At 32.2% G+C, this 144,179-nt stretch overlaps 3 protein-coding genes across 4 annotated transcripts; all 3 read left to right on the forward strand.

Annotated features, from left to right (window-relative positions):
* Window positions 1–31,806: 31,806 nt before the first annotated feature.
* Window positions 31,807–71,552, forward strand: LOC124368499. 2 transcript variants are annotated; one of them, XM_046825746.1, is made up of 10 exons: window positions 31,807–31,915; window positions 67,452–67,532; window positions 67,615–67,695; window positions 67,779–67,859; window positions 67,943–68,023; window positions 68,104–68,184; window positions 68,267–68,347; window positions 68,430–68,510; window positions 70,969–71,081; window positions 71,232–71,552. In XM_046825746.1, exons 1-9 carry the CDS (start codon window positions 31,842–31,844, stop codon window positions 71,078–71,080), a joined length of 753 nt encoding a protein of 250 aa, XP_046681702.1. In that variant the 5' UTR covers window positions 31,807–31,841; the 3' UTR covers window position 71,081; window positions 71,232–71,552. The 2 variants fall into 2 exon arrangements, with proteins under 2 accessions (XP_046681702.1, XP_046681703.1); XM_046825747.1 differs by lacking the exon at window positions 68,267–68,347.
* A 2,336-nt stretch (window positions 71,553–73,888) lies between these two features.
* LOC124369414 (homeobox protein ESX1-like) lies at window positions 73,889–79,008 on the forward strand. Its single transcript, XM_046827422.1, has 4 exons — window positions 73,889–74,049; window positions 78,601–78,681; window positions 78,761–78,841; window positions 78,924–79,008. Exons 1-4 carry the CDS (start codon window positions 73,889–73,891, stop codon window positions 79,006–79,008), a joined length of 408 nt encoding a protein of 135 aa, XP_046683378.1.
* An 84-nt stretch (window positions 79,009–79,092) lies between these two features.
* Window positions 79,093–83,963, forward strand: LOC124368498 (basic salivary proline-rich protein 1-like). Its single transcript, XM_046825745.1, has 12 exons — window positions 79,093–79,168; window positions 79,252–79,332; window positions 79,416–79,496; window positions 79,580–79,660; window positions 79,744–79,824; window positions 79,908–79,988; window positions 80,072–80,152; window positions 80,236–80,316; window positions 80,400–80,480; window positions 80,564–80,644; window positions 83,465–83,577; window positions 83,728–83,963. Exons 1-11 carry the CDS (start codon window positions 79,098–79,100, stop codon window positions 83,574–83,576), a joined length of 912 nt encoding a protein of 303 aa, XP_046681701.1. The 5' UTR covers window positions 79,093–79,097; the 3' UTR covers window position 83,577; window positions 83,728–83,963.
* Window positions 83,964–144,179: the final 60,216 nt, after the last annotated feature.

Below are 144,179 nucleotides of genomic sequence, written 5' to 3' on the forward strand. Positions count from 1 at the left end.
ACCATTATTTTGAATGTCAATCACATAGATCTAATAGTGCTTTCATAAACCTAGACATGTCTTGTACATTAATTACTTCTTTTTACATAATATACTGTAGCAGCTGAAATTAAAAATTTAAGTACATTTTCTGTCATTAATCCTTAATTTGCCAACATGTAATATGGCACATTAAAAATTCATATTTTTCCTTTGTTATTTTTGATAAAATGGGCAAGATTTACCCTCCATTTTCTGTGTTGTATGCTTGATAGAAAGTGGTAAGGGTTTAATAGTGAAGACATTTTTAATACCTGCTTTTGTCAGTTAGGAAATTATCAGTTAAGATTCTTACTTACGATTTTTACCTTGTTATGGTTTTTACAAAACGTTACTACAGTAAAACACATACAGAAAGTCATAATTCTGCTTCCTGATCTACAGAATCCATATGAGTTCTGATCTGAAAGGAAATTATGGTATCCTTCTCAGCTGATGTTTCAAAGTTTAGTGAAACCTGTAGAAGGTCATCAACGGTTCACTTGCTTCCACCAGGAGTCCACTCCCTCATGTTTATGCTAGTAACAACCTTAACACTGAGGGAGATCCACCCACTCCAACAGTCATCCTCTGCTACAAACTAGACTTATCAATCCACCCTTCCACCCTAATATTTCAACATTTGTGGTCAGTGATGTAATGCTGCTTGACATCCATAGAGTTGCCCAGATTTAAATGACGCAAGGATTTTTGCTGTAGTCAGTGGAGGTTTAACTGGAAGGTTTCGGGTGTTGTGAATTGGTTAGCCATGGATGTTTGTCTATTCATAAGAACAGTTATTTTTATTGATGATTTTTACAGAGGAAAGACTAGCTGTAGAAAATGATATTGTTAAAAAATACCCAATATGGTTTAACATTTTTTGTTCTGGCCATTGTAAGTGACATAATTAACATCTTCACTGCAGCTCTATACTAAGTGTGACCAACTAGTATCAATCTGACTGTTTGGAGGAAGGAGTCTGCCGCAGTCAACATATTAATGATTTTCTGTTACATGTAGGTAAAGACATCTTGTACTATTTTGACAACTGATAGAGAATCAAATTTGAGATTTGGTGTAAAAGTTATTATTTTTGCAAATCTCTCGCATTGCTTGTTTTTTATTTGGACTATTATTCAATTCACTAGACTTGGAATAACCTAAGAAGTGAATTTGGGATTTGTAGCCTGGGAGTTATAGCAGTTACAGAACCCAAAGTTATAATTTACCTGGGGATATTTCCAGGTATTATCTCCAAGAACAAGGAAGAGGAAATTTCAAAGTAACTATTTTCAAAAGAAGAAAAAAGTTTTCATCATTCTGTTGCAGATTAAAAACCTGTAACAATAATATGAGCTCTTTATTGATGCAAAACTCAACCCATGAAACCAATAAAACAAAAAATCCACTTTTAAATATTACTTATTGTGTATTGATTGATTCATATTTGGATGTAAATGGTGACGCTAGTTGTTTGCTTACACTAACACTATCTTTATTTTATACATTAATATTCTTGAGTTACCAATAACACACCATTTCTTAAAATGCAACGTTTTATTCCATAAATGCAAATATAATTTTATGCCTTTTAATGTAAACCTAAAGTTTTAAATACAAACTAACAATGATTCCAAAATAAACAATAAATACAAGCAGTTTCTCAAGGATTATTAATGATACCTTACATTCTCCTACATTTACATTTTAGATAAAAACTTATAATTAAGACGTTGTTAAACTGAAAAACAATTATCAAATAAATATATGCAAACTACAATTTCTTGTATCAGAGTTCACAGTTTATAATTAAGTTGGGTGCTTTACTACTCTCCCTCCTTATATAATTCTTTACACAGAAGGATCATACTCTTTCACAATCATGGTTTTTAACTTGACTTTTAAAAATTTATTTTCTATTACTTTTTTGTACTTTAAAAATGATATTTTGTTTCATTACGGTTTACAAGTTTCCCTTCCAAATTATCACATTCTTGAATAAGTTGTATTTCTGAGGGACAGTGGCAGTCCCAGGATTTCAGTTTGGGTGTTTACTATGAGACCCCGTAGGTGAAAATTTAAAGTTGAAACCGTAAAAACGTTTTTTTGAGTTACATTTTAGCTTCAACATCTACTTAAGCTAATAGTAATTATGTTAGCAATTAATTGCTTTACTTTACCTAGCTGAAATAGGACCCAACTGTAGCAAGGGTCTTATGAAGGGTACCTTCAAAGAAACGGAAGCCTTAGCGTCTTTATGGACATTGAAGGAGTTTTCAACCGAGTAGCATATGAATCCATTAAAGCAGCACTGGAAAGGTTTAATGCCCCAACAGATGCTGTCAAGTGTAGTCCTCCTAAAAAGTCGACAAGTAAGTGCTAAGCTCGGAGATGAAATTGGCCACAATTACAGCCCGGAAAGAATGCTCCCAGGGAGGGTTACTTCTTCCCTTTTGTGGGCGAGGTTCTTGGCAATTTCGTGATATACGCAGAAGAGAGGGGAATAAATGTACAATATTATGCTAACAATGTAGTGCTTATGGTCAGGGGAAGAAATAAAGGCATGTTGGAACGCCTCACTCAAGGTGCTCTAAGCTTTATAAGCAACTGGTGTCATGGAGAGAGTTTGAGGATTAACGTATCATAAATAAGTTTAACAACCCTCACCAGAAAAAGGAAATTTCAATTTTCACAACCTGTTCTGGAAGGTACTAGAATAAAAAATATTCCAATGTAGTTAAGTATCTATGAGTAGTTCTAGACTAAAGGCTATCATGGAATCCACTCATGGGAAACGTTATTTCCAAATTGGCAAAGGCTCTTTTGATTTAAATGGGGAAACCCAAAATGATATATTGGATATGATATGCATATATGACCAATGGTCACATACGCAGCTCTTGTGTGGTGGCCGAAAGTAGAAAAAAAAACAGCTTCCAAGAGGCTACAAAGTCTTCTGGGACAGGAGCTGACAAAGACAGCTGCATGCAATGTAATGCAAGTGTAATGAAGCTTCTGTGTAAAAAGGTGATCCTACTCCTCAGAAGGATACATGGTAATACTGCAGGAATTCCTTGAGGCTGAAATGATAACCTTTGTTTCAGAGAATATGGTTAAAAAATACTCCTTTGAAAAACCATATCTCATATATGTTGAAAATAAAGATAAATGAAGTAAAAATGAGGCCTACCCTACTTAAGGTGTACTGAAATACTATACAGATGGATCATGCCTAAACTCAAGGGCAGGGTTTGGTATATATGAGTCAAGGGCAAAATTAGTAGCGCTCCTGGGAAAACACGCCATGGTCTTCCAAGCGGAAGTCATGGCAGTAGAATCATGCACCAGAAGGCTACTACAAATGAAGCAAGCCAAAAGGAGCAGAATACTTAGTTCTTTCAGACAGTCAGGCAGCATTAAAGGCACTCGATGCCTGCTCCTTCGACTCAAAATCAATATGGGAATATAAGAATGTAATAGTGGAATTGGTAAAGAGGAAAACACTCGGTTGGGTGCCGGGCCACAAAGGCTTTCTGGAAAATAAAAAAGCGAATACGCTTGCTAAGATAAGCACAGAAACCCTTCTGGCAGGCCCAGAGCCAGGCTGTGGAGTACCTTTCTCTTACAGCAAAGGTCTTATAAAAGATTGGTAAAGAGGATTACATCCTTAACCTGGAGAAAGGCTTCTGGATTTAGGCAATCTAAAATTTTATCTATCCTTATGCCAAAGGATGGTCAGCTCTCCTTGAACAAAGAAAGGAGGATATACAATTGATATTAGGGATGTTGATAGGACATGGCCCTCTTAGGAAACGTCTCATGAAGGTGGTCCTGAGCTAGACTAATGAATGCAGACTCTGCGGAGAAGTAGAAGAACCAGTAAAACATATATGGCTAAATTGTCCTGTCATATGCAAAATCATGAAAAAATCCTTAGAGGCGTTTCAGCCCTAAGGATATCAGAGATAAGGAATCCTCAAATCTTATAGCCTTCTGTAAAAGTCTCAAGTTCTGAGGGCTTAAACCTTGAATAAGAGAGGTGCAAAGGTCCTTTCAGGACTACATGTGGAGACTCTTGTCTCTTTCCATCTATGCATAAAAGGGGTTTTATGAAGGTTCTTAATGCTTTGATAAGCATTCGATACAAGGACTACAGATTTCAAGTGGTGTGATTGGTATGAATATTTGCGATGATCGTTCAATGGTTGTGAGGTGAAATGTAATCAATATTGTTTTCACTGTGCAAATCCCTTCTTCATGGTCAGGCCCTTTTTAATCATAAATTTGTAGGTAGAAATAAAAATAAAAGTCTGCAGAATGATACACAAAACAGTGATATTTATTTACAAGAAAATTACTAGATGTTATAAAAAAAGTGAGATATAATACAGACATGTTCATTAATTTAAGTGTCAAACATATTGCAAGAAAAACATGGACATCTCCATATAGTAACAAAATATATACAGTATAGTTTTAGACATTACTTGAATCATTTTGTTATATAACTATATATATATATATATATATATATATATATATATATATATATATATATATATATATATATACACAAAAGAATTGTTTTATCAAGAATCTATTAACCTACTTTAAAAGAAAATGTCAATACTTGTTAGCAATGTCATCAGTGACCATAGGTTCACTGGTACTTCCATATGGATAAACCAGTTCATAGACTACTTTTAAAATACAATTTCTTAAAATATAACATTTTATTGAATAAATTCAAACATTACTATTTATAACCTATAAAATACAATAAATCACAACTTTTTACTGGCAGCTGCCATTAATGATACCTCACACTTGTCATCTGAGAAGTAATTAAATCGTTATCAGAATCAGAATCGTAATCTGAATAGTTTATTAGCCACAGAAACATTTAATTCAAAAATACATATGCAAGTCTTTAATTGTAACACTACGTTAAATTCTTAAATATATCTTAAAAGTCTAAGATTGTCCACTTTCTATTCATGAACTCCTGGATAGAGTAAAAGTAATGTTTTAACAGAAATTCTTCAACTCTTATTTTAAAATTAGTGTTGTTAAGCTGTCTTATCTCTAGAGGAATTCTATTAAGGCATTTATTAGACATAATCAGTGGACTCTTATCACTCTTTGGAGTCTAGTTTGAGGCATGTATGGGATACACCCTCGCTACCTTATAGGCCTTTGCTGCCCATATACATTAAAAATAACTTATTCTGATTTAAATTCTGTCTTATTGAATAATGATGCTACCACCATCACTAATATTCTATAATATAGGTTTGAGACTCTCAAATTATAAATAAGAAATTTATAAGAATCTTTCATTGATTGTTATAAATAATTAATTATTGATTCCAAGTAAAAGAATATATAGTTAATTATAAAGTAAGTTAATAAATTTATTTAATAACTATGTAATAAATTAGCCACAATTTTAATATTAAAAAAGCTGACTACTGTAAATTATTAGAAAGTGAATAATTTTATTAGTCCATTCACATCGACTACTGTTATCTAACAACCAAATCAAGTTGTAATAGATCAAGAAGGTAGCCAGGAAAACATTTTGGGGAATCCAGACAACTGATACTCCCCAAAGTGGAACGATCTTTCAGCAGTACATGTCAGTAATACTGAGTTATTTAAATAATAATAATCATTTACTAAAAAATAGTAATTGAAAGAATTAAAATTTGGGGAGGGGTCCGGACCCCTTGGACCCCCTCGCTGGCTACATCCTTGCAATAGATAAAGTTTGGTATTTGTGTAATGGTGTTGTACAGTTATCCATGGATAATTAAGATACTAAAGGACTGATAAAGGTATTCGTCCCCACTCGAAGATCACACAGTTGTGGGGACTGTGTGGCACACCGCACAGGTCAGGTTGCAAGAGACAGGTTTGTCTTCTGCCTCTAAGAAGAAGAAAAGAAGACTATCGTAACTACAACAAAAACTGACCATTTATAAATATTGGGGTTGGCTATAAAACTACCTTAATTAAAACCCTGACGGAATACACTCGTTTCACTATTTATGTGAATAATTTTATTATTTATCCCGAAAATATACTCAATAATAAACTAAACTAATGTTGCTCATGTTCCAATAATCTAAAGTACCTGCAAGTAGTACTTCAAACAGCTTTTAAACCATTTTAAAGAAACACTTGTTATGCACATGAACTGCGGATTATTAATCGAAATCCTTCTATAATTGAAACCAAACGCTTCCATCATATTCAGGAAATGAAGTACTACTGAATATTCATTAACTCGGTTGTTTACCAACGGGTAGCACGAGGTCTGACTGGTGATAAAGCATTCAGAACCGATTCTATAATTAATTTTGTCGAGGAGACCAGTTTATTTAAGAGCCGATTGTAGCAAAATAATCTTGCCTTTTTTATGGTAAACGTATCATTTTAAAGATACTATTAATATGCATCCTATCACTTTTTAGTTTTTCTTGTAAAGTTTGTACTTTTTGAATATTCAAGCATTGAAGTACAAAAATGACTGAGCTTTTTTTATGAATGGCAAGTACAAAAATATCAACATCAAAAAGCGTTTTGATACTTAGTAAATATACTTCCCAAGTCTGACAAGTTTTAAAATTGTTCCTATGGGGTTGCAATGAAGTTGTCCACGAGGACAGCCATCTGTAAATTTCTGTCTCATATTTCGTATATATGCAGAGGACCGTTCAAGATGGAGGAGCTTTGTTGGTGCGGCTAAATATCACCTCCGATATAAATGGCCCTGGGAGTAAGTAAGAGTAAGTAAGTATTTCGTATATGGAACATGGGAGACTTTAATATTGTATTTGATCTTTAAACGTAAACTTTATTATAGAATAGGTTCTGAATACTTCATTGCTAATCAGACACCATTCTGCCAGTTATTAAACAATAGAGTTAATGAATAACAGTGGTAATTCATTTCCTGGATGTTGCAGAAGCCGTAGATTTCAATTACAGAAGGATTTTGATTAATACATTGCACTTCATTTGTATAAAGAGTGTAAACAGCTTACATTGTCTCTGCTAGATTAATCTCACATTTGAAAAATAACTATTAAGTAGTATATACAATTGTTCATAGTTTCTGATGATTTTCTTGGTATTGATTTAAACATAAATACAGTAATGAGTGAATCATCCCATGTAAGTCACTGCACCAGCTTCCCTAGCCAACTTTAGGCATATCAAATTCTTCCTCTATTTCACCGGAAGGAGGAAATGTATCAAAAAATATTCCATAGTATCAATTAAAACAGCGTACCTGACAGGACGTTTGTTACCAACATATTTTACAAAGATATGATTATTATTAATTCTCACAATGGTAGCAGCCACCCAAATTGACTTATTGATTCTGGTTATCAATCCTGTTTTACACAGAATATCTGAATATCGATTGGAATGCTTTTGTATCTATTTTCTTTGTTGTAAGCACCCGGTATACTTCTGCTTTTTAATGTACTGTACTTCTGCATTTAAAAATTCGTTATACAGTAATTCAATGCTACTTTCATACTACGATACTGAGCAAAAATGCTGAATACCGTTTTTTTAAAGCGTATTAATTTCTGTATTATATATATAATACAGAAATTAATGCGCTATATATATATATATATATATATATATATATATATATATAATTTCAATAAACATTGAATCACAAAAAGTACTTGCTCCGCCGGGAGTCGAACCCGGATCTCTCACTTGCCGGGTGAATGTGCTACCATTACACCACAGAGCGCTTACTTTTTCCGATTCAATTATTTTGTATTTGGCCGTATCTGTCACATATGTGTTTAAATAAGCAAACTAACATATGATCGGAAGACCAAATACCTGTCAAACAACTTTTATTTACATTAAATTGTATAAATGGCAATAGCTTTATTTAATTTCAATAAACATTGAATCACAAAAAGTACTTGCTCCGCCGGGAGTCGAACCCGGATCTCTCACTTGCCGGGTGAATGTGCTACCATTATATATATAAATATATATTTATATATAAAAATATATATATATATATATATATGTATATATATATGTATATACAGGGTGTATATTATGTCTGGAAACACCCAAATATATCCTTTAATAATTTAAATATAAATTTGAAACCTCTTACAATCGTGATAGAGATTGGGCATCTACTTTTTGGAACAATGTTTTGTTATGTCACACCAACGGGGGACGTCCTGCCGAGGGTATCATGAACATTCTTAATGGAAGCCTATACCTTGTGATACATAATTTTAAAGGTAATAGCTTACTGAATTGAATGCCACAAAACCGCATCTCAAAGGAATTATTCTATCAGAAAATAGAGCATTTTTAGTATTGAAAATTTACTGATGTTCAACAATGTAATTTTAACATGGTTCTTGCCACAAAATGTGTTACACTAATTTTTTAGCATTTTTTTAAATGTTCAATTAAAATAAAGTAAACAATTTATTTTTAAGCTGGTTTCATTAGTACAAAATTTACCAGTTTTTATTACAATGAATAAAACTTATGAGTCACTTTCTCTGATTACTTATGAATCTGTAACTTGGTGTTTTCCAAGTCAGCAGGAAGGTTTAAAGAGACAAAGGTCACTAGCCTATGAGAAACATTATTGTGTTATTAATCATCTGGTCTACAGGTTTCAGTTTGTTGAGCATGGAGCTTTCACTAGACAGGTCTAAGATTTGGGAATTACAAATGGACAAAGGTCATATCATTCCTGTCGAGTTAATCAGTGTCTCTGAAGCATTGCTGTCAACAAGTTATCTAATTACAGTAGTTCAGTTTTTATTTGGCATTTTAATGGAATTGTCTGAAAGAGAACGAAATTACTCTGTTGATGATGCGAGGACTATGGCGATCGTCAAAGATCTTATCGGGAAGTTTGTAATTTGTTTAATGACACTTTCCCAGAAAGGAATCCCATAAGTGTTTCAACAATATCAAAAAACTATTGAGCGTTTTGAAATGACAGGGAGTGTACGTAATCGGCCAAAGTCGGGTAGGATACAATCTGCAACAGATGAAGAACATGCACTAGATGTTTTGCAAACATTTATTGAAAGACCCACATACATCGCTCAGAAAAGCTGCACAGCAACATGATATGCACCCTATGTCTGTGAGTAAGATTTTGAAAAATTTAATAAATACAAACCATTTTTAAAGTTCATTTAGTCCAACAGTTAAGTGAGGATGATTACGACAGAAGAGTTGAGTTTTGTGAACTTGTGATGCGCAAATGTGATGACAATAGAGATTTTCTGACCAAACATACTATTTTCTGATGAGGCAACTTTTTTCCTAAATGGGCAATGTTAACAGGCACAATTGCCGTTACTGGGCTAGTGAAAACCCACATTGGATTACTGAGTCCCATTCACAGCAACCACAAAAAAACTGATCGTATGGTGTGGAATTTTAGGTAGCAAAATTGTTGGACCCTTTTTCATCAATGGAAAATTTAAATGCCGAACTTTACTACAATATGCTCCAAAATGAAATAATCCCAGCTATTCAAATTGCATCAGGAGAATACTTTGATAATGTATAGTTTCAGCAGGATGGTGCTCCACCCCATTATGGGAGACAGGTAAGAGAGTATTTGGATTTAAGGTTTCCTCATAAATGGATTGGCCGAGAGGAGAAATCGAATGGCCTCCAAGATCTCCGGATTTGTCATCAATCGATTATTTCCTATGGGGTCATTTAAAATCCAATGTTTATAGAAGAAAGCCTCATTAATTTGGAAGACCTAAGAAACAGGATTATAGAGGAGATTGCTTTTGATAACTGAAGAAATGTTAGGCAACTCTGTCGAATCATTTTACACAAGATTGGCTCATTGTCAAACCGTAGAAGGAACACAGTTCGAACAATTGCTTTGACACCAAATGCAGGTAAAACGTTTGTTGTAAGACTTTTCTAACAGCATACATTATTTTTTATTTGTAATAAGAAATCAATAACATAAGTATTTCCATAATTGTACTGTAATAAAAAACTGGCAATTTTGTGCTAATAGAACCAGCTTAAAATGAAATTTTTGTTTTTATTTAATTGAACATTTAAAAAAATGCTAAAAAAATTAGTGTAACACATTTTGTGGCAAGCACCATGTTAAAATTACATTGTTGAACATCAGTAAATTTTCAATACTAAAAATGCTCTATTTTCTGATAGAATAATTCCTTTGAGATGCGGTTTGTGGCATTCAATTCAGTAAGCTATTACTTTTAAAATTATGTATCACAAGGTATAGGCTTCCATTAAGAATATTCACGATACCCTCGGCAGGACGTCCCCCGTTGGTGTGACATAAACAAAACATTGTTCCAAAAAGTAGATGCCCAATCTCTATCACGATTGTAAGAGGTTTCAAATTTTATATTTAAATTATTAAAGGATATATTTGGGTGTTTCCAGACATAATATACACCCTGTATATATATATATATATATATATATATATATATATATATATATATATAAACCTATCCGCTTATTTAAATACACTACCAAGAAATGATTTTGATTCTGCCATTTAGTTTACACCAACAAAAGATGGAGAGTGGAATTCAGAGATTTCAAAGGAACTACCAGGGTACTCCCGAACAAAAAATAAATTCACCTGTAATATGGCAGGTTTTTAGACTATTCTACATGTACGTTAATAAAATTTGGTAGCAAACATGTGTAAAACTTATTTTTCACTTGCAACACCACTATTACGTTTAAAGTGGAAGATAGTAACTGACTTAGTTTTGTGGACCAATTGGTGGAAGACAAGTCATGTGAGGAATAAAATAAATGTATTAAATTAAGTTGTTATTAAAATATTTCATCACTAATCTAAAGACTGAGGACGTGCATTGTATTAATACAATTCGTGAGCCAAATTATTTAAAATTTCTATAATTACTCAAACAACTAAGAAATTTAAATATAAATGTATTTAAAAGTGCTTTCTGTTAATCTGCCTTGATACTTGCTTAGTTCAGTTATTTAAAAAATATTTGATTAAAAAAATTGTAATATGATTTTGCTGATGTTTTTAGTTTTTAATCTAAACTTTAAATTCTAAATATATTGTGTGTAGAGTACTTATATTTACACTCAATCACAGTGCTGGCAAGCACCACAGCAGTAGCAACAGGCATGTGAGCACACTTTTGGGCATTTTACGATCTTACAACTCATGCTGAGGTTTGATCTAATCATTAAATTTTGATCAATTAAGTGACGTAGTATAGTATAGTATACAAATTTATATTTGTTAGGACGATTTTATGTATGTACAGTTTTTTCAAACATAAAAATATAAAAAGTTTTTTTAAGTACAATAAGTTTAATAGTGCGAGAAATGGTGCTGAATCTTATTTCTTGATCACATTCCCTGCTGTTGCGGTATCTCTTGATAGTAATTTCCAAATTAATGTCATTCCAATTAAAAAATTATGTCGTTCTTTAGAGTCATAATTAATTTTCATACTGTAAAAAGTTACATTCTTATCTTCAGTCAATTTTTGAATTTTGTACAAACTTCCTATTTTAAATGCTACAATTCCATTAGAGTGAACAAAGCATTTTCTGTTCTGTCATCATGAAAATTGCCATAAAGGGCTGCGACTAAAAAAGTTTGAACATAAAACAACCAAAAATTGTATTGCACCCTTTAAGTATATATACAATATATGTTGGCAAAATTGAATACATTTTACAAAATGCTTGTACTAAAAAATATTAAGTACAATTTTGCAGTAATTTAGTATTCTAGATAAACAGCATAGAAAAACAAAATCAAAGTAATATTATTTATGTAACTTACTCTTTACTTGTGTTATAAATATTGCAAACTATAACAACGATACATTGTAGTGTTTAGTGTACATTTTTTTCCTGTTAGAAAAGTGTAGTAACGATGATATAAATCAAATAATCTCCATCACATAATTATTATCAATTTAAAGTAGGCAACTATAATGTACTGTGATGTCGGAGCGGGAGAGGCGTTCTTAATTACAAACGGGTTTTGTATATATATAGATTGCTATCTCAAGTGGAATTGCATTTATAAAATATTGTAAAACATTTCAATTCATAAATAACTGTACTACATTGCCTAGATAATCTTCAGCTAGAGAGGTTTTAATTTGTTAATATTTAGAACAAGTTAAATTTATGATGATTTAGCCAATTGTTTAAAAATATCATTCTGGTAACATCACAGTAATTTATCGTTCAATTGAGCGTTAGTTTTACAAAAATTAAACCTAAAAACAAGTTGGTTTTAAATGGCGTAATCCTTTCTCCCACAACAGTTTTATCTCCTAATAAGATTTTTAAAATCAGTAGTTTTAATAATTTTGGTATTAAAACATTTTTATTTTCCGAACATATGTCGGTTTCAACCTGGTATCACATACACATATTATGATGTGGAGTAATTTTGCAAAGTATATATCTAAATCCACGGAAAACTTTTGCCTAAATTTTATATAGAGCTTTCTAAGCATAATTAGGTCAGTCTTGTATTAGTTAAACAATTATATGAATGACGATTATGTAAAAAAGCTTTTGCTAATGTTGCGCAGCATTATTTATAAATGAAAGTATATTTTACTTATGAAGATCATAGTACACCTAAAGGGGATCCATTAGTATATGAAATGGTTTAAAATAGATCCGTTTAGGAACAATCTTTATAAGGTATTCCAAAGTCACGAGTCACGAATAGAATATTAACATCCATGCAAATATAAGTCGGGGATGAATCACATCCTCAGTCGGTTCGTTTTGTTGCATATTTATTGAGGATTCAATTTTCTAGGTTATGTGAATTTGTCGTTAAAATTGTTGTTGTTGTGTATTTCACATCCGATCCCATTATCATAATTATTATAGTGGTAGTGTCATATGTTTGAGTTGATATATGCCACAAATACAATTTTGTTTGCACTTTTATTTGGTTGCAAGCTTACATCAGAACTCAGTTACTTTCTTCATAGCACGCGAACTAAGGCATTTCACGCCGTAGTGAACTGTTTCTGTGGCCAGACAGATACAGTAATACAAATAACCAGATATACTGACTAGGCTGTAACAACTATATAACAATCAAAATGGAAATGCAGGCATTAGATTAAAAAACTAATGCTAAGGAAATAAAATAAGTGGAATTAAATCAAACAAATCAATTAAAACAAAAAATGAAACGTACGTCTTATTTTGTTCATAGAACATTTCAGTTACGTAAGTTTTAAACTGTATTTTACCAAGGTAGGTACACACAAATGTTCAAAATTAAACGTTTTATACATGTCTAGAAAATTGTATTAATTTAATATAAAAAAGTAAGGAATTGTAATGCAATATAAATACATTTTTTATATTCAATTTTTCGTACTAATATTTAAAATAAAAATCTGTTGAAACAAAAATATAAAAGCATTTTTAACCAAACACCTAGTTTGAACTAAATTTAACTAGTTCAAACTGGCTTTAAGAGATCGGTTATCGACATATACCTAATTCAAATTTCATTAATAGAAACAGCTCAATTCAAGTTCGAAAAATATATTCAAATGTTCAAGTATTCATAACATGGCCGGATTAATTTAATTGACAATAATGCATACCAAAGATACGTCTTCTTGGACCGGGTGAGGTACTTAGGTACAAAAAAGATGAATCCAAACAACTTTTCAACATGTACAGGAATTTAAAATGAGTGATTGAGCTAAAAACATACTTTTTAGTTTACTTTAGTGTAGAGAGGAAACACAATTTTTAGTTTTAAAATAAACTTAACGTGCTCCAATTTTTATAAATACAGTTTAACTGTTATTGTTGCATCATTCAAAAGAAAATACTTTTCGTTTACTGACTCAGAATATTATTTATGAAGTACGATGTCAACTTTCAAGTGTTCAGTACAAGTGCTAATAAGTAGAAGACTAGAAGACCTAATTCTATTTTCTTATTACTGAATACAAAAGCTAGTCCTATAAAGAGTAATTACAATGTGTGAAAGCAATAATTGGGCTATATAAGAAAACCACCTCTGGGAGTCCTAGGAAATCCTCTAAAATTACAAAAATAATTCTGGCGATATTCACATGTTAGAAAACTAGTGTTAGTAACTTGTTTGGTCTTAGTTTGTGTTCACGATAAGTAAATAACCACAACTTTTTTTGGTTTGAATAAATCCTGTAGCCAAAATATATAAAAGATTGAACATTTTGTGGTAGCAAGTAAAAAAAGTAAAGGAAACAGGATTTTCCGAACATTTAACATCGTTCAGTGATACAAAATATAGTAAAACAACGTTTCGAGATCTGCAATCTGGAACCTCATTTCTTTAAAAGGAAATCAATCAAGGCTTGATCAATTAACAGAAAAACCGATCAGTCAACATCAGTCGAAATTAGGCTACTTTGGTTGCCAATTCTGAAAAATGAACTAACAAGGAAAAGTAAAATATCAAACAGATTATAGTTATTTGTAATAAACCAATGCGGAGTCACAGTATGGTTTTAAGAAGTTCATCTAGAATGAACCAGTAATAAAAAAGGCCCATTCTCGTTCCCTCCTTTTTTGCCGCCTCTTGGTTCTATTTGGTAGGTCGGTGAGTACTAACCTATTGTGACTTGTATTACAGAATACTGAGTTCAATTATAATTTGCCATAAGTGCATGTTTTAGACTTAGTCTACATTGATTTGATACACAACATGGTTGCTATGATTCCTGACTTGTTACTGATTTTGTGTATCACTGAAAATGTAGGAAACATCCGGTTTCCTTCACAATCCTTCCAGCGTCAAAAACAAATTTCAAATAAAATAAGTAGCAATAAAATAAAAAAGCACTTATTACCACATCTTAAAAGCTCATTTAGACGATTCGTAGTTGTTTGCGCAATGTATAGTTCTAATTACTAAATATGGATCGAAACAGTAATTCATGAAGTTGTGAGGGATTGGAAACTGTGGAGGTTGTCTTGTATTACATATAGTTTGTGTACTGAGGTGGATTTACTGCACTGGACCGGAAACTGTGGAGGTTGTCTTGTATTACATATAGTTTGTGTACTGAGGTGGATTTACTGCACTGGACCGGAAACTGTGGAGGTTGTCTTGTATTACATATAGTTTGTGTACTGAGGTGGATTTACTGCAGTGGACCGGAAACTTCAATTCAGTCGGACAGACAAACCTATTCAGGTCTACTGAGTCATCTAATGTTAGAGCATTAAATCGGAATGGGTTCTGTGAGTTATATTGGTATGGAAATCTGCTCGGAACTCCACACTGGAATCAAACACACCTGTGTCTTTGACCTGACAAATGTATTTGGCTAATGTTGAACTATGATCAACATATATGGCAATGTGATTCGAAATATATGTTACACTAATTATAAAACAAATGTACGTTTATAAAGTTGTTAATTCATGTTCAGTTTATACCTTATCTAACATAATTAGGGCACAAGAATATATAATGGCAGTCAAACAAATTTGATTTCTAACTAAATGGTATGGATTTTAAGAAAATGTGTATTCCTACGTGTGTTGGTGCGTATGCATCACTATATGATGCGAGTGTAGTCGGGGGTTTACCTGAATACGTTTAAAAAATAAAAATTGTTAGAACAGGGATCTCCCAGCTTTTTCGTTCGAGGGTCAAACTGAAAGATGTTAGGAGGCAGGGAGCCAAGAACCAATATGGTTTGATATGTTTTATAATTATCAAGAATTTAAAATTCTACAGTAACTGAGGCAATGTAGTAGGTCTATTAAGAAAACTATAAAATATTTCCGTAGAAGACATATTAATTAATTAATTAACATTAAGGTTACTTACAGTTATTAACAAAGCATTAGTAACTTTTTCCGTTGAGCCATCTATGTTCTCTCTTGTTATGTCTGAGATTTGTGAAGTTGTTTTTGGCCAACAATGTCAGCCCATTTTGACTCAATTTCTGTCACTTCTATCACCAAAATACATTTGAGGTGTTCGTCAGAAAGGTTCGCTCTAGACTTGGATTTCAGAAAAGAAATTTTCAAAAAGTTTGTTCACAGTTAGAAACTGGAAAAAATCCACTTGGAAAATATTTTATTCTATAGATATCACTCAAAGATCTACGACGAAAAAATTTAAACACGTGGATGAGTAAAAGTTTGCTTATAGTCTTTTTAGTAATGGTCTGTCATTACAATTAGTTAATAAACATACGGGCCGTGGTTTGGAGGTCGCTGGTTTTGAATGTTTACTCCAAACCTCTGAGTATTATAGTATATATTCAAGATATCTAGGATTCAAATCGCGTTCCAGTTCATAACGAATTATGCAAACATATATCATCCAACTTTATGTAGTTAAAAATGAACAAAAAAATTAAATTAAATGAAATAAAATTAACAAATGAAAGTGATTATAAACTTATAAAATTGGTTTGCAAGAAGTTTTAGATTTACAAAATAATAAGAATAATACCCAACTTATATCATAAAAAATAATTTTTAATTCGTATTGTGTACATTTCGCTTCAAAAAACCTATTATAAGTTATAATACAGTATATGTATATCATATGGGTGCTAGATTTAGACCGAGTTCACCCATCCACGTAGAAGGAGTTGGGTAATTGATGTGGCGGATGGTGCATATGAAGTTAACCATTCAGCTTCGCATCCCAAGAGGGATGACAGAGAGAGTTATGTATTTTGCTATAGTTTTACATTTTAATATACTAAATAAATTACTTTTAAAAAGCGTAAATGTTCATTAGAGTTTCAACGTAACTATAATATCAAATTACAAAAACAATAAATTACAAATACATTATATTTACATAAATTATGGATGGTTTAAACAACGGAACAGGTGTGTTTATGCTTTAAATGTAAATTGTAAACATTTGAACTACACATATATAATTTCTTCTCGACTAGTACCAAAGTTGCAAACACATTTTTAGGTAATATTTTCTGCGTTTTTGTGCGTTTAAAGTACACAGAATACCTATTAATCATATAAATCAAGTTGCGTAATTGTAGTGCACTGATACTAAAGTGAGGAATGCTCTTTCGTTTTTAAGTTATGCCTAATAAAAAAGAGGTGACACGATTTGCAAATTAAAAAATTATAATTAATAATTTATTATTATTATATAGTTATAATAATCAATAAATGTCGAATAGTAGAAAATACCGGAACACTTACCTGCTAGCCAGTTCGAAGTTAATGCAAATCTTTAGAAAAAGTCTTCCTTCGATGATTTGAAGATTTCTTTGATTGCTTTGGAGTAATGTTTAGTAAACAATTTTGATTCACAAAATAAAAAAATCGACTATTGATGCTGTCACGAGTCTCATTGACTGTTGTTGATGGTTTGGAGAGGCGGGAACATGTGCTTGGTATATTTCTTGACCTGTCAAAGGCCTTTGACTGTGTCCATCATGTAAAATGCTAAAAGCTTTGATTCTTTGATTATTCTTCTTTGAATCACTGTTGCACCAGTTATGGACAAGCGGTCGTGGTTTGCCTCGCTAATGGCTTTTTATGATTCATACTTAAATCATAGAGAGCAGGGTATGCAGATTAGGTATACTCTGTGAAGCAAAGTTAAAATGCCCTATGGAGTATTGCAGGGCTAAATTCTAAGGTCTGTCCTATTTCTTGTCTACATAAAAAGATGGATGAGTTCATCTAACCATTATGGGAAGATGATTCAGTATCCTGACGATACGACTATCTGCATCAGATCAGAAACTAAACCAGATCTTTAAATAAAAGCCTTTAAAGAATTAAATACAAGCATTAAACATTAAACTTTCGCATGGCACAGCACAGAACTACTGCTTTTGAATACTTGACATTTCAACTTGTGCAAGACTAATCAATAAGCTCCCCGAAAAGAACAGAAATGTCAATGACCCCAAACAATTTAAATATCCACTAAAAACGTTGTGGTGTCAATTTGCATGGTGGCAATTTAATCTATTGACGAGTTTAAGAAGGGCCGCTCGGAATCAGTAACAATAAAAAAAACAATTTTTTCCTGACTCCCCTTCTGATATCCAAAAAAGTCGGCCACATTCAAGGTACCCACGACACGTGACACGTGTCAAAATATAGTCTCAACGTGACATTTATTTATTTACTTTAAATTTTATTTTGTTAGTAAAAAACAAAAATAAACCCAAATTGAATACAAAGCAAGCAATTTTAAACGAAGCAGCTGACATCTCACAGTGTAGGTCTAAGCCAAGATGCAGTACATCCTTTATTTTGATAAAAAAAAACTATATTATTTATTATAATTACAGATCCACCTTGTATTAAAAAGGTCCTGCCATAGATTACATTTATTTAATATACATTATTGAAAATATTCAGCACCATTACTTGTAATGCAATGTTCACTAGCACATGTGATATTAAATTTTGTTTCAAACTTAAAAAACAAAAAAAACTATGAGCTGTCCTTTTCTACTATAAAACCCTGTAACGTCCAGTGACAGAGAAGGTTGTTAACACAGGATTGGATCATGAAGTGTATAGAGTTCTGTGTTCAGAACGAATAGTATCAACCAGAAGGTCAATATGAACAACCTCGCACTTTTCATGCATATGGTTTTTTATAAAACAATATTACTGACACTAATTCAAAATAGCGATAAGAAATATTTTCTTTGCTAACATAGTTAACATATGCACGATGTAGTTAACATGTTGCTAGTTTAAACATTTGATTAAACTACTGTATTAACGAATGTGCAATAAGGATCCTATAACGACACCTTATGTTTTTGATTTATAAAGCTTAAAATACTTAAGTAATATTTTGTAAAATAACAAATAACTTTTAAATCTATTTTTCCGTAAAAATTAATCACATTGTCATAAATCATTAAACATTACACTACATGGGGCTATATACATCATGAAAATTTTGTAACAATTTAAACTTTTATCTTCAGCCGTTTTATTTTGTCCTAATTACCGAATTGCCGAAATTTCATAGTTTAAATGCCTATAATACCTCATGGAGCGATACAACAGTTTCTGTAAATTTTCTGTCTCATAGGAAATCATATCCAATATAATTAAAATTTGTTCTGCATATTGTCCAGATCAGTGGTAAGGCTTCTCACACATGGCACAATTCTGAGTTGCTAGTCATGGATTTGGCTGAACCTCTTATACAATTTACGCCTAAGTTGTTTAGACACCAATTCAATCTGGTGACGTTGAAAAACTAAAACGAATATACTTGAGGTATCAACCTGTCTACTTACAGCTGCAAGCCGGTTTCCACCACGTCGAAGTGTCTATGAAGGGTTTTGTATACCCTTGAAGGGTTATGTGATCGCAATCCCTGGCGAGCAGAGAAAAATGACTGACTGGATATTTCTTTACAAGCTATTGCACTCAGTACACTGTCCGTCTCTCCTTCAGAAAACCAATCCTAGAATGCCTGTTAATACTAGATCACAAAACCTATTCGAGATTGTCAACAAGAGTCACAATTATCTCGAGTTCAGCCACATACCGTTACTTCGTCGTTTTGCCAACGATGTCTGCTCTCCTGTGGCTTTCTTCGGTGGCGGCATCGTTGCTTTTACATGTGCCGTGTCGAAGAGTTGACTGAACTATTTTAAAATTTGGAATGTATATCTTCATCAGTATCGATTTTCTTGTTAACTTTTGTTGCATCACTATCATAATAAGTGTGTTATAAATAAATGTCCAATAATTGTTATTATCATTCTAATTTCATTGGTTAGTGTTATCTTAATACATGTTATTGGTCTTGTTTGATGTTAAAATTGTTGATTTGTTACCAATAAGCTTGCAGATCATTTATTGCTGGTGCGTATATTTTACTAAGTAAATAGATCGAGATATCTTGAAATATTAGTACATATATTTTTTATCTTTATTGACAAGCTTTCCTTTAACTCTTTGAGAATGATGTACCGTAGAGAAAAATATAAATACATTTAAACATAAGCATGGATAAACTGAGTTTCTTTAGCCAAAATATGTGTGCAGGTGTAAATTCCCCTTTCACCTTTATGCGCGTGTCTGAGCAAAAGGTGAGGGAGCTTATGAACACCATTTTAAGTACTGCTTTTGGCGTGGACGGAATATCCATCGCTATGGTCAGAGGCTTAAGCCCTTTTGTATTGGAGCAATCACCCATCTAATCAATGTGTCTCTAACTACTGGGAAATTTCCTTCCTGCTGGAAGGAGAGTGTAGTGATCCCTCTTCCGAAAACTAACAATCCTACTTCGATTTCTCAGTTTCGACCAATATCGATCCTCCCGGTCGTCTCTAAAATACTGGAGAGGGTTGTGTCAGAGCAGATGGTCAGCTACTTGGAATCTGAGGATTTACTGCCTGAAGCACAATCAGGTTTTAGACAGGGTTTTTAGCACCTGCTCCGCTCTTCTCAATGTCACTGATGACCTGCTTTCTGCTAGGGATAGGGGTTTTCAGAGCTTGATTACGGGATTAGACTTTTCGCAAGCTTTCGATTCGGCTAATTTCGATTTGTTATTAGCTAAGCTTAAATTCTATCATTTTGACGAAAATTCAGTCCGATGGTTCTCGTCGTATTTATTGGGGAGAACCCAGCGAACAAAAGTTGATGGTCGGCTGTCTCCTGCGTTGCCCCGTTTTGTTGGTGTCCCGCAAGGTAGTTGCCTGGGGCCAATACTCTTTCTTGTATACACTGCAGACTTGAAAGACTAGCTGGAGTTCTGCTCTCTTCATTGTTATGCAGATGACTCACAGCTATTATTGTCTTACAATCCTTTGGAGAGAGCAGAGGCTGTAAGGAAGATAAATTCAGATTTGGATAGGGTAAAGTCGTGGTCGGATGATCATGGGTTTCTGCTTAACTCGGATAAATGTGCTGTTTTGCAAGTGGGATCATCTCTGAACTGTCAGCCACATGGTTGCATTAGTCAGTTAGTCACTTTGGATGGCAAACCTTTAGTTATGAACAGTTCTCTAAAAATCCTTGGAGTTACTTTGGATTCCAATCTTGATTTTGCGAACCATGTAAAATCCATATGTAACAGCGTTGTGACCAAACTGAAAACCCTTTATAGATGTGTAAAAGTACTGCCTGTGTCTTCTAAGCTAGAAATTGTCCGCTCAATAATTTTTCCCACTATATATTACGCTCTTCCATCTTTTGCTCGTTGTTTGTCTCAGGAGTATGTCACGGTTCTTACTAGATTGCAAAACAGAGCTCTGAGATTTGTTTATAATCTCAAGAAATTTGATCACATCAGTGAATTTAGATTAAGCTCTAAGATACTATCAATTGGAAATTGCTGTGACTTACAGACTGCCCAACTAATCCACAGGGTTCTTCAGACTGGCAAACCTAAATATCTCAGGAAAAAACTTATTTTTAGACATGAAATAAATTCTCGCAGTACTCGGCAGGACAGCCTACTTCATTTGCCTAGGGTCCGCCTAGAAATTGGCAAGAAAGGTTTTAGCTACTTTGGACCTAAAATATATAATGCTTTGCCCCCTGCTTTAAAGACCCTTAGTTATAGTACATTTAAAAATCATGTTAAAGAGATTTTTATATAATTTTATAAGTTAGAATAATTATGTAATTTTATATCATTTAGAATAACTATTATTACCTGTAATTTATGTAATAATTACCTGTAAGTTATGACAAAAGTTGTCTTGTAAACCAGAGTCTTACTTTGAAGAACGCTTGCTAAATAAAGACGTTATTATTATTATTATTATTTCCTAATTGAATATAGCTATGTTGCTACAATGTGCTTTCATATTATAGTTAATGATTTTACTGTTTATTTTTCATCATAATTTTTGAAATTGTAATTGAAATGAAACAATAATTTTAATAATGCACTTATTAAAGGACCATAGTGAAGTTTACAAGTTTAAGCATTAGTTAGACTGAGAGAGTTTCAGGAGGTGGAGGTTATAGCTTTCTGAGATGACAGTACATTGAAAATTAAAATAGCATTTTATGAAATTGGACAACTAATTTATTGTTTTAAGTAACAGATTCAACGTAGATTTATTGGGCAGTAATGTGGGAGGTTATAGCTTGGTCTTACAACAGATTAACTGCTACCCACGACAAATCAGGAAATATAATCAAAATTAGATGATAATCATATTTAGCAATAAATATGATGTGGTAAAACGAAAATGCTCGTGACTATGAGTTAGTCGTAGTAGAGAGGGTGGTGATAATAGTGACTCTCATTAGTATTTGATTAACGAAACCCAATAAATATGTTCAATAACAAATAATACTCGGTGCTCAATTATAAAATGTTCCCAAAGAATGACGACACTTTTGACTGTGTATATGGTGGTAGCTGCACCTCCCATTCATATTTTACTGCGACCCACCACAACTAAATGAATGTGTTCAGTATAAAAAGAGTCGTGGTGTTCAACCATAATAATGTCACATAGACAAGCAATAACGAGACTAGCATCGTGGGTTTGTGTTAGTAAAGGGAGATGTAAAAGGTACAATTCCCATTAATATTTCACTGCCACCCAACACATCTATATAAATGTGTTGACATCAATATGTTCAATATAAAAAAGTCACGGTATTTAACCATAAATACCACGTGGACAAACAATAACGACATCTGCATCGTGGGTTTGTGTTGTTAAAGGGAGAGGTGAAAGCTACAAATCCCGTTAATATTTCACTGCGACCCACCACAACTCAATAAATATGTTCAATACCAGATGAGACTCGGTGTCCAGACATAACACGGAGGCGCCACGCATTTAATACCATGTAAAACATGTTGAGAGGGAACGACGACGACATTTCTGACTGTGAGTTTATGTTGGGAGAGGGCGGGGGGGACCTGCGTCTCCCATTAATATTTCAATGTGACCCACCACAACTCAATAAATATGTTCAATATCAGATGAGACTCGGTGTCCAGACATAACACGGAGGCGCCACGCATTTAATACCATGTAAAACATGTTAAGAGAGAACGACGACGACATTTCTGACTGTGAGTTTATGTTGGGAGAGGGCGGGGGGGACCTGCGTCTCCCATTAATATTTCAATGTGACCCACCACAACTCAATAAATATGTTCAATATCAGATGAGACTCGGTGTCCAGACATAACACGGAGGCGCCACGCATTTAATACCATGTAAAACATGTTAAGAGAGAACGACGACGACATTTCTGACTGTGAGTTTATGTTGGGAGAGGGCGGGGGGGACCTGCGTCTCCCACTAATATTTCAATGTGACCCACCACAACTCAATAAATATGTTCAATATCAGATGAGACTCGGTGTCCAGACATAACACGGAGGCGCCACGCATTTAATACCATGTAAAACATGTTGAGAGGGAACGACGACGACATTTCTGACTGAGTTTATGTTGCGAGAGGGCGGGGGGTGAGCTGCGCATCCCATTAATATTTCAATGTGACCCACCACAACTCAATAAATATGTTCAATATTAGATGAGACTCGGTGTCCAGACATAACACGGAGGCGCCACGCATTTAATGTAAAACATGTTGAGAGGGAACGACGACGACATTTCTGACTGAGTTTATGTTGCGAGAGGGCGGGGGGGGGGGAGCTGCTCCTCCCATTAATATTTCAACGCGACCCACCACAACTCAATAAATATGTTCAATATCAGATGAGACTCGGTGTCCAGACATAAAACTGAATCACCCTGCGTTTACGTGTATATTTTGTTCATTACTGGTTAATGTTTATAACAATGCGAAGAAGTTAGAAAAAGGGTTCTTGATTTGAAATGAGTTTTAAAATTATGTGCTATCATCAATACAGACATGTAAAAACAGACAGATGTAACACATGAATAAAATAAGCAATATATGATTGAACTAATATACGGCGATATTCAATCAAACGAGGTCGTGATTCGAATTTCTTAATATTCCTATTTAAAATAGTATTTATTGTTTCGTCCCAGCATGTTCTCAGGATGGCGCACTTCGGTCTCTTTGAGTCCTTGCTGGTAGATATCTGTCTGTGGTAGAATTTGGTTCTTTTGATTTATGAATGAGGAAGTCATATAAGCGATTCCTGTGAAGCAATGTAAACTGAGAATATTGTTATGTTCACCTATTATTTTTACTAAAAAAAAATAAAAACTGGAGCTACATCCAAACCAACATCTAAAGCTACATCCTAGGAGCTACATCCAAGCTCACATCCAACCTCAACTTTTCTCCACTTGCAACTATACTAAACCGGTGCCTACTTTTTGAAGTAAAGTATACAACTGCCGATAAGAAATTACCTTATTCGCCTCAATAAGGTAATAGTTTCCTCTTGAAAATGTAAACAGACTGAACTATGTGCTTAATTTGTCTATTGCGGTATTTTATTTTTACCAATTCTCAAAGCAACTTTGTAATTTCAATTTTCCCATTGTTACATTGACAAGTTTGCAAAATCTCAAGTTAGTACTAAATCAGGAAGTAGGTTATGGTATATATACGAGTGGTTTACACATGCGGCTATGTATTAAAAATACATAACTTTAATTTTGGCTCCCTAAACTCATTTACGAGTTAAAGAGTTGACGAATAGTATACATATCAACAAAAACAAAAGTGTATAACACAGATTTAATATGGAGATATTAAATTGAGTTTAAAACATATTTTTGACGGTCAGGGATTTGTTTAGTCAGGGATTTAAAATAGAATTAGTTATAGAGTAATGGCTGAGAGTTTCACAACCGAACTTTAATAAACTAAAATAGTTTTAACGAAACTGTCTTATCAAGATATTTTCGTTGGCGTGCGACATGGATAACTTGTACTTACCCCCCCCCCTTTCCGCAGTTTTTCCACCTCCAGATATGTTACCAACGCGCCCGCATATGTACTGTTTTATTCATAAGCGTACAACCTAGACATAACAAGTTTGCAATGTTGCGAGTTCGAACAGAAAATTGATTAAAGGCCAATTAATTTATTCAATGCATCAATATAAATCATATTTCCAAGACTAAAACATACAAAAATGTATGGATAAATAAATAAATTACTTTTTATTGAGCATTCAGAACTAGAAATGAATAAGGAAATTCTGGTTAAATAACTAGTTTACAATTATAGATCCCCCTCAGTTCCTCAGCAATTGTACACGTTTCAACCGTTATTCACCAATAGCGCGTGGCGTCATTATCAATTAGGTCCGACAACAATGGACTTTCAACAATGATTGCTTATTGTTGGCAACAATCAGCTTTGGTTTGCTTTGTGTCGACGATTCTGTAGTTGTGTTCACACTGGGGGTTTCCCCGTGAACCCAGAGTTCTGATTGCTGATACAAACAATTACGTGTACCTTTAACTAATTATCTATTGGAGTCCCTTTATTATCGAAACTGATATAAATTAGTCTACTAAAGGTGTGCACAAACTACAATCATGAGCAAATTCTATCCATAACGTAGTTATGGTGGGAAGGTTTGATCCGCTTAGTGCAACGTTTAATGAACCTGATGAGACCAATGAAAATACCTTTCCATTTAGAATACACAGAATTGCTGTTGGGTAACCAGTCTGAGCTGGATTATAGTCTAGGCGTTTCTCATGTCAAAACGATGCAAAGAGTTCGTTTTAAACGTCTTCGTTGCCGACTTTTTACGGATATCTTCAGGCAGCCGTGAATTCCAGATTACATGAGTCAATCTGTAGCAGTGTCAGAGTTTAGACGCTGCAATAAGCGGAGGGTGAAATGTAGTTCAACTCAATATTCGCCAATTATATTCTTATCCCATATGTTCTGGAAGGCTTATATTCTTATATGAAGGCAATGTGTTTAGCTTTAGCACATGTATCTCCATTTTAATTTGAGGTACATGTTAACGCCTTTAGAACCCTGAATTAAAAACTTTCGGGATAATAACAATCATATTTCTACCATATTCATGTATGTCTAAACCTGCCACGTGAAACTCTTAACGATAATAATATACAGGTACATTATATTTTCCAGTATTTCATCTAATTTAATGGAGCAAATATGTGTTGCCTCTATTTAACTGAAATTAAAATCAATACATCAATCCAATTAGAGAAGTCAGGTTCCATATTACTCTACTGAAATATCGATAATATACCTAACTCGACATTGAGGGTCCAAAATATCCGATCCCAAAATTCTTATATTTATTTGTATGGTTTCAGTAGAAAATGCAGTTAGCTGTTTTATGGTGTTCCATTTATTTTAGTTCCTTTATTCCATATTTTCTGACTGAGGACATATATTACTGTTCCCTTGCTAGGCCATGCCAAGCTTAAGTATCTGATCGATAACTATAAACGCGTAGCAAAGAATCGAATTTCTAATATTGACAAGAATTTCTTTTGAATTTTATGTGAAACAAATTTGACATTAAGACCACAGTGTGTCAAGGACCGCATAGTCTGACGAGCCTCCACATTGGTTCTTATTTTAAACGATAAAAAATCTGTCGGGATTGTCAGAATATTTGTAGAAAGCACACGTTAAATGTAAATACAGTGCAGAGACATTGCATATGTACTCATAAAAGTCATCTTGTAATTAGTAGTAATTATAATGAGAGGAGGTATGGTACATTTTCTGATGTGGCTAAAGATATTAGACAGAATATACCAGAAATATAGCTTGTGCTCTACAACTTGTAAAGCCATTAATGTTTATCTGTGTTTCACATAATGGAATATGAGAGCTTGGTAAATGAATTATGGAGATTAATTTAAATATGGCGTGACCCTTTTTTGGTAGTCTAAGAAAATGTCATATTATTATTTTGATATGAACTGATCTTGTTCAGACTTATAGTCATTTATTAAAAAAAATAATAATAAAAAGAAACAATCGCGGTAACATAAACAGAAAATAAATTTATGGTTTACTGGAATGCAGACTAGTAATATTAATATTATTTTTAAAGCAGCAAAATGTATAGCATTGTAGCAGGATACAAAACTCAGGAATTATACATATTTTAGGATTAATATAACTTCAGGTAATCTGGAGGTTTTGTATAACCTTTTGTTTGTTATTTATTAACAGTTTATACGTTTTGTGCATATCTTTTGGTTGTGTAATATACAAGTCAGAAAGACAATTTGCCGTCTTAGATTGTGTATTTAATCACGAATATTATGTACATGGCTAGATAACAACTTAACAATTCTGCGTGCTCGAGATGTTCTTTCGTAAAAAAATCCTTACCTTACGTAATAAGCAAAAGGGTTGAATTCATAAGAAATGCTAACTTTATTTTCAACATTACATTTGAAAAATAAAACACTCGCACAATAATTGTTATATGTGAGAAAGTGTTGAAATTCCAATCGTAAAGTTATAAGGCGAAGACTGTCGGCCGAAGCGGGACCCCGGGGCGATGTATATCACTTTGTGGCGAGAGTGTCCTTGGTGACACAAATTGGAAATACTTGTAACCCTTATCCCTTTTGTCCCTTACCCAATACTCTTGGGACTACCTGCGTCGGTCTCTCGCTCTCTAACTCTTTCCACCTGTCTCAATAGTTTTGTATATTGCTTGGTACAACAGTCCAAGCAGGCACACTTCTCCATCATTTTCAGTTGAATTGTTGCGGGAAAGTAAGAATGTTTTAGCTAAGTATTTTCTATAATATATTTTATTATAAGGGACACCCAACAGGTTTTACACCGAAAGGGCGCTATTTATCTTTTTCCTTGTGATATATAAGTTAACGTGCAATCACAAGAGGTTAAGTTTTCTTTTTTATTTTATCATTTTGTTTTTTTTTTTTTTAAGGCAGTTTGGGTAGTGCTAAGCTTTAAACATTTATTGTAAAAATGTGTAGTCATTGTAAAAAATGGGAAATAAACATTTATTATAAATAGCTGCCTGAAATGTAAACATTAGTTTTAAATTACTCTGAATAAATGTGGTCCAACTTGTAGTTGTCTTATATTTCCAAAATTGTATTTAGTGTCATTTTTGTTTATTAGATCATACTGCAGATATATTATTGCAGATATAAGTTTTACGATAAATAAATATTTTGAAAGATTACAGTTAAATTGTATACTTGAATTTACTTTAATTTAGCCATTTATTAGTAATTGGTCAGTCACATTTTAGTAAGACTCATGGGAACAGTTCACTTGTTCACTACAGCAATAAATAAACTTTAATTGTAGGGCCAAAATTGCTTAGGGATACAAACCGAAAGTGGGGTGAACTTAAGTGAAAATATAGTTAATACACATTATAAGCTCATTTATGACACTTTGAAAACTTGTACAAATTTTGATTGACTGATTTGAGGCGCTTTGATAAAGTTGAAATTACTCCCTTAGTAGACGTTCAGTCAGAAACGTGCAAACCTTTCTTGCAACCTCCAAAATAAATATGGATATATCAATATTTATTTGACGACAAGAACCGTATCTAAGAAAATACCGAATCTAAAACCTCTATATTAAAGGGTTACATTTGGAAGGATAAGTTATAACACAAAAAAGTTCCTAATCCATTATAAGGTGGCTAATGACAACTCATACTAATTACAGACTGCAACTTTCTATTTTCCGTCAAATAAGTACGAATGAAGCCATTTTAGCTACAATCTTCTAATACTTTAATTGTCTAATCTTTTATAGAGTATAATGTAGGCCACACAATTGAAAACCTTTGTTAAATCATAGATAACGTTAATGGTGACTGTTTTATTGTCCAAGCTATAAAAAAATCAGCCAAGATAAATACGTGATTCCACTGAGTTCATCATTGTAGTAAAGAAAAATTAATAAATGTATAGAGATTGGCCAATAGTAATTTTTTTGAATGGATCGTGTTTTTTAAGTTGGAGTTTCCAAGTTTAGTGATAAAGGGTTTATTGTTAGAAAGATTTATTAATTGTAATTAATAATAGTTTCAGCAGAGATATGCAACACTTCTGAAGTCGGGTATGTTAGTTGACTTATAAACCCTTAGACAGCATATGACGCCAGCCATTACCGCAGTTACTTTACCATTGATTACCATTTATACGACGTGACTGCATGTTTGCCACGTTTAAAAACAGCAGCGTAGTTATTGATTGGGAATATTGAAAAAACACAATGAAATACATTTGCTACTTCCAATGGGTAGTTGATAGGTATGTGTATTGTCATACATTCTAACAACTGATCGTAATACAATCTTAATTTATTTCTACAAACTATTATTTCCTGGGATAATCCAGTTCTTTTTAATTTGTCCCGTGATATTTATTTTTTTAAATGGAGCAATATATATTCAAATTTTAATTTTGACCACCATTTAAACAACCGAACATTTTAGATAAGTTTAAGTTTATGGAATGTCCAAAGTTTTTGATTTAATTAATACTTGAAGCGTGTGAGTCTTTCATGTGAGCTGTAATTACGTGTGCTTTTATCCCTCTGATTAATTTTGATTACTTGCGCATCATGGTGAGATAAGGCAGTGGCTATGACTGACACGCCCCTGGTATGTCGGTCATAGCGCTGTTTATAGCGATCCGGTGTCACTATAAACATCAGAATGCTGGAATTCTCGTCGGTGAATTCACGAACCCCCTGATTAAATGTCACTGACAAATATTATAATTCTTTTGCTTTTACCAAACAGGTAATACTGAATACTTAATCTATAAACACTATCGATATTTAAACTTTAATTTTAATAAAGTGCCCTCAGAGTATTGTAAGAATATATTTTCTAGAAAATATATTCTTCCAATAGTCTAGACTTTCTCGCGCGCTGTAAACGATATAAACAAAGATTCAGCTGGCACTGTTGGAAGTAACTGAAATTGCCGAGAGCTCAAATATAGTTTTGTCTATTTAAGTAACATCAAAAACAATTATTTTCAAATCCACTTGGAGTCCGGTGGAACATCGAAATTGTAGACGCTGAATGACTTTTACTGCAAGTGGTTTAAAGCGCCTGCGGATAACCCAACATGCAAACACACCGCTGGTTTGCGGGTTACTGCTACATGCAAACCAGTGGAGGACTTGTAAAAGGTAGATTTGTTCCGTTGACCAACCTTAGAGGCTGAGGCAGGTATCACATAAAGCCTGCTATTCTGAAATATTCCAGCATGCTACGGGCAGGCATGTTGGGGAATTTATCGTCGGACACGACAATACTTGTTTATTAAGGTAATGCTGTTCCACTATTTTGGGTCTGGCTGCAGTGAAGAAGTTACATTTTAACATGCAATACACATCTCGCTTATTTAAATTTGTCCTTTTTTGTTAAGGTGGAATCATTTGCTTCTAAAACGACTTCTACGTTTTAATCATAGATATAATGCCAAAGAGTTTTGAGAGTTATCTTTGTGGCATTTACCTGTTTGTTGCTCCGGTATAGATCGTGCCCGTGAAGTATTAATCAGTTCAATAATCCAGTGCATTCGTTAGTTAATAATAAAAAAAAAAAAAAAAAAAAAAAAAAAAAAAATCAGGATAATCATTTTTGGAACTCTTAAATTGGAAGGTTTTTACGTGGCTTATAGAACGACAGCTACTTTGCTACTTTGCTTTGGTATTTATTCACCAGAAACTACACCCATATCGTTTTAGATATTTCACATGATATTTCAATTGCATACATCGGTATATTATTTGACTGATTATTCAGAATAGAACAAACAACACTGTGTTATTGTTACCTACAACGTTTGTAGGTAATATTCAATATTTCAATACGTTCCCATAAGTCCTTATCGTGACTATCACAGATTGCATTTTGATGTAGGGAGTAATTATTTTTTTCATTAGCTTCTATTTATGAATATGTGAAAATATCACTTGAAATGGGAAAAAACGAAATAGGTGTAATGTTTTATGAGTAAATAAGTTGTCTTTCTACACACCACGTAAAATTGATCTGCACCTATTTGTAACCCATTACTGATTTCCGTATGAAGATAACGTTTCAACGAGTATTGTAATATTATTTGAACCGCAAACATTGTTTTTTTCACAAGAAAAGTTTTCATGTCATTATGTCAAATGATAAAAAACGTATTCACAAACAAATAAATTATAAAAAGATATAACTGATAAGAAGTCGGCAATACCAGCATGACAATTCATCAACAATGAACATAAACAAAAGGCACTTACATCGGGCGCTGGCAATTTTAGCTTTCTCTATGTTATTCTCAGGGACGCTGAGGCCGTGCTGCTCTCTTCCTTCTATTTAGTAAACTAATCAAGTCATGTTAGGCTCCTACATTCATTTCTAAAGTATATGGGGAACATGTATCCATGCCGCAATTCATGCAAATGGTTTTGCACTTCATTTATTTTAATAGAACGCTGACTCACAAGTTATTACATTTTGTATGTGCATATATTCCTAATGAGCCAATTATGAATCTAGAAAAAGCGTCGATTCATTTCATACCACTAAGACAATCTCAGAGCACAACTGAAACGGTGGTAATGTTCCATTGTTACGATTTAACGAAACCAATTTGTGGAGTGATTGTCAAGAGCTTATTATCCGTTTTGTTTATACGCCATAGAAGCATATTCGCAAATCTAGTCCAAGTGTTTCGTGTCAATTGTATATATTGAATGGTTTAATTTAACGAATGACTCATATTCGTACGTGATCTCTTAGAAAACAGCGAACAATGGAAATACCTCCAGACTTGCTTGAGTTTCTAAAGCCTTATTCAGTCACAATGAACATTCCTCCTGGGTTGGTACTGTCACCAATGTTCCCTCTACTTGTCTTTCCAGACCCACCTCTTGAAAGGTCAGAACAAAATCTACTTATTTCATATACTTTTACTGAAAATTTCTACAGTTGCCAATTTTGGTTAAAACACCAATTATGCGCATTTGTTATAGTTAAGTTATATTAAAGTTCCTATCGAATGTAAATCAACCAAGTTTGAGTTTTGAAATTTAATCTATTGAGGTACTTTCATAGGACACATTTGAGAATAATATACTATAACTATAATACCATTATTCTTGTTTAAACCGTGAGTTAGAAAGGGAAAATTTTCAATTTCAAAAGTACTGAATATAGGAAAATTAATATTTTACTCAAATTTGTTTTTAATAAACCTTAAAACTATTTTGTGATTTGTTCGAAGAACAAGTCTAAAGAACTGCTTTAGCTAATAACATGTTACTTGACGGATATTATGTTTAAATTAAAACAAGCCTACTATGGTTGCTTGTGCACCGATAATACCATATGCAATTAACAGTTCGGACTCTTATAACATAAACTGTGTGCGTACTTGTAAATCTAAAAATCTGCTATCAAAATTATTATAAGTATTAACATTGAGATTCTATAAAAATGTTTAATACAGTCAATATACCAATAGCTTAGATTTTTAAATTTATTAATTGAAATAAACACAAAGCAATTTATCATTAAATACCCTTATAATATAGTATATTCGAATTGATTTTGTTATATAAATAAGTCCAGATTGTCATAATAGTAATGATTTTAAGTTAGCTTTTAAGCAATCTGATAATTTTAGTAAAATAGCACAAGAAATTGAGATATTAAAAATCTTTATTGCTTTAAAACATTTCAAGTTTCAATTGGTTTATGAATTAGATTATTATAATATAATTATTAATAAAAAGCTGTTTCTTAAATACTTGACTCTGATTTTAAAGGGTTTACTCTTTAAAAATCATACAAAGTGAAGAAGGAAATATATTTACTATTTATGTATAGGATTAATTTATGTTCTTGCACTGAAACCAAAAAGTATTTATCGTTTGTAGTGGACCCAGTACAATGTGTCCTTTGGAACCGCAATTCTTTCTCATGTTTAGAACATTACAAGACTAGCCAGAGGTTTTTATTTATGTACTGCTTTGAGATAGTTCCTTCTTGTCCACTTCACTTCCTGGCAGGAAATGTGAAAATTTCCGACTGAATATTAAAGAAAAAAACGTTTTTACGTCATTAATTCAATCGTATCTTAATTTAAAGGAGGACTTGGACGATTAGGAGATATGCTCTGATTTCTTTATTTGTTAGAATGTAAAGTAATCTATGCATAATGCGTCACATGAGAAAATAAATGACTTCACACAACTGCCACAAAGTCCCTCTAAGTCATTAGGTATATTCCAAAAGTGTTTTTGTCACCCGTACTGTAACGAACTAAATCGGATTTTCTTGAGAGCCTTAATACTTTGTTAGGGAGGTGCTTTTCCAATAAATAATTGCTGTCTCACCACCCCAGTGGTTAAGTTGGAAAGTTTCAAAGTAGTACTATCAGTTTCGTAACGACATTAATAATACGTTGACTTTACAATCTATGGCGTCATCATCTAAGGGATACTGAGTGGCTTCGCCGGCATATGTGCCTAGCCAATCATATTTCGAGACTGGGAAAGTAGCTTGCAACTTTATCTCGTTAGTTTATTTGGTAGTAATTTCGGTGTGCTGCAAAATATATTTTAACTAAGCTTCCAACCCCTAGAAATTCCCTGTGATTTATTTAAGGTTCCAGGCTTTTTGGATAAATATTTACGCGCGCGCGTGTGTGTGTGTGTGTGTGTGTGTGTGTGTGTGTGTGTGTGTGTATGTGTGTGTGTGTGGTGTGTGTGTGTGTGTGTGTGTGTGTGTGTGTGTGTGTGTGTGTGTGTGTGTGTGTGTGACATTTGCCTACAGTACGAGGACAGTGAGAATTGTGTGCATCTCCGGGACTAAGAGAGACGGACGTGGAAACGGGCACCTGCAGTGATAACAGGCATACAATCTGCTAAGCTAATATCGTTTTGTATAAGCAACAGTTTTACTTTCGCGTTATGTTAAGAAGTTATTTATTTAAGTTTTTTTTTTTTAATTTACACATTTTATAAATTACGTATCATTGTAGTAAATTCATTTCAGTATATCCTTGTTATAGTACAATGATATCGTCATATAAATGTAATAAAATATAGGGTATTTTGCTTTAGATATAATTCATAAACATTCTAAAACAAAACTGCAATACATAAAAAATTAAATATTAAGTGTACATATTATTTTTTTCATAATAGCTTAGTAAGTGTTTGATTAGATAGATTATTTTGTTCTCATCTTAAGGTGAAAAAGTTTAAAATAAGATGTTACGTAACAGTAAATAAGAATATTCAATTATATAGATTTATAGTATGAAATGAAACCTCATTACCCAAAATTAAAAATTTTAAAAATGTTTAGTATATTGATGTATGGGTCTTTCCAAAGTATCTTTTCGCCCTCTTTGAACATTAAGTCAGGGTAAAATCTATATCTTAATGTTTACATGTTGCCTACTCTACATAAAGGAACTTTTCAAAATAAATATTAATTTATCCACACCAGCTTGTGGAAGAATTATTACTTTTCTTCTATGAAAACAATATTGTGATTTTATATGTATAATTTATTAGTATTTACAGGAGAAAATCAAAAGTAATTTTGATACTCGGGCTCTTAAAACATTGTTCAGACGATCTTCCATCGTATGAACGTACTTCTATAATTATCTTTATATGTATAAAAGCGTGAATTCATCGCTATATGATAAATATTTTCTTGACGAATACAACTAAAAGTCAATCAAATTGGTAACAAGAAAAGTTTTATTTTTAACAATCTAGGACATTAGGAAAGTCATTCAAATTATTTCAACCATTATATGAGTTGTAACATACGGTTTTTGTTGGCTATAGATGACTTAAAAATGATCACGTTTCTATAAACTATGTATAATAATAAAAATACTGAACGTTCAACCCTGTCACATGCCTGGACCAGGTTTCAGATACGATGAGTCCCCTCTGAAACCGGAATAAAGTTCAGAGGAAGTATAACTGTTAACTGTAAAAGTTAAGTAAATTAGTTCTACTTCCTGTGACTGATCCGGGCTGGAGGGCAGAAGTAAATGTTTTGAAATGGTTAAACAAATATTTATTATATATATTAAAACATTTTATTTGGAATGAACTGCCATGAAATGGTAATTACTTAATTTTTAATCTTTTAAATTTAAAAATTGGTGTTATTTTATTTGATCTCTATTTCTCAGAAAATAAACTGGTTTTAATACATAGTGCAGTTAGTAAAAGTAGGTCAATTAAAACAGGTACGGCATAATATATAAAGACTTTGCTGAACTCTATATAAAATCAATAAGTGTACCACAGTACTAGAGTTGTGAGAATGAGAGTTCTAAGACATTTTCCCCACCTACCTATCAGTTTTTGGAACTTCCAATGATCAGATTATCAACGAAAGGCACTTACTTTACGCAGTTTGTATTGCTACATGTATACAAACTCCGGTTTAATGATGGCATACTGAAGATTGCTAATTCAGATTCAGATTCAGATTTCAAATTCTTTAACTGGATACTCCACTATAGTTTGTTTTGTTTATTCAGTGTTGGCATTCAAATTTACTAGCTTAAAATTAATATCGTAAAGCATTGTTTAAAAAGCTCTTTAATTGAAAAGCTCTTAAGCGTGTTTTGGTTTTGCTATCTCAACAGTCCACTTTTTGAAATATATTTTTGTTTTCTTCAGAAAATCTGGCTTTTTAGCGTCACGGCTTTTTTAGATGTTTGCATTTAGGCCTTTGATTTTAATCATCAGGGATAAAAGATAATAAATTTTGATCAATGAAAATAAACATTTACAATATTAAACAAATTACTATAACTGTCAAGTCCGGATGGAGTTAAACCAGCAAAGTGGACAGGGTATCTATTTATAACACATAACTCATGATTGTACAGTGAAAACATAAAATGCTGTAAAATGGAGCTTTTCTATAAATGCTTGTCTTTTCTTGTAAATGCTGCTAAATGCTTGTCATAACAATAATTCACTAAAGTTAAAAACCATGAAAACGTTAAGCCGAAGAAAAATCTATTTCATTAATCAGATAGTTGATCATATACTGTTGCGCAACATTTGTAATTGATCACACTTTGCAATGTTCCAGATAAGATGGAAAACACAAAAGCTTGTAAAATACTCCAGTTAACTGTTTGAGACGTACAAGACAAGGACAAGTAAACAAGTGTTTCATTTCGCTTGAGTAACTGAATTTGACTTGACTTCGCGTACAAAAACATTCCGTATATTTTATATTCAAAATATCAGTCTTTTTATTTAAAAATTACTACATTTAATTATTAAACTATATGCTAATTAATATCGTTTAAATTTACAGGTATATTAGAAGTAAATGACAATTTTAATTGAGTTCAATAATGTTTTGTTCATTTTTATAATAAGATCCATTATTTTATTGTTTTTGTTTATTGTCGAAACAAAAACTAATCAAAAAGCTTATTATAAACCTCTTTAATATTTATTTTATTATTGCAATGAGCTGTTGGTTTTTATAAAGAAAACACGTTTTCTGAATAGGTCTGCATGTACGTATATTACTTATAATATCTTCTACATCCATATAATATTTTATAGTTTTTTTGTATCTAAGTAATTAGCAGTATAAAAAATTACCATTAAAAATACCGCATTTAGACAAGTTCTAATTTACAATTTTTGTAGAATAGGGAGACCACCTATTAAGCCTTTTTTCCTTCCTCGTGAGCTAATAGCCTATTGGACGATCTTATAAAACAGAATAAAGTAGAGAGTCGTTACAGTACAAGGTCAATGGTACTGATTAAAAGTGCTAAGGTAAAGGATTTGAATATGCGCTATTTCTAACTCAGATCCAAAGTCCGTTTAGACCGCTTGCCGCAGCTCTCAACCATAATCAGCCTCTGTTGATAAAATAGAAAAATGTGCATCTGATTTTTGAAAAACTTTGTGTGGTCAAAGATAAACTAGCATAAGTAATATCTTCAGTAATTATTTATTTATTTCAACAGTACACACCATTTATAATAGTACCAAATAGAATAGTACAGAGTAACTTAGTGTTTTAGATTTATATATAAGTACAACAGTAACAAGAATATGACTAGGATTAATAAATACTACACAAAATACTTAACAAAATATGAAACAAATAGATACAAATAATAATAAATAATAGATAGATAGTAATTGATTAAGATGGTAATACATTTTCCGAAGACTTTGCATACAAAGAGTGTTCAATACCAATAAATACATTAAAAGTGATGCTAAACATTATCGAGCAGTTTGAGCAAATTAACGACCTACCTGTATGGTATATTCTTAGAGGGAGTTGAGAATGTACCCTTATATTGCAATAAGACATTTTAATGTAGTGGTTTTGCTACGTCCTTATGAAAAACCTAATCCTTCGAAGTATAAGAACTGTATTACACTAACCATGTATGATTTTCCTTACATAGAATATCGAATTACTTTGCTTCCCTCCTTCTTCAAGAATTAAGGAGAATACAATACTTTCATTACGCCTGAGCTTGTTCCAGGTAATATAATTTTTTAAATGCCCAATCATATTAAAAACGTTTGTACGTAACAGGGAACTTAAAAATAATAAAACCTACAGCGTATACAGTTTTGTTTGCACACCTAAACAAAGTTCACTATTCAGTTACTATCCTAATGACGTGTTTCATTAACACTATATACATCTAAATAAAAAAAGACACATTAAACTTAATTTCCCATAAATCGTACTTGTGCATTAATACATTTATTCACTAAATACACTTGTAGATACATCTTGTATGCGTTGTATCATTAGTAGAATGGCGTGAAGTTATCATCAGCAGAAAAGTTTCAAGAACATATTTGTGCAAGTAATGTTTTGACATGGTGATGGTGTGAACCATATAACTTAGATTTTTAGTTATGATACCGGCCGCTTAAGTCTAAGAACTAATAATTGGATGCTTAATTCTATGACATGCCTCTTTCTACAATTCTGTTCCTTCAGAACCAAACGAGCAGAAATAACAAAAAAAAGCTTCGGTGTTATATTTCAAATTTAATTTACAATGGTATCGCTTCTTTGATCTGTATTGCATAAATGAAAATTATAATTCGACGAGTAAATTAATTGTTCCTGACACATCCGGAAAAAGATATTGAGCAGCTCGGTCTCTGCGGTACGGTGACTTAAGGCGCCAGTCTCCAAAACAAATTGTAAAATGTATTGGACTTCTAAAGAACTCCGTCAGTCCAGACATGCTTTGCATGGTAATAAATATCGCTCACTCATAAAATAACTACTCTGGCAGCAGTTTAGAACACTGCCGTATAAATAATAATCTAACCTCATGAATTCAAATATTAAAAAATAATTATTTAGGAAAGGAGACATTATATGTTTTTGACTATTATCCAAATTAAAAAAAACTATGGCTGATTTACATATTATATTAGATAATTTAATATCAAGGTAATTTCTCAACTACCCCATTATAACTAGCAGATTATTGACAGCTATCCCTCCATTTATACGACAAGCTCCGCCTCAAACGTTGGCTTTAAACTGAAAGAGACCTACAATTTGAATACAAATTGGCACTATAAATATAACGCAATAATTAATATTATATCTGTAGATCTACCAAAACTATAATATTTAATACGCCTGTCAAAAACTTACATAAAAAATTTGAATTTCATAAATTGAATTTTAAACTGTAACATAAACTCGTATTATATTTGTCGTTTGTCTTCGTGGATGAGAAACAGGTTTAAGGAATTGAACTTTAATTGATTACGTTTCAGTCTTCTGATTTATGACACTATAACAAATAAACACTGTATATACCTAACATAAATACAGAAAAAATGAAAACGTCTAGATCAATGCACCGTCTCCAATTGAATTAATTTTAATGAGTTTATAGGCTACAACATAACAAAAGATCACCATGAATTCATCTTTAACCAGTACTTGAATCATGATTATCTTGACGAAAATCTTTTATTTGACTGCTTTGATCGGTAAAAAGAGAAATTTACTGGAATTTTAAACGAAATTGAATTATTTAATCTATAATAAATCATATTAATCCAATGGAAAAAATACAAATGATTTTACTACAAATCAAAAATAGTTTAAAATAGTTGGTTTTAAATAAAACTATTAATTTTAAATCGACGTGTTTAACAAGTTCTCTCTTGCTTAATGTAAAATAACTGTAAATGAAAAGAAAATTTATTTCAACGTAACTTATAATCTTTATTTGATTATTTAAAATTGTAATTATACTTTACGATAGCACTTGTTCTTGAATATCTAAATATAGTGCCTTGGAATAATTCAATATACAGTGAAGTATTGTCTAGATACTTCAAATGGAACAACCAATCTAATATATACATATTGACTCAATGCCAAAATTAAAAATGGAAGCTAAAGAGTACAACAACAAAACAATGGAAGCCAAACATACAATTTAAATGAGTAAGTAGCAGATTTAACTAGAACAAACACAATAGTTTAATTAGCGATCCATCATTGTTATAATTTTTATTGTTGCATTTTAATGGACTGCAACAAACAAAAAGTACAAAGTAGTTTTTTTTAGGTACTGTACTGTACAATATAAAGTTATTTAATGTGTTAACAGCAGATTTCATTATATAAGAATTGTGTTATAGAGTATAGCATTTTTGAGGAACTGTAACATATTTTGTGAATCTAGGTTAATTATCTTAGTTGAAATGAATATTAAATTTTTATAGTATATTACTAGTTTTATAATTTTGTAATATAATTTTTTTGGCTGTGTCGTATGTTTAATCTACTCTTTTTACACAAATTAAACGTATGTAAAGCCCTAATTTTTTTGGGATTTTTAAAATCTTTTGCAATGGCTACTTGTACGATTTTTGGCAGCAGCCATAAAGCGGATAAACGTTATTAGTTGTCCGCTAAAAGTTAACGTTAACGGTAGTTGTTGGAATGTGTTTCGCTTAGTCAAATTCCGTACAAAAAATTGATTTTTTTATTTAACAAGAAATTAGTAATATATTTAAAAGTTAATATCATATATTGTAATATAATAATAATATTAAACTATGAATTGGTGCCCTCTAGCAAGTAATATAGCTTATTCCTTGTGTGGTATGGCCTGTAATAGTGCTCCGTTATCTATATTTTAGTATTTAATTAAATCTGCAATCTTCTAATTGTAATCTACTCGCACAGATCAAACTACGGGCAAGAAAACCAAAACGGAACAGAATCATCACATTAAGCGTAAATTTAAATCTCCAACGTGCTTATAACTGTTGGAGATTTAAGTTTGCCTTACATGTGTTGATTTTTGAATCTACTGAATGAAGATAATGACTTCGAGTAACAACAGTAGTAATATGTAATACCAAGTAATATGATGTAAGTTAAAGGTATGTTATAGAATTACACTATACAACATTACTAGTATAAATGGATAATATAAATTACATATTGTATTAGTATTTAAATCAATTTTGCGGCCAGTTAAAAATGTCAAACATGTAACTTAATTACTACACTAAGATGTCTGTCTTTGACCGTCATATTATAATTATCAATATAGTATCAGATTAACTAATCAATATAAATTATCAGTTTGTGTGGCGTTAAAAGATAATACAGACATTACGCGATTATGTATATATAATGCTCCATGACGACCAGAAAGTAAATGTCAAACTTGTTCTTTGACCTAACGCTCTGACATTTTGCGATGGCTTTCTATTTCGACTTCAATTCGTCTCTTCAGCTAAGGAGCTCGCGTGTAGAAGCAGCAGATATACGGTGCAACACACACACCTTAGCACTTGATGTGTATAGTAAACAATAACAATGCCTTTGCCAGAATACCGCATTTTGCAAATATTTGACTTTGTCTTTTGAGGAAAACGAACTGTATAATAAATGTTTGTTATTTGTTAAATTTTTATACTATCTGAACTCCGGAAAGTCGGTAATTTTTCTATGTAGCGGAATTATAAGAAACAAACTAATAACAATTCTGCGTTTTGAACCGACGTGGCGTTTTGAATCTTCAATTTTGCCGTTCACGATCGCTTTAAGCTGAACCATCAGCTTCAAGTGATCGTGAACGGCAAAAATGAAGATTTTATTTACGTCAACACTTTACTTCAGAGGCAGATTCAGCAAGCCTCAGTGTTCAGATACTTTAACACAGGCAAACTAGTCAACGTTGCCATCACTCATTACCTTATCCTTGTCCACATCCTAAGGATGTGATACCCGAGAGCACCTTCACTATATGTAGTATGTCAAATATCGTCTTAGTAGCTATCTCAAGCTAATACCGGTAAATAAATGTCACTAAACTTCATCCTTAATTACTATGTTCTCATTTCCCACCTTACATCCTTCTGGAACCGTACCGGCCTTTATACTAGGAAGGCATACCGCCTATCTAGGGGCATGTGGTTTATATACTGAGTATATTACACAGAGGTCCTGACGTTAAAACTGGTCATATCAATAGGTACATAATATAATGATAGTGTTTTGAAGTGAGATCATTACTTTCTTTTAACATCAAATAAGAACAGTGTACAGGACATTATTTATTACAGTATTTATACCTTATATATCAAATATAGCAATGCAAAAATATTTCTAGTGTTAACACCTACAGAAACTAACCTACTATGAAAAAGTTGATTTGAAACTGCTGGTCTTTTGTCAATTGCACACGTATAAGATAAGATAAGGTATAAGATAAACAAAAATAAGAAAGGCCTTCAAGAAATAAAGATGATATTGCAGTTTCGGGGGACTTTGTATGCAAAGAATTATATAGTTCAAACAATGCAAAAGAGTGTTTAGAAAACTCACAATCAGTTTTACCTGGGCGACAACAAGTTGTAGTCCTATTAGGTAATGAAAAACTTGAAGATAAAAACGAAGTTAATGCAAGAGAAAGAAAGACTCAATCGGGGATTTTATTTATTTAATCATTGGGAAAAATATCTTTTGATGAAGGGTTTATGACAACACCTTTTCGATTGATGGAATATACTTTCGTCTGAATGGGTGTATTATAATGACGCACTATAATGAGAATATAACGTCTTTCAGTTAGTTGATTTTCAGTTAGTTGAAAAAAATGTAAAGCAGAATACATTAAAAATGTCAAACTAGAAGTTGAGAAGGTCTAGATGGAAGTTCATAAAGCATAATATCTTATAATCATTAACTGTTGATTCCCTGTTGTAGAGTGTATCAAAATAAAAGGACAGGAGAAGTAGGACTATTAGAAGAGTTATTTGCTGATCACTATACCTCTTTTTAGGGTAAGTTTGCTTGTTTTGTCTCCTGGTATAGTAGTAGAGGCCAAACGAAATTTTATTTGGTCAGAAAGCTTGTTTGGGTAATATGAATATGATTTAAATAGGAGGATATGAATAATTATCATATACTAGTGATTTGATTATATTAGTACACAAAACATTTATGGTAATAATGTGATAGTAGATAAAAAAGAATGTGTAAATGATATATAACAAACACTTAGACACTGATTATGAAATCTTATGCAAAATGTAAAACTGTAACTTGGTTGTGAAGCAAACTGAGACAAAAACAATTATCTGACATTTAGGAATGCAGTAAAACATTTAGGAAACACCATGTAAATGATATATAACAAACACTTAGACACTGAGTATGAAATCTTATGCAAAATGTAAAACTGTAACTTGGTTGTGAAGCAAACTGAGACAAAAACAATTATCTGACATTTAGGAATGCAGTAAAACATTTAGGAAACACCATGTAAATGATATATAACAAACACTTAGACACTGAGTATGAAATCTTATGCAAAATGTAAAACTGTAACTTGGTTGTGAAGCAAACTGAGACAAAAACAATTATCTGACATTTAGGAATGCAGTAAAACATTTAGGAAACACCATGTAAATGATATGATTCATAAATTGGTTGATACAACTAAGCTGAAAAACGCAATTAATGCTATATGGTTGTGGATAAGCTGATGACAATCCTCGTTATAATAAATATTCAACAGGTAATTATACATTTGTCGATTCCACCAAAGCGACTTCATAAATAATGTTGTAACCAGAAAATATTATTAACATATAAAAATATCGATTAGTGGAAAGATACAGCCAGTATTGCTCTTGTGAAGCTGCATCTCATTAGAAAATTTGTTTAAGCAGTGCTCGTTGGGTAAAACATAAGACGCTAATGAGACTCTTCACATCGTAATCCGGAGCAAGTGTTTACAATAGAGGTTATAATATAAATATGAGAAATCTTTACAAGAGAGCTGAAGCTTAACAAGGGGGTAAACACTAGAGACCAAGTAAAGATGAAAGACAAACATCGGCTGAGGTTGCGGCAGTCAAGAGCTTTACAGAAGTACAAAAAGTGCAGGAAACAAGTAAGATCAGCCCAGCTTGCGGAGGAGAGTAGGGTAGTGAGTGAAGGTGTCACGTGCTGTATTATAGAGCTCTAAAGTTCAATTACAGAGTTTATGTTTTAAAGAAAGTTTCTGTAAATGAATTTTTTACTTGTATTCCAACTGTGATAAAAATATAAATTAGTAATACAATTTTAACTAATTGATCTTTATTCTTGTGTATTGTTAATATATTTTGCTATACATTGCTCTATCCAACAAATCCAAATTTCGAACAATGTTTTGGGTAAATTATTTTTTTGTTTCTAACCATCTACTGTAGAAACTATTGTGAATTATAAATCAAGACGTAACTAAATTATTATTGGTATAGAAATAAATAAAAATCTAATACTCAAAACAGAAAAACTCAAAATAGAAATAAAAGTTTTTGACTTTAGAAATAAACTTAAGATTTTAGCATACAGAAAATCCTTCTCATTTGTTCTAATTAGTAAGTAAAAACCGACAAGAAAGTTGAAATAACGTATTTAAATGTAGGTTGAGCATTTTCAACATTTTAGATTAGTAACGAAGAGGAGAAAACTAGCAATATTGCACTAGTGATTTACAGCGTGTTAATTGTATTATATATGACATACTACCTACAACCCGTTAAGTACAATTTTTAAATACATTTTTACATGACCTTAACTGGATCCAATTATTAATAAAAATCAAATTACAAATGAAAACAATAAAGTCAAATAAAATTCCATCATTATTAAATTAGTTATTGATAACGATCTTCGTAGTTTTTCCCTATATCTGATTATAAAATTAATCTTGATCAATACTAATTCTGCTGATAATAGGTATCAAAGTATTAAATAATGCACTATTGCAAAAAATCGTTTCTCTCGAAATCTACACGTCACGCGAAGCCGTTAAACATTCACTGCGAAAAGTATGTTCACTAAAGAAATGTTTAATTTTTTATTTTTAGCTCACACGGCGGTTAAAATTTGTCAATGAGATGATCCAAAGTACAAAATTTAGTTTTTAATGTTAATTTAGGACTTAAAATAATAATAGTAAAATATCTGAACCAGCTTTTATCCATCCTCCCCAGTTATGAATTGCTCTGGAATAACCAATGGTCTGTAGATATAATTCAAACGCAATTAAGGGATGTATAAAATGATCACTGGAGCTGCAGTGTGCAGGGGTTGTTCGGGGTCAGGTACTCTGTCCAACTCTGCTAAATGGGGAAATAGGGTTCGTTAGCAGTACCTTCTGTACTTTTACTTTCCTAAATTTACTCTATTCATTAGTTCCCATTTATGTTTTGAGATATGTAACTAAGTTACGAGAATTAGTTGACATATTTATTTGATAGAAGGCAATAATAATAATAATTTTGAACGTGATAATTAATACTGTAAATAAAATAAAAAAAGGTTGAAAATATTTTTGAAATATGTGCATTTGTTAAAAAAATATTTTTATTTACATCTCAGAAAATGAGTTTTCTTTAAAAATGAGAAATATACTTCTAATTACAAATAAATTTGACACAATTTTTAAGAATCTCGCAGAATATTTTATCAGTTTGTATCTGTAAAAGCGGTATTATTTTTAATGTTATGTACATGTAACCAGGATTAAGGCGTTTAACCATGAAAACAATGTTAAATTTTCTGGTGAAGGTGAAAGAAGTTTTCACTATGTATCGTATAAAGCTACTGACTTATTAACTAACTCCACTATAAAAATTCAGACCATATTTGCCATCTCGAAAGTTGGTATAGCCTGCATTTGGAAACTCAATGTGAAAATAGCTAAACGAAATGAAAAAGCCAATCTCAATTGTCATTAAATAGTTTATGTTAGCAACTTTGGATATCCTTAAATGGCCAACTGTCCTACTATGTGGATATAATTGCATAAAGATTAAGCAGTTTTTATTTGGAATTATTTTATGATTTTAGAAATACACAAATATACAAGAAATCACTGAAAGCCATGAGTGCTGTATTTGGGTATGCATTTCAAATCAGTGAGGTACATAAACAATCTTGAAGCTGGATTATGACTTAAATACATGACTGAGATCAAAAACTTGGGGGCTGTTATCCTGCATGGCCATAGTAAAAATGTAATTTAAATTGAAATGATATCTTCTCCTGCGCCAAAACATTTCAAAATAAAAACTCGTGTATTTTCTTCCGATGAATAATTTCCTCATTCTTGTATAAGGTATAGCTAACGTTAATACATTAAATATAAGTCGAGTATTCATAAGGTAAGAGGTATTTTATTTTAGGAGATATAATGCAATATTTATATACAGTACAATTTGGATAGTTCGAAGCTCAAGGGACGAAATAAAAATTGAAGATACGGAAATTCCAAATAAAAATGGATTGTAATCATCATCAAAGCTTGATTGTATTAGAAAAAATACCTTGCTTGATCGGACCTGTTCACGAGAGGAGGGCAATGATTCATATTACATATGGAGATAGCCACAGTACAAAATCAATAATACATAATAAACCTGGCTAAAACTCATATAAACAATTAGAATTTCGTAAATAAATTGGATTTAAAAATGTAACATAGCATACTACGACACATACTATTACTATATTATTATTATTATATTACTATTATATTTTATTATATTACTGTTATATTTGTTATTTTTCTCCGTGTATAGTAAAAAAGTTTTATGGAAATTAATTAATTTGATTAGATTTTATTTAAATCGCCTGATTTATTGCATTATAACAAATAAACATGGTACATCTCTAACAGAAATACCACATAACACAATTACATAAGATTGAAAAAAAATTGGAGTAACCGGAACCGCTCGAAATGAAGCCAAAGATTAAATATTTTTTGTTTTTAACTAACTTTAATTTAGTGTAATGTAAACCATACGATTGTATTTAATATCTTTCTAGTGGTAACATTAAATTTTCAAAATTAAATAATTTTGGAATGTCGAAAGTTTTTTGGAACCTCAAAATTTGAGAATCTACCCTTCCAAAAAATAATTAAGAATGTGAACATTCTTGGAACAAACATTTTTGGAAGGGTAGATTCTTAAATATTTTGGCTAACATTTGGAGTTTTATATGTTATTTAGTGGCCCAGGTGGTCTGGTTTACTCTGTATACAAAACATAATGCGATAGCACAAAAAAAGAAAACATAACACCCAACACAAACATAGCAATATTAATATGTATAGTAATGCATATAGTTGTTTACAGTAATGTCCTACAATCCGACGATCGGTTGCAAACATGGACAAATACTCTTCATGATTGGAGTTAAATTAAAGTAACAGAACATCCACTCCTTGTTCAATAACATCAATCACTCTTATAACAACAATTATCATATAACAGCTATTTTGTTCTTACCACCTTATGAAACAATCTGAGAATAGAAAATGTTATTTTAATTTAATACACGCTGTTCATTTTCTTTCAAAACTTTACTAACGAAAAACTTTACGTAGCATGTATGCCAAAATGTTTTGGCAAAATATGTAAGATGTCTATGCCATCCAAGGTGTGGTTATATACAATGAATATAGTTGATAAATGAGTAAAGCTTTATATTTCTTGGATCTGGTCTGAAATATCGATCCTGTCAGGCAAACAACATTATTTGGACTACCATTTCATTTTATGTTATTGTATACATAAAATAATCACTTTATACAGGTTACACTTTACACAAATTAATGTGTGATTCTGACGCTATATTCCCTTTACAATTACAATTACAATAAAAAATTCCTACTGCGTCATTTGTCGGTTTACTCTTTTTAAATCAAAATTGGTCTTCTAAAAGTCAAGTTGTACTCGTATTTGTTCAAAAGTTATGCATTCTAGTAAAAAAAATTAATTAGGACAGGATAATTAAGGACTTACCGATAATTACTAACTGATTAGGGATTTTTTTAAATAAAATGCAATTTTCCAATTTTAGGGGAGAGGGAAAGACTCCTGTTTGAACAAATATATATTATTATTCGTATTATTCTTATTTTCGTTTGAACACAGTACTGTAATTGATTTATGTACAGAATAAATAAAAGAACTTAATATGGAACCTTTAGGTATGCCTGAAACCACAAAAATATTCATAGGTGTTTAGTATTTTAGAACAGTTTTGGAAGCGAGCAAGGAAATCCCATAAGAATAAAAATTTTATTCTATAGGTAATAGTTGTGGAAGTATACTTGAATGCACCAGTATGTATGCCAAATGTAAGGCTGTGAATGTTGAATACCGCGTGTGAAAGGCTTCTGCGCTAGCTTCAGTGAAAGCATATCGTTCTCTGCAACATAAGTATGGGTGCAATAGTGGCCCACTTGTGTGCCGCAAAATACACGTATAGACTCCTTCAGGTCTCAGAATTATTGCTTTGATACGCATAAGGTTCATAACAAATCTTAAATCTTAGTTGACGTTGAAACCTTCAGGTCTGACAAAATTATTGCTTTTTATATGTATAAAGTACATCATAAATCTTAAATCTTATTTACAGTTTAACCTATCAGGTCCAATCTCTCCAACCTTTAATAATTGACATGTCTATGGCTAGATTTAAGCAAATAGTTTGAAGCCCCTATTGTTTCCAAATTATTTTAGGAGGCTTCTAAATTTCTATTGCAGGAAAATTAAAAGTACTGTATTATACATATTCGGGCCCGAGATAAATATTATTGTATTATAAATACAAATGTTATTGTGTAATATAAATACGTTTCTTAAGTATTTGTATTTGAGATATATTCCTTCTGCCTAAACGTTTTAATAACGCTAAAGTAAGGGGTTCTACATTTATTTTTAGAAAGGGATAACTTGGTATGAAGTAAAAATAATAAAAAAATAGTTTTTAATAAGAAATTTTAATCATCTATTTTATCTTAAAATTAAAACGGATTAAAAGAAAAATACAAGCTTTTAAACTTATAATATTAATAAAAAGAAAATGCTTATAAAACATATCCAAAAACAACTGTTCAAATAACTCCACGTTATAATTCAGTTTTATACGTAGGTATAGCAATAATTATACTTTCTTATTGAACTACTGAAATTGCTAAATTAAAGACAGTTTTCACCCAGATAACAGAATATTTTAATAAATATATTCCTACAGATAGGCGTTTACATCTATTACACTCAGATCATATTAAAAAGGTAACATTTTCACGAAATATTAATATCTCTTTTATTTGAGATGCTGAATCAACACTATGGATATGCGATGAAAAGAGAGAGAGAGTTCACACAGAAAGTTTCATTAATAATAAATGTGAACTTTAGTGCTGCGAGTTCTTCTCGACTACATCAGCATGAATATTCCGAATCATTCCAATCTTTCTATAACACCTTTCCACTTGGTAATTGATATGTCCTCCATTGTTTCTAAGGATACAATATAGAGGGCTGCGTTAACTAAAACATGTGCGGGCGTTCTTTCGTCTCGTATATATTTTATGCTCCTTTTGTAACACATTGTTCGCCGCTTTGTACGAAGTTCTTACAATGGTTCAGTTTTTCTACAACTCCAACATCTCCGTTTTGTTGTTTTATTGTTATTCGGTAGATTTTCTTTGTAAAAAATCACAATCGAGAATATTCATTAAAATAGCAGCCTCTAATCCGCAACAATTATACTTAAGTACAAACAATTCTTAAATTTAGGTTAAAAGCTCAACAAAATACTACTATTCTGAGTGGTATTTTTATTTTGTGTTTATTATTTAATAACACAAATTTTATTTGTTATGTCTAAATATGACTGCTTCTCATCAAATGTGTATGTTTTAAAACATCCACGGAGTTAAATAAAAATGCATTTCATATTCTAAGATACATGTTAAACATGTTAAGTTCTGTTATTTTATAGTTGTGTGTTGATAATGAATCTTATAGGAATCTTATCCTAATTTAACACTTCATGTCTTTGGCCGTGTGGAACACAGAAGCTGATGTGCAAGCCTTGTTACAGACCCCTCCGCAGACATTCTGTTTATTATCAATTGATGTCGGATGCTAATCAGATTTTATCATTGGGTTGGAATGGTAGAATGAAACGTCGCGCGTCGGTACAAGCCCAGCAATCAGATATTAAATTACGTAGTGTTGAGGGAAGTTTAGGAAGAAGCTAGAAGGCAGTTTATACCTTAGTAGTTTAAAGTTTCATCAGAATCATAAAACGCTAAAAAGTGACCAGGTCTCCTGAGAAAACTTACCACACTTATCTGAAGTGCCTAAGATGGCAAAACGATCCTTAACTTAGGTAAACGTACGTTTCTTACTATCGGAATTCTGCCCTAAAGTGTGTGAGTTACGTCTGGAATCGGATGCTTCTATACAAACTCTTTCTTGAGGAGGTGAATCGAAGCCGAAACAGGTAAAAACGCAACGATGACATGGCCAATGAGTATGAAATTTCGAGTATTATTGGATTCTAATGGGTAACCGTTCTCTCCGCTTGATTTATCTTTGAATTTCGGATACCAAAGAGAAATCATTATTTGTGCTTAATTTACCTTTAAATTCCGCATCCATAAATTTGTATCCGTTAGTTTCACGAAAGGTCATTCTAGTGAACGACTGTTGTCGAGAAACTTAGGAGGAAATTGTCTCCGTTTGCATGATCATTTTTTTTTATCTGTTTGGAGCATATAATGTGGCAAAATAGCTTCGGAACTTGGAAGTTTTCCCTGCAGCAGGTTCTGGTCATCAATGAATGTCTCAGGAGACATAGTTATGAGGGAGCTGTCTCGGATTTCCTCTATTGCATCAGCTTCCTACCGGACTCCTAGCCCGATTTTGGTTCAGTAATATTAGTGTTGAAGTTGCCAGTCACAGGAGTTATATCAATATTATCAGCGTATCTCTGTGCAAAAACACCACTATTGTTACTATTGTTAAATTCCCAAGGTGTCCTTTACCTGTGGCTGGATTACCAGTAACTTCCCGAACTCCACTCTGTCACTACACGCTGCAAGAAATCTTAACTCAGCTGCTCAGAAATGTGCAAACGTTGTGTCACTACACCTAAGTATTCTTCCAATAACGATTTCAATAACGATGATAGCAACGATCAACGTGAGCCTCTTCAGGTCAAATAGAGGATGAAAGCAGTGACGGGTGTGCCCCACCAAAAAATCAAGATGGGCAATTTATTATCATTAGTATCTGTTAATATAAATAAATATGTGTTGTCATTGTAATATAAATAATGCAAATTTTAAATACATATCTTAAGAAGGCGGCAAATTAAATGATAATATTTAAAAGTGGACCATTTTTTCAGTGGATACAATTTACACTTAAAATGGATTTGGTACTGTAATTGTAACTTTACTAAATTTTGGCCTATAGAATTCATTTTATTAGTGGGTGAAGGAGTTCGGTATAAGGTAGGGGGCATACACAATATACAGAAATAGGTTGAAAAATGTATGGTCAGGGGCCAATGACATTTTAGTTAAATTTTGGTTAACTTTAGATAACTGTACCTTAGTACGTAGTAGGTTAAAAATACATTTGACCAGTGAAACTTCGAATAAATATAATGCTCTTTAACTCTTTGCTAGACAGATTTTTCTATAGAACGCCTAGTGTTTTAGTTATAGAATACAACGTAGAAAAGGCCACGCATTCGTTGGCCTGCTGAAGTTTCCACAAAGACAATTCGGTGGAAAACTCGTATACTTCATATTTATACATCCCCAAACCACATCCCAAGATTTCATTAACTTTGTAATTGTGCCTAGGTAAAAGTATCTGGCCGCTGTTCTATTGGTAGTTAACAATTGTCTTCTGAAGACTTTCTTTAAACATGAGAATAATTTTTTATAAGTATCAATCAATAATCAATAATCATTTATTCCTCCAGTATTTACAAATGAAAATAATAATATACATACTTGGAATTACTAGCCATAAAATTAAATAGCTATGGCTAGCACAACTTAAACTTACAAGAAAATTTACATATTTACAGTCGATTATCTTACTTTAACTTAAAAACTTGCGGTCCACACTGTAGCGTTCTCAAATTAATCCAAGATTACAACTAAAGTTTCCGTTTTACAACAAAAACATAATCATAAATAAAAAATCCAAAATAAAAGTGACAAGAAAAGAAACAGCATAAGAAACATTTCGAACGTGAATAGCAACTCTAAAACACAACATAGCGCTATAACTAAAAATATATTGCATATTTACAAACTAAAAAATACAAAAATAAAACCGATTGTTGCACAAATATACATTTTAATAGTCCACCTAAGCAATAATCTCAAGCAATTCACTGATTTTGTAATTTTCAAAAAGCCACGTTTTTAAATTTTTTTGAAATAATTTGATGTTTTTAGCACTTTTAGTATATAGGACCTTATGGGAGGACAAATACAACACGTGATCTGTGTTGATATTTTATATTACAGCAGTATGTAAGGTTTTGTATTGGAATAATGTTAAAAAAGTGTATAGGACATTATGGGAGGACAAATACAACACGTGATCTGTGTTGATATTTTATATTACAGCAGTATGTAAGGTTTTGTATTGGAATAATGTTAAAAACGTGTATAGGACATTATGGGAGGACAAATACAACACGTGATCTGTGTTGATATTTTATATTACAGCAGTATGTAAGGTTTTGTATTGGAATAATGTTAAAAAGTGTATTGTAATATACAGAACACCACATTTTCTACAATGGTGAGAAGTTACTAAAGCCACTTCATTGGCCACCAACGCTTTCTCTATCATTCACACAAATCTGTGCAAGTCAGTCGCAAGATTTCCCTTGAGTATTCTGCTAGAGTAACCATATTGCATATAGATGCGTGCTGGTTCGTGTGGAGGTTACATAGCAGAAGAGCCTCCATGATAAAATATGGAAACTATTTTCTCCAGTCTTTAAACAAACCCATGTGTCAACGGATACAATAATCCATCTAGTAGTATTTAGTTGTCCAAACATTGGGTATTGAAAAATAAACTTACTATTAAAATATTTATCTCACCAATAGTATATAGTTTTATTTTTGTGAACAATATTATTTTTAGTTCACATATGTCGAAATCGCTACCAAGCATTGAAATTTCAACACACATTTTATAAAGGATTTATTGTTAAGAATGAAAAGGAAACTGAAATTCATTGTTCCGAACTAACTCCGTAACTAACTCTGAACATCGTGGTTTAATATAAAAATTGTGTTCTCAGTTGACAAAAGAACACGTCTTCCAGTTTCGCATTGTTGAAAGTTTTCTCTAACTTGATGTTATTTATTAAATGGAAAACAATTAACAATTATAATATGGACATTGCTGATGTATTCGAATAATTCTTAATTGTATGGTCGATAAAACTTTTTCAATGCAACTGAAAGTATCGCAATTATCGATGTAAATGATTACACTAACACGATAAATATTTATGGTAAATAAATTTAAAATAATGGCATGTAAATCTTTTACTTTCACTAATTATTTGCTGTAATAGTTCAACCCGACCTTTTACGGTAAGAATAAACATTCTCCTAATATATTTTATAATGTACCTTGTTATTTATTTACACTACTAGAGTGAACAACGTGTACACGCTTTTTACGTTATGCCACCCTGTATTTTTGGTCGTTAAATATATATTTGATTTATTTGTGACTACTCACTAACCTATATATGCCAAAATTTAAATGCCGTGCAGTGTTTCAAACCGATCTTAATAATGTTATGTAAACGAAGTTCTAAAACACTATAAAATCAACATGAATATAACTAATTGGCCCAAATCACCTATTATAAAAGTGAATGTCGTCTTTTGCTAAGGCAAAAGCATTTTGCCTTATTTATACCATATTTTAATATAAGAAAACCAAAATAAGAAATCCACCGTTTGCAAAGCTCACGTTTTTGTCTACCTAGGATCAGGAAATCATCAATACGTTTGTGTAATTTAGATCTTTAAATCTCTGAACATGTTCAGTAAGAAATAAGCTTTTAAAGGCAAATAATAAATAATGCTTTAACAATAAGAAAAGGTTAAATTATTATGAAACACGCAATAATATTTAATAAATTTCAAACACTCATTTTTTGATATATATATTTTGAAAAATCGATTTGTATCATAAAAACGGAAAAACTCAGAAGCGTAAGAATTAAAAGTTTAATTCGTGAGGTACGTCGGAACACATACATTCTGTCGTAATATTTCTACTGCTTTCGATAAAGAAAATACTTCATTATTTCTTATATTACGAAATTAGTTGGTAAGTAGGAATTTGGATTTTTATGTTCGTAAAGGAATGAATGTAGAGTTTCTTAAAACAATGCCTTGAGGCCATTCCTCATTTCATCCATTTCTAGAAAATCAGAGGGAAATACAATTTGTGTTACAAACTACAGCAAAGCAGCTTCAAGAAATTGGTTTTAAATAAATTTATCTGCCTAATTGTATTGAATGGACCTCGTTAGAAGAATAAACACTTCTTAATTATTTTATGCCATTCTATAAATTTTTTTATTTTGAGTGTAGGATTATAGAGAGAAGGCGTACGTATTGATTTTCTGTGTATTGTGAGATCTTAAACTGATTTTAAGTTGAATTTTAGAGACTTAAAGAGTTTTTTTTTTATAATTTTACGAATCATTTCTGATAAAATCTCACGTAGAAAATCTTCTTTGTGTCTTACGTATAGACACCGTACATCAGTACACTTAGTTTCGATAACATTTTCACACCTCGGGTTGTCGTAATAAAGATTAAAATTGGAAAATAGTTATTTTTGTGGGCCTGTTAAAAGCTGCATATAACATATATTAGTTGCCATCGGCTAGGATATTGTACTTTAACATTATTTGTGCAACTTTAAAAACTAAATCCATGTTTAGTTATGTTGTTATGACTTATTTTGTTTTAGAATTAATGTTGGAATCAACTCTGATATTGACATTGTCTATTGTGGAGTTGTAATACAATTCGCGTTACACTCTGGTAATTAAAACACTGTGAATATATAATATATTTGTGCGCTTGATGATAAATAAATCTATTTCAGCTTAAGAGGTTTAAAAAATATTCAGAATGGTCATTGCACACAAGAAAATATTTGCTTTCAACACTTAAATCATAATAATATAGCAGATTAATCCATTACTGAGCACAATACTCTCATCAAAAAATACAATTTGATTGATAACTAACAATTCTGAAAGCATACAACAACAAAAATGATCACTTCCAATACAAACAGCTAAATAATTACAACCCAACCCAATTTAACTGTTTGCTGTTTAACAACAAACAAGCTTGAGTGACTCCCCAAGGCTGTTTAATCAATTACACCCTCAACATATTGAATGCATTGTTTGTGTCTAATTCAAAGCAAGACGAGAATTGTTCAGATTTCTGTTCCCATAGATAATTGTGTATGAAATCACTTTTACATTTTTAAATCTTGATCTACAATCTCCAAACATTGTGCTACAAAAATATCAATAGAAATTTTAGTGTTTTAATACCAAAACGTTATATTAGATCATCAAACCTCTCAATTTTTTAAATAAATATATCAAATCCAATTTGTCAGGCTGAACGAAACTCAACTGAGCATGATTTTCTTTTACTATGAAAAAATACTTTGCTGATTTCACAGCAATTTTCTGTTTCTATTATCATTATTGTATTATCTATTGTTTCATTACAGATTATTTTTGAATATTGTATTTTACTAGTAACAGAAAATAACTACCAACATTAACCCTGTGAACAATTTAATTTAGAGGATAATAATAATGGCTATTAGTTACAAAATACCTTAAATTTTGATTCAGTTCACCTAAACAAAAAGGTGAACTAGTTGGTTATTAAACCAAGGCTCCTACTATTTATAACTTCAACAAAAATCCCGAAGTAAACTTTAACATATTCCACACAGAAAAAATCCAACATGTGAAGACAAAAATGGGTCATGGATATTCGTCACGGATAAGCCTTAGTTTTCAGAGAGGGTGATTAACTTTAAAATATTTTACACACCGAAAATCCAACACGTGAAGACAAAAATGGGAGGTTCGTCATAAATAAGCGGTACTTTTCAGAGAGGGAGATTAACTTTAACATATTTCACACACCGAAAATCCAACACGTGAAGACAAAAATGGGAGATTCGTCATGGATAAGCGGTAGTAGTTTTTAGAGAGAGAGATTAACTTTAACATATTTTACTCACCGAAAATCCAACACGTGAAAACAAAAATGGGAGGTTCGTCATAGATAAGCGGTAGTTTTCAGAGAGGGAGATTAACTATAACATGTTTAAATACACACCAAAATTCAACACGTGAAGACAAAAATGGGTGGTTCGTCATGGATAAGCGGTAGTTTTCAGAGAGGAAGATTAACTTTAATATATTTCACACACCGAAAATCCAACATGTAAATTCAAAAATGTGAGGTTCGTCATGGATAAGCGGTAGTTTTCAGAGAGGGAGATTAACTTTAACATGTTTTACACGCCAAAAATCCAACACATGAAGACAAAAATATGAGGTTCGTTATGAATAAGCGGTAGTTTTCAGAGAGGGAGATTAACTTTAACATGTTTTACACGCCAAAAATCCAACACATGAAGACAAAAATATGAGGTTCGTCATGAATAAGCTGTAGTTTTCAGAGAGGGAGATTAACTTTAATATGTTTTACACGCCAAAAATCCAACACATGAAGACAAAAATATGAGGTTCGTCATGGATAAGCGGTAGTTTTCAGAGAGGGAGATTAACTTTAATATATTTCACACACCGAAAATCCAACACGTGAAGTCAAAAATGTGAGGTTCGTCATGGATAAGCGGTAGTTTTCAGAGAGGGAGAGCAAACGATAGTTCAACCACAAATGACGTTAACATAACAATTGTGCGGTTCGTCGTTTTAAAGGAGTAGTTTTGGAAGAGCGTGAGCCAAAATTATTACAACCATACGACGTCAACATGACGACGACCGTGTGATTTTACGTGGTATAGGGTAGTTTTCGGAGTGGCAGAATCAACGATGCAACAACAACAACAATGATGGGAACGATAAATATTCAACAGCTGAGTGAGTCGGCGGTAGCACAGAGTAAACAACAGGCAAACACTTACTGTATTGTAACAGTCGCGACACGCTGTTCGTGATTGGAAAATTTTATCGTCGTCTGGTTCTGGATTGCACAACAACGTAACCCTTTGCAATACAGCATTTTAGTTGAAAAAAGTCTGCGAAATATTTATCTAGAGATTGCTTGAAATATTAACAGCATTGTTAAATAATATAGTAGTTTTAGTTGAATAACAAAATTTTAATCATAGTGTGAGTGGAAACATGAAGTGACAGGGATTGGTTAAAATAATGCTATTAATAAAATGTTAATCTTTATATTTTCAGGTGAATAAAAATTGCTATAATAGAGCAATACAATATTAACATAGTTGTATGATATAATACAGCATTAATTATGAATGAAAATGGGATTGTGCAAACTGGATTTTCTCAATTTTGATATTTCAAACTTTAATATTTATATTTCAAGAAGAATAAGAGTGCAATTATTGTACAAATTTTCTTGTCAGTTAAAAAAAATAAGAAGTATGAAATTGTTAAAGTGATTAAAGAATGGGAACTTTAAATAACCTCTAAACCAAGTTCACTGTTAGAAACCACCGTAAACTGCAATTGCAAAATGTACAAACAGGAAATTTAATTCATTATATACTTACTCGTAAATAACATTCAAGTATCAACAGACAAAAGGCGTTTAACGCAAATCAAAGTTATTACACGTGTATTCTCGGTTTATAGGTAGTCAATAATAAATGTTGTAAAACCTTTTATATGAAACTGTAAATATTGGTGCACACTGTAATTACGTATTTATCCAGTTAGTTGTTGTCAAATAGTTTAATTAAGTACTAAACAATGAAACAGTAGTATAGACTAACTTTTTATTCATAAAGAAAGTAACTTGGGATATCCCATATCATTGTTATTATTCAAATAATAGTATTGCTTGCGCAGCCTATTATATCGTAGTATTAAATAAAATGTTAATTTAGTATAATCCTTGATTTGAATTATTATTATGTAAAAGGAATGAATCCTGTAATTGTAAACACAAATAAAAGATAACGAGTTTCAGAAGTGTGTTAATGTTCAATAATGTATCGCAATATCAGATGCAGTGAAATGAGCTGCTAAGCTCTGAGCCGGCATAGTGGTCCAATACCAGTGACAACTGAAATGCGACAAACCATGTTTTCCCAACTGTCTATTCACGTTTGGAGAGAGCTCAGCTGTGTTAAGCCGGGCTTAGGAAGGGTGGACGGTGACATTGTCGAGGAAAAGTCTTCCTCCCCATTTAGCTTAGTCAAGCTTTTAACTAATACGTAGTTAATTATATTCAACGCTTAAACTCAGTATAGGTAGGATTAATTATCATTTAAGAAATTATTAAATTAAAATATGCAATATTCCAGCTGGGATTAGCGTTACAATAGACAACTATCGAAATACATGAAACAATCTGCGGAATGCTAAAAATATAAAAACAAAAATCATGTCATAGAAATATAATTATAGGTTCAAAACACGAAATTATACATGAGCGACATCTTTTAGTAAGAATTAGTTTTAAATAAAATGCGAGTAAACCGGAATGTAAGAAATAAAAGATCAACTTTACCATTTTAGATATTGCTAATTATGATAGTTTATAAGCACGAAATGAAAAAGACCGCAGGATAACTTCAAGAAACATGAGAAAAGCCGTTGTAACTACTTTGCTTCGTGGTTACAATGTGCGAATGTAACGCAATATTCATCTTATTTTAGTACAGCCTGTTGTGGCTTGCTTTATTTACAAATACATGTTTTTACTTTATAAACCTAAATAAGTATGTGTCTAGTACAATAATAATAATTATAATACACTTTCTCCTCAGATCCGTTAGTTTAGCCTACGTGATCTGATACTTGAATATAGTTGCAAAAATAATTGTGACGGGTTAGGTTCGTTCAATAACAAGAGAGTCAAATATTTTAAACTCTCTTCAGTGCTTAACTCCAGACTAAAATTACAAGGACAAGTATGTTTTTGTAATTTATAACAGTTGTGTAAAACTAGTAATTTGAAACTTAAACAGAAACATCAACGAACAATACCGGATACTGTGTGTGGCAGCTATTAATATTAGTATGGTACCCAGTATTAATCTCTGGGGAACTCCTAAGTTAACGAGAGCCTAAACTGAACAATTCCCTTAATAATGCCCATAGTAATTCCCTCCGTACTCTTCTCCCTATGTGAATAGTATATGTTTAGCGTTTTAGAGCCACGTGATCTAGCTTGAAGAACATGAAACATGTTTTTTTTATTGACACAGTCAATACATTTTTCAGTTCCTTTATAATACTTACAGGTTTATTTTTTATCCAGCTCAGTTGCGAAGTCGGAAAAAAAATAATGACAAGTAATTTCTCTGGGACACTTCGTCTGTGGCAGATCAAATTTATAGATGATATTATAACATGAAATCTAGAACCAATACCTCCTCGTTACCAGGCGTCCTGAATGGAACTGAAGAAAACAATAATGTATAAAACATGAGTTTATACTTGGTTTGTAACCTGAATTATTTAAAAGTGTTCATTATAACCCAGTCAATAAAGGTTTTATATCAGAAATAATTGTTTACAAGGTGAACTTGCGACATATAGTAGAGAATTATTAGACATGTATGTTTAAAAAAGTTTCCGGTTTTCCCATTAAGCTTTTCCCCACTACTCTTTCAGTACCATTACATATATTTTGGAAAACGCAAATATCTGCTAAACTGTTGGACCAAATGTAACGATTTGTTATATATTAGTGGAAATTCGTTTTACCAATAAGTTTTGTGATAGAACTGGTGTGTTATTTGTAATGATTGAAGTATACATCTAATTCTTACAGATAAAATGTAGAAATAATGCAAAGTAACATTTGTATTATAGGCTTTATAGAAAAATGCTTCAAATATACATTGTAGCTTTTTTCTGCTTTTAAACAGAATGAAGCTAATAACCTCATGTAAGTATTATTGAAGGTAGAACGAAGTTTAACGTTAGGCATGGTGTTGCGGAGCTCAGGTGAACTCTGCGCGGCTGAAAATTAGCATTTTTATTATAATGCATAAATTAAAAAGATCATTATTTAGTGTAATTAAATAAGTAATAATACTAATCAATATACTAATTCCAGTCTTACAAAGTAAAAAGACTACACCTCTGAATGTATATATAATACATTGCTGTTGTTGTTAGTTTTATTATTTAATAATTAAAAATCGTTTTGGTTCGGGGGAATTTTATCGCTACCAAATAAAGGACTTGCCATATAAATTTTAAACAAAATCATCTTACTTTAGTAATGTACTTAAAACAAACCACAAAATGTTTAAACATTATCGAGTAGTATCAATAGAAGCAGAAAGGTATATATTTAGAAAATACAATGTTGAATCAGCCATTCTGTTTCCGAGTATGTTCTTTGTTATTGTTCCAACGTACCGCCTCCTAAAAATTAAATAAATTCATAAAATTCTACATGTGCGACCAAGTATACCACCTACACATTATTTAGCCATCGCTAATCCCGACAAATGAACAAAGATAAAAATTTGTCCTCTTTCATTTTTTTTATTTCTAAGCCAATTAGCCCTGATATTGCCTTAGACCGGACATTTTATATTAAAATGCACAAGATTTCCATTTATATATATATTTAAAATACTTGAGCGTGCTCCTATACAGATATGGAGCATAAATGTTAATTGATCAGTGAGTTCGAAGTTACTGCTCGTCAGTGTAAACAGTGCGTCGTAAATGCATGCATTGCTCTTATTGTAAACGCATTTTCACGCTACTAGCCGTTCTGCTGACATCGTATACAGCCTCAGCACGATTCATAATAAAGGCTACTAATTTTGTGTACAACCGCAAGTGGGACTACTAACAATGACACATCAAATTGAGACGTACACACTTAATTGTTTTTGTAGATAGTTAACGTTCAATAAACTTAGATGCGAGCATATAGAACGTATACTCAATTTAATATTATTGACATTTAACACTGAAATTTATAGATAATGGAATATTTTATACAAAAAACTTAGTTCTATTGTCGTTGTAAAATATTCTGCTTTTATTCTGAGCAGAACCCCAAGTTCGAAAGCACATGAAACACTAATAATAAGCTCACCAATAATAAGCATCCTGTCGGTCTGATTTAAATTAACTGAACATAAAAATGGCAAAGAGTTATGGTAGTACAGTGGTGATTAGCTAATTTCCTTTCTCAAGATGGTAAGCTGGTAATCAGGTAATTTCCTTTATCAGGATGGAAGGAAATTACGTGATCTCTTGTTCGAAGAGTTGTAGAACGCCACGTGCTTGTTGTAATTTAAACTGCATATAGGTTTACCACTATAGGCCATTTCAAAATTTAAATTTAGGAAATTATTTTTATAAATGATTTTACAAAAAGGTTAATAGCAGTTGTTACAAAAATCTAAATTCGATCGTCTACACTTTAGAATACTCTGTATTACCTTATTCAGCCGAGATAAATTTTGAATTAGTAGTAATTACTTTGAATACAACATAAAAATATAATTGTCGTTTACCGCTATTTCAGTAAAAAATGTGAGGATTTTCTTTAACAGTTAAAAGGTCTCTTGAACCAAACTCACAACCGAGTTACAGTTTAATCAAAAACATATATTTATATATTTTACAATGTTATTACAAATGTCATAAATACACAGCAGACAATCAATCATAATAACGGCGATCTCCAATCACGACGCACAGGAGGCTATTATTGTAAAATGATCAACAGGATAGAGAATCCTTGGTCGTTTCAATTACAATGAAAGAATGTCTGGCATGATGTACGTGGGCAGAAGTTGTGAAACGATTTTACGATTTTCTAGTTTCATCTGGCAAAGTGCTGTTCATTGTGAAAATATAGAATAATAATATAAATAGTACTATTATCTAACGGAAAAAAAACTAAAAATGTATCAGACAATTGTTGTGACGAAACCGCCAATAGAAAATTTTAAATATGTAAAGAAATACACAGTTTTGTTACAAGCGGGAATGGATTACGCTATTTATAAAACAACTACATTTGAAAAATACAACATATAATTAATATCAAAAAGAAAGTGACACCATACTGGACGTCAATTTTGAGTGAGATTGTCTTGGTATTTGTGTATGAATTCTTTGGAAATTCTGAAGAGGCGTTACTGAGATAAATAAAACTTTCTCTACAGTAGTAGAGCGAGGCTCTGTTCACCACAAATTCATCCTGCAATTAATATATGGAGTGGTTCGGTGGGCTCGTTATTGGATTCAGCCACAGCGGCGAGGGTCGTTTGAATATTCCGAGAGCTTCCATATAAATGACCCAACGATAAAATAAAATGTGAACAGAATTATATGCTGTCATTTAACATGTAATTTACACGGCAAGAATTCTTGTCTGAATATATTGGACAACATTGATAAATTAGAACCTGAGAAATTTTCCTACTATCGGAATTCAACACAGATATCCTAGACTTTTATAAAAATATGTAGTGGTATGGAACCTGCAACTGCAATGGACTCTTGTGTTTCCACACTCCAACTGCTGTGCCGTAGTACTAAATGACGTGTCTGTTGAACTGTCGGACAGGCTTCAGCGAGCCCAAAACTATTGCATCAGATTTATTTTCAACCTTGTCCGTGCCGAACATGTTTCTCCTTATTTCCAACAATTATCTCTCCTAAAACTTCAACAGCTACTTGAGTATCATACTCAACTCTTTTCTATACAATCTTCAAGTTAAAGTTCCCTAGTTACCTGTCCGACAATTTTAACTCCATATCCAATATAGGTGGATGCTTCTCTACTGACTATTCCTATCCATCGTTCATCACTTTTAATACATCTTTCACTGTTCAAGCATCTGTGGAATTCGCTCCCTGGCAGTACCAGAAATATTTCGAGGCGATGCGATGGCCAAGGACTTGTTGAAGCCGTGTAGGGGTAGTGGTCGGCGGTGTGAATGGTTGGATTAGTGAGTTTATATATAACTTTTGTAGTGTATCATTAATTTAATTATGGGTCAACTGAAAGGATTTACGTTTTAATTTTGTTTTATATTAATGTTGTTTTACAAATAATTTATATGCATTTTCCCATTTTTTGAGTATACAGTTTGGATTGTAAGAGTGTATTTGCTGAATATATTTAAATGTAAACGCATTTATTTGATATTAATGTTATGTAATAAATGAGTACAAAGCTTAGCTTACTTTTTCCAATTTGTTTATTATGTTCCTTAGTTTGTAAATATTGTTATTAATATATCTTACAAGGTTTGTACAATATCTCGAGGTTGAGTGGAAGATAGGGCTAAAATAGCCCTAGTTCCACCTAAAAAATAAAGTTATTTTCGTTTTATTACAATGGTTATAATGTAAATAACAAATGTATGTATATATATATATATATATATATATATATATATATATATATATATATATATATATATATATATGCCACGGTGTAAAACTATTAGTTTTGATTTGAAATCAAACAATTAGAGATAAAAGCGGTCACAATACCAACTCTCCTCACGTTTAAATTCTCTCTGATCAATATTAATGTCAGTCTATCGTCTACCATTAGTTTCGGCCTGTTATTGACACACACACACACACACACACACACACACACACACACACACACACACACACACACACACACACACACACACACACACACACACTGAAATCTTTTGGACAGTTTTATTGTTTAAGTGCATTTTTATATCTGATTAAAGTATAGTGAAATAGAAGGAATAGAATTGGTATAGTACAGCTGCCTTCATCATTACTTGTACTTCGAAAATTAACAACTTGTCTGATAAATCACAGATACTCCATTAATTACATGGATTTTCCCTGGTTGATATAACTAAGATTGATTATTAGTCCAATGATGATAAAACAAATCTCCCAAGATGAATACCTATTATAAAAGTATTCTTTCAGAATTACTGTTCCAACTGGAATTAGTCACCAAGTATTTATTTATCTGTTCCTAATATATATGCCTAATATATATTTGTGGTGGAGAGGCAAGGTTTGATATATCAAAATGTCTGTCTTCACAGTTATTAATTGAATGAAATAGTTAAATACATGTATACATGCTACTGCACATCAATCTAGTACCAAGTATACAACGCTTCATATCACAAAGAACCAGTCGTACATGACCGAGTTCTTCCAGGCAAGTATTTAAGTATCTGCAATCAGGCACGAGGTTTTGTCACATCTATTGGCGATTCACTGTAAAAATATAGTCCGGAACCGATTATCACATCACTTCAGACTAGACTATTCACTGAGTCTCGAAGCAAATTTTAATTCATCTTTGGGAAAAATGAGTGAAGCAGAACACCTATGGGAGTAGTGTTCACAGGACATCGGATTTCGCCATAACAATGTCGTATAGAATAGTGATTACAATACACGTGATCCACTTATCTTCCTTTGACAATCCAAACATCGGTATATGGAAGATATGTAAAGATTTGTAGATGGACTCCGAACCATCAAATATTAACTTTAAAAATGTTTATCACTGGTTTGTTAGAACTGGACAAGAGATTGCATCACAAAAGAATCAATCTTTCTAAAGGTAAGGCGTTCAGAATGTTTGTAATACAGATAATAAGTATCACACTGAAGAGAATTACAGAAATTCAGTAATCAACATACTAGCTCATCCTATAGTTCCATAGTTTTGTAACCCGCCACGCAAAGGCGGGAACAGTACGAGTTGTGCAGCAAAAATGATCGTAGGATAGAGATAAAAACCCCCGTAATTGTAACGGAATTAGCTCTGTGGGTTAGCTCACAGCTGCTGTTGCATATGTTCAACAAATTCTTGACCGAATGAAACTTCAATTCTAGATGGAAGGTCCAATGCATTGGTCTTATTAGCAAGGGTAAGGAAGATTCCGAGATCTTGGCCAGCGTACAGACTGCTCCATACGATGGAAACTGGAAGGCAACTCTTCTAACTGCTGTTAAATATGTACTACCAATAGTTGACCGAACGGGTGAATATATTTCAAGCATTTCAACAAAACATTTATCATGGCCGTTAACGGTGGTCATGTTAATCGGTACTTTTATTACGCCAGATGGGCATATTTGCAGTTTTAAGAAACTATACCACAACTTCGTTTACCTCTTCATAGTTATCTCGTGGGTGTATGGTCAATGAGCCGCACTTAAGTGTGACCTTGAACACGCGGGTGAATCTTGGGCCTCGGCCCTGGGGAACATACAAAAGCAAAGTACGTGTGACAAATCTCACCAAACTTGAGAATCGAGTTAATTTTAAAAACGCCATGAGATTAAAATCTCAAAAGATGAATGTATCAGAGTTAAAAACCCTGGTATGAAGTTAACGTTATTTTCTTCAAAATTGTAACAATGAATCTAGGTTTACGAAATATTCTAATTATATTGATAACCCCGGATATTCTTTTTGTGTGAAAAAGTACAATATTTTAATACATGTTTCAGTGAGAAGCTACGATAGTTTCGGACTAAATAATAAACCCTGAAAAATTCTGGTAAGTTTAAAAAATGGCCTATATTGTTTAAAAAATAATTCCTTTGAATAATTACTCCATCGAGGTATATATCCCAAAATGATCTGACATGCACTTATTTTATTTTAAGTATAAGGCTATAGAGCTTTTAGGACGAAAAATATAAACACATGTTGAACATCTTTAAAAGATATGAATCTTTTAAAACATAATTAAATTGAGCATTGATATATTATGCAGTAAAGTGAAACTAACGTATTTTAAAACGACTTATTCAGGTTATTAGTTAATTCAATTCCTCTTGTATATATGAAAATACCAGAAGTTTTTGAATAAGTAAAACGTTGTCGTTATCAAGAGTGTCAAATTACTAAAATATTAATCTGAATCCATTCGTTTGTATGTGATATTACACCTATTATATATTCAAGATTAAAATGTTTGCCTTTACTAAGCACATTGCTATAGTGATACGTCTGCATGTGGATTGGTAGCACTTTAAAAATCCAATAAGGAACGTTTAAACTAGATACCGTTAAATAAAGTATCAAAAGTGTGAACAATCATAAAAACGAATGGTGTTATAATGACGACAGAACTTAAAAACAATAAACTCTACTTTGCTTTTCATTGTTTTGAAAATGTAAATAAACTTGAAAGTTACAGTAGGAGCAAGTAAATAATGGGAAGCGTGTTCAATTGTAGTTAGTAGGCAGGAAGCTGTTTTGAGCAGGAAGGGGCGGTTTCTGTGGTGAAAAGTTGATGAGGCTTTCATTGAGGCTTTTTATACCCCACTCTTGTACCTGAACACTCAACCTCTTGTTGTCTCTGGCGTTTAACTTGGAGACGCCAACTACGATTTATCATTTATATGGAGAGCTTTTCTAAAGGAACATGAAATATTTTATTCGAATGGAAATTTGGTCTTTAGAAGTTTAAATCAGTTCAAAAAAAATACTAGGTTTGCCCATTATTCTTTCAGACGAAATTCAAACTAAACATAACATTAAATTACATTTGTCCTTACACAAACATTAGAAAACTGTGTGTAATTCTCAAAACAAAAGTAAAATTAAATAAATTTAAAGAAAAATGTATGTTAACTATATAACAATGAAATAAATATCACAATAATATGCATTATTCCGTTTATACCATTATGATAAAAATAACTTGTAAAATAAGTTAGAAATAAGATAATCAGATATTCGTATATATATTTATATATACAAATATACATTTATATTATTTGTATATTTATATATTATTAAGGTGGGTATATATATATATATATATATATATATATATATATATATATATAAATTGTACACTGAAGGGATCCTGGAAACTATAAGACATACAGCAAAGATTAAATGGAAAAAGTTGTGAGTCATAACAAACCCAACAAATGAATGTGGTCAGGTTGATAATTGGTTGCGCCGTTCACTCCCTGCCCTCAAAAAATTGTTTTCGTTTAAAATTTCCTAACTTTAACAGCTCTACTATTAGTACCTATAGTAGTGTAGATAAAAATAAAATTTATCTGTCAATTATTTTAGAATCATTATTTTAAAAGACGTTTGCAGGATCAGTCGGGTTCTACAGCTTCCCATAATTTTAAACATGACAATTTGAGGCTAGAAATTAAATTTCATATTCTTTAGAATGTGCCAAAGAAGTAAATTACCAAGAGAATTTATCTTTCACGAGTACCGCCACAAGAGGTGTTCCTAGACCAGGCAAATTAAATCAGAGCGAAACGAGGCAGAGAGATTTTCAGGAGAGCACCAGATGTCCACACTGAACTTCAGTCCACGTTCGCGGGAGATCATACACTTTAGCACGCACAACAGGGCACATTAAGGAGGAACAATGAAGGAGAATGGTGAGCTAGATAGAGTGAGATGGGATAGTTAGCAGAGAAGTGAAGTTAGCAAAGACACGCAGGAGTAATGTAGAGGAGGTAGGTCGTGTCGGAGAGTGACCTCGACTATACCGGTTCAAGAGATGGTGGTTCGGCCATGTTATATTTAGAATTAGTGTTAGGGAGATAACAACTGATATCTCTGGGTTGCTTATTGATGAAACTTGAAATGCTAAATAAAATAAAATATTTCTATAATTAAAACCAAAGTTTGTGTACACGTCTACCACCAGGGTAATTAATTTCATTACGTTGTGTGTTGTGTATTAAATACTTGCAATTTTATGATGTGCTGATTTATGTTTTATGTTTACAGTCCGACCACCAGGACATTCCCTCCGGGAGTCAGAGAACTCCGACTATCTCTGCAAGTCGGAATAAATGGTCTACCACCAGGGTAAATGATTGAATCATAATCTACGTTGTGTATTTAGTACTTGTAATATTATATTGTGCTGATGTATATTTTATGTTCTCAGTCCACCCTGCAGGGCACACTTTCCGACGGTTAGATTACTCCAGCTACCAATGGAAGTCCGTGTACACGATCTATCGCCAGGGTAATTATTGCATTACGTTTGTGTATTGTGTGTATTAAGTACTTGTAATGTTACGTTGTGCTTATGTGTGTTTTTGTTCACAGTCTACCCCACCGAACACTCTCTCGGAGAACCAGACTACTCAATCTACCTCTGGCAGTCGGAGTACACGGCCTACCTCTGGGGTAAATAATTCCATCATGTTTGTTTGTTATGTATTAGGTACTTGCATTGTTAAGATGTGATAATGTATGTTTTTTGTTCACAGTATACCTTGCCGGACATTTTCTCGGAGAATCAGAGTACTCCATCTACCTCTCGAAGTTAGGGTACACGGTCAACCTCCAGGGTAAATAATTCCATGTTTGCATATTGTGTATTAAATACTTGTAATGTTACGTTGTGCTTATGTATGTTTTACGCTCACAGACCACACTGCAGGATACTATCTTCGGGAGCCAGACTAATACAACTACCTCTTGGAGTCGGGTTACACGGTCTACCTGTAGGGTAAATAATTTCATCATGATCTATGTTGTGCATTAAGTACTGGTAATGTTACGTTGTGCTTACGTATGTTTTATGCTCACAGACTACCCTGCCAGACACTCTCTCAGAGAACCAGAGTACTCAATCTACCTCTGGGAGTCGGGTTACACGGTCTACCTGTAGGGTAAATAATTTTATCATGATCTATGTTGTGGATTAAGTACTGGTAATGTTACGTTCTGCTTACGTATGTTTTATGCTCACAGACTACCCTGCCAGACACTCTCTCAGAGAACCAGAGTACTCAATCTACCTCTGGAAGTCGGTGTACACGGTCTACCTCCAGGGTAAATAATTGCATCATATTTGTGCATTGTGTATTAAATACGTGTAATGTTTATTGTGCTGATATATGTTTTATGTTCACAGTTTATATCAGCACTGTAAAATAAATGTATAAAAGATGTGTAGAGTATTAAATGTTTTTGTTTAGACTTTTATATGGTAAAAAAATTGCACAAAAAGTCACAAAAACTTATTAAAAAACTTATTTGTTCTGTTTACTGGTTCCATGCATCACAAGATTATGTGCGAGAAAAAGATACAATTTTATAAATAAAATAATAACTTCATTTCTGGCAGTCTTGTGAGAGATCATGAACAAATGTCATAAATATTAATTTAAATTGTCGTACTCGACTATGAAGTTAAATTTTAAGTTGAACAATTCTACAACCATACATATCCTTTTTTGATTGTAACACCGTTTACATTTTAAAATGAGATGAGCCATTAAAAGAACCATTTATATGTTTTTAATCTATTGGCATCTCTCTGTAATAATTACAATTAAAAGACATTTAAATGTGTTTTCTCCAATAGTCTTGAAGCTTGAACAAGCAATATTTCCAAGTAAATCTAAGGTTTGCAAATGTGGTACCTATTTTTAAGGCTGTTGATGGGTACGAATTATCTTCGAATAGATACAATTGGTAAGATTTATGAAGTTGAAAATAATCACTCCCAAAAGTCCCTAATTTAGCTACTAAACTCTAAAATAATTATTTAATTCATTTGCCACCCCATTCTCACTACCTTTCACTAAAAATTCCTTAATAGTCATACTAATATTACTCAGTGATGTCTTTTTACTCCTTAAGATTCACTGGTATTTTATAATAGACGAGAATAAAAGGACAGTTTTGCTTGTTAATTACTATTTAAGATATTACTCTCTCAGATAACAGTTTTTATTGCATTTTAATATACAAATCATTACGGTTTCTGGTATAAACGTTAATAAGATCATTTAAAGGGTAAGCAGATTGTCTGTCACGCATTCGCTCCTTCTCCTGGTCTGGCTATTGACCACCAAGTTTTAAGTTTCCTTAAAAAGAACGTAACAAACATTATAAATATTATAATAATTACAAACACAAGAATTTACATTATTCTTTTGTTACTGTTTAAAAGTGTAATGTAAAATGTGCATCAAGGAAAGTCCAAAGCCCAACTTAAAAATAAGAAATTTCCGTTATAATCATTTATTCCTGGATTTTTCTCTTTGTCATTCGTCTCTGCTAAACAACCCCTTTAAAATAATGTACATCTTACGCTTTGTTTAAGTTAAAATTGTTTGCCCCCCTCCAAGTACAGTAAATACACTATCCTCCATTGGATGTAAAGAGTCAATAACTACCTTAAAAACTATTTAAGTCCAGTATTCATGTTCCGCTTTGAAAGTTTTATGAAGTCTACTTTGAAATAGTAAAGTAACTTATCTGTGAAGATGTTTTATTTGCAAGATCGATATGGATACAAGATGTGGTAACGTCCATCTGAAGAGACCAATTTGTGATTATACGTTGTCTTTATAAATGGTTAATTACGTGTACCAAGTACCGCCTCGAGTACTATTTCAAGTTCTTGGTCAACTTCAAGTACTTCCAGTATTTATGTTCTAGTGTCCTAGACTTCTAATCTTCCTATTGCGGCTACAGCAAAAAGATGCTGACGCCACTCGAGTGAGTTGACATAAACGTAAATTTTAAAGTTATATTGAATTGTTAGATCCGTAGGCAAAATTAAAAAGAACATTGGAACCACTAGGCCCACCCCAGACATAGTTTAAATTCATTATAACTCTATATTTGCAACAATGTGGTAATTTATAATTTTATTTTAACATAACATCTAAAAGTGTTGTCTGTAAGGCTTATTTATCACAGTTAAACTTATAAGTTAATTTTGCAATATCGAGCATTTATTACTACGACCTCAGAGATCTCCATCACCATATGTTTCGTTCATTCGGTGCAAGCTGATAGGAGTAGCAAAGTTGTATGTACACAATGACCCGATGCGATATCTAATCTGGACTGGAACAGCATGTCGTAACTGGCCATCTGATATATGTCCTCCTCATCAATCTTTATCCATACTTCGGTCAGAATTTCAATTCCATATTTTGTAGTTAATGAATTTACATATACAATAAGTTCATTGCAGTGTTTCCTAATGCTTCTTATATTGAGGGTAAATATATTAAGCTTACGGTACAAATCCGTTGATTTCAAAGCCATTATGTTCAAATTTTTACGTTACATTAATAACACATTTTCACATTTTGTTTAATTTTTTCGTCCACTTTAAAGGTTAACTTCTGCAGATCATATTCAGTTTTTTTCTGAAATTTTCCGCCCGCCAAATGTTTGTTTGCAAAAATCTTGCCTTTCAGTCCAAACATCACAAGGTGTGTGTTTTTTTAAATGTTACATTGTGCTGATATATGTTTTATGTTCACAGTCCACCATGTAGGACACTCCCTCCGGGAGCTATAGTGCCCCAACCATTGGCGGATCCAGGGAGTGTTGTTTGGGATTTGCAACCCCCCACACACTTTTATAAACCTATTTAAGGTATAGTTTTATTTGTGTGAAGCTGAAATTATACTCGTAGTTAAATCAGACACTCGTAGTGAAACCATGTTCATAAGTCAATCCAGCTTTAATTTGTTTTGATATTTTGTCTATAAACATTAACAAACAGTAAAACCGTATTTGTTTCAGAATGAAGAGTCCATGTCCAACCAGAAGCTGTTGGGAAACGCAATAAATTCCAGCTTTTTTGTACACTTCTTGTGCTTCAATAGAGAGATGTGGCGAGTTAGGCAAAGAACGCCTATCGATCATCAATTTGAAATAGTTTTTAATAGTTTTAACTCAGTTTGTTAATAATAAGTAACGACAGTGTTAGTAGTAACGAAACATGTAAGGATAAAACATTTAGTTTGTTAACTGTACTATTTTAATATTTGATTTCATTTGGTGTTACTTTAATATTTTACCTGAAAAATTGTTGAAGTGCAACCAAATACAAATTAAAAATAATATTTGGTGAGTTCAAACTTCGTTTTCACTCTCCTTATGATCCTTTCACTAGTAAGATTTAGCATAGTTTTAGTATGGTAAATAAAAGTGCGCTGAAGAGAAGAACTATCTTTGTTATGGAGGATTTATCATAGTCAGGGGACGAAGTTAGATTACATGTGAAATTACTTTTTTTTTACTAAGGGTGAATATTTCCTTTTACAGATTACATTATTATACATCTGATCACTTAATATACGGGGCCAACTGTTTTTAAGCCACTTTTATAGTAGGTGAAGAGTACGAGGGGGTCTGCAACTGGTTACAATTTAATGCAAAGAATAAAATGCTAAAATAAAAGTACTGGTAATACATCTTACTAGAGATATTATATGATTAAAATTGCTTGTTATTCTGCTGATAAATATATAAACGAAATTCATCCATATTCTATGTACGTCGATATCAGATACAAGTCTTTGTATATAAATAGTTAATTATACCTTTAGCTCGTTGAACACCAGTATAACTTTGTATTTCCGGATATCTTTATCAGGCGGCACGCCCGCCAGCCGAAAAAATACACCAAGATTTCTTCGCCTGGATACACTCGTCTGCCAGCTGATCACTGAAAAAAACCACCGTCACAGATACAGATAATTTCACCAGGCAGCTTCCATAGGCCAGCTGATCACAGAAAAAAACCACGGTCACAGATACAGATAATTTCACTAGGCAGCTTCCATCCGCCAGCTGATCACAGAAAAATCCCTAGCTCCTGATCTCTACCAGGCAGCTGATCACATAAAAAAAACCCTAGTTCCTGATCTCTACCAGGCAGCTGATCACATAAAATATCCATCTTCACAATTACAGGTCTCTAAGAGGTAGCGCCCTTGTGCCAGCTGGTCATAGAAAATGCACAACGTCACGCTTACAAATCTCTCTATCATACAGCGCCCGTCCGACAGCTAATCACCGAGGTGAAAACCCCCTAGTCCCAGATCTCTCTACCTGCTGATAGTGGTTTAATGGACACGGATTATTGGGGTTTCCCCAGGGGATCTCGTCACTACCCCTGACTAAAGGCTCATGGCCTCCTTACTCAGTTCCTCAAGCCGACGTTGTCTTTTATATCTTATCCCGCAATTTGTCTCTCACCGTAAGTTGTTGTAGGACGCCACCTTCCGCAGCACGTTGCCCCCATTTGGATAAGGGCGTATCGGCTTCCTCTGATCCTAAGCCGTGTCCTCTCCCTAGAGCACCCCCTGTATTGGACATTTTGTCAAACCTCTTTTTTTCTCCTGAGAAACCTTGTACCTGGGATGACCAGTCCCGTTTTATACACTCAAAGATACAGGTAACGGGACCGAGGTCCCCTACTTCTGTTGTCGCTGACCTCCGGATCCGTTGCCTAGATTGTGGCGAATCTGGGAGAGGGTACCAGAAGGGCCAGTTCTATGGATATACCTGAATTCCAAGATACTCCGAGGTGACCAGCCCTTGTCTGCACCATATGGTATAGACCATGGTGAGCCAAGGCTCGCCTTCCTCTGTAAACTATGACCATCGGATCTGTTACCCAGAAGGGAGAAGGTACAAGAGAGGCCAGTTATATGGATTATACCAGGAGTCCAAGATACACCGAAGTAACCAGCTCCTTATCTGCTTACTGGGGAGTAATGGCCTATACCCTTGGTACAGTATAGGCCATAGTGTTCCAAGGCTCATATTCTTCTGTAGACAATGACCATCGGATCTGTTACCCAGAGAACTGAGATAGGATACATAAAACTAGTTTTTACCGGTATATCCCCAGAGGAACAAAATATGCCTATGCTGTTACCCTACGCCGAGGTGGTACTGAACAGGACTGTAGCCACAGCCTGTAGTAGAATCCTCTTCGGCAAACCCACCTCGTTGCATAGCTCATCAGGGACCGTTAACTTCTTCTCGCGGGCCGAGGTCATGCAGCCCTTTGTGCTTGAGGCTTGCAGCCACCAGCACTTCGTGGCCTGGTTTAGTGGACAGAGCCTCGGACACGCAGATGCGGGGACCCAGGTTGATCGGAACCGGGAGCCACCATCTTGGATCGATTGCCGAGATCCACATGGGAAACGTGACATTGGATCACATGACTCTTCTAGACCAATCAGAGGCCTGGTCTCAACGACCGCCCTGACTACTGACTTGTGTATCAGTTTTGGTTTCTCATAATTGTATAATAGGAAATTGGAGTAAATATAATAATGCAGATTTAGGAAAGAAAAGACGAAGGCAATCTCAACCTGTAGAATTTCTTACAGTGATTGTTGCCAAGTAATATAGCTATGATGGGAAGTGTTCAATCAGTTTGAATGTTGAGTTTAGTGCCAGTTCACCTTCCTACAGGATCCAGCCGTGTTATCCTAGAGAAAAACGCACGAAGTTCTATGCATGTCAGCTCTGTCTCTGGTCTGCTCCGCAGTTACTACTGTCCTCTCGTCTGGCTAATCATTTCGCATACTAGAAGAGTTATGTACAACTTAAAAGGGTTATGAGGACAGTAAATGACATTCTGATACCTATTCCTCTTCCTTGGATCCACAGTAACGTTGCACTTCCTACTTTTACGTCGCAAAGATCTCTTACTAAGAGAATAGGACAAGAATTTGCTCCGAATCGCTTATCTTTCATAACCACCCAATCGGCCGAAGACCAGATATCTGTCCCTATCAACAGGGGTATGCTAGCCTCTGCTAAGAAATTAATTTTGTTAAATAGATTTCGTATTAATGTGGGTAGGAGGATGGATTTAGTATTTCGTATGCGTCTTGGATGTATAGATTCGTTCAGCATCCCACTTCAATCCTGCGACAGTGAAAAGTATTATACAGTTAACTGTTGTCCCTTCAACTACTATCGATGCATAGTGGCAATAAGACTCAAGACTTGCTACCTTCTAAACTCTAAACAAGCACGTTTGCAGGATTTCGGTTCACTTCTCATACGGCAACTTAAACAGTTTTTCTCATTAAATTGTATAAAATAATGTTCAAATTAACAGAACAAGAGATGATCTCCTAAATTGTAACATTTTCGCGCTTTCAAGTTATTTTTTCATGATTCATGCACTATAATGTTTCTATATTTTAGAACTTCATATATTACAAAACTCTTTTTTAGTTGTACTTTTAAATGTGAAAAGTGGCGATAGTGTTATGGAAGTATGTACCACGCTAACGTTTGATACCTCATACAGTTTCCCTGGTGTATCAAATATGTTTGAACTCACAATAAACGTAATTGTTTTTAGCTCATAATTTTTAGTTAACTCTAGAAGTTAAACTAGTTAACTCCGCAGCAAACCGGAAAAAAGAGTCAAAATAAAATTTCCAGACTTCACATTAATGTTCAAAACTACAAATTGCAAATACTGAAGGGTTACTGATATTGCTTGAAATGCGGCAGGAAATGAAAAGTTTATTTCGAAATAATTTTCTACGATAAGTTATAGAAAGGATTGACTTATTTTTGAATACCGAAATAAAGGTGAAAAAAAAGACAGAAAGGTAACATACATTAACTTGCTTAACATACAAATAGTAATAATATTTACATCATTAAATGTCATCACAACTAACCAAGGAGAGTAATAGCTTAAAGTGATGAATAGATTTTTCACTAGGTTACTTTTTAAAATGTTAGTACGGGCCCTAACTATAACTTAAAGATAAATACAACTACATCTTGAAATATCCATCACTAACGGTTTTTAAATATTATTACAAGTTACTCTGTCCCACCCCTTATCAAGTCTATACAATTCATCGAAAGTTAGTGAACACGAATTTATTTCCTGTTTCCTGTCTTGAAGAAACTCCAGCAACAAATATTTTAATAATAAAAATAAAGTTTCCAAACTTTGATCGTATTACCCTTAACAATAAATAGGTATTCAATTTTAAATATGAATTACAAACTAGACAGACGGATGATAAACGGTTAAAAACGGCAAACTATCACAGGATTCTTAGTGAACTTGAAATTATTTCACAATTTCCAAACACACTCTATATCCTACCTAATTTTATTGTTATTGTTGTTTCGGTATTATATTTTTGTTAACGCATAAAAGCATAGTGCTAAAAAAGCACTTCAGTAAGTCACAGTTTTAATATAAGTTATATATAAGTCCTCATTAAAATAATTAATGATCCATAAGACATAAATTCTCGAGAATAGTTTATATCCCAAAGTCAGTGGTGTGGAAATTCAATGAGCTATTCGTTCCGGTTGCACGGAGAAGGTGATAAGTACACAACTGTTATCAAATTCATTATAAGGCACTGGTCTGTAGTTCATGTACAGCTCCTCCTTGTGTAAGTACATTTAAATTCTTCAACATTGCTTTGGCATATTAGTTTTATACTACAATATGAATTTTTAAATTTTATATTAAAATAGAAGTATTATAATTAATATGTAAGTATTATAACAGTGCATACGTATTATAAAAATAGTATTATATTTAGAAGAGCGGGGAAAAGCAAATGGTTTAAAAATCAACAAAATTTGCCTGTGTGTATTTTTAATTATTGTGTTGGTAGCCACAATTTAAAACGAGCAAGGTTGGATTGTGAAAAATGATTACCAGTCACAACTTATATACATCTTTACAGTATTTGCTTTTAATTACTTTTTTTTTTCTAAAAACAACCTTCCTGTCATAGTTATATATAGAAATAGATTAGCTTTGTTACACTGTGTATTCTAGACAGATTTCAATATTATATATTAGAGTTTTTAATGAATTCAGTTTTCCCCACGTAATCATTGGTCAATATATTATTTGACTTTTCTAATACGTAACATGGAATGGGGTATATTGGTATAAATTGCTAACATACACAGGTAGACAATGCTGAAAAATCAGTTTATGGTACAGCTGCCTTCATCCTTACTTCTACTTCTAAAATGAATATCTTGTCTGATAAATCACAGCTACACCATTCATTGCATGAATTTTCCCTGATTGAAATAACCACGACTGATTATCAGTACTTTAATAATTAGAAGAAACCAAAAGCATTTTGCAACACATTAAATGAACGTAAACATTGTAATTAAATTACCGGCCTAGCGATGAATCCAATGATGATAAAACAAATCTCCCAACATGAAAACGTATCCCAGAATACTGGTCATAAAACTTTTCTTTCAGAATTACTGCTCCAATTGGAATGAGTAACCAAGTATTTATTTATCCTTTTAAAAGGCATAAAAGCAGTTTTTGAGCTAACAGTTCCCCCAATAACAAATAATCCCAGTCCAATAAAAGTAAGGATCTATAAAGTCATATTGTATCTGGTAGCGTCCCAAATACATCTTTGTAGTGAAGACACAAAGTTTGATATATCAAAATGTCGGTCTTCACAGTTATTAATTGAATGAAATAGTTAAATACATGTATACATGCTACTGCACATCAATCTAGTACCAAGTATACAACGCTTCATATCACAAAGAACCAGTCGTACATGACCGAGTTCTTCCAGGCAAGTATTTAAGTATCTGCAATCAGGCACGAGGTTTTGTCACATCTATTGGGGATTCACTGTAAAAATATAGTCCGGAACCGATTATCACATCACTTCAGACTAGACTATTCACTGAGTCTCGAAGCAAAGTTTAATTCATCTTTGGGAAAAATGAGTGAAGCAGAACACCTATGGGAGAAATGTTCACGGGACATCGGATTTCGCCATAACAATGTCGTATAGAATAGTGATTACAATACACGTGATCCACTTGGCTTCCTTTGAAAATCCAAACATCGGTATATGAAAGACATGTAAAGATTTGTAGATAAGAATATTACTCTAAACCATCAAATATAAACTTTTAAAATGTTTATCACTGGTTTGTTAGAACTGGACAAGAGATTGCATCACAAAAGAATCAATCTTTCTAAAGATAAGGCGTTCAGAATGTTTGTAATACAGATAATAAGTATCACACTGAAGAGAATTACAGAAATTCAGTAATCAACATGCTAGCTAATTCTATAATTCCATAGTTTTGTAACCCGCCACGCAAAGGCGGGAACAGTGCGAGTTGTGCAGCAAAAATGATCGTAGGATAGAGATAAAAACCCCCGTAATTGTAACGGAAGTAGCTCTGTGGGTTAGCTCACAGCTGCTGTTGCATATGTTCAACAAATTATTGACCAAATGAAACTTCAATTCTCGATGGAAGGTCCAATGCATTGGTCTTATTAGCAAGGGCAAGGAAGATTCCGAGATCTTGGCCAGCGTACAGACTGCTCTATACGATAGAAACGGCAAGGAAACTTTTCTAACTGCTGTTAAATATGTGCTACCAATGGTTGACCGAACGTAACATAATGGGTGAGATATTTAAAGCATCTCAACCAAATATTGATCGTCCCGGCCGTTAACGGTGGTCATGTTAATCGGAACTTTTATTACGCCAGATTGGCATATTAGCAGTTTTAAGAAACTATACCACAACTTCGTTTACCTCTTCATAGTTATCTCGTGGGTGTATGGTCAATGAACCGCACTTAAGTGTGACCTTGAACACGCGGGTGAATCTTGGGCCTCGGCCCTGGGGAACATCCAAAAGCAAAGTACGTGTGACAAATCTCACCAAACTTGAGAATCGTGTTAACTATAAAGACGCCATGAGATTAACATCTCAAAAAATAAATGTATCAGAGTCAAAAAACCGAAAAATTTATGAACAATAAATGTGTGCATATATATTGATAAGGGTATGAAGTTAACGTTATTTTCTTCAAAATTGTAACAATGAATCTAGGTTTACGAAATATTCTAATTATATTGATAACCCCGGATATTATTTTTGTGTGAAAAAGTACAATATTTTAATACATACTTCAGTGAGAAGCTACGATCGTTTCTGACTAGAACCAGAGTACTCCACCTAACTCTGGAACATGGGAAACACAGTCTACCACTAAAGTAAATAAATGCATCATAATTGTTTGTTTTGTATTAAGTACATGTAATGCTACGTTGTGCTCATGTATGTTTTATATTCACAGTCCGGCCTGCAGGATACACTTTCCAAGAGCCAGAGTACCCCAATTACCAATGCAAGTTCGTGTACACGGTCTACCACCAGGGTAATTAATTTCATTATGTTGTGTGTTGTGTATGATGTGTGCATTTTATGATGTGCTGATTTATGTTTTATGTTTACAGTCCGGCCACCAGGACACTCCCTCCGGGAGTCAGACAACTCCGACTATCTCTGGAAGTCAGAATAAATGGTCTACCACCAGGGTAAATAATTGAATCATGATCTACGTTGTGTATTTAGTACTTGTAGTATTATATTGTGCTGGTGTATATTTTATGTTCTCAGGCCACCCTGCAGGACACTCCCTCCGGGAGTCAGAGAGCCCCAGCAACCTCTAAGGGGAGGGGTATACGGTATACCACCAAGGTAAATAATTCCATTATGTTTTCGTGTTGTGTATTAAATACTTGAAATGTTATGATGTGCTTATGCATGTGTTATGTTGACAGGCCACCCTGCATGACAGTCCCTCCGGGAGTCAGAGAGCGCCAGCAACCTCTGAGGGGAGAGGTATACGGTGTACCACCAGGGTAAATAGTTCCATTATGTTTTCGTGTTGTGTATTAAATACTGGAAATGTTACGATGTGCTTATGCATGTGTTATGTTGACAGGCCACCCTGCATGACACTCCCTCCGGGAGTAAGAGAGCGCCAGCAACCTCTGAGGGGAGGGGTATACGGTGTACCACCAGGGTAAATAATTCCATTATGTTTTCGTGTTGTGTATTAAATACTGGAAATGTTACGATGTGCTTATGCATGTGTTATGTTGACAGGCCACCCTGCATGACACTCCCTCCGGGAGTCAGAGAGCGCCAGCAACCTCTGAGGGGAGAGGTATACGGTGTACCACCAGGGTAAATAATTCCATGATGTTTTCGTGTTGTGTATTAAATACTTGAAATGTTATGATGTGCTTATGCATGTTTTATGTTGACAGGCCACCCTGCATGACACTCCCTCCGGGAGTCAGAGAGCGCCAGCAACCTCTGAGGGGAGGGGTATACGGTGTACCACCAAGGTAAATAGTTCCATTATGTTTTCGTGTTGTGTATTAAATACTGGAAATGTTACGATGTGCTTATGCATGTGTTATGTTGACAGGCCACCCTGCATGACACTCCCCTGGGGAGGCAGAGAGCGCCAGCAACCTCCGAGGGGAGGGGTATACGGTGTACCACCAAGGTAAATAGTGCCATTATGTTTTCGTGTTGTGTATTAAATACTGGAAATGTTACGATGTGCTTATGCATGTGTTATGTTGACAGGCCACCCTGCATGACACTCCCTCCGGGAGTCAGAGAGCGCCAGCAACCTCTAAGGGGAGGGGTATACGGTGTACCACCAGGGTAAATAATTCCATTATGTTTTCGTGTTGTGTATTAAATACTTGTAATATTACGATGTGCTTATGCATGTTTTATGCTCACAGGCCACCCTGCAGGCCACTCCCTCCGGGAGCCACAGAGCGCCAGCAACCTCTAAGTGGAGGGGTATACGGTGTACCACCAGGGTAAATAATTCCATGATGTTTTCGTGTTGTGTATTAAATACTTGTAATATTACGATGTGCTTATGCATGTTTTATGCTCACAGGCCACCCTACAGGTCACTCCCTCCGGTAGCCAGAGAACGCCAGCAACCTCTAGAAGGCGGAGTACACGATGTACCACCAGGGTAAATAATTACATTATGTTTTCGTGTTGTGTATTAAATACTTGTAATATTACGATGTGCTTATGCATGTTTTATGCTCACAGGCCACCCTGCAGGTCACTCCCTCCGGTAGCCAGAGAGCGCCAGCTACCTCTAGAAGGCGGAGTACACGATGTACCACCAGGGTAAATAATTACATTATGTTTTCGTGTTGTGTATTAAATACTTGTAATATTAAGATGTGATTATGCATGTTTTATGCTCACAGGCCACCCTGCAGGCCACTCCCTCCGGTAGCCAGAGAGCGCCAGCAACCTCTAAGTGGAGGGGTATACGGTGTACCACCAGGGTAAATAATTCCATTATGTTTGCGTGTTGTGTATTGAATACGTTTCTGTTTGCACACTTCACGGTAAAATAATTGCACGTCAAGTCACAAAAACTATATCATAAAACTTATTTGTTTTGTTTACTCGTCCTATGCACCACAAGATTATGTGCGAGAAAAATAATGTTATTAATAAAAGTAATATCATCATTTCTGCTAATCTTGTGAAAGTTCATTAGAAAAAGTCATAAATGTTAATTTGAATTGTTGTACTTGACTATGAAATAAAATTTTAAGGCTGTACATTTCTAAAACCATTCATATCTTTTTTTGATTGTAACACCGTTTACATTTTAAAATGAGATGAACCATTAAAAGAACCATTTGTATTTTTTTAATCTATTGAGGTATAATTAAAATTAAGAGATATTTAAATGTGTTTTCTCCAATAGTCTTGAAGCTTGAACAAGCAATATTTCCTAAGGTTTGCATATGTGGTACCTATTTTTAAGGCTGTTGATGGGTAAGAATCATCTTCGAATAGATACTATTGGTAAGATTTATGAAGTTGAAAATAATCACTTCCAAAAGTCCCTAATTTAGCTACTAAACTCTAAAATAATTATTTAATTCATTCGCCACCCCATTCTCACTACCTTTCACTAAAGATTCCTTAATAGTCATACTAATATTACTCAGTGATGTCTTTTTACTCCTTAAAATTCACTGGTATTTTATATTAGACGAGAATAAAAGGACAATTTTGCTTGTTAATTACTATTTAAGATATTAATCATTCAGATAACAGTTTATTTGCGTTTTAATATTCAAATCATTTCTGTTTCTGGTATAAACTTTAAAAATATAATTTAAAGGGTAATCAGATTGCCTGTCCCGCATTCGTTCCTTCTCCTGGTCTGGCTATTAATTTCCATAAAAATGAAAGCGCCATCGTTACAAACATTATAAATATTATAATAATTACAAACACAAGAATTTACATTATTACTGTTATACAGAGTTTAAAAAAATATCTCTTGGGCTTGATAATTCCTGAATGATTAAAAGGTAAAGCAACAAAACTTGGTTCACCATTACTGCACCTAAAAATATACTTTTTGAAGTAACTGCCTTTTTTGTCATGTCAGGGGGATGGCCCGCAAGAAGTCAGTAGGAGATATTATGTTAGATCATAGGTAAAGTAGTAAATCAAATTAAAGTTCTATATTAATAGAGTATAGTGCCACAAATCCAACCTGAAACGGTTCACTCTTAAGAACATTACACTGGTTTAAAATTGGAAACATGTAAAATGTAGGTCCTGGTCTAGATGGTTTAATATTATTGTTTTGTCTTAAATTGTGAAAATTAAATATAGTAAATGAATACTGGACTTAAGAAGTAGTTTTTAAGGTAGTTGGTGACTCTTCACATCCAATGGTGGATGGTCTACAAGAAGTTCGGCCAAAAGAATTAACGTAAGCATAGTTCAAGTGTACACTGTTTAAAAGTGTAATGTAAAATGTACATCAAGGAAAGTCCAAAGCCCAACTTAAAAATAAGAACTTTCCGTTATAATCATTTATTCCTGGATTTTTCTCTTTGTCATTCATCTCTGCTAAACAACCCCTTTAGAATAACGTACATCTTACGCTTTGTTTAAGTTAAAATTGTTTGCTCCACTCCAAGTACAGTAAATACACTATCCTCCATTGGATGTAAAGAGTCAATAACTACCTTAAAAACTATTTCTTAAGTCCAGTATTCATGTTCTGCTTTGAAAGTTTTATGAAGTCTACTTTCAAATAGTAAAGTAACTTATCTGTGACGATGTTTTATTTGCAAGATCGATATGGATACAAGATGTGGTATCGTCCATCTGAAGTGGCCAATTTGTGATTATACGTTGTCTTTATAAATGGTTAATTACGTGTACCAAGTACCGCCTCGAGTACTGTTTCAAGTTCTTGGTCAACTTCAAGTACTTCCAGTATTTATGTTCTAGTGTCCTAGACTTCTAATCTTCCTTTTGCGGCTACAGCAAAAAGATGCTGACGCCACTCGTGTGAGTCGACATAAACGTAAATTTTAAAGTTATATTGAATTGTTAGATCCGTAGGAAAAATTAAAAAGAACATTGGAAACACTAGGCCCACCCCAGACATAGTTTAAATTCATTATAACTCTATATTGGCAACAACGTGGTAATTTATAATTTTATTTTAACATAACATCTAAAAGTGTTGTCTGTAAGGCTTATTTATCACAGTTAAACTTATAAGTTAATTTTGCAAAATCGAGCATTTATTACTACGACCTCAGAGATCTCCATCACCATATGTTTCGTTCATTCGGTACAAGCTGAAAGGAGTAGCAAAGTTGTATGTACACAATGACCCGATGCGATATTTAATCTGGGCTGTATATGTCGTAACTGGCCATCTGATATATGTCCTCCTCATCAATCTTTATCCATACTTCGGTCGGAATTTCAATTCCATATTTTGAAGTTAATGAATTTACATATGCAATAAGTTCATTGCAGTGTTTCCTAATGCTTCTTATATTTAGGGTAAATATATTAAGCTTACGGTACAAATCCGTTGATTTCAAAGCCATTATGTTCAAATTCTTATGTTACATTAATAACACATTTTCACATTTTGTTTAATTTTTTCGTCCACTTTAAAGGCTCACTTCTGCAGATCATATTCAGTTCTTTCCGAACTTTTCCGCCCGCTAAATGTTTGTTTGCAAAAATCTTCCCTTTCAGTCCAAACATCACAAGGTGTGTGTTTTTTTAAATGTTACATTGTGCTGATATATGTTTTATGTTCACAGTCCACCATGCAGGACACTCCCTCCGGGAGCCATAGTGCCCCAACCATTGGCGGATCCAGGGAGTGTTGTTTGGGGAATGCAACCTCCCACACACTTTTATAACCCTATTTAAGGTATAGTTTTATTTGTGTGAAGCTGAAATTATACTCGTAGTTAAATCAGACACTCGTAGTGAAACCATGTTCAAAAGTCAATCCAGATTTAATTTGTTTTGATATTTTGTATATAAAAGCTAAGAGACAGTAAAACCGTATTTGTTTCAGAATGAAGAGTCGATGGCCATCCAGAAGACTTTTTACGCTTCAATAGAGAGAGGGAGAGGTGGCGAGTTATGAAATGAACGCCTACAAATCAACTCTTTGAAATAGTTTGTAATAGTTTTACCTTGGTCATTCAACTCTTTTGTTGCTGAATGAAATTGTGTAATAATGCTTTTTTAAATAATAAGTAACGACAGTGTTAGTAGTTAGTAGAACTATTTTTAAATATTTGATTTCATTTGGTGTTATGAATATTTGGTGTTGGTTTTGGTGTTATTATTAGGTGTTATTTTACCTGAGAAATTGTTAAATTTCAACCAAATACAAATTTAAAATAAAATTTGATGAGTTCAAACTTCGTTTTCACTCTCCTTTTTATTCCTATCAATAGTAAGGCTTAGCATAGTTTTAGTATGGTGAATATAGGTGCGCTGAAGAGAAGAACTATCTTTTTTATGCAGGATACAAATTCTTGAATTTGTATCTGGTATTGAACTGGTACTCCTCATAGTCAGGTGAGGAGCGCTGCAAACTTATAGCTCTTTTAATACCAGTATAAATTCGTATTTCCCGAATTCTTCAATAGGCGGCACGCCTACCTGCCGAAATAAAACACACGAAATTGTCCGCCTGGAAACGCCTGTCTGCCAGCTAATTCTCGAAAAAACCCCTTCGCAGGTACAAATATTTTTACCAGGTAGCGGCTATCTGCCAGCTGATCACAGAAAATATCCACCTTCACAGCTACATATCTCTCTACGAGGTAGCGCCCTTCTGTCAGCTGGTCACAGAAAATGCCCAACGTCATACAGGGCCCGTTTAACAGCTAATCACCGAGGTGAAAATCCCCCAGTCCCAGATCTCTCTACTTGCCAACAACCACATACCCGCTGCCCCACAGACACTCCTCAACTGGTCTCCTCGGTTTAATGGACACGGATTATTAGGGTTTCCCCTGACTATAGGCTCAATGTTTCCTTACTCAGTTCCTCTAGCCGGCATGGTCTTTTATCTTTCCCGCAGTTTGCGTAGTTTCTTGCCCCTCACGATTCGTTGTTGTAGGATGCCAACATCCGCAGCACGACGTCCCCATTTTAATGGGAGGGCGTATCGGATTCCTTTGATCCTAATCCGTGTCCCCTCCCTAGAGCACCGCCTGTACTGGACATTTTGTCAAACCTATTTTTTGTTTCTCCTGAGAAACCTTGTATCTGGGATGACCAGTCACGTTTTCCACACCCAAAGGTACTGGTGACTGGACCGAGTTTCCTTCCCTCTGTGGTCTCTGACCTCTGGATCCGTTGCCTAGATTGTGGCGAACCAGGGAGAAGGTACAAGAGAGGCCAGTTCTATGGATTATACCAGGGGTCCAAGATACACCGAAGTAACCAGCCCCTTATCTGCTTACTGGGGAGTAATGGGAGTATACCCTTGTTACAGTATAGGCCATGGTGTGCTAAGGCTCATATTCTTCTGTAGACAATGACCATCGGATCTGTTACCCAGAGTAATGAGATAGGATACATAAAACTAGTTTTTACCGGTATATCCCCAGAGGTACAAAATACGCCTATGCTTGTTACCCTACGCCGAGGTGGTACTGAACAGGACTGTAGCCACAGCCTGTAGTAGAATCCTCTTCGGCAAACCCACCTCGTTGCATAGCTCACCAAAGACCGTTAACTTCTTCTCGCGGGCCGAGGTCATGCAGCCCTTTGTGCTTGAGGCTTGTAGCCACCAGCACTTCGTGGCCTGGTTTAGTGGACAGAGCCTCGGACACGCAGATGCGGGGACCCAGGTTGATCGGAACCGGGGGCCACCATCTTGGATCGATTGCCGAGATCCACATGGGAAACGTGACATTGGATCACATGACTCTTCTAGACCAATCAGAGGCCTGGTCTCAACGAACGGCCTGACTACTGACTTGTTTATCAGTTTTGGTTTCTCATAATTGTATAATAGGAAATTGGAGTAAATATAATAATGCAGATTTAGGAAAGAAAAGACGAAGGCAATCTCAACCTCTAGACTTTCTTACAGTGGTTGTTGCCAAGTAATATAGCTATGATGGGAAGGGTTAAATCAATTTGAATATTGAGTTTAGCTCTACAGTACCTTCCTAAACGTCCCTAACGTTTAAAAGCCATCCAGAAAAGACTGTGAGTTAAGTCAGAACCGTAGCCAACACGACACAGGATCCAACCGAGTTAATCTACACAACAACATAAAGTTCTGCGCATGCCAGCTCTATCTCTGGTCTACTTCAAAGCTACACGAACAATTCATATCCCACAGACAGTTGTGGGGAAATTCAATGAACTATTTGTTACGGTTGCATCAAGCAGGTGAAAAATAATCAATGATTTAATTAACTGTTATCAAATTCATTATACATTAAGGCACTGGTTCAGTCGTCCATGTTCAGTTCTACCCCGTATAAGTACATTTACATTCTTTATCATTGCTATAGAATTTGAATCTGATATAAAAATAGGACTTTTTAAATTATATATTAAAATAGAAATATTATAACTGACATATCACTATTATAACAGTGAATAAGTGTTATTAAATAGTATTATATTTAGAAGGACAGGGAAAACCAAGTGGTAAGACAATCAACAAGAAAAGTCTTGTATATGTTTTTATTTTTACTTATTATATTGGTAGCTGACAATGTAAAATGAGCAAGGTTTGACTTGTGAAAAAGGCATACCAATCACAAGTTACAGATACCATTACAGTATTTGCTATACAGTAATAAATTAGTATTTCTTTTTCTAAAAACGATCTTCTCGTCATAGTTTTATATATATATATATATATATATATATATATATATATATATATATATATATATAGAAATAAATTAATTACACTATGCATTTTAGACGGATTTCAATATTATCTATTATATAATATATAAGTATATTACGTATTAAAATACAAGTACTTATGTTAAGTAAAACATTCTAACACTCCAAGAATTGTATCCTATATATAGGATACAATTATAGGAGTGTTAGAATGTTTTACTTAACATAAGTACTTATATTTTAATACGTAATGTGGAATGGGGTATATTGGTGTAAATGCTAACACACAAAGGGGTAGAAAATGCTGAAAAAATCTCAAAATCATAATAGAAACAGTTCTCCATAATCGTAGGTTTATAAATATGCCATTAACTTGTGACATAAAATATGCAAGTTCTTTTTCACAATTTCTCGAGGAAGGAATATAATTAATAATTATTTTATTTTCACATTTAAAGAGATAATACAAAGTCATATAAAAGCTAGGAAATTACCTTATCACTTTTCCAAGTAACTTTGATTAGGGAGTAAAAAATAAACAAAAAGCAAAAAAACAAAAGATTGAGCCTAGTTCAACAAAACACAACATTATACTCAGTCAACACGGTGGTGGTAAATAGAACTTAATGAATTTGTACAAAATACCCTACAAAAAACGATTGAATCAGCTTCGTAATTTAACAACCATGGTTTGAGTGATTATGTTGTTGATTAAGCGAAATATATAACATATAAGGGAAACTGGATTTTTCCGGGCATTTTTCATCGTTCAGTGAAACAAAAAATCAGTAACACTACGTTTCGAGATCTGCAATCTGACCTCTTCTTCAGGTAAATAACTAACCTAATATATAATTACAAACTAGGTTAAAATAAACAAATCATAAAAAAGCGCTTTGGAACGCCGAAGTCAGGAATCACAACCACCATGTTGTGTGTCAACTTCACTAACTCTAAAACATGCACTTAATAAAAAACTATACACAACACTAATCATTAAAACTGAACTACAGAATACAGGCCTCAATACGTCTGCATTCGTCTACCAACAATCTACCACTGATCAGAGGCCAAATGACATATACATATACCCAAAATATGACACATACATTAAATATACATATTTCCTATACTTTGCTATCTTGTGATAAAATTATTTAACTATCATAAAGGCAGAAAGCTTCATAGTTAGATGAGAGCAATTATTTTATTTTCCAGATAGTTGGTTAGCGAAAAAAAATCACCACACCAGCGACACTGCGTTATCCACTGTGAATTCTTTGTTACTTAATGTTGTTACTGTTATTTGTTGTTACTGCTTTGTTGTTACATGATTAGTGAGCGTTAAATAAAGATATTATCTTTAATAAATATGCTACAATATAAACCCAATGCTTAATTTACTAAAGGAATACTTACTTCTAAAAAAATGCTGCTAAAACATTTGAAAATGTATGATCAACTGTATCCGTAATATCCATTTTATATAATATATGTCAAAACTCTTCGTAGGTTAAAAATTTTAAATTCCGTTTTCTACCCCGTCTCCAAGTGTTTAAAAATGGGAGAAATCGTCGTATATCCATAAAACCCCTAAAAAAATCATCTTTCAACGATTTCTACTCGTGATTCCTGACTAATGTTAGCTGCATATAAATATAGAGATTGCTCTTTAAATTAATTTTGAATTTGAAGTTTTCATACCGTTTTCCTAACATACATTTTTAAAACATTTTCCGATTCCTCTAAAACCATCCATACAATTAAGAAGTTGCGTCATTTAAAATTAACCCTAAATAAACGTACGTAGATAATCCAATTGTACAGTCAATTTTCATGTACGATTTGGGTAAAACAGTATAAATCCTTATACACTTAAATCTGCCAGTAATACACAAAACTATCAGGATGTTTTGTCAGATGGGAAAAGGAAAATCTGTTTCTGGATGTAAATTCCTTTTGAAATTAATTGCTATATCCATAGAGCATATTATGCAAAACATTTTCCGATAAGGCAAAATCTTATACCTTTATGTACATATTTGATCAATGTTCATGTTAAAGCTACGATCATATTTAAAACAAACAAAATTGGTACTCACTGCGACTTAGAAAAAATACGGTAGGAACAAATATGGTTAAATTACTAGTTCAGATCTTCCACAATCCCACAGCAATCGTGCACGTTTCAGGAGTCATTCGCCAATAGCGCGTGATGTCATTAACAAACAAGTGACAACAATGAACAATTAAAAATGATTGCTTATTGTTTCCAACAATCAGCTTGTTTAGTTTTTATGCAGTTTTGGAGGTTTCCTCGTGAACCCACACAGTGTTGAGTTCTGGTTGCTGACACAAACAGTTACGTAAAATTTTAGCTAACTATGTATTGGAGATGCCTTATAATTGAAAGTAATATAAATTACTCTGCCAAGGATATGCACAAACTCTTATAATATCAAAATATCAAAATAACTCATAATGAACCTAAATTTAGAGGAAGGGTAAAACCTTTTTTTTAGTACGTGTTTCTAGATTTTACGTTTCAGAACATAATAAAATGTTTAGTATTCTGAGTTTTAAACATTCCGGAGTCTTAACAATCTTATTATACCAATGGAAGATATTGGCACATTTAGACCTCTCTGTTGGGTGAATTACCTTGTACATTAACAATATACATTATTCGTCCAACGTTTTTAAAAAGACTAATCCCTTTTAATCTTTATTCTGCCCCTGTTCCTGGCCATTGGCCTGTGCGAGGATCTTTTGAAACAAAGTAAGGAGGAGAGTCCATCCAGTTCAAAGTCGATGGTACTGATAAAAAGTGCTGCAGTCACAGACAGGATTTGAAGCTACGCTATCTCTAACTCAGACCCAAAGACCAGTGTGCCTTAAATCACTCGGCCATCGGCACTGCCATAAAACAAATATTTGTTGCCTCTAGTAATCAAAACAATAATTAATTAAATCCTTCATCTAGATAAGCCGAGTTTCATATAACAGTTTTACCTGCCATTGTAGGTCCAAATTAGTCCCATTTCCCCCCAAAAAAGTTAAAATGTGATGTGTTCAACTGCAATAATAAAATGTTTTTCATCAGCTGTTTTAAAGCTTTCCATAAATTTCGTTTTGCAAAGACTGTATATTCTCTGGCTGTGGAAAGTTATTACTATTCCAGACTTGCATGGCTCAAGTAACTGATTGATAACAAGGATAGGCATTGCAGAGAATCTAACTTCTTATATTGACAAGAAGTCTTTATAAAACGTAATATATAACGAAATTGACAATAAGAGCAGTCTGCTAAGTCTCCAGCGAGGGGGTAATAGGGACTAATTAATTTAGTGCCAAAACAGTACCATAGGTGATGTGTGTGTACTCATTAGTAATTACAATTAGTGGTGGTGTAGGAGTGTTTTAGTAGGAGCTGTAAAATAACATGCAAAATGTTACATCAATATTGTTTATGTCTTATAAAATGTAAGATTATTAATGGTTTTTCTGATTGTATCTACAAAAATTTAGATACCAGCCACTTGAACATCGGAAAATAAATTGGTGGATAAATTAAAAAAAAATGTATGAATTATTTCTTATAGCGGTGCTTAAGAATATCATTTTTACGATATGAAATGATTTTGTTTTTACTTAAAGTAATTTTCAAATAAAAAACTAATAGAAACAAACACGATAACCGGAGAAAATACTAAAGACACAATGGTTTATGAGAATAAAACCTATTAATATTAACATACTGTTTTAAACAGCAACATTTTTAAAATTTTAAGGAATTATAAATATTTTGGGATTAATCCTTTTAGGTGTACTGATAGTATGAACCTTTCTGCCTTATTATTCAAAAGGTTTTATAACCTTTAAATTTATATTTGCATACATTGATTTCTTCAATTATATTGCAGTTCTCCCTATTATATTGTGTGTTAACTAACAAATGTGTTATGCATACGACTAGATAATAACTGAACCATTCGAAATGATCAAGATGTTTCCAAACACAGTCTTCCGTAGTAGGAAAAAGGGTTAAATTCACAAGACAACGAACTTGTGATTCTTAACGTTATACTTAAAAAAAAAAAACAAACAAAGTACTCACACAACAATTTTTATGTGTGAGAAAGTGTTGAAACTCCAATCGTAAAGTTATAAGGCGAACACGGTGTATTTGACATATTTCTTTGTACTGAAGTGGTATTATTAAGTTTGATAATAAATAAATTCTTTAAATAATTAAATTCACATGCTATTCTTATGAATTCTTTTATTTGACCGCTTACTGAAATTGTTAAACACTTTTACTTGTGCAAGAACAATACATTAATTTTAATAAGATATGTATTTTAATACACCTTAAATTTCTTATGGATAAATAGCAACACTGGGGTAAATTACAGTCATAGTGTAGTTATAAACATAGATCAAATGTTAAATTTATTGATTTTTCTACGATTAGAAAAAAAATATCAGGATAGTTTTAATACACTTGTCAGTTAGTAGGCAAATTCTTAAAAAAATGTATTTTAGGGGACAACTCATTCTAATATTGGCTGGAATCGCTCCAGAGTTTAAAATGACTAAAACGCACTGGGCTCATTTCAATATTTTGCTCGGGCTGTACTGTTACCCAACTGACTCTCCATGGTAGTGTAGTTTCATCAAAGCACCAAGATAGGAATAGATCGGAGAATGTAAAGACTACAATAAGAATTTGACAAAAGTGATATAATATAGTGGCGTGAAATAATAAAATCGGTCTCGGCCTTCATTGTAAACCATGAAAATACGCGTGAATGAGGTGTGCCATTCTAACTTTAGTAATCACCATTGGGTATAAAGTAAACGTCATATTGTATAGGTAATAATAGTTTGGGTGTCCCTTCCAAGACTAAATTCAAATTTATCTGTTAAATGTTTGTTTTATCACCCAAAACCTAAGGGCGTAATTGGTTTCAAAGTTGTAAGAACTTGGTTAAACACTTGGTTGGTGAAAAGTCTCAGGGATTGGTTAGATATAATACAATTTAGGGGCCTTTGAAATGGTAAGTGCAAAGAATGTCCGAGTTTGTTATATTATATCGAAATACTAGACGCGGAGAAACGTTACGATCAAAAGTAAGGGTGCGATTTTCTACCAAAACTCGGAGTTGCTCCAGACAGTGGCTGAAATGAGAGGCTGGTAGCAATGGGTATTCAAATAGAAGAGTACTTAATAATTCAAATAATTGTGTTCTTTAGAATATTTGAATAATTTGAAAAGTATTTTGAGTGAATGATTTTTATTCACTTTATATTGAACATTCTTTAACGAATACTACTCATGAATATTTGAACTAGGTTTAACGAATGAAAGTTTTATAGTCTACTATCTAACTAAACACTACTGTGAATTCACCTTTAACACTGTATTCATACTTATCTTGATGAAAGTTGTCTCTTTGACTGATTTGAATAATAAATAAGAACAATTTATGCAGGTTCAGACGTTATTCAGGATTAAATCGTGACGTCATTGATAATAAAGCCCGACAACAGGGGTGCTCAACAACGATTGCATATTGTTGCCAACAATGAGCTTTGTTTATATTGTGTTTAATTTTTATAGAGCCTAGTGTGTTTGTTTTACAGTGCATTGTTTGCTATATATCTTAGTATTACGTATTGAGTATAATGACTGCTATATATATATTTATAGTATGTTAATAGTTTTAAAATTTTGTTATTTTTAAATATATACTGAATATAGACGAAGTTGAAATATAACTGTCCTAATTGTTTCTATAAAGGAATTTTTTGTATTCTTTGAAGGATACGTGTATAATTTTTTAGCATAGCCGTTCAACTAATTTTGTGACTATGGCATGGGTAATAGAACCAAATGTCACACTAAACTGATATGGTTAAACGTTAGTTCTCCTGATCCATTACACATGCAAGATTTCTGAACTAAAAAAAATAAATTAATAACCAGTTAGTAATATCTTAAACATCTAGTAATATAGCTCTTATAGTTTATTCCTTGTATGGTATGGTCTGTCATAATGCTTCATTATCTATCTTTTAGTATTTAATTAAGTCTATAATCTAATAATTGTAATAAATATTTAGCTATAATGCATTTCATATTTTAATGTCTATTTTATCAAATAAAATTTATATAATCGCACAGATAAAACTCATGGACAAGAAACTGATAGAGATAAGAATTTTATTAGCTTGCTTTTATTTTTTAATCTCTTGAAAGAAGATCGTGTACATCTACTCAATGACTTCGTGTACATTATTAGAAATATTTATTGCTTGCAACATTATAGTTTAAAATATTTCATTACAGCATTATGCATGAACTAATAGCTAAATATAAATTGCGGCCAGTTAAGATTACAAATATTTGTATTTTATTATACCTTTTAAATTGTGTATCAGTCTTTATTAGTATATATTATAAAAAACCATTAATTTAACTATTACATTAAACGTAAAGCGTCAATTTACGTGATACATAAAGATGAAAATGGAAAGTGGACGTTGTTGTAGGTAATATAAATTACTTAATGGACAATTATAACAATTAATCTAAATTGTTGTTTTATATTGCTTGCAAAAATGGGAAGAATTAGTTTATGGTTAATAGTCGTGTAATAACATTTATTTTTACTGTACTAACCTGGTTTGTAAAAACGGAAATATATTATATAGTTCTTTTTAAACTAGAAAATATTTTGTTGTGTTATTGGAGTTACAAGCTTATCATTTCTGCTAACTTATATAATACTGTACGCCTTGGTCTGCAATTAAGAAAAAGTGTTTGGTTAGAAGAATAAGTAAATTTACTGATTATCATTTTCCCATACGTAGCTTTATAACTTCGGTACCATGTGCACACATAAGTTGGACAAGTAAATAGTGATCAACATATTTTTAATTTTTCAATACAGTTCTTTAATATCGCATGGATAAACCTTGTAACTTTATGATATACGTTTGTAATATGTAAAATTTGTCATATGAAAACATTTGTTTCATAGCGCATGCATAATCGTATGACCAACATGGAATCATATTGAGAGTAAAGAGAGCGGTGCGCTTGCTCTGCAAGCCTTGATATTAGAAATTCCAGGGAAGATCCTGACTTGGAGTAGGAGTAAATTATTACTAATATGTAATATGACAGTTTTAAGTAAGGTGACTTAATTACTGACAAATATCAAAATCACAAGCTTGCCAAATAAACAAATGGAAGCTGTATAGTAATAAAGATTAAGGGATTTTTAAGTTTAAAGCTCTTTCTATATGATGTGAAATTTAACGCGTATAAATATGTTTGTATTAATAAGTCTTTTATTGTGACATTCTTATAATCAAGAGTAAGGGATCTGGTCCTCATTATACCATGCTATTCGACACGACTGGGAAACTCTTCCAGTAGTTGTTGAAGGCAGGGCCAGCAGAAGTAGTTGAAGCTACCATTACCTAGTAGCTACTAATTATTTATTTAGTCAACGGCAAACTGCCGCATTAACTATACAGATAATAACAAGATGGACATTTTAGAATATTAAAATCGTTATTGGTACTTGTTAACCCTTTAGAATAATGTATAAATAACAGAAAGATAACAATATTCATAGTAATACAGTCACAAGATATAATTACTCTAAGGAATAAAGTAGATAAAGATTTAAAAGCCATAACAAGTGATTCAGTGACTACAACAACAGCAACAGACATACTGAGGAGGGAAAACCATTACTTCTTGTAAGTTCAGTAAATACAACAAAGAACAAGATAAATACAACCATAAACAAAATAAACATAACAAGAAAACAAGAACGACAAATAGATGAATGCTGCAGAACACGCGTGTAAGTTCCGTACACTCTTCAGGCACCAGTGGAGAGCACAAAAATGCTATATGATATTATATCTATTACAATGTCAAAATGTTAATGTTTCTCTTTTCTAAGCATACTACTGTAGTGTTATGTATGTACAGGGTGTCCAAAAAGTCCCGGGTCCAGCCATCTTTGAACGGCTGTCATTTTTGACTCGATTATCCGTTTGAGGTCGGGTTTGCGGCTCTGTACTCTACTAATACATACCTTTTATTTGATATTCTTACATTTATGATTTTCTTCTGACTCCTGGCGGGCCGCCCCCCTGAAGAAGTAGTGGATCACTGAATATGTGATAAAATAGATTTTTACGTCCAGTAACTTTGTGTAGGGTTTTGTAGCTCTATTTTAAATATTTTGAAAAATATTTAACTGACCCGGGACTTTTTCGACACCCTGTATATTAACTACAATAGGAATGATTGCAATGAAACATATCAATGGAAAATTGTGTGAAATAGAAAAATATTTCAAAATATCTCATGGTTGAACCAAATTATTGCGTTTATCAATACTCATACAACTTATACGGTTAATACAGTATTAAAATACTAATAAACACGCAAACGAAAGGTGTAATAATGTTGATAGAACTTAAGTTATAACGTAAATTTTTAAAAACAATAAACTATAAATTGCGTTCCTTTCTTTTGAAAATGTAAACAAACTTGAAAGCAACAGTAGGGGCTTTATAAGTAGTGGGTAGCGTGGTCAATTCTAGCCAGTAGGCAGGAAGCTGTTTGGGGCAGGAAGGGGCGGTTTCTGTGGTGAAAAATTGATGAGGCTTTCATTGAGGCTCTTTGTACCCCACTCTTGTACCTTAACACTCAACCTCTTGTTGTCACTGGCGTTTAACTTAAAATCAACCATGATTTATCATTTATATGAGAGCTTTACTAATGGAGCACGATATATTATTTCTAATGGAAATTCGGTCGTTAAATTTAACTTATTGAATATTGGTATATGCATGTTAACTATTTCCCTTTTAGTTAGTTTATAATAGGATGTTTAATTTTTTTAAAGTCTATAATTATCTTCCTAGAGCGTCCCCCTCACAACCCCCTTGAAATATGAGTTTACAAGCTGTTAGAAAATCAACTGATGCTATAAAAGTAATCGACTGAACTATTTTAAGCCTTTTTACTTTGTTTTTATAAATTACTAGCTGTTTCCCGCGACTTCGCACGCTTTTCGTAAGCGTTACCCGTGTATGTGCACTTCTGGCTCAAGTAAATTATATTTCCAACACCGATGTAGAGTTTGCTTTGTTGCCATGATCAAGAAAATCTGTATATGTTTATAGCCATTGTACACGTACATGTGTTTTATTGTAAAGTGGTCTAACACTCAAGCTTTAAGTTCAACCAGAAATTTATCTTCAAGACAAATATACATAATAAATTAGCGCCTTCAAATAGTGTTTGGCTATTAAATATTCGTCACTGTCTCGTAATTGCAGTTTATAATGTGCAGGCGCTTTGAAAACTATTATCTTTGGCAAAGCCACCTGGAGGCACATTACATCAATAGACATAGCATAGAAACCTTCTTCGTGGAAAAATAAGAATAAGAATAATTTTTATTCCGAGAATGCTGTTAATGTATTTACAATATTATGATGGAATAGTAGTAGCTATCTTATCAAGTAGTAATAGCTAGCGCAAACAAAACTTTACAATTGAGCGAACAATGTCAGTCAGAGTTTTTATCTAATCATGATAACACACTGGTCACGGTCCTGCAGCACTTACAATCCATTACACATACCTTATCTCACCGAGTGTACACTCAACGAAACACATTCCCTTGACTAAATGTAGTAGTTGATTTTACATATATTACTTCCTTATAATAGATAACATCAAATACTATAACGTAAAATGTATGTAACGTAAAATTTATTGTTTAATAAATCTATTCGACAGAAAACCTTTATGTTACACAAAATATAGTTAAGTATTTTTGAATTAAGAAAATCATTCTAAATTAATTTTCAACACCCCTTAAGACATGCTGATAAACATTCCACTTACATCGTCTTTGGTGAGTAACCATTTCTTAACTTTAGCAAGAAACTGTTTACAGTTTTTATTGTTAATTTTGATGAAATTCGGTAACTGATTGTAGAGTTTTGGTCCCAAGAATACAAAGCTTTTTTTGAAAATTGTTTTATTAACTTTAGGATGGGTGCAGAATCCTTGTTTTGAATTTCTAGTTTTATTATATGTCCTTTCAACACCGTAATTCCACTTCTATTAAAAATCACTCTTAAATCTTTGTAAATAAATAAATGAGTCAAAGGTAAAATCTTTAATTGGCTAAATAAGGGAGGTGCGGAAGTACGTTTGGGTTTGAATGATAAAATTCTTATAAAATGATTTTGTGTTACGATTAATGGATTGATAGTCGCCTTGTCTGTCCATCCCCAGTTTTCAATGCCGTAATTTAATCTAGAGTCTATGAGTGCAAAATAGAGGACGCGCATTAATTCCGAACTCAATATATTTCTTAAGAAATAATATTGTCTTATATTTTTCCGGAGTTTTGACTGAAGTTGAAAAATGTGAGTTTTCTATGAAAGTCTATCATCTATGTATATACCAAGGTACTTTATTTGATTGACTTGCTCAATTTTGACACAATTACAGTTTTAGTTTACTGGGTAACAAAGGTTATTATTGTGAAATCTTAAATCTAGGTCAAAGGAAAAAGGCAAAAGTTTACAAGTTTTGCTTTGGATGCATTAATTATCATTTTGTTTTTATTGCAGCAATTTCGAAGTGTTGCGAGATCTTCATTAGTTTGTGTCCAGATGGGAGCCCAGTGCTTGTTTGAATAACGAAGTGAGACGTCATCAGCGAATGCGCTGATTTTCCCGTGCATGGGCATATTTAATAAACTATTTATAAATACTAGAAATAATGGAGGTGAAAGCACGGATCCCTGAGGGACACCTTTTGTTACAACTTTAGGTGGGCTTAGTAACTTTTGGATGCGGACTTGTTGTGAGCGTCCAATAAGGTAGGTTTTAAACCACCTTAATGGTACTCCTCTAACTCCCGCTAATTCTAATCTTGTTAATAAAATTTCATGATCTACAAGGTCGAAAGCTTTAGAAAAATCTATGAATATTCCCGATGATTTGTTACTATTATTAAGGCTGTTATAGATTCCTTCTGCAAAATCAGTAATAGCTAATTCAGTATTCTTTCCTTTTGTAAATCCAAATTGTTTAGGGCTGAAAAAATTTTGTTTGTTCAAAAATTCGAGGAGTCTTAGTTTCATAGCTCGCTCAAACACCTTGGATAACACTGACAACAATGCAATAGGCCTATAGCTCTGTAGAGCATCTCGCTTTCCGCTCTTGAAAATTGGTACAACAATACTTTGTTTTAACTTGGTATGAAACTCTCCTGATGAGAAGCTAGCATTGATCAAATGTACAAGAACGTGAGCTATTTCTGGGGCAATTTTCTTTAACAGCTCAACTGAAAGAGAGTCACAGCCCACTGATTTTTTGTTTTTTAAGGAATTTATTATTTTCAGAACCTCTTGTTCACATACCGGATACAAGAACAAGCTATTTGTTTGGTGCACGCAGCCGGAGGTGTCCACGCCATCAGTTTCGGGCGAGTCGGCCAACAGTGATAGCGGGGCACTGATGAAATAATCGTTAAACATGTTTGCCAATTGTTGTGGGTCCTCTACATTGTTACCATCACACACATGTTATCGGCCGTTTATCTCGCCTATCAGTTAGGCTGTTGACCAGGTTCCACTGCTCAGAACTATTACCATTACATGCGTCAAATAATTTGGAGTAATATTTGTCTTTTGCCTTGCTAATATTTAAATTTAGTTTATTTACAAACGAATTAAACTATGCATTCAAATTAATGTCGTATGGCATTTTTCCTTTAATTTAGCTAGCTTGTTTCGCTTTTTTATTTTATCTAATATAAATTCGTTTATCCAATTTTGCTTTTTGATATTTCTTTTTGATATCTTTCGTTTCTTTACTAAAAAAAGGGCCTCTTGAATGACGTTATAAAACTCAATCAATGCACTATTGACATCATACTCATTTAACAATGAATTCCAATAGTAAGTGTTTAAAAAACTCTTTATTTTATCAAAATTTATTGTTTCGCATTTCATAGTAGAAAAATTATCTTGCGACACTCTTCCAAAATTATCGTCTTTTATTATTAAAGCTAATAAATTATGATCAGTAATTTTTGTTTTAAAGTTTCCTGTTATAAACATATTTAAATTTGTATGTCTAACAAAGATGTGGTCTATACATGAGGAAGAATCTGAGGATATTCTAGTGTAGTTATTAATAAAAGGAAGAAATCCATTATTATACATCAAAGAAAGATATGTTTCTACTTCCGGTTTGTCTTTTTTTATACATATATACATATATTAGCGTCACCCAGACATATAGCGTTAGTCGATAGTCGCTTTAATAGTGGTTCCAATTCTTCAATAAAGTTATATTCCGTGTAGCTTTGTAGTCTGTACACACAAAAAATTTTAAATATGGAATTTTGTATCTTTATCTCTAGAACTAACACATCTGCAGATCGCATTGTCATAGATTTGTTCTTAGCATTAATTGTACTCCGTACAAAAGCTATAACACCGCCACTTCGGTATGTTTTGTTACAGTTCGCAAAGATAGAATATCCCGGAATTTTATATAAATAAATTTTCTCTTCAAAAATCCAAATTTCTGTTAATATGATGAAATCAATTTTGTAGTCCAGTTTTGCTAAACTGGCTAGTAATATATCGAAATTTTGCCGGAGACTTCTAATATTTATGTAGATGCAACTAAACGTGACTTTAGGTGAGACAAAAAAATCTCTGTTTAAATTTTCGAAATTCAAAACATTATTTTCTTGTATCATATAATACTATTCTAATTACGAAACAACAATATACTTAATCTACTAGATGTTGACTATTGTTATATTATTTACAACTGTTTACTGTTTGGGTTTACACTTACATGTCTCTTAAGACTTGCCTCACTGATGATCTTGATGACTCTGTGGCCGACGTCCTTCCGTGCGAAGATCTTGCCATCTCTGGTCCACACGAACTTGTATCCTTCGTCCCTTGCAGCCTCCTTGGTTTTGGAGAGAAGTTTCTTGTTGGCAGGTAAAAGGAGCTCGTTAACAAACACCTTCTCCTTCGGCATCATGGGGTTGATTCTGTCAGCTGTCAGGGGTCGTGTCGCCTTGAATTTTGGTATATGCCGACTTTAATTTTGCTTTTAAAATTTCGTGTCAGTTATTGTTTTATACTTGAAAATGTTGTAATTTCCTTTAATAACGGAGATATAAGAGCTCAAATTGTTGAGGTTCCTTAAGGAGTTTAAAATTGAGAAAATATTTAATACTCTTTACTGGGAATTTAATTTAGTTTTAGAAATTTGCACTTACCCTTAATATTTTATAATAAAAATAAATAAAGCTTTAGATCTTATAAAGTTATAGCTTCTCAAAAAATAAACAAAAGGATGTGATAAAAATTGTAATAATGTTGTATACTAACATGAATAACATTTGAACTATGCATAGCGTATTGCTTATTCAGTAGCTATTTTTGTCTTGATTTTCTACTGTGTTAGATTAATTATTTTAAATTATTACGCTGTATTTTCATAACTCCATACAATTACTAAAGCATTCCTCTGCTGAAAAATTACTTTGAGTAATTGAAAGATTACAAAAATTTGCTCTTTGCAGAGGCCGATCACCTTTTGGGTATGCCTGTTCTTATCGGCTACTGCCCTGATCTATGACAAGGGAGAGGAGTCGGTACAATGGTGATGGTGCAAATAAAATGTGAAAAAGTCACATAAAGGGTTAAAGTTATGCTGTCTCAAGATCCGAGGAAATAGAAAAACCAGAGCCGGTTTCTTCCCATTACCGAAAAACCTTAAAACTGCATTTAAAGTAGTTAGTTATAATTTAAGGTCAGATTGTTTTAGGAAACTGGAATAAAATTTATGGCATTTTATACTGTATGTCCAAGAACATTTTCGTAATTATTTTCTGTTTGAACCTAATTAAAAGGTTCCATTCTTTTTGTTTTCAGCAAACATCGATGAGCAGTGAAATTTGTACTTCTGTTATTTTTGTGAAACGTGATTTTAACATATTGAAGCGAACTCTATTTAAATCAACAAACAAATATGTTTATAATTTTATCACTATGAGAGGTTTAATAAGACAACTGACTAATACATCAATCAAAAACATTATAAAATGTTTTTATCGCGCCTCAAGGAATACATTTAATGAATACATATACTTTGGGCAATTTTGTGACAACCAAGTCTACGGAGAAACTCATAAGATCAGAATTTGAATATTTTAAAGGACGTGTTAGATTTATGATTTATATTATATGCTTTTAATAGCATTCCAATTATATTAATTAATCATATATAAGACAATGATATATATGTTGTGAACAATTCATACCACTTTAAATTATAGAGTTACAAAACTACAATGATTATAGTATTTCCAATAAAGGCTATGAAATAAAAATAGAACTAAAACTAAATATAAAACTCAACTCAAACTCAATTGAAAGTCTTGTTTTATCATTCAAGACAATTAAAAATATTTTATCATTGTGTATAATTTTATTTGCTCAGTTAGTTAAATATCAGTCGCAAATGTAAGGTCCCAGTTTTAACTTACATAGAAAAATAATTATGGATTAATACAGATTTATATTTATAACGCTGTTTCCTACCTTTAGCTTCGTGTTAAAGGCGGGACTTCTCGAAATAGTAATTTCGTGGTTTTTTTAACATTCATTTGAGTTTATGAACTAACTACCAGTAATGGTAAATACTTTTAAGAATGTTCAAAATCACATTAAGTTTATAAATAACAATTTGTATATCTTAACATTCGTACAGGACAATAAAAATGGAATAGAACTCATTGAAACGCACGTAAATCAATAAGCGAAATAGACAGATTTTACTGTATGAATTTGTATTTAATATCAACTTGCGTTTGAGTACAAACTTATATATAAAGAATGATTAGAAAATAAAATTACTGTAAAATGTGTTTAGTATATTTGTGGATATGTTTTCCGTTTTACTCATGAAATTTGTATTTAATATCAACTTGCGTTTGAGTACAAACTTATATATAAAGAATGATTAGAAAATAAAATTACTGTAAAATGTGTTTAGTATATTTGTGGATATGTTTTCCGTTTTACTCATGAAATTTGTATTTAATATCAACTTGCGTTTGAGTACAAACTTATATATATAAAGAATGATTAGAAAATAAAATTACTGTAAAATGTGTTTAGTATATTTGTGGATATGTTTTCCGTTTTACTCATGAAAATTTGAGAAAAATAAAAAAATTCTGATTTAAGGAAGAAAAGACACAACTTATATATATATATTCGAACAATGTTTTTAGCAAGTAAAATTTAATAAATAACCATTTTGTTATCAAATAACTAGTTCTTGTCTTAGTTGCCTAGTTGGATATGTTCACAGTAATACAGACAGATAAATGAAATTAGACATTCTATTCCAGAAAGTTGGAGATGATTTTATTATAATTTCTAAAGAATCCTGGTTTCCCCCCTTAATGATTGTTAAATATATTATTTGATAAGAAATTAAGTTCACCAGGTGTTATATAACAAGCATTTATGATACAACGTCGAATTAACTTTTTAGAAGAAGATTTTTTTATCTAAGATAATATTCTTATCTGGAATAAATGTTAACCGAGGAGCGTATTACGTTTTAGACATAATTAGGTTAATCAATTGAATAAAACTTATAGTTTAAATTTAACCAGAGGGTGAATTCATTAACAGACTCTCGGTGGGATGAGATTGTTAAATTCACCAGAGAAACAACTCCGAGAACAATTTTAATGATAAATTATATTAGTTTGGTTTGAATGAAATGCCAAGGATTGAATTGCTTATGGCGTTAAAGTTTATCCCTCATTCAAATTTAACAAATCAGTCTGTAAAGTCGTGACATTTTACATAAATAGTATACTTAATTTTTAATAGGTAATGTCGGATGTGAATATACTTTTACAAAAGCTAAAATAAAAAAGTAGCATACGGTGAAATAAAATATTAAAATTAATATAAAAACTAAGTTTTATAACAATATGGACGAAAATAGATTCCTTAAGGGTCACAAAAACTGTTCAATAGTTATCAAAGTTATTTTACTGTATGAATTATCTAATTTAATTTTCCAATGTATTAGTTAAATTACAATTAAATTAAATTAATTATTAATTATTTATTATGGATATTTTAAATACGAATGGGGGAATTATTGTCACCGAAGATTGTTTGACTATAAAAATAAATTCTAAGAAAATTGTTCTTTTAATGAGGATTCATAGAAGACGTTTCTTCTGAGCAAATTAATATTTGAAATTGACTGAGTATTTATATAAATATATATTTTAATGTACTTTTGTACAGTTAATCTCGTTGTCGTAGGTTTTTTATTTCAACTTGCTTGTTGTATTGCGTACGTTTCCCCTGTAAACATGGTTTTTGGAAACTTGCATGACAAGTTTTTTCTCTTTTATGAGATTGTACCTAAGAATGTGTCGTATCTAATTGCGCTTTTAATTATGTACCTCCTTCTTTGTTACCCAACCCCTCCTAATTTTTTCCCAATAACTCCAGCAAGTAAATGTTATATAAACGCAAATTTATCCCTGTTCTAATTTAAGAAACGGCGGGTAATCCAGTCAACGTATTGCGCAAAAGACCCTATAGGGAAAAGGTATTATAAAGTAAATTATTGTCTTTTTCACTACTATATTGCATTTCAAGACTTAAAATTAATATTCCGAAACTATGAATTAAAAGCGTTCAAGGGTTGCTGATATTACATGGAATTTGGCAGGAAATTAAAAGAGTTTTGGAATATTTATTCAAATCAACTACAGGACTATGAAGAATGGATTAATTTTTTAATAAGAAAATGTGCAGATCGAACATTTTTAAGGCGTATATTTACTTGTTTAACATACAAAATGTAATATTTATGGTATTACATATCATCACAACTCAAAAAGCAATCCTACCTTAAAGTGGCGAATAGGTTTTTGACTGGGTTAAGTTTTACAAATTTAGTCACAGCCCTAGAAAACGTTCCTTATAAATGTCACATCCCCACTGCCAGCTCTTTTGGTCATTATTACACCAAATATTACTTTAAATTTTTATAATTCCCTATGGACTTTTTTATACTAAACACGGAATTTTTATATATGTTTTCTGTCTTCAGGAAAGTTATACTAAACGTTTGGGTAGCTAAATAATGTTTGAGGAAAAATAACGCTTTATAACGCAGAACGTATTACATTAAACGATAATTGTGTGCTAATTTTTTATCAAATACGGGGAAGCCAGACAAAAGTTATACGTAGGAAAGCGGAAAACTGCCACAGGCTTTCTTTGAGTATTTTGAATTAATTTAACATATAAAAACACAATCTATATCCTTATACCTCGTTTTCAGTACAGTTATTATTGTCTTTTGGTTAACGTATACATAGCATTGTACTAAACACTTCTCTTATCTGCTGTATATCAGTTCTCATTATAGGATTTAATGATCTATAACATATAAATGCTCGAGAACAATCAATACCTGTTAAGAGAGGTGGAAAAATTCAACGCTCTATTTGTTGCGGTTCCAAAGGTGATAAATCAATTACAACATAAAATTAACGGAACAGATAAGATATTCGTTAGAAATTTATCAGTTCCAGTACAACTTTTGTCATGAGTCTGTTCAGATGAATTCTGTTTTACGCACGTAAGTAAGACGTTTCCTTTATTTTATATTTATATGCAATTTTTGTTCTAATTAATTGAGTAATAGTAAATATAAAAACACTAACAAGTGTTATATCTTTAGGTGCAAACTATTTTCTGTGAAATAGTTCTGGTTAGAAGTTATAATTTTTAAAATTTCTAAACCATCCAGATTTTGTAATTACTTGAAGTAACCGTTCTGGTTAAGGAATAAGTGAACCCTTTTTGCACATCTCTTGAGTGGGTTACACTCGATCGGAGAAATGAAAACTTGTACTAAAATATATAAAAAATATATAAATATATTTCATTTTTGCTCCTTTATCGATAAAATCGGATATTTTGTAAAACATAAAATGAAAACGTGCATCACCTTTCCACCGCCAACATAACACAAAATATCGTACATTATAAAACTTAGATCATTCACTTTTGACAATATAATGAGTTCGAACTGAAAAATATTTAAGAATTGAAATACACTTGCATGTATAATAATTATGAAGTTTACCTATCACACTCATATCGACCGAAATTATAAACATTTGTAAAATAACCAATTTTTATTTGGTACTAATTGCGAACAAGAATAAAATACGGTACGTAAAACTCTGGTGAAATTAAAATTTCACGATTGTTGATCATCGACAATTTCTCAGAAATTGTGCACGTTTCAGCCGTTATTCTCCAATAATGCGTGCCGTCATTAACAATCAAATTCGAAAACATTGACCATGCAACAATGTTTCTTGTTGTTTGCAACAATGGGCTTTGGTTTGGTTTGTGGTGACAATACTGTATTTTCTACTGACACTGGTTGTTTCCCCGTGATCCTTCGATGCATTTAGTTCTGATTGCTGATACAACAATTACTTTTACCTTTAATTGATAACATATTTGTAACCCTTTATAATTGAAAGTGATATAAATTCATTCTACCGAAAACAAACTCACAACATAGCCAAATTAACTACTCTGATCAAAGTTTACTCTAATTTACATTGCAGTACATGATCATGTGTTTAGAATTATGATTTTACTTTAAAAATCGGTAATCTTAAAAATCTTGTAGAGAGGATATTGACAAATCATTCAGACCTCTCTTTGGGTGAAATCATTTTCTGTAATGACAATATACATTATTCTTACCTTTATTTCGTCTAACAAATATTTGCTGCATTTAGTTATCAAGACAGTAGTTAATGAATTAATACAGTTAGCTAAGCCAAGTTCCATATCACTCTACTGAAAATAAATAATACACGCATACATGGAAGTTCTAAAATAACCCCCCCTCCCGAATAAAAATCCAATTGTGATTGATTTTGACTATAATAACTTAATTTAAAGTAAGATATTGCAAGGTTTTCACGAATCTTATATGCGTTACTCTACGTATATTTCCTAGTTGTTTTAGGCTATTCTACTCTTAAAGGGCTCAAATAACTGATTGATAACATGGATAGGTGTGGCAGAGAATCGAACTTATAATATTGATATAAAGTATATCAATAAATATATAATAAAGTATATAATAAAGATAACATGGATAGGTGTGGCAGAGAGTCGAACTTATAATATTGATATAAAGTACATAACAATTCTCATGTGTAAGAAATCTGACACCAAGAGTTTCAAGGACCTGAATAGTCTGTTGAGCCTCCATCTGAAGACACGCGTTCCTCTGGTTTACTCTACTGTTGTATTATTGTTACTGACATGACTGTCTCGAAAAATCATAATATTAGAAGGCACAAAATTATTGTTTAAGTTTCTCGTTAAATTTAAGGCGACATGAACATATCTCACCATATTATGTAAAACTTACACTGTAAAAGTTAGATGATATGAGACATTTCCGAATTTTGATTTTAATTTAATATATTTTGAAAACTGGATTTACAATATATTTTCCGAACGATTTTGAATTTATTGTTGTTGGAGGAGGCGCAAGGAAGCCCGCAATGGCTCATCTATACTGCGAATTCCTCACCATAGAACAGCAGCATTCTTTTGTTGTAACTGTATGTCGTACGTGGAACTCCCTTCTAGCTTCTATAAAATGTTTAGAGAGCCGGGATTGGCTATTTGGCTGTCAAGACTTATTCTTGCAGCGGATGGCAGAGGTCGTAGGGCCTGAGAGGGACTAGGCTTGGTTATTAGCAGGAGGATTGAATGTGTTTGATTATGGCTTCTCTTCTTCTCTTATTAAAGTTTTTTCATATTTTTAAATGTATATTTTGAATCAATCTCATAATCAATCAATCATCTTTGCTCATATTCCAAACGCGCAAAAAGTTTCACAATTTTCAATATATCTTTAAAAGACAATCACATATATTAATGTTGACTTATATTACTTCCTTAGTAGTGAAGACAAATTACTTACTTGTCAAAACAGAACCACAGGTGATGTTGGTGTATTCATAAAATCAGACATGTAGTAATCAATAGTAAGTACAATGGGTGGTGGTGTGAGAATGTTACCAATATAGCTGAAGATGACGTGTAGCAGCAAACATTGCTTAGGTTCTACAAACGTAATGTCATTAATAGTTCTATTTTTGACATGAGAGTTCCAAGCCACATGATAATCGTAAATTGAACTAAGGAAGTGATTTCGTTTAGACTTATAGTTTACACGTCTTTTGGTTTTCTTAATACTAAATTTTCTAAAAATAGGAAAGCTTTAATTAAGATTAATTTAAATATGGCATGAACCCTAAAAAAAACACTGAAAATATAACCTATTGTGAACTTTGCAAATGAGTAGGCAAGCTCGAACAAATGAAAATAATGTTTTTTGTAGTGATGGGAGAATCGAATACTTAAAAGAATCGAATACAGTGAAATCAAATTCACCCCTGTATTCGAATATGTATGTATTCGAGTACTTTTGCTCAGCTGAGCGTTTCTAACAGACAGGTTCCTTTCCCGCAATCTATTGTTCCTGGGTTATTTCACTTGTTTGTCACGAATTCACTCCTGTATTCTAATATGTATATGAATGTATATGCCAGAAAACCTCAATAATATTTTGTATTTAAACAACAATATGAAATAAACATTCATATTTGTCTTTATTGCTTACAACTGTAACTCTTAAATAATATATATTTTAAATTTAATAATTATACAATTATACATTTTTCATTATTTTATTTTTTTAAGTATTAAAATTTGTAATTATTTTTTCAAATTATGAATCTCCCCTAAATTATTCTTTTCAAAGTCTCCATACCTGTATATGTATTCATTTTAAACCTCATATGAATACGAATACAGCTCTTGATTATTTTATTTGAATACTATTTGTCAGAATAAACGAATACTCCAGGTTTGAATTCAATTCTTCCAGAGAAATTGTATTCATTTCAAAAGTATTCGAATTCATTTTGATGTATTCGAATATGTGAATACTCTGGCTGTATTCGAATACTATTCGATTCTCCCATCACTGGTTTTAGTACTTTTATTATGATTGATTATTGCGGTACAGTTATACATCGTTTATATGCGATAAAATGTATTATTGTTATACTCCAAGATCGGATAAGACCAACCTCTAGACCAACCTTAATGTTTTTCAAAGATTAAACTTAACCTATTCAATATATTTTTTTATTACAAAGCAATAGTTCAGAAACCCATCCTGGGTACGAAGCAAACATGATATTGTGTGAATAGTAATATATGGAGGACCTCTTACGAGACAAAATTGAAATTAAACTGTCAAAGTGAGTTTCATCACAAAATACCTGAAGGCTCCATAAATTTCATAGTGTCAGGACTTGGTTTCAGCTCTTCCGGTGCTAAATTGCAAACCAAACTATCAGGGATTGGGAAAATACACAGCACTTTGAGGAAATCGTCGGGGGCTGAATACAAAATAAAATGTCACAGTTTGTTGAGTTTCAACTGTAAGTGTTTATTGAATTATATCGAATCGATAACTTTTATCTTGCTAATTGTTACTTTTTGGCCGCTGCGAATTGGTAATAAGTGCTACTTACTGGTTTTATAAAAAAAATAAACTATTCAATTTACACTAAATCATATTAACATGATGTAAAAATACAAATTTTTAAGTTAGAGCCTGATAATACATTATACAAGTAGTTTTGTAAATAAAACGATTAATTTTAAATCGCCACGATTATAAATTTTTCCCTTTGGTAATGTAAAACAACTGTAAATTAGTAGAGACCACTTATAATTGTTATTTGATTGTCTATGATGGTTACTTTACTCGATAAGAGCACTTATTCTGAAATAACTTTGCATAGTGCCTTGGAATAATTCACTAAGTTATGTATTATTGTCTAAATAAATCTAATGGAAAGCCCTATTTAATTATAAAGACATTGACTTAATGCCAAGTGTACAATGAAAGTAAAATAAAACAATGCAAACAAAAAAATGTACATTAGTAGCATATTAAATGGACCAATCGAATAATAATTTAGTTAGTGATCCAGCATTATTCTAGTTTTCTTGTTATTTTGTAATGGCCTGTAATCTGCATTATATGTAATTTTACATGTTAGACGAATGTAACATCATATCTCGTTGTAGAAAGATTGTGTTCCATGTGTTATATTTATTTTACTGTGCAGTGTTTGTTATCTATCTTAGGATTGAGTATTTTTAGAGTAAATGATTGTTACATTTTAGTCCATTACTAGTTTTATAATTTTGCAATTTTTTTGTGTCCTATATTTGTAATACTCACATTAAGAATTGATATAGTTAAACGTTACTTGCTCAGATGTATTTCATATAATATATTTCATACCATAATCAGTTTTGTAATGAGCAACTGATTAGTAATATTTTAAATAGTTACCAGTAATGCAACACTTATAGTTATTCCTTGTGTGTGGTGGCCTGTCACAGTCCTCCATTATCTATATTTTAGTATTTAATTATATACATAACCTTCTAATTGGGCTATACTCGCACAGATAAAAACCATGGACCAGCAAACCAACACGGAATGAAATCAACACAGTGAGAGCACACTTAAATCTCAAGCGTGTTTATTACTGTTTCAGGCCTAAGTGTTCCTCGCTGTGTTGGTTATGGAATCTACTGAAAGATGATCCTGACTTCGAGTAACATCGGTATTAATATGTAATGCCATGTAACATGATAGCTAAAAGTGTGTAATAGAACTACACTATACTATATTATTGTGTTATCCATTGATTACTATATAAATCACAATTTCAGACAGTTAATTTAAAATAATTTACTTAGTTGTTACTTTCAAAAGTTGAGTATTAGTATTTGTCTATTAGATTACAATTATCAAAGCAGCGTTTTTAAATCAACTGTTTAATTCAATATAAAATACCTGGTTCAGTAGTACAGAAAAGTAAACTGTGATATTTTTAATATTAATTAGCTAACATAACATTATAATAATAATTAAATCTTTATTTTTATTGATCGTTATTAACATATGGAAAGAATGGGCGTATACTTCATCGCAGTCTTACAATAAAATTTATCTTTAATATAATACATTTTCTTGAAATACTCTCTTCCTCTTACCTGTTATGTGGTTGGAAATTCCAACGTTTATACGTTTCCTCCGCACGCTCTAATATAGTTGATTTTACGTTCAACACAATAAACTAAAGTGGGACCTAGTTCAGTTTATTACACGCACTAGAATGAGAGTATTCAAATCTATTAAATAAAATATCCACGTAATGACACTAAATCTCAGAAATGTGATAACCGTCGAGAATCGATGATAAGGGACACTACTAGAAACCAAAATTTGAATTCTGTTGTGTTAAAAGTGGTAATCATGGAGCCTTATCCAGTATTCATTTAAGTCAACCGTACACATCTTTGTTTTTAAACGGGTCCTAAGGCTCTGGTTTGATAGAAATGATGTACTCGTTAAATCCAAAATAACACTCAGAAGAAAAAGTTGAAAAAGCTGATGTTTCATTATCTTGTTTTAAGAGAATACCATCTAAATTTACACTGTAACGACGAAACTAGAGAAAATTTGTCACATAATTTATTCTAGTGGGAAGTAGAGTTTCTAAAGTACAGTTATTAGCAGGCAACAATATAAATAATTAAATTTAAGCATAGGTTGGACTAAAGATTGATTTTAAAGTTGGATAATGTGGCTCCTGGTATGAATAAACTGTTCATGAGAGTTTCCCTATTTTATTTGCGGATTAAAAATAAAATAAAACATACGTCGAGCACGAGAATCGCCCAGTAAATCGTCACTGTACTGGATCTGTAATTTTTTGGTATTTAAACACCCTGAGAGCTGTTGTAGAATCAATATTGTAAGCGATTGCCTAAATAAAAACATTAACCGAACCAATTTCATGCTAAAATATAACAATTATAAATTAATAAACATATAGTTTGAAAATGTTCTAATTTGCAACGCTTAAGTAGATCAGTATCACCATTATGCCTCCATGTAAAAGTGTAAACTCGCTTTATAATAAGCGAAAAACGCAATCCTATGCACACTCTCGTTTACAGAACTTTGTAACTTAGGATATAAGTCTTTTAATACGAGATTTAATTTTTTATATATATAAGGAAACACCTTTCATAATTCTAAGTTAAAAAATAAAGGCGTAAACGATTTTAAGTTTAAAATTGGTCCTATGGAATAGATCTCAAGGGATTTTCAATATAGATAGTGTTTAAGATCCAAAGTAAAAGTTACTTATAATTTGCAGAAAATAGTAGAGAATCCATTCTTTTGACAGTAATTTTAAAATGTTGAATACTTTGGTATTTTTAACATATATGGTGTTTCATATTTAAAAATTAATTTCATAAATGTAAATTCCTAGTACAACAAAGAATATACGAGTACATGCATGGTAACAGGTTAATTCAAGAAGAATACATAATATTTACATAACGTCTTATGGCTATTAACATACAAAGGTTTTAAGAAGTTAATAGTGAATTTTGTATAATCCTTGATTTGACTTACTATCGTGTAAGAAGAATACTTACAGATCCTGTAATTGTAAAAACAATTAAAGAATTGGTATGTTTGAGTAGCTTGTTAATGTTCAATAATTTATCGCAACATTCTGATGATATTTTAAATAACGTCATTTCATGCGTCTGCGCAGTGAAATTGAACTGTTAAGCTCTGAACCACACTTGAGAAACATTTGTCATCTCCAGTGCAATTCTGGATTCCTGATAATCAGGAGGTGTCCAAAAAAGTCATCTCTATTGTAAAAATACTAGGATAAATTCTTTATTATATGTTTTTTTCACTTACTACTACTTTACAACTGGCTCTAAGTCGGTATATATCTCGAGTCCCAGTTAAGGTATTATAGGATGTTTGAAAATATAATAGAATTTGGGATATTTACTTTATATGTAACAACAATAGAACACTACTTTTTAAGTTTCATATTAACTGGTGGGTTAAGTACGTGTTATTTCGTGCATTTGTACTGTGCAAAGACATGGTTGGTGCTTGGTCCAGTCACCTTGGACAATCAGTTGAATGGTTGAATCTTTTTGATGCACGACATTCAGTTGTTATCCAGGATTTTGTTAAGTTCATAGCTACATATTTACTAGAGTGTTTAGTTTTCTGTGCCAGCTTAATAAAGTATCGCAAGGATTGTATACCTGATGAAGGGGATATATGTCAATCCGTGATACGCAGTTTTGTATTTTTGTGAAATATTCGTAATAACGATGTTAAATGTTCGAAATCCTGTTAATGCATAGAATACATTTATTAGGGTTATATACTAACATAAACATTTAGAACATACCAGCACATACATTAAATATCGAGCAAAGATATAAAATCATTATAATATTCCATCCATTAACCAATAACCAATGTCCAACATTAAATCAGTATCATAATTAAAGGACATTTTGTTCTGTAAATAACACTGATTTATGATGTGATGGCTGTATTGATGTGTATGAAAAATCACACATTTCAGAAATGTTTTCCCTAGTCATATTTAATCTCTTTTAAGCTCATATTCAAGGTAAAGAAATTCAAGAAAGGAAATTCTAGAGGAGTATTATTGGAGGGATCGTTATGGACATGGTTTAATACAAGTTCCGATTAACTTTAGAGTTCCCTAGAGATTGATAATAGGTGCCATACTTCATAAGCTGTGTGTTAATCGCCCAACTGTTGCCGTTCCACCCAATTAACCGGCATTCATTGGTGTTAATATTGATCAAAGAGTGTCTATTGATACTGTTGTATAGTTTGATATTAAACATGAAAACATAGTCTTCATCCAAATGTAGCAGTTTTTAAATGTTTATGTTTTTATTAATTTTTAACTCATAAGCTTTAAAGATTTGAATGCTTCAGTTTAACTATGGAAGAATGGGTTTACATTAATATTTGAAAGAAATTAATAGTCATGGAAACCGTACAAAATAAAACGGCCCTGGTTAAATTTGGAGTGTGCCCAAAGTGGGTTCATTACATCCAATCTTATTATTTTGAAACTATAAGTATTTTTATGTTGGACTTCATTTAAATGTATTTAAACCTTATTAATAATTTTAAATGAATATGTTAGTAAAATATTAACTCATTCCAAAATCGTGGCCATGAACATTATAGACATGTATGGAACGCTACCCATGTTTTTTATAAGGTAGAAAACCGTATACTCAAGATTCAAGATCTTTATTCGTAAATGCAAAATGCAAAATACATTTTTAAATTACACGTCAAATACTAAAAACTACATCTAAATTAACAAATCTCTTACACAGTAAAAACATTTATCAAGAAAGTGTGTCTTTAGTTTTTTTTTTTAAATAAACGTAGATTTTGCTAATTTTTAATATTCAATGGCAATGCATTGAAAGCTTTTGCACCCAACACCCAAGTGGTATGGACCCCTCTCAAATGCGCTGGTACTATGTGCAGCCACAGATATCAGCCCTCTTGATCTGGTCGGATACTGATGGTAGTATCCATTGCTTACAAAAAGCTTTGGATTGCCCTTAACAAAAGAGCATAGCTCGTACCCCATCAGACCCGCCAGAGTAAGTATTTTTAATTCACCGAAAAGAGGTTTACAAGTTTCGAATCTCCTACGTCCTGAGATGATTCGCAAACACCATTTCTGGAGGACAAATACTCATATTACAATTTACTACACTGGATGGACCCCAGAACATTAACCCGTACCTCAAAATCGATTGAACGTGAGAAAAATATACTGTGGATGCTATTGCTATTGCTACTCATGCTATGGCGACATCTTCTATGAACAATGTCATCAGGATTAAAATAAATTATTGTCTTAAACATTTTAAAACTTGAACTGGTAAAATAAATGTAAACTTACTTCATAGTTTGTGAACTGGAATATATATATATAAATGGTGAAGTGTCTTGCAGGCATTAAAATAAACGATTATTTTGTTCTCCAATCCATAAACTTTATTTCAAGTTAGTACATAGTTTTAAACCATAGTATCAATTTATTTTTTTTGTTAGATAATTCATAACTTTCATTGTTAAAATGTTTAAATTCACAAGAAAAAGATTCCAATGAAAAAAACGAATTTTATATACCTATATGCCCATATTCCCTAAAAAAAAACAAAAAAAAACCAAAATACCATCTTCTAAGTTTTGAAAACTCAATAATTACAGTTAGCTGCCGTTTCTTTCTATTTCCAGGTATTTATTATCTTATTTAAGATCTGCTTGTAGCAATAAATTGAAATTGGTTGCATAGATCTATGTCATAAATTGTCAAAAACTGTTATTTTTAATGTAATTAGGCATTTAGGATTCTTCAATGTGTGTGTTATTAAAAATACAACTAAGTATTAAGGAAATTAAGTTGCCAGTAAAAACTTGACTATAACAAAGTACCATCGTGACACGTCGGAAAGAGATAACTGAAACGTCATCCTCCGAGGGGCTTTGAGAGTTCTTCTCAATCTCTTCACAAAATAATATAACTAATAACAGAATAACTTTAAAGTTCTACTAATCAATTCCTGGAATGTCCATACCACGAATCTAATTTCCTTTTTAGAGCCTCAAATACTATATCTGGTTATCCAAATCTCTGTTACAAATAGTAGTATCGTAAACAGGTTAATTATCAATCAAGGCATTTTAACTTATAAGGAAAAATTGTGTGTTGTTAATCACATCATCAAACCAAAATTCCTACTACGATAAAATAATTAATTAAACGTTCAAAGAAGTTTGAAATTGATGGAAACTAGACCTTGCTCAGTATATTTAATTCTATTCCTGTGGCATTATAATACAAGAATGTAGTTTGATATATCATAGTGAGTACCACTGTTTTTTATTAAATTTTTAACTGGAGAACTTTAAAAATATTTTCAAGGTTTTGCGTATATGATCCACAATAAGCTGCATATGAAATGGTGAATTGGAGTTTTCTTTCCCACAAACCGTGTCTTTCAGATTAGACCAAAACACAACCAACCACTAATTAAAAGCTTCACTAAACTTAAAACATTTCCTTCACATTGTCACCGTCCACCCTTACTAAGCCCAGCTTAACACAGCTGAGCTCTCTCCAAACGTGAATAGACAGTTGGGAAAACATGGTTTGTCGCATTTCAATTGTCACTGGTATTGGACCACTCTGCCGGCTCAGAGCTTAGCAGCTCATTTCACTACATCTGGTATTGCGATACAGTATTGAGCAATATCATGCTATTAAAACACTGCAATCATTTAATTGCCCATATAATTACAAGGTTCATAAGTATTCCTTGTATTGTTTTTGACCTGACATTTACATCAAACCTGAATATAAATGTCAGAATGATATGCAAAGCATTCTGTACTATTTGAAAGATAAATTTCGTTATTCTTGTTTGTCTAATTTAATTCCATTTACTAGACAAATATTTTCTAGTTGGTTGAAGGCGAGATGGGTTAAGTAAAATTTTAGATGCACCATCTTCGATTACCCGAAGTAATAACTGCCGATGGCCAAGCGGTCCAAAACGTTGGACTTTTGAGGGTCTGAGCTAGAGATAGCGCGGGTTCAAATCCTGTCTGTGACCCTTACACTATTTATCAGTGCCATCGATCTTCTACTGTATCGACTCTCCTCCTTTTTCTGTTTGATAATATCCTCGCACAGGCCAGCGGCCAATTAGGACGGAGTGAATAAGGCCTAAAAGGCCATCGGCCATTCTTAAGAAAAAGAAAAAATGTTACATTTCGTATTGTTGCCGAATTACTCAAATTTACTTTTTAAGCACACTCCATATTTTAAACTGAGCTTAGAAAGTGCGATATTATGAGGAATTAAAATTTCCAAAAGTCTAATTTGTTCATGTATTGGTTTTGCATGTACTTTTTATGAAGGTTTATGGATATTTTATTTTAAAATATGCCCTCGCTGAGGTTTGTTACGGAAAATTTACATTATTCCATAAAAAAATAGTAAGAAGTTACTATTTAACTAATTACTATATTAGGAATTTACCATTAATAAGTGGTTAATTACAAGAACTTACATCTAAATTTAAGTTAAAAGAACTGTAATTGCATTGAATAACTCAATATATAACCCTCTTAAAATCCTTCATCCAGGTAGCCAAAGACTGAAGAGAGTGAAGAAGAGGAAGCTGTCACAAAGGCTGCACCACCAAACACTACCAGTGAGTTGTGATAATTTTCTAACGAAAATATAGTCTTTGTCATATAGGATTCGTTTCTATTATAGGGAGAGTTCTTGTATGAGTTGGATGGAGGTTTTTTACTCATTTTATTTCTTCAGAGGTTCTGTACAAACAAACTGAACACTACTAATAAGCTAAATGGCCAAAAGCACTATGTGGTTTGAGTAAACAATAACAGAAGTCGAAATGGCTTAGAAGACAAGGATGTAATTCTTGACTTTGTTGTATACGTTCCTTTGTTACGTTAAGTCCATAGGTCTTTAAGATAAATTCTCTGAATGCAGAAAAGTAGAAAAATTATTTTAGCACTCCTCATGAAATTAAAACGCATTTAAAGCAGGAAATAAAGGCCATTTTGTAATAAGAAAGGTAAAATTTTTACAGTGTGTATATGAGTTATTGTATCAGGAAGTGTCATGTTATTATTAATTGTTGATTGAGGCAAATATTTTTTTATCTATGTAAAAAAATTAAAGAGAATTAAGATGTTTATGAGTTTTTTCATGACAAAATTAATTTTGTGATGAATAACATCACATCACTCCCTGAGGTATAACTCATGTACATTGTAAAAATTTAATATTTTTACCTTCAGCAGTTTTATTTTAGCCTAATTACGAAATGACCAGAACTTCCTAATTCACATCACTGTAATTTGACGAGGTATGATTGAAAAAAGTTGTTTAATTTTTGTGTTTTTCGGGAAGAACTATGAATTTAACGTAAAAATATTTCCAAACCCAAAATCGATTGCACCAACATTTGGTTATTAAATCTAAGATGTTTGCTTTTAGTGTAAGAATTTATTTGTATGTATATTCGGTGTAACTGACGCTTATTTCTGAGAGGGGGTTCGGTATGCCCTATCCTTCCCATGTTAATTTGGCCAATTGTATGTACCTTTTTCTCAGAAACCTTTAAAGCTATCATCATCAAACTTTAGGACACTACTATTTAGACCTTTGTTAACATTTAGAGCGGAACAGAAGTTAAAAAAAGAAGTTTTTATTTAATTTGTTGTAAATAAATATGTATTAATTTTTTGTAAAATAATTTATAATTATAATTTTTTTAATAAAAATTTAAAATAGATTTTTATAATGTCTTCCGCTCTAAATGTTAACAAAGGTCTAAATAGTAGTGTCCTAAAGTTTGATGATGATAGCTTTTAAAGGTTTCTGAGAAAAAGGTACATAAAATTAACATGGGAAGGATAGGGCATACCGAACCCCCTTAAAAAAAATCTATAGATTACTAGCTTTTTATAGCAACATTTGCAAATTGCATAGCAAATTGTTTTATATTGTTTAATAAATAACAATTATTCAAATTAATGACATAAATTGCATTGATTAAATAAACACACTCACTACTGTAATAATTAAAAGTTAATATATTCTTTGCAACACATTGAATGAATATGAGCTAAGTAATTAAATGACCGGCTTTGCGCTGAATTCAATTAGTGTAAAACAAAACTACCGATATGAAAACGTAACCTTGTAGACTTATTATAAAACTTTCCTTTCAGAACTACTGCTTCCCTTCGAATGAGTCACCAAGTATTTATTTATCTTTCAGAAAGGCATAGAAACAAAGTTTTTGTGGGGCTAACAGTTTCTCCACTCAACTTTAAGTCTGTTATATTTAAGTAACATTATATGCAGGCTATTTCACGAGAGGCTAGCACAATTTCAGGATACATGTGTTATATATATATATATATATATATATATATATATATATATATATATACACAATCTATCTCGCTTAGTTTAGTGCCTGTCTAAATGTGTTTTTTAAACAATCACATCTCAAAACACGGTTAATGTAAATAAAATTCATCCTAAAACAGTTACAGATATATTACAATAATAATATCACTATCCATTTGAAGACAGGAGCATTTACACGTTTTAAACGTATTTTGAAAACAGTTTATTTTACAAACACTTTTCAAAATTAAAGTTTTGTTTTTAGTTTGTATACTGAATAACCTTTAAATACCGCTATTATGAAATGGAAATGAAATGTCCCTTTGAATAACTTAGCGTGCTGTTTCAAGTTATTCGTCTTTTATATGTGATAAAAAACAAATATGGCTAGCCAGAAATTTAACGAAGCAAGATATGACACGGGGTCTTGAGAACTGTTTTGTTAGATTTATGGGTTTACTATCACTTCTTGAAATCGTGCAAAACTCTTGAAAAACATCCTATACATATTTGGCCTTAAATAGCTGTTTGAATGAAATTAAATAAGAGTTACCTACATTTAAATGGATGGCGTATTAGTAAATAGATTATTAAGGATGTAGTTACAGTCTATATTGGAATAAACAGTAACTTCTATTAAGGTAACTCTCTGGCAAGAATTGTTATATTTGCGTTCTGTGACTTTCTTTTGCGATAGCTATTAGTGATTTATTGTGAATGACATGAAACTATAGCTCAGAATGGTTCGTCACATTACTTCAAATGATTATCTGTTATCAAAATATGGCATGACCAGATCGGTATTCAAACCAGAAGGATGGACATTTTCAATGCACCAGGTTAACATAACAAGTACGTATTATTATAATACATACCGGAATAGTCTTACTTACCAAATTTCTACCTTACAAAAAATGGGACGTTTTAAATCGAGCTATAATCATGACATTTGGAATATTTAGAGGTTCTTTGATCGCAGAAGAGCTGAAAAAATAAAAGAGCTCCTTATATTGCTTGTGAATAAACAAAGAAAAATAAATTAAGTATTGAAGCCCACGTAACAAATGAACCGGTTTAAATCTTACCAAACATGTCAATTAGACATGAACACTATATAACTTGATATGCAGGAAAAGCCTGGAAACAGTAAAATTTAAAAATAGGCACATTACAAGTGGCAATTAAAGAAATGTCCTTCGTAAATGCATTTACATTTAGAAAAAGTCAAGATTTTGGGCCCAAATAGTTTGAAAACTGAAATGTTTAACATCACACTTGAATAAGCGATTAAATTAATCGTGGATTTTAAAAAATTTGAAAATGCTTTATTGCTTTTAAATTATCTACTTAACATAGCCTATGAATGGAAATTCTATAATTTTTAAATCACGTTAATGTCTAGAAATACGTTTCAGCATTGTATACTAAAAGGGTTTTAACAAAATCTGAAAATAAATTTGTTTAAAAAAGTCAATAGTCGAGGCTTTATTTAGTCTGCTTATTTAGTTATTTTGTGAGACCGATTGCTAAACTCGTGTTTTTTATGCCGTGAGGCGTCTGTCTTGTTCAACGCGTTACACGGGGTTCAAATTAACAGAAATTCCTTACTAAACATCAAAATAGCCTAAGTACAACTTCATGGTTATCAGAACTATGTAAATAAACTTTAAAGCTACAGTAAGGGCTTTATAAATAGTGGGTAGCGTGGTCAATTCTAGCCAGTAGTCAGGGAGCTGTTTGGAGCTGGAAGGGGCGGTTTCCGTGGTAAAAAGTTGATGACGCTTTCATTGAGGCTCTTTGTACACACTCTTGTACCTTAACACTCAACCTCTTGTTGTCCATGGCGTTTAACTTAAAGTTAAAAATGATGAAACATTTATTTGGGGACCTATACTAAGTATGAAATAATATATTTATTTAAACATATGACCTTATGACCTTTTGAAAATTTTGACATATAATTGGATCTTATTGGATCGTCTTTGAATCTATATGTGTATTATAATACGATTATATATAGTTTTAAAGTTTATTTTACTAAAAATATTTAGACTAAAACTCTTAAAATGTATTAATGATCATATTGCATATATTTACTTCTACTAATATTTAAATTGTTTTTAGCTTACTCCTTTTAAAATTAACATCAATTTCAACACAGAAGATGAAATCGGTGCGAATAAGGAACATAAATGTGTATATCTGACTCATGCTGCAAACGATAAAAATTCAAACCAAATATTAATAATGAGTTACGAGTGTCTTATGACGCTTCTTAATATTACACTTCAACGTAATATAAACATATAACATGTACATTGGTAACTCGAATCGCCAACGTAAACGGACTTTTCAAATTATACAAGTACTGTACATTCCAAAAAGCTACTGTCTTAGATATATTATGACGAGATAATACAGACCTTATCCAAAAGTTATAAGACACTTGATACAGATTATGTAATTTTTAGTTGTAGATACTGGTTTGTATTAGACTTTAAAAATGTTTTAAAACTCATGTTCTAGTTTATCTATAATATCTTATATAATGCTTGGATTTTTCCACAGAGTTTATAGATAAACATTATAAAATGAATATCTTTTTTGTTAGTTTCCTACGTTAATAATAAAGGTTGTAAACTTAAATAAGATTTATAATGGACCAAGTTCAACTTGCATTGGTATACAAATCTTCCCCACCCGTAAAAAGGTCAAATATATGATTTAATTTTGAATTATTCAGTAAATATTCCATATAGATAAAGTTTTTTTGGAATTATTTTTATTTTGAACTCCAAAACACTTGAAAACATTTCAAATTGGGCTTTTAAATCCGCTTTTAATAAGTTTTTGTTTAGGAAGCCTGGCAAGGAAATTAAGATTTGTATGTTATAAGAACATTTCCTTACTAAGTTTTCATCCGATCGTTATAAGTAAATTTTTACAGAGTTCGTCCTTAATTCGAGGTAAGTTTACAAGCAGTGGTCTTTAAATTTTATTGTTGCTGCTCGTGATGTTCGCCCAGAAAATTTTTAAGCTACTATAAATTTAACAAAAAAACCAAACCGGTTTATAGTAGAAAATGTTGAGCGTTGACTGTGCTCCATAACACCCTCATGGGCTATGTGAGCAGTTTATAAAACAGAATAAGAAGGAGAGTCGATAGAGTAGAAGGTCGATGGTACTGATAAGAAGTCAAAGAAGTAAGAAGTCAGGTTCTTGACTGGTTACAGTCAGGAACCTGCGCTGTTTTTAACACTGTCTTACGCACAGTCTTACGCACTAAATTGCTCAGCCATTAGCTCTCGCAATGAACTTAACAAGAATGGAAATGTTAGGTAAAGAAAATCATACAATTTAAATTTTAAAGGAGCGTTCTCATGCTTATTTTTCAAAATTTAGCTTAGTGACAAAGATTTACAAGAGTTATTTTATGAGAACTAGAATTTAAATCATTGCGCGATCTTTTGTGAAATATGACACCAACAGTCACATTCTTCTCATTAGCGTAATTGCCATTATCTTTGAGTTAGTACGCCCAATGGAGCATATCCAGTAGGTGTCTGTTTAGCTCCATGTTGCGTATCACTTCTCATTATCGTAATTAATGATCCATAAAGCATGAATCGCTTGATGCTCGTAAACAGTGTCTATTTTCAAGGCTATGAATAAATACAATGACGTTTCTGTTCAAACTGCGATACAAAAGTGAACAAATGAACATAAAATTTAATTTAGTAATTACCAATAGAACTGCTGGTGATAATGTCCTATCAGATTCAGTTTAGGCATTGTTCGATCATTTCAGTAGCAGTGGTTGTAGTGAGAAGGTGAGTTACCGTTGCAGTCTAGAAGTAGTGAGCTTATGTTAAACATTCTTTGGTAAGAGTAACTCAATACTGAAATAAGAGTATTGTGATACAATACTATACACAAATAAAACCTCAACGTAAATCGTATATTAAATTATGAGCTGTTCCAAAGACAAAGTAAACTTGATATAAAGAAGGCATCTTTTAAATGGTAAGTTGGTAGATGATAATTTTGTATACTTTAATCTAAGTAATATAGGAAACAAACGCATTGAAAAATTTTAATCATTAAGTAAAAAACAAAAGAAAAAAATTAAACCTACACATTTCTCTCTGGAATTAACTCGCCTAATGTTAAAAGAAGAAAAAATTCAATTCTTCATAAAATAACAATAAGTTCATTCATTTATTGATTTTAAATTGATAATATAAACTTGAAAATGTAAATAATATGAAAATGATGATTAAGGGAAGGAAAGGCATAGAAATGTATTCACAATTTATACATAAATATTAATAATTATTATTAGTTATTATATCGTAGATTATTTATAAATATTGATTGCTGTATAAAATAATGTCCTTCAAGTGCTTACTTTTTCTCTTTATTGCTATATTTATATTAAGAACATTGATTAAACAATTCATTCATCACATTTTAAAATTTCTTTTTTTAGAATTTCGAAATAATTCTTATATTTCCATGTAATGTTTGGTCAAGGCGTTACTTAGTAAAATATTAATTTTACTAGAAGTTGTTCCGTGCATTTACTGCTCCAAGAAATTATGTTTACCCAGAGTAAGATTTGTCCAAGTGGTTGCATTGTCCGTAGTATTATATTAGCAAGAGAATTAAATCCTATGGAATTGGTTTAGGGCGTTCAATTGATTAGAAATATTCCTTGATCAAGGTATTAAGCCATGGTGTAAAATATCAATTAGTTAATTTGATATGTTGATTGTTGGTTAATGAGGGACTAAAATGATTAAAAGCTAATACCTTAGTACTTATACACTATGGATCTGTATTAAATTCATCTTAAATTGGCACTGAATTCATTTTCAATGGCGTAATAATGTTCCCTCAGAACGCACGGAAGTCAGACTAATCGTAATGACGAAATGGCTTTATCCGAGGACGCCTGAAATGCAGCACAATATCATGTGTTAGACACTAATGAGGGACGCCACAGGAGCTGATATTGTTTGCATAAGAGGCAACGACCTGTTATTGAGACGGGTAGAAAGGGAAATTGCTACACTGCGAGTTTGTATCCCAACTAAGGTATCAACAGCTTTTGATGCTGACTTTATCTTGAACGTTCAGTATTGGCGCTAGTTCTATGGTATCATTTAACTCATAGACACTTGGCGCGTAATCCGATCGTCTCAGGCGTTTACCTTAATAGCGCTGCTACTCAGAGTTATGGACATCACCACGGTTCTCCCGAGGGAGTTTTCTGGAATTAGATTGTCATCAGAGCTTTTGAAGTTTTACAAAGTAGGGTTGCCTGTTCTCTAATTCTAAGTTTTAAAGTGGAATAAGTTTAAGACGCAATTTTAATGGAAGAACTGGGAGGCGCCAGGGAAATTACCGACGGCTTTACTATTTTAGAGGACTCAACAGGTCCTTCTTAAGCACGTTTTATTTCTCCCTGTCTTTTATAGTGGTAAATAGTCATGTAAGCTTCTAAAGTAGGCTCCTCTAGTCCGAGAAAGAACTATATTGATTTTGTGGTCAAGGGGCAGCTAAATGCAAGTAAAACTGCAACAAAGTCCCATGTTAAATTTCCTTATGTTATGCAGACTCTCCGATACTGCGTTATACTGAGACACATTATATCTACATGTCTCATTTTCCCATTACAGTTAATGTAGGCACTCTCAACTTCAACATGATTTTTTTAAAGAAGTGTATGAAATAGACGAAATAGTACCTAGTCATAATTCTCCTAGTGTTCTTATTCTACAAATAAACTAGATTATTCCTGTGTACTAGAAAATTATATTTATCCAGAATTGCTTGATTTTAACTTCAAAATCGTAAACGTCATGTAAAATTTTTATTAATCTTCAGTAACTAATTTATTTCAAGTGATTAAAACGCGATAAAGATGATTATTGGATAACTTCTTCATAATAATATATGTATTTAAAGGTCAATATTTTTAGTTCACCACTTGCGTTGCCATTATAAAATTATGTGATATGTTCATAAATAACCTTACTCTTATGTAGAAAATCTAAACAGCTCCAGCTTTTCGTTCATTATTATTTATCATGGTTACTAATTTTAAGCACATTAGAGGAAATATTTTGTATTTTACTCTTTTTTAGTTTCTTGCTTAGTAATTTTCTTGTAATTTTGTGTTGCTCCTTTATCATTTTTCTGCCTTATTCAAATGTAAACATTCTGAGAAACTTGATTTGATTATTACTTTCTGAACACATTTTTTATTTGTTTCCTTCTAATATATTTTTTTTATATTTTCGTCGCATTTTTAATGGTTAGAGTTATTGCAAAATGTTGGAAATATATATTTCTTACAGCGAATGATGTTTCTACATTAAACACAAAGTTGAACTTCAACGTATAAAATGTAGCACTGGCTTACAATAGTATCGCAATGAGACACCTTCTTAAACGTTCCTTTCGCTGATCGATATATCAATAATATATCGTATAAACTACTTAGTAACCATAACTGACCGTATAAATACTGTATTAAACATAGAGTTTATGAAACGTATCATGCTTCTGTTGATGGCACGAGTCAGAATAAGAGAGATTTACAATCCATTCATGGCAGTATTATCAAGAGGAAGACACTCGGATTACTGTATTATATACAACAACATCCATAAAAACATTTTTTTCATTTCATTTTCATTTCATTTCAATACATCATTTATGTTGTATCTAGAGAAACATCTATATCCTATGAAGGGATATATTCTTAAGAGTCTTGGTTATCACCTTTAACAGTCAGTATGGTCGTATTCAGCTACAAATAGGCTGGGACGCTAATTATACTGACTCTTATAAGATATTTCACTTTAACTTTACCTAGATATCATAAAAAAATTAGGCCCGTCAAATACCCACCACGCTCATTTGTCTCACCTGTACACAATCACAACAGTTGTAGTTAGCCATCCTGTTACTGAGCTAGAAATATGTTACTTTTCTTTTGTTAAGAAGTGAGTTTTCACGTCAGTATTAAATGATATTTTCTGAAAGCAGCTGTACTAAATACGAGAGTATTTTCCATTAGGCTGACATCTTTACGTTTTAAGTAATAGAAATATAACGGAAGTAAAATGTTTCGTGAATGTGTTAAAAAAAATCAGCGATAAAACTCTAAGAAATTGGAAAAAGCTGTGCAAAACCACTCTCGTTAATTCCGGATAAACCTTAAACAAACAATCACTCATCCTCAGAGCTTACAAGTCAAGAAACGAGTAGGCAAGGCATTAGGGTGTTAAGCTTACTGGAAGACCCTGTTTCCATACCCAATCAGAGCTGCTGACAGAGTCACAAATGTTGAATTGTTTAAACAGAATAACGTGTTTCATTACTATCGAAAGGTAATAGGTTTTTTGAAAACAGTTATTTCGTATGTACTTGTTACCTGTGTCACAACCACAGATAATATAAAAAATATTGTTTTTTTACAACTGATTTCACTACTGCTGTAATTTAATTTGTCTTAGAAACAGTTGTGATCAGACTAACTATTTAATTTTTATCCCTGTCGCAACCAAAACTATTATCTAAAAATATCAGCAATCGATGTTTTGTTACTACTGATTTCATTACTGTCGTACGTAAGTTTTATTAGAAACAGTTATTTCAGTGGCCAACTATCGGTGGCCGAGGGGTTAGTATTATTTTAAAAACAAATTAGGCAAGAAATAAAGCTAAGGTTGCAACTTATCATTGCCAAGGTTGTCAAAAGGTTAAATTCACCATGAGTTTGAGCTTTCCGTAAATTAACAAAGCAAGATTTACCAGGGTCTTAAATTATTCAAAGTCTATATAGACTTTAATATTACACTGATTATGAACTTATGTTCATAGGTTAGGAAAGAAACTTTTAAATTCATCAGAAGTTAGAGATTAGCAAAAGGTTGAGTGTTAATTGGATCAATTATAGAGTAAAATGTTTGGATACGATTGCTTCGGTGTTAGGGCGTTCCTCGTTGCATAAGTAATTATTTAATACGTAAAGTGGAATGTTGTATATTGCTATAAATGCTAACATACACGGGTAGCAAATGCTGAAAAATCTTATAACCATAATTGATACAACTTTTCATAATGTAACGTACATAAATATGCCATTAACCTGTGACATAGAATACACAAATTCTTGTTCACAATTTCCCGAGGAAATATGTTGCTGATTTAGGGAAATATATAAATAAATATATATATATATATATATATATAATATATATATATATAATATAAACATTTTCCGTACGTTGCTATCTTCTAACGTGATCATTTTACTATCACAAAGTTAGAAACAACCCAGATCATTCATATTTAGCATAGTAACGTATTCGATTTGAAATATTTTTACCTAAAATTTTATTCATTGTTTATTTAAGATGGGAAATATGCTTCTTGCATGTATAGCGAAGTTTATTTCTTACGCGATAGCGTATAAATATAGATATAGATATAAATATAAATATATATATAAATATTCTATAAATATAAATATAGATATATATTTATCTAAGCTAACATCATATGTACAAAACAAGCAAAATTTTATTTGGTACAATTATTTGGTGACTGAGAAGCAAATACGGTAGGAAAAAATCTGGTTAAATTACTAGTTCAGAAAATTGACAACCTCACATCAATTGTGCATGTTTCAAGCATTACTCACCATTAGCGCGTGACGCCATTATCAACAATGTCCGACGACAATGCACATTCAATGATTGCTTATTGTTGTCAAAAATCAGCTTTAGTTTCGTTTTTCTGCAATTTTGCTAACATTGGAGGTTTCCTCGTGAACCCGCACAGTGTTGAGTTCTCTTTGCTGACACAATCAGTTACGTAAACCTTTAACTAATTATGTATTGGTTATTATTTATAATTGAGATATATTACTCTGCCAAAGATACGTAAAAACTCATATCATTTCTAAATAACCTTTTCTAAACCTGTGAAAAGAAAGACCAAAATATTTAATGAGTTTCTGTAATTTGCGTTCCAAAACTTGATAAAGTATTTAGAATTCTGAGTTTTAAACTTTGCGGAATATTGCCAGTTTTATTCCACCCATGAAGGATATTGGTACACCTAGACCTCTTTTGGGTGAATTACTTTGTACAGTAACGATATACATTATTTATCGCGTTTTTTTAAAGTAGAGGCAATCCCTTTTTAAGTCTTATTCGGCTGTCCTCCTGAGTGACTACTATGTGCGAGGATCTTTTCAAACAAAATAAGGGGGTGATTCGATACAGTAGAAGATCGATGTAGCGATAAAAAGTGTTCCGACTGTAGCACAGGCAGACAGGATGTGTCCTGTGTCACTACTGACAGGATTTGAACTTGGGGGGTGATTTGGGGGGGTCTATCTCTAAGTCAGATGTGTCGGACCAAAGTACTATTTGTTCCTACACATATTATAGTCCGACATATATTCCGACATATATTATAGTCCGACACATATTATAGTCCGACACATATTACAGTCCGACACATATAGTGGCTCAGACCACTCGACCATCAGAACTTTCATCAAACAAATAGTTGACGCCTCTAGTTAATTAAAACAATAATTAATTGACTCATTCACCTAGCTGAGCCAAGTTTCATATACAAATCTTACTTTTGATTCGGAAATAGTCCATTTCTCCGAAAAATGTTAAAATGTGATGTTTTTTACTCTAATAATAAAATCTTTTTCCGTCAGCTTTTTAAAGTTTTCCATAAATTTCGTTTTTTTAAACACTGTATTTTTCTCTGGCAGTGAAAAGCTTTGCAGGGCTTAAGTAACTGCTTGAAAACAAGGACAGGCGTTGCAGAGAATCGAATTTCTAATATTGGCAAGAACTAGTTTTTAAATCTAATGTGTAACAACATTGACAATAAGACCGAAGGACAGAATATTCTGCCAAGCCTCCAGCAAAAACGTGATAGGGACTAATTAATTTAGTGCCAAAACAGAACCATAGGTGATGAGTGTGTACTCATTAGTAATTGCAATGGTGTGGAATTGCTTTCATTAAGAGCTTCTTCAAGATAGCAGATGCAGTGCTTAAGACAACAATATTATGCTTATTTCTGGTTATTACAAATGTAAGGTTAGTAATATTTGTTTTTTGAATTTATTTACAAAACATTTAGATCCCAGCTACTTGAAAATCGGAAAATAAGTTACGTGGATAATTTTAAAAATGGTATGAATTATTTATAGTAGTGGTGCTTAAGAATACAATTTTTATTATATGACATTAATCTGTTCACACTTATAGTAATTTCTCAAATAATAAAATAATAAAAACACGCACGTTTAAAGAAGAGAAAACACAATGAATTTCTAGAATAAAATCCATTATTTTTATTATTTTGTTTCATTTTCAAATTTTAGTAGGATGTATATAATAAAAAATATAGACCTATACATATTTTATTGTTAATATAGCTTTGAGGTATACAGGTATACTTGAAGTTTGGTATGAACCTTTCTTCTTTATTTTTTATAAGATTAAACATTTTGAAAACATATTTTGGTGTTATAATACATGTTTAAAAAGCAATTTGTCCTATTATGCTGTGTATTAAGCAGAAAACGTACTATGTAATAACTAGATAACAACTGGGCATTTTAAATGATCAAAATATTTTTAAATTCAGCTCTTTCGCAGTAAGGGTTGAATCCATAAGAAAAAGAACTTTGATTTTTAATATTACACTAAAAAGTAAAAAACTCGCATAAAATAATAAAAAAATGTGATAAAATGTTGAAACCCCTATCGTAAAGTTATAAGACGAACACTGTCGGTCTAGGCAGGACCCCGGGGCGATGTATATTACTTTGTGGCGAGAGTGTCCTTGGTGACACAAATTGGAAATACTTGTGACCCTTAACCCTTTTGTACCTTACTCAATACACCTGAGACTGTCTGAGTTCGTCTCTATCGCTCTTTCTCCCTCAATCTTTCTCAGACATGCTCAATAGTTAGTAATATAAAACAAGGTATAGTCGTCTGAAATTTCAACATTAGTTAGAATCAACTTTGAACGCATATGGATAAACTAGCATTCGGATTTGATATTTCGAACACCGTATTTTTGTTTATTATATTATACTAAAGTTGTTTTATTAAGTCTTGGGTTCAATTTAATATGTTCTTTACTCTTAAATGTTGCCAAACTAAGTGGATGTTCAACATAGCACCAAGGAAGTAATAAGACAGAAGGACTTTGATTGTAATAAATGTAAAACCATTCAAAATGATGACCAAAACAGGTGGTATATATTTCATAAAAACTGCAACAAATATTCGACAAAAAAGTGATATAATATCACTGACATTGATTAAGAAGCGACTTGCCTCAAATTAAAAAACAGAAAGTAAAATACTACTCGGAACCCAGTGACGTGAAGTAGCCAAACCGTTCTCGGCCTCCATCGAAAACTACGAAAATATGCGTGAATCAGGATGCAGCTACCGTATACTAGAAAAACATAAACTATGGTAATCAACAGTCAGTGGTAAAAATAAATATGAAATTTTGTGTATAATTAAGTTTGAGGGTCCCTTCCAAGACTAAATTCAAATTAGTCTGTAAAAGGTATGGTTTATTACCAGAAACCTGAGGGCCTAACTGGTTTAAAAGTTACCAGAACTTAGATTACCGTTCTCATGGTAAAAGATCTCAAGAATTGGTTTGATATCATAAAATTGAAGAGCCCTTCTAGGACTACGTGCCAAACCATGAGCCCCGTTGAACATGGAGCTAATCTCTACTCTACGAGTGGAGAGTATGTTATATTATATCCTAAATCTTGAGGGTCCTAGCCGCGGTTATCACTCTGCAGAAGCTAAACGCAAAATAAAGCTGTTAGGAATTGGTTTATGGCTAGCCGGAGTGGCTCCAGACTAGAGAGTAGAGCATCTCGTAGCATGTTTACTACGCTTATATACTGCCTTTATTTGAGGTTGGATTATCATTATTTCAGCCCTCTTTAACACTAAATTTTAAGATCGTATGCAAAACATATAAACGTCACTAACAACATTTTATCTTGCTTACTATTTACTGTATATTTTTAAGATATACCTTTGAATTCTTTTGAAAAGTTTATAAAATAAGTGTCATAAGTGGAGACAGGACCCATGATCATTGCAGACTTCTTTCTGCAGACATATTATTATATTATATCACTTCCAAGCATTTACATCTGTAACAACGAATGAAAGTTAGTAGATACGCTACTATCTAACGAAAGGCCACTGCGAATTCATCTTTTAGACTTGATTCATATTTATCTTAAGTTGTGAAGAGTAAATGAGAGAAATTTACTGGATTTTCAAACAAAATTGAGACATTTAATCAATAATAGATCATAATAACGTAATTGAAAAAATACGAAAGATTTCACTACATACCACAAATAGTTTTAAAAGTGAGATTGTAAATAAAATATATAATTTTAAATTGACATGTAACAAGTTCTTGCCTAGTGTAAAATAACTCTACACGTAAAGGGGACACATCTTAATGTAGCTTGTAATGTGTATATTATGGGTTACAGTGCATTGTTTGTTGCGTATCTTAGAATTAGTTATTGATTATCTTTTAGAGTATAATGATTGTTAAATGTGTATTATTACCCTATATGTTCCCGTAAATATTTACGAATACTTAGAGGTTTTTTTTTTTTAGTAAGTATGCAATACGATTGAAATATAAATTTTAAAAATATTGCTTCTCTTTGACCTTTTAATACCTCATGATACATATTTTCTAATATTTGTCTATTGGTATTGATTAACTCTAGAAGATATATGCAACAGAATAAGAAGTGTGCTAGATAAAGCGTGATGAAAAAAGCTACGAGAGAGGCGTGTTATAAAAACAGACGGGAATACCAATATGGACTTGGCAAAAGATTATAAGAATATTTCGTCTCTGGACACAGCCGTCTAGGACATATCTGTAATTTCTAAGTGTAGTCAAATTTTTACGGTAGCTAAATAAAAAAAAAAAAATTAGAGCGGGTCAACTGAATAAAAAAACTATGCTGTATTCGGGTGAAGCATGATGTTATACAACTAATATAGTTAGAGGTTTTTAAACATTCAACTACACAAAGCGTTCACAATGTTGACAGTAATAGTTGGTTACGTGAATACATGTTGATATTTGTATAAGTTCAAAAACTTGAGTTGGTCAACTATAGGACAATAGAGACGATCTTTATTATAAACATTTAAAAATATAATAAATTAATCCTGTAATAGAGCACTACTGTTTAGTCATTAATGGCCTTGACTGCTAAAAATTCAAAAGGATACTTCCAGAATATCTGACAAAAAGGCCTAATTTTTTATCCAGTTACTCTGACACATGGAAAATTTCAAAAAGTCAAAGTCACGAAACTGGATTACTCTTCGATGTTTTCCTTACCGACATAAATAAATAAATAAAGCTATATATATATATATATATATATATATATATATTAACACGTAGCCCGTTCAAAACACTTTCTTAGATAGAATATATTTTTCGTATTCAAGTGAAAGTTATAACAACATTTCTTGGACGCATACGCCAAGAAATATTGCTATACTAATAAATAGTTCAAACTTGATACCTTTATTTTAAAATATGCTTTGTGTAGCAAAATAACCATTTATCACAGGCTCGTCATAAAATTTACTTTTGCAATAAATTTGCTTAGCGAACTAAATACTACGCGAACACAAAATGGGGAAAGCAGAACTAAGTAGAAACTTTTTTCTCAAAGAGAAAACAAGGCTAATAATCTTGAGCACAGTGTGGGCTGGTCTTAAGTTATACTTACAATTCCAATTTTTTTTCGCTAATGTTTTCCATCACATATATTCCATACAGAAAAGTGTATACGTTTATAGAAAACATTAAAATGTAGAACATTGTATGTGCATGACATTTATATTTACATATGCACATGCATTCTTAGTACTTTCTTAACAATGATATATAAATAAAATTCATAAATTGTAAATATAAATTGGCAAAAGTAATTTTTAAAACTATAGGATTAAGAAATTTAAATATCCTGTTGTCTATTGTTATATAAACTAGTATACTAGTTATATAACAATACTGGTACTAGTTATATAACTAGTATACTATTCATATAACTTCATAATATTGCTAATTTATAGGAAGTACTGGAATCTCTCTAACTTAAACTAATTCTAACTAAACGTTAGTTTAAAAGTCACAACAAAACCTAACTAATAGATTAATCATCAAAATCTCCACCGATCAATCCCTCGTGTATGATAAGCAGAAACTGTATAATTTTTATCATCACTGTACATTTAATAAAATGGCCGGCTTCAATAAGTCGTCAAAATTGGGATACTTTAATATGAAAATAAAATCGCTCAACATAAAAGGTTCACTTATCACTTAATTTTAATGACATTGATCGTCGACAGTGAAAAGACTATTTTTTCTACATTTTTGCACTAAAATCAATATTTTGGCATACTTATGTTCCGAGTTCCCACTTCCGAGTAAAATAGGAGGGGTCTTGTGGTAACGATGACGCCGAGTTATGTTGGGTAATAGTTCCCCACAGCATTTATCCTCTACGCTCAACACACGCACACATACATACACACGCACACAAACATTTGACAATTTAAATTTAGAGTGAAAAATATTACTCATGATGTTACAATGTTTTAAGTGGTTGTGGGTCTATTAAGCTGAAAGATTAAAACTACTTATGGATGGATTGCAATTATTTTCAAATATTATGAAGTCCTGATTTATTTAAAACAATTTTTAAATTGTGAATGGTAGTAATTACCCGAGAACCATTTTTGTATAAATAATTTTGATTAAACGCGATATTAAAAAAAATTAGAGTATCTCAATAATAGTTTGTAACAAATATACCAATTATTTCTTTAAGTTTGTTATTAGTGATGTTACAAAAGTAGAACACAAAGTTTCTAACACTAAAATCCACTATATTTTTCAATTATAAAAATACTCTTGTATTTAAGCTTAAACATTTCCAATAAATGTTTAACTCAAAAGTGCGGAATGAACTTGCTACACACTAAACTAAGTTTCACAACATAAATATTATGCGTCAAGAACTTAAGCAACACCTGGCTGATATACCAGTAACGTGAGGGTTAGACTGGTGAGAAACAAAGCCAAACTATGTCACTGCACAGAACTAAGAGTACTAAACAATACGTGAAATGTATGAGGCAGGGTGGAAAATGGTCGGACTTTTCCCCGAACATCCACAATCATATAAGGTTGTAAAGTGTCCGAACACCGTTAAAATAAGTTGACAAATTACTTTCCTTCCCAACTAAAATTATCTTGATATATATTAGTAGGCTCAAGTGAGAATTCTAAACATGTCTGGATAAATAAATTGGTTTATGAAATAAGTTATAATTATTATTAATGAAACTTTATTTTCATTACAACTGGCGTGCTGATCGGGCTGTGTTTCAATGTACTGATAAAGAGGCAGTTTGTGGCATCGATTGTGCAATCGAAGAAATGGTTCAGACCGTAAAACTACGTACGTGCCAGTGACCGGATTAGCTTACTTAAGGTCTAATGACTAGCTATTGTTCTGGTTGTAATATCAACTTTAACTAAGACCATTACCTACTCCAAGGTAATTACGATACCTTACCAGGAATCGGTAACCTAGATGTTATAACTGAAAACATACAACTGTCTTTTAACAAGGTAAAACACGATGTAGTAAAGCATATCGGCTAATACGTTTGCTACTGCCTTCAATAGAAGTATAAAAATACTGCTTAATTAATGTGATGATATCGTCTATGTGTGTGGTGCAAGACAGGAGGAAGCTATAGTTTGTACCTGTAAATATTCATAACAAAAAACTTTAAACATGTATTGTTGAAATATATTAAATAAGAAAGAGACATTTTTGATCAACTTAATCAATTTCTACTTCAAGGAAATCATGTTTGAAAGTACATCTTAGTTTTTTTTTCTTAAATAAACAGATATTTTACTAAATTTCCAATTTTTAATGGCAGGTAAATAATTTAAATTAACTATAAAATGAAGCACATAGAAAACTTTGAAAATACCATTTTAAGAAAATTACATAACTTTTTGTAATTGCTTTAACGCAATATTAACCAAAGCGTTCACCACGTTATGATGTAGCTCTAATGTATAACTTTAATTATTTAATGACCAAGTGGTGGTATAGTTAAAATATGTGCATCGAGGCCAAAATTCCTGGGTTATACTATTTCATATATTAAAATTGATAGAGGTACGTAATTATAGTTTTTTCCTCTTACAATGAATTATGGTTTAAGAAATATCAAACTATTTGGATATCTGGCCCGTTTAAATGCATACGTGATATATTAAAATAGTTTTTAATTCAATCTAAAAATATATGTTTTAATTGTTAAAGAAACTCCGATAACAATGGTCGAATGATATATGGCCTATTTTTGTAGAAAATTATACGTTTATAAATATATTCCAGTGATGTATGATTCAAAAAGGATCTGATATGCACTTATTTTTGAGTAAGTAATAAACTATAGTTACTGGGTCTTAATATAATCGAACACATGCTCAATATCTTTGCAAAATATGAAACCTTTAAATATATATGAATAAGTATACACGGTAAAGAATAAAATAAAATATTTTAAAACTAGTTTTACATTTATAAAATTAATTCAAACCCCTATTATAAAAATAAACATGTCAGAAGTTCTTGAATACGTAAAAAGTTGTAGTTATCATACTGTGAAATCATAAAAATATTTACCTTAATACATTAGGTTGTATGTGATATTATACCTATCATAGTGAAAAAATTAAGTTTTCTCTTTACTACGCACATTCATATAGTGCTATATCTGATAGCTGTTGTATATGCTGATATCTGATATATCTGCATACGAACCATATATCTGCATAAGTTAGGAATGATTAAACAGTAAAATATCAGAACAAAATTGTGTAAAAATGTAAAAGACTTCGAAATATCTCAGTGAAGGTTAAATCAACTAATTACATTTAACACTACTCAAGCAACTTGTACTTGGTTAATACAGCATTTAAAGTGTTGAAAAGCGTGCAAACGAAAGGTATTATAATAATGATAAAAAAAATAATAAACTACATTGTTTTTTGTTTTGTTTTGATCATGTAAACATACTAGAAAGCAACAGTAGGAGCTTTATAAATTATTGGTAAGCCTAAAAAAATCTAGCCAGTAGGCAGGAAGCTGTTTGGGGCAGGAAGGGGTGGCTTCTGTGGTGAAAAGTTGATGAGGCTTTCATTGAGGCCCTTTGTACCCTACTCTTGTACCTTAACACTCAACCTCTTGTTGTCACTAGCGTTTAACTTGGAGACGCCAACCATAATTTATATGGAGGCCGTTCTTACGGAGTATGAAATACTATATTGGAAAGGAAATTTGGTATTAAAAATTTAACTTTTTGTTTTATTGGTATATCCTTTTAGTTAGTGTATGATAGACATTCAATTTTCCAAAAATCTCTAATTATCTCTCTTGAACGTTCCCTCACACCGCTTTTAAATATGGGTTTAAAAGCCGTTAGAAAGTCAACTGATACTCAAAAAGTAAACTCTTTTATGCCATTTTATTTTGTATACATTATCTGTACAATAGTAGTTGTTATTTTAAATCTTGAATACCTAATAGTTAAGTCGTAATGACGAAAATAAAATAAAAGGTAAATAAAATTGTACTGGTGTACATTTTTGGACCTAATTAACTCACATGTTACTGTAGTGGATTAAGACTATCATGGGTTTATTTTGAATTTAATTCAGTTTTTAGGCATTTTCTAATTGAACAAACGTCAAAGGAGATTTGGTCCTTACTCTTTATATAACAAAATTAATCCTTTCGGTCTTATAAGTGATAAATTCTCAAGAAAGAAAGAAAAGCAGCGTTTTAAATTTAAATTTCATTACTTTTTATACTAATAGAAATAACATTTGAATTATTAACAAATAACTTATAACATTAAATCTTGCGTAACATTTAATGTATGCTTTTAGGATATATCTTTGAATTCCTTTGATAAGTTCTTAAAATACGTGCCATATGTGGATGCAGGATCGTGATCTTTGCAGACTTCTTCTTATATGACTTCCAAGCATTTGCATCTATGACGGGTATCAAAGTTGTTTGCTCAGTAATCACACGGCAATTGTCCTAAGTGTGCCATGGTTCACTGACTATTCACATACCCTATTTACAGATTGGTCTTCATTAGAGTGTTCATTCTAAGTGTGAAGTCTTATATTTTAGGACTACTAAAAACAACGATGATTTTTTTAAGAGTTGGTTTTTGACGATAAAGGGGTTATGGAGATTTTTGGAGACTTGCCATAGTTTAATGTAACAAAGAATGTAACACCATGTTTCAAGATCTACAATATTGTATCTTGCACAGATGGAAACACACACGTAATAAAAATTAGGGTAAATACACAAATAGTAACAATTCCAAAACTGCACTTGAAACAAATAATACTAATCATCATAAACAGAAATAAAACACAGATTATAATGCCTGCGTTTTTAGCAACCAACCGGTGATACTACTGAACAAATTTGTGTTTTTTTGCTTTGTCCAAAACACCATCCTAATGATAAATACTCGCACGTGTGTTACCAGGTTTACGATATAAAGAGGATTCAGAAAACTTATTTGGCAGTTTCCAGAACCTTTGGTTTAAGAGCCCGAACACAGGAGGAAAGAGGGTCAAAATGGATGGTAAATTTTTATAAAGTTTGAAAAAACAGTGGCCTATGAGTAGGGACTTAGCCTTTGTTTGTAGATACATATTTTAATTTACTTAACTAAAATAATCGTGGTATTGAAGATTGGTAAAGAATCAGATAATACTGAAAGTTACTGCCCACTAGCGCGTCTTAGTTTGTATTATGTACTGCTGTACGTTCGACTCTCTCTTCCGTTAAAAAACTCATCAACACAGCTAAAAACTGAAACCTGGCCGCAAATGCATAAACATAGTTTTGAGGTACCTCATTTTCTTGGATCTTAGAGTGGATTATGACACTGTCTGAATACAGATACTTATTTTATAACTTTATTTATATATGTAATTCTTTCAAGTGCCCTGTTCTTTTGTGGCTTCTCAATTATATGTTAAGCGGCAGAAAGTCCAGTATTCCTCGGGCATAAGAAGAGCTCTATGAAAACTATCAACATGATCTGCCCCATAGGCCGGTACTTGGCTCCCTATTTTTGACGCATACAGCGCTGATCACCCCGTATCTCAATCCAGAAAGTTCATTTATACAGATGAGATGCTTTTATTGACTCTTCAAGGAATTGGATCTACATGAGGCTAAATCCTATGCTAAGATTTATACTAAATTCTAATCCTTCTAAGACTGAAATTGTATGATTTCATCCTAATAACAAGGTAACAAATTACTAACTGTTGCGAGATCTCTGAAACTTAACCATAAGGGATATCCTTAGTACCCAGGTGTCACATCTGACAATCGCTAACGTTTAAAAGCCACCCTGAAAAGACTGCGAATAAATGAAGAACCGGAGTCAACATAACAAGATCTAGCTGATCCTTCTTGGGCACATGTTATGTGTACGTCGGCTCTGTCTCTTTACGTAACAGCAGCTCAATACTCTGCTCCCTACCCGGCTAAACAGTTCGCATAGAACAAGAGTTGGCGTCCAACTTAACTTGATTATGAGGACAGCATGTGGCACTCTGATACTCGCTCCTCTTCCTTGGATCCCGGTAGTTAGTAACATTGCACCTCACACTATAGGTCGCAAAGAGCCCTTATTGAGAGAATGTGACAAGATTTTGTCAAACTTCAAATTGCCTTACAGAACCTCCCACATGACAGAGGTTGGCTCACATCCAAAATCTACCCTGACAGGCTCTCATGTACCTAAAATAATTAATTTAAGTTCTTAATTTCAAATCAAACAGAAATAGTGAGTGGTGTGCAACTCCCTTGGAGGGATTGGACTTTTGTCTAATAGATTTCGTATTAATATGTTTAGAAGGAAGGATGGAATATTTGCAATGATTATTACCTACTTCACTATAGTTTAGTATTCTATGGCATTTCTTAGGAGTGGATCTTTGAAATTTTGATGGTGTCTAGATATCATTGAATCCTGTAACTATCGAGCCGAAACCTAGTCATTATATTATATGATAAAATACCTACCTATACTTGGAGAATGTCATTTGCATACATTTACTGAAAGGGGGGGGGGTTAGCCCATTTCATATACCGGATAAAGAAGTGTTAGAATGGATAAGATGACAACTAATTATTTTTGCCTAATGTATATTTTATTTATTTTATGACTCGAGCTTTTTAGTTTAGGATTTATTTGTGATGTTACTGCTTTCAATGTTGGTACCGACCGGTAACTGTCACCGTTCGGTATATATTAGAAAACTCTGTTATAATTAATTTTTATGGTTTCCAATGGTATTCCCGATATATTTTGTTTGCTTTATACCAACTCTAAACCAACACGAACTATAAAATGATTTAATATTTTCTTTGCAAGTGTAATGTGACATATAAATTTATTCTTTAATATTTAATTTTTGATTTCGTCTCAATGACTAGGAATGATTAAAAAAAGTAACATATTTGTGAGCTTTCAAATAAAGGTATTATTTTAAATGAAATATGCTTTTTTAAATGTGCTCTTCTTTTATTTTAAAAATATTGCTGCTAACAAGTTTGAAACTACACGATCAACTGTAATTATAATATAATATGGCAAAATAAAATTAGAAATTCAAGATTCTCCCCCATCTCCAAGTGCGTAAACAGTGAGAGAAATCTCTGTGTCACAAAAATATTTTGATAAAAGATAAAACCATCGTGTTTCTAAATTTGTATTAATGGGAATCCTTTGTAAAGTTAGGTACATATAAAATTTCGGAATTTGGTTTTCACTAATTTTATTTTTATAATTTAGGATGAAAAATTATTTCTATAACAGTTATATGGAAAACTATTTTGGATTTCGGATTCTACTAAAACCCTTCTTCAAATTCAAAATTGAGAAGTTAGTTTATTGTTAATTAGCCCTAAGTAACCATAAGTGGAGAGTCATATGGTGCAGGGGCATTTTAAAGCGGTCCTATTAAAAAATACATACTAAAAACTCTATAAAGTTTATAAATTACACCAAAATTAGAATTTGAGGGTATCTTTTTGAGTAACAGGAATGATAAAACTTTCCAGCAATTTATTTCCAAGTGTTTATCGCTATCTACAAATTATTTCCTGTGAAGTAGTTCTGGGTTTAAAAATTATAATTCAAATATATTCTAAAGTACTCAGATTTTGTAATTATTTAACGTTGTCGTTCCTGCTAATGAATAACTGAACCCTTTCTGCACATCTCTTATCCATAATTATTAAATATATGGCTCTATACATGAGTGAGTTACACACGCAACTATATATACTAAAATACATATAAAAATAGAAATATATAAATGGCTAACTTTAATTTTGGTTTCTTTATCGATAAACTCGGAAATTTTGTAAGGAATGAAAGAAGCGCTTGCATCACCTTCCCACCCTAATACAAATATAAAATATCATACATTGTAACTTAGATAATTCACATTTGGCGGTATAATGTGTTCGAGCTGAAAAATATTTATGAATGGAGATATATTTTGTATGTATAAAGAAGCTTACCTATTACACTTATATCGATCAAACGTTTGTAAAAGACCAAATTTATATTTGGAACAAATTGCGATGAAAAAATACATACGATAGTTTAAATTCTGGGTGAAATTAGTTCACAATTATAGATCATCCACAGTTCCTCAGCAATTGTGCACGTTTCAGCCATTACTGAACAATAATGCGTGACGCCTTTAAAAATAAAGTGCGACAACAATGACCATTCAACAATGATTGCTTCTTGTGGTTGGCAATCATGGGCTTTGGTTTGGTTTGTGTCGACGATACTGTATTTCTGCTCACACTAAGCGTTTCCCCTTGATCCTGCGGGGCATTTCGTTCTGATTGCTGATACAAACAATTTCATTTACCTTTAACTGATTTGTGATAACGTATCTGTGAACCTTTATAATTAAAAGTGATATAAATTGATCTGACGAAGATACACACATCATAATCAAATATACTATTGTGAACCTATTAAATTAGAAAGCCGTTTTTGAAACTGAGTAAAGCTTTTTCTAATATACTTTGGAGTACATGATGAAGTGTTTAGAATACTAAATTTACCTTAAACCTTCGGACACTTAAACAATAATTTCCCTCTAATGAAGGATATTGGTACTTCTATTGAGACCTCTCATTGGATGAAATTGTTTTGTATAGTGACAATATACGTTACTTTTGCAAATATTTGCTTGATCTAGTTAACCAAGATAATAGTTAATGAATACATCCAGTTAGCTAAGCTAAGTTTTGTATCAATCTGCTGATAAGGAATAATACACGCATACTCAATATGAAAGTTATAAAATAGCTCTCCCCCGAATAAAAGTTAAGTTGTGATGTTTTTGACTCGACTAACCAAACTTTACAGTCAGGTATTTAAAAGTTTCTTATCAGTTTTCTTTGGTCTATATTCTCTAGCTGTTGAAAGTTATCACTATTCTACTCTTGGAGGGCTTTAGTAACTGATTAGTAACATGGATAGGTGTTTCTGTGAATCGAATTTATAATATTGATAGTAAGTACTTTTCCAATATCATATGTGAGAAATCTGACACCAAGAATGTGTTTCAAGGACCTGAATAGTCTGACGAGTCTCCATCTTAAGTCACTAGAAATTCCCTGGAATTAAAGATATTTTGTAAATTTTTATATAGTTACTTTCATATTACGTTGTTTTTATATGTATTGTTGTTATTTTAGGCTAGTAAGGAATTTTAATATTTTATATGTTAATGTGTACGAAGAAATTGTAACTTTTAGTTTTAATAATCACATGTATATATTATGTCTACGTATTCTCCATATCCTAAGTAATTATAATACTTTTATGTTCAATAGTTGTTTTATTTAGTTATAATAATTTATCTTTATGTACTTGGTTATGCTGTTATTTACAAATAGTTTTGTATTTGTATTAATTGACATATGTTAAGTATAAAAAGGGTCCTAATGGTAGTTACTAACTTTATCTGTTATAAGAAAGATTTAAACCATCAATCATCTTGGCTCGTATATCAACCATGCCAAAAGTTGTATAATTGTCATAATATCTTTAGAAAACACTCACATATTTTGGATTTTTACTTATATTTTTACTTATATTTACTTATATTACTTCCTCAGTGATAGGTACAAATTACTTACATGTCAACACAGAGCCATAGATGATGTGGATGCACTTAGAAAATCAGACATATAATAATCAATTGTAATTACAATGAGTGGCGGTGTTGGATTGTTCACTGATATATTAAAATTATATATTCAAATTGTTTTCCGATATGAATTGCTCATATTCAGTTTTATAGAATCAGGGTTACTATGGAGAAAATGTAAATAGAGATTGTAATGGTTTATTAGAACACAACCTGTTAACAGTAATATTTAGTGTCAAGCAGAGAAATGTATTTAAGCTATAGCAGAATTACAAATTTACAAATATATATATATATATATACATATATATCATATATATATATATTATATATGATATATATATATATATATCATATATAATCATTATACAATATGATTCCTACAACTTTAACTTATACTGGAAGGTTGGTAAGACCCTTACCTCATAATTAGGTACCATTAGGTAATATAGCACATATATTGTATTCCTTGCGTGGTGCGGCCTGCCATAGTCAAATCAAATCATATTTTATTGCCTTTTTATAATTTTACATTGCATTGCAAATGTCAGTAAATCATTTTAAATCATTTTGTAAATAGTTTCACACATGCCAAAGTTAAGGCATTCACACATGCATCCAAACCAACACTTCCACACATTCACCCAAGCACACTCTCACTGACTCCAGATCCTATGGCTCTCATAAATCCCAGCGGCTCATCATGAATTCATCGACAGAGTAGAACGCTCTAGGCACCAATAGGCGTTTTATACGAGTTTTGAATTGGTTTTTATTGTTGGAGTTCTTTATACTTTCCGGGAGCTTATTGATTAATCTATATCACTCCAGCTTAATAGTGTTCCATTATCTATATTTCAGTATTTAATTATATCTGTAATCTTATAATTGTAGTATGCTAGCTCAGATAAACATCAAGGACCAGAAAGCCAATGCGGAATAGAATCAACACTGTGTCCGTAAACTTAAATTTTCAACGTGTTTATAATTGTTGGAGATATAAGTTTACGGTACATATGTTGATTCTCGAATCTACTGAAAGAAGATCCTAACTTGGAGTAATATCAGTAGTAATATGTAATACCATGCAATATGATGGTCACAAGTATGTAATAAAATTACACTATACTATATTATTGTACTGTATTATTGTATTGATTCCGGGAATCGTGCAAAGAAGTCTTCAAAACGTTGCAACTGTTGACTCTGCCTTGTCTCTACATTCTTGAGACAAGCTCATTTTGTTTGTCCAAATGTGCATTAACCCGGGGCCGTGACATACACGAGTATGAGACAAGAGGCAGAGATGCCTACCGAACTGGAAGACACAGGACGGGGGTTTACGAACACTTGTCCTCCCAGGCAGGTATTCGGTTTATCAACAAGTTGCCAGATCAGTTAAGAAATGTCCCAACGCCTAAGGTGTTAAAATACTCGTTTAAGACGCTTTTTAGTGTCGCAAGCATTTTACAGTGCTGACGAGTTTATGGCATTCGACTGGGTGACCGCACAATTAGCAAACTGACTACCGGCGCTGGAAATGGGAATATTGGCTGGATGAATGTGGAGTGGCTGAAGATTTGTATGTTTGAATGTGGTTTAAGGCGAAATGAAAGCTTTAAATTTTAGATATTTAGTCTTGACTATTGCTATACATGTGATAATGTACTGGCAATAAAAAATTGATTTGATTTGATTGTATAAATATAATTAAATACTATATTAATACAAATTGTGGACGGTTAAAAAATATAAATAGTTTACATTGCTGCTACTTTCAAAATTTGAGTATTAGTATTTGTCCATTATATTACAATTATATCAATGCAGTGTTAAATACTGGTTCATACAACCAGTTTGTGTAATGCAAAGAAATAAACTAGGAAAGTAAACTGTAATGTTTTTATTATTAATTAGGTAATATAAAATTATAATTCTTATGCTTTTAAAATATTTATTTTTATTTTTCGTTATCAATATATGGGAAGAATGAGCGTATACTTAATTGCGGTTTTACAATAAATTTTATCTTTACTGTACTAAACTGGTTCGTGAAAACGGAAATCCGAGTAGTTCTTTTTTAAAATAGAACAGAATTTGTAGTGAAAGCGAGTTAAGAGTGGGAATTTCTGCTAATTTAATTACTACTAATCAAATGATAATTTTATTAATGTGCACTACTTTAAGATTTAAAAAATTAAGGTTTTGGTTAATTATTATTTTTCTATGTATACCTTTACACTGTTTAGTAGCGTATTCCAGCGCCCATCTTACATAAGAATAGTTATATTTTGACAATAAGTAAATATTGATAAATCTAGTAACTGTATGGTACATGTTTGTTATTTGTTAAATTCTTGAACACTTTCGTTTGATATCACATTTGTAAAAATCTCAAACCAGAAGAATGTGGAAATAATACATTTAGAGAAGACGTAAATTTCCAGCGTGTTTATATCTGTTGAAGAGTTGCGTTTGCTCTGAATGTATTGATTTTCTAATCTCCAGAGAAGATGATCATGACTTGGATTTAGAGTAAATTATTACTAATGACATTTATAAGTGTGTAATAGGACTATATAATATAAAATGAATTACTTATTGCCAAATATTTAAATCACAGTGCTAGTAAAATAAATAAAAATGTATTTAATAGTTTGCAGTTTTATCCTAGTGTATGAAAGTAAAGGTATTGTTATTTTTAATTACCGGCTGACGAAAAACTGAAACGGTAGTGTTTTCAAGTGTAACTGCATATTAAATGTTTGGAATATATTAAACGTTTAAGACATTTATTTTATATCGCATAGATAAACCTTGTAACTGTGTCATACATTTAAGGAATATATTAATTTTAGTCATATGAAAACATTTGTTTGGTAGTGCATGGAGAATAACCAAGGACTAGAAGAATAATATGGGATAGGACAAGAAGACTAACATGGGATAGGACAAGAAGA

Source organism: Homalodisca vitripennis, chromosome X (genome assembly GCF_021130785.1).
Source record: "Homalodisca vitripennis isolate AUS2020 chromosome X, UT_GWSS_2.1, whole genome shotgun sequence".
NCBI lineage: Eukaryota > Metazoa > Arthropoda > Insecta > Hemiptera > Cicadellidae > Homalodisca > Homalodisca vitripennis.

Coding starts and splice junctions, on each gene's coding strand:
- LOC124369414 (XM_046827422.1), top strand. CDS start 73,889: ATGTTGAGTTTAGTGCCAGTTCACCTTCCTACAGGATCCAGCCGTGTT. Junction 74,050..78,600: donor TCGCATACTAGAAGAGTTAT/GTACAACTTAAA, acceptor TTATATTCACAG/TCCGGCCTGCAGGATACACT. Junction 78,842..78,923: donor ATAAATGGTCTACCACCAGG/GTAAATAATTGA, acceptor TTATGTTCTCAG/GCCACCCTGCAGGACACTCC.
- LOC124368499 (XM_046825746.1), top strand. CDS start 31,842: ATGAACATTCCTCCTGGGTTGGTACTGTCACCAATGTTCCCTCTACTT. Junction 31,916..67,451: donor CCAGACCCACCTCTTGAAAG/GTCAGAACAAAA, acceptor TTATGTTTACAG/TCCGACCACCAGGACATTCC. Junction 68,348..68,429: donor TTACACGGTCTACCTGTAGG/GTAAATAATTTT, acceptor TTATGCTCACAG/ACTACCCTGCCAGACACTCT.
- LOC124368498 (XM_046825745.1), top strand. CDS start 79,098: ATGACAGTCCCTCCGGGAGTCAGAGAGCGCCAGCAACCTCTGAGGGGA. Junction 79,497..79,579: donor GTATACGGTGTACCACCAGG/GTAAATAATTCC, acceptor TTATGTTGACAG/GCCACCCTGCATGACACTCC. Junction 80,481..80,563: donor GTACACGATGTACCACCAGG/GTAAATAATTAC, acceptor TTATGCTCACAG/GCCACCCTGCAGGCCACTCC.